The sequence below is a fragment of the Dipodomys merriami genome, unplaced genomic scaffold (assembly GCF_024711535.1).
Source record: "Dipodomys merriami isolate MVZ:Mamm:240054 unplaced genomic scaffold, mDipMer1.0.p SCAF_49, whole genome shotgun sequence".
NCBI lineage: Eukaryota > Metazoa > Chordata > Mammalia > Rodentia > Heteromyidae > Dipodomys > Dipodomys merriami.
Genome location: NW_027206057.1, coordinates 6,481,994 through 6,626,172, shown reverse-complemented (window position 1 = coordinate 6,626,172; position 144,179 = coordinate 6,481,994). Strand labels below are relative to the sequence as shown.

Sequence of the window (144,179 nt, the reverse complement as noted above, 5' to 3'; positions counted from 1 at the left end):
TACTTGTACCCTCATGAACAAGTGAAAATGGAATAATGGCCTCTACTGTCGTAATTATGTTGCTGTGCAATGATGTGGCCCTTTGTTTCCAAACTCAATCAAAAAGATCCCTCTCTGTCATTCCATTCAGTAGGTTTAAATCCCATATGCTCATCCCTCATTTAACACACTTAATGTGTTCCAGAATTAGCTTGCAAGGCACAAAAACATGAAGCTACAAAGCTATTAACATAAGCATCGTGGGTAAAAGTGCTGCATGAATTATCTAGCAAATTTTAGGCTGAAGGTACATTTGCTGTAAAACAGAAAGCAGCAGATGACCGTACCTGTGCCATTCACTAGTTCTTAAGAACTCCAGGTGGTGATAGGAGATATAGGCATTTGTGGTTGGCACAATAACTAGGGACCTGCACTTTCTGTTCTGAGACCCAGCAATAACAAATGTGCCAGTCCAGTAACCAGCCATCCCACATGCCACTCACAATGTTCTCCCTGCCCCTCTGCTCATCTACTCGCTGTCCTTTTGTTTCTAAAGCACTTCATCAGCTTATTACTGTAAACAAGGTCATGTTTCTTTATTACCACAAGGAAGTGCATGAACCCACTATACTATGCATCGGGAAGGCAATGTGAAGCCCAGGTGGCCCACTCTTTTCCCAGGGTCGATCGGATCGATCACCTGCAGGTGAGTAAACAGGGGAAAGCTGCAGGGATTCAATACAAATATTGAATCTCTGTATTATTAAGCACACAAATTCGGATGCACACATGTATATTCCTTGCTTGTGCAAGTAGGATTACCTCTACTTTTCAGGTGGGGAAGTCCTGGCTCACAAAAATGGGGGCATTTGGCCCACAGTCACATAGCAAGGTCTGACTCCACTGTGTCGCCTCTCATGCTTCTCTAGGCACAAGTTGACACAATCTCTAGGATACTAGTGTCTACCTTTAAGTGACAATGAAATGAAATTCTGGAATCTTTTTTTTTCATTTTCAAAAGTAAAGATGTTTGAGCACACTTAGAACTCAAAAAGCTTGCATATGTTTATATTCACTAAAGTACCTAGAAAATTTGAGAAATCATTCATATTCTTTAATTTGTTTGTCTTGATGGTACTGAAGGTTGAACTCAAAACCATACACTTGTTAGGCAGGGGCTCTACCACCCGAGTCTTGCCTCCAGGCCTTTTTGCCTTAGTTATTTTGGAAATGGTGTCTTGTGTTTTTGCCCAGACAGAGCTGAGCCACCATCTTCCTGTTTATGCTTCCCACATAGCTGGATAACAGGTATGTGCCATCATGCCCAGCTATTGGATGAGACGGGGGTCTTGCTAAGTCCCCCCCCCCAGGTTAGCCCGTGATCCACCCAGTATTTTCCTCAATGGTTGCTAAGATTATAGATGTGAGCCACTGTACCTGGCTTATATTTCTTACAGATGACTTTCCTAAGAACTATAATCACTAAAGCTCAGATCTTAACTGCCAAAAGTTACCAACTCTATAAAGAATAGGGAAGGAAAGGGTGTCACGGCAAGAGTGTCTATTGTATCTTTTTGTTTCAATTAATTATGGTATATCAAATAAAATATGACAGAACCTGACCAGTGAATTTGCAATATAGAATTTATTACTGAGTTTTGTAAGAGCATAACATTTCAGAGGAGTATGGACAACAAACCAAAAAGATAGTAGGTTGAGAAGGGAAGGGGAGGGGTGATGGCAAAAGGAAAACTGACCTGGGTGCTGGTAGCTTAGGCCTGTAATCCTAGCTACTCAGGAGGTTGAGATCTGAAGATCACAGTTAAAAGCTAGCCTGGACAGGGCAGTCTTATCTCCAATTAACCACTAGAAAACAAGAGGTGGCACTGTAGCTCAAGTGGTAGAGCACTAGCCTTGAGCAAAAGAGCTCAGGGACAGTGCCCAGGCCAAGTTCAAGCCCAACAATTGACAAAAAAAAAAAAAGGAAAAATGAACTCTAGGCTTGGTGGGCTCCTATTTTTGTTTTCTGCACCTTTTGTCTAGTATGTAAGTTTATGTGCTTGGGGGATGGTAAGGGGGGGCACAGAAATGGTGGCACAAAGGGTGAACAGGTGCAGCAGTGATACTCACTAGACACTGTGCTGAAAATGAACTTTACAACTCGTGCAGGGGAGTCAGGAGGAAAAACCTGGGAGAGAATGAGGGGAGGGCTGACATTGTCCAAAATGAAATGTATTCATTACCTGACTTATGTAACTGTAACCCCTCTATACCTTTACAATAACAATTTCTTTTAAAAGAACTGTTGAGTGTGGCAGCAGTGTTGGTGAGCTGGATGTGATGCACGAAGGTTTCAGAAGTGGCACCAGGTCTGAGCCTGGCACCACTAAGATATAACCATGGAGTGGGTGGCTGAGGACAACTGGAGGAAGAAGAAATAGAAATGAAATAAAAACCTGGGGTGGTCAACATAATAAATGGCTCAAAAGCCATTTTTCATAGAATCCAAGGAAAATGAATGAGAAAATGTGACCTCTTTAGAAGTTGAATTATTCAGACATTTTACTACCAGTAAAAATGTAATGCCAAGGTCGCAGGACCCCCCCCCCCCCCGCAAGAAGACCACCGAGAGTCAGACTCTACAGCTGTTTTATTTAAACGGGCTGCAGCTCGGGCCTCGTCCTACACTCCGACACAGCGGAGCCCAGGAGGAGAGCCCCGAGCTAAGGATTTGGAGGTCTTATATAGCACATAATCAACCAGGTGTTTTAATTACTACCACGTGTTGTTTGCAAGTGGTAGTAATTTGCAAGTGGTGGTCACTGCCTCAAACTTTAACCTTTCAAAAATACTCAGGACTGGCTTACTGTCAAACTTAAGTTTGGTTTCAGAATAAAGCTCTTAGAAAAAATAAGACTGGTGGTACACAATGGTTCAAACCTGTAATCCTACCTGTTGGCAAGATCCCTACCAGTCCACAGACTGGTTCACAAGACTTCATCAATGGCTCGATGCAGTGGCATGTTGCTTTCATCCCAATCAAGGAATTAGAGTGGCTGGGCACAGTGGTGTGCACCTGTCATCCCAGAGACAAAGGGAAGCACAGATATCAGGATTGTAGTCCAAGCCAGCTCAGACATAAAACTCAACCCTATCTGAAATTAATTAATTAATCAACCCACTGAGAAGACTAGCAAAGTGGCTCAAGTGGTAGAGCAGCTACCTACTAAGGGTCATGCCCTGAGTTTAAGTTCCAGGACTTCTAAAAAATTCTAATGATAAATGCAGTTCTATTAAAAAGAAAAAAAATAGAGACAACCTTGACTTCGACACAATAGCATGTTTTTTGTTGTTTTTTTTTTTTTACAATAGCATGTTTTATGACCATATGGCTTAATTTAAAGGTGTTTATCAGGCTCTCCAGGAAAAAAAAAAAAAAGAAAGATGGCTAAGAGCTGTGGAATGAACAAAAGACTTGTGAAGAACAGACAAATTTCTTAGAAATCATAATGAAAAATTGAATACTTCCCAGTGGGCCTTCCATGGAGAATAAAAAACTACGATCACTAAGATTCTGTATTGCTCTTTAAGTGAAAACTAGATTTTCTTTAAAATATTAACTTTTCTTGAAAAGCCTTGTTAATACCTAAAAAAATAGAAAGCTAACTGGAGTTTATAATTCCTTTATGAATTCTTTTTTTTTTTTTTTACCAGAACTACTGCTGTTCTTTCTTTCTTTCTTTTTTTATTGTGAGAATACCGTACAGAGGAGTTACAATTACCCGAGCAAGATAACCAGTACTTTCTTATCAAGCACTGTTGCCTCCTCTTTGTTTCCCCTTCCCAACCCTTCCCATACTCCCTCCACCTTCCCCCACCTGATCCACCCCCCCACCAAAGTTGTAAAGTTCGTTTTTTCGACATAATGACTTGTACATCTCATTGTTGCAATGGGTCCACCTGTATCCCTAGACTGCCGTTATTTCTAATGCCTTATTTTTATTTTATATTCTTCTTCAGGCTATTTTATGAAAATCTATAAAAAATTTATTAGCAGAATTGTTACCTATTGAGCTATTGACAAGGGGGCTACCCATTAGCCTGTCAATATTGATGAGACTGCTGGATCCATTTTGCTTTTGCCTGGGTGTCAAAATTGCTGATAAAGCACAAGTTGGCACTCTCTGGAAGTTTGCTTTGTGATGTCACCACTGACCTGAGAAATTGCTGAGAAAACCAATTAATTTCCCACCATGTATTTTAGATACGGAAAGCCTGTGAGGGTGCTAGCTGGACCTCCTCGAGATAAGGCCGTCATTTCGAGGCTATATTAATCATCTCATTTTCCTTGCTGCCAGCTTTGCAATCTGAGAGTGAGCTGGATGATGCTGAGCGGGGAACAATCTTGTGAAGATGTTTCCTGTAGCCAGAACTTCTGCACCCCAAATAAAAATCACTGTAGTAAATGACTTTAGCGGTGTTCCAGTTGGAGTACTTTGTACCCTTAAAGAGCGCTTGAAGTACCAAGATTACCATTACTGCCAAGACTACACAGCCAAACCTAGTCAAATACGTGATCTTGACTATGCTATGAAAATCGAGGATAGTGAACTGATTGGTGCTCTTTTCTACACTTCTGTTGCGGTTTTCATCTTCCTTTTTTCTTGTTGTTTTTGTTGTCTTTAAGTTAACAATATCTCATGGCTTTTCTTCTGAGTCAGGAACTAATGGATGTCAAAATAATGGTCCAAGCTTGGACCTCATCCGATCACACTACCCAAAGGTGGAAAAACCTTTAAGAGGCAGGGCCTAGCGGGAATTCTTTCTGACGTTGGGGGCGTGTCCTTGAAGGGATCTTGAGAGGCCACGGTCTTCCTCTTTCTTCTATCCAAGCCCTGACATTTGCTCCACAGCAGGCTCTACCTCAATCCAAAGCACTCCATCACAGCTGGGAACTTCCAGAACTGTAAGTCAAAACAAACCTTTTCTCTTTGCAAGCTGAGGCTCTGAAATAATGATTACAGTATTAGCTGGCTAAAATAAATGGTCTACAACAGATAGTTGCTCAACTATACCCCATGGCCAAAACAAGTAATCCCTTCTTTGAAAAGGTACTGGCTTTATTGAGGTATCATTGACACAGTATTTTTTTTTAAAATTGACCTTTTTTAAATGTACAATTCAGTGGTTCTTAGTGGTTCTTAAAAATTATGTAACCAAGCCAGGCGCCGGTGGCACATGCCTGTAATCCTAGCTACTCAGAAGGCTGAGATCTGAGGACAGCAGTTCAAAGCCAGCCCAGGCAGGAAAGTCTGTTAGACTCTTATCTCCAATAAACCACTAGAAAACAGGAAGTGGCGCTGTGGCTCAAGTGGTAGAGTGCTAGCCTTGAGCTGAAGAGCTGAGAGACAGCGCCCAGGCCCAGAATTCCAACCCCACGACCACCACACTGCCAAATATATATAGCCATTACCACCACTGACTTTAGAAAATTCTTATCACCTTAGATCTTGTACCTATTAGCAGTCATTCCCTACTCTCTCTCTTCTCATCCTCTCTAACCATTAATTAATTATTGGTGATTAAACACTACTTACTCAGTCTGTATGAATTTGAATGAAGTAATAGAAAGCATGTTTTTTAGTGACCTGTTTCCTTTGCATTATGTTTTCAAGTCCATACATGTTTGAGCCTGTATCAGTACTTCATTTTTATTTGTATAGCTATGTCCATGTGAGTTTAACTCATATAGATGAGTTTAACCATGTGAGTTGTGCATTGGTTAGGCTTTTTTAAACTGTTATCAGGAATGCTGCTGCGAACTTTTGCCTACAGATTTTTGTGTGGACATGTAATTTGATTTTCCTGTGTGAATTTTTGTTAGTCTATGCATAAGAGGTATTATTCCTTTTTGTACGTTTTTTATTGTAAAAATGCTGTACAGAGGGGTTACAGTTACATGAGCAAGGTAATGAGTACATTTCCTATTGAGCATTGTTGCCTCCTCCTTTGTTTTCCCCCATCATCCCTTCCCTCCCACCTCCACAACTATGCCCCCTCCCCATATTATTCTTTTTTGAGGTTTGTGTCTTTGGTATGAGGATAGCATTGTCCTCCTGGAATAAGTTTAGGAGTATGCATGCTAACCTAGAAATATAGTCTCTCACTGTAACTCTGGTTCAAGACTCACTCCCATTTTCTTCCTCCCCTAGCTTTATCCTTCAGAGGGAAGAGTTTGAATGACCAAGCTCTGTCTACATCCCATGCACCCTCTGGCTTCTCCAAGGCCTAGGGATGTTTGCAGTACTGGCACAGGCTGCCCTCAAGGGGATGAATCTGGAGAATTAACTCATGTAGGACTTACAGGTGTGCTCAGGACATTAAGTTGAGAATTTTACAACTTGGGTGTCACAATAATTTAGAAAGAGAATCACAGATTGTAATTGAGCACACTTGTTTGGCTCATAGAGTCTTTGCCTATGAGAAATGATACAGTTGTACAGGCCAGAGCAATTTTCTTTTCTCAGGCCTGGGCTTAAGGGTATTATTGCTAGCCAGTACACTTTCTAACAAAGTTAAGTATCAGTATATAAGTTACATATTTAGTCCTTCAGAAAAGTAGACATGTGTGCCAAAATGTTCATTATATTTTTTGGCAGTAGAAAAAACTAGAGATGGGCTGGGACGGTGGCTCAGTGGTAGAGCGCTTGCCTTGCATGCGTGAGGCCCTGGGTTCGATTCCTCAGCACCACATTAGCAAAAAGAAAAAAAAAGCCAGAAGTGGTGTGATGGTTCAAGTGGTAGAGCGCTAGCCTTGAGCTGAAGAGCTGAGGGACAGCACCCAGGCCCAGAGTTCAGGCCCCACGACTGGACCAAAAAAAAAAAACTAGAGATAATTTAAATAACACTGTAGAATATTCCTGCTATGGAAAAGTGTGCCATTAATAAAAATAACGTGGTTATGAAATATTATGTATGGATTAAAAAGCAAGTTTCAGTGAAATGTCTATTATTATAATATTTAAAACATCAATTAAAATCCATGTATTTCTATGTATCTATATGTTGTATGGTCATGGATAGATCTGGTAAGACTTACTTTCTAAGAAGTTCAGGAGGAAGGCATAAGGATTATTAAGTTGGTAGTTAAGTGGTAAAATGCACATGACATAATATTACATAAAATACATAAAATGTAGAGTAAAATTGACTAATATGACAAAACAGGATAAATCAATTATATCTATAGATAAGAAGTAGAATGTAGCAGACCTAAAGTGCTGATTTAATCAAGTAACAGAACTGTGGGCAATTTTTATTCTGAATGTTTATTGTTCATTGCTTTTACAATAACGCAAATAAAAATTGGGGGGTAAATTAGTCATTCTACTTATTGCTAGTTTAATGCAATGCAGCTGAACCAACTCAGAGCTCCATCACTAAAGAGGAACAGTAAAAAAATGAAAAACCAACACCCCACACACAGGTACATTTAAAGTGACAGAACACATCTTGTTAGGAATATTAAAAGGTCATGAACTTAAACAGTTTAAAGCTTTCTTCCAGTATAAAATACAGAGCTTTGACTCTGTAATTCTCATATCATTCTAGAACTGATGTGTTTTTACTTCTTAGATTAGATCTGTTCATCAGTAGAGCAAACTGTCAAGCTCCATAGCATCAGCAATAGATCAGGCATAGGCAGATGCAGAGAATCATTTTGGTGAAAGGATGATGGCATCACTGATGGTCCTCCACTATATCAAGAATTTCTTCCTGATTAAGGGGAATGGTCCTTCCTCTGAGTGAGAAAATAAATGGACTTTAAACTGCAGCACACTAAATTTAGGATGGCAAAACTACCTTAAAATATTCATAGTAAGCCTGTGGTGGGTGGAGAATCTCTCAAAATGTGAATCCCAAAGTTTATACTGAAAGAGAGAGGAGAAACCAAGAATGGTGGAGACAAAGGAACATGCCTGATAGAATGAGTTCCAATGATGGAGGAAGGAAAAGTAAACCTTGTCCTGAATTATAAGACAGAAAGAAGTCAGGGATCACAAACAATGAATGTAGAAAGGAATTAGACTGTGTCCTGAAGTAGACACACTTTTCAGATGAATACTGTAAGAAAGGGCATTTTCTATTTCTCTTTTTCAGTCTACTTCATCTGTAAAGAAAATGGGCATTACCTGGTTTGTGTAACTGTAACCTCTCTGTGTGGTATGGTAACTAGATCATGAGAAACAGAGAAGCCATATTTTGAGAGGTTGAATCAGGAGTCTTTCTTGGAAAGCTGGTGAATGCAGATGGACTCCTGTCACAAAGAACTATAGCCCCTCAACTACACTTAACACTGTTAGAAAACTGAGCCATGGGAACAGGAGAGAAAAGAAAGAGCAGAAAAACAACAAACAAAATAAACTCCAATGGAGAGCTGAAATGGGATACCATGAACCAGGGGACACAGACAGGAAGGAGACAGGTGGCATTGTGTAATGGCACCCATTCTGGTCTGTGCCTAAATAGTGTCAGAGACAGGGAGCAGGGTCACAGGAAACTCAAGAGCCTCCCAAGTTCAAGGCACAGGACCGACAGTCCAGTAACCTACCATACTAGTCCCCATCCCTACCTCTTGGAATTAAAACATGCCCCATTACCTGGGAGGTAGAACTTCATCTTCTTCCATCATGAAGACAAGATGGCACCAGTTAACCCAATTCCCTATCCACCATGTGGCCAAGATGGTGCCAGTTAGACTCAGCATCCTCACTTCATCTGTATATCACCTTTATCATAAAAATAATTTTTAAATGGAGAAAATAAAAATGAAAGAAAATAGCTCTGAATACTCCATATTAGCTAGTATTTGTACTACTAAGTTGCTCTTAAATGAATAATTAATGACAGATTTCAGAGGAAAGAATAATTGGAACTCCATTTTATTTGTTGCAGTTACTTATAAAGATGGATTCTGTTTAGAATTCTTGGCCTCTGATTCTGTGACAAAAAGTTTTAATTCTCACCTGTGTTCTAATCCAGTTCAGTTAAGATCCAGATTCTTAGATTTTTCTCCCCCCAGTTCCTTCCCTCTTACCTTCATATTTCTTTTTCTATATCAAAATGTGGGCTATGTACTCTCAAGGTCCCAGGGACTCTTTCTAAAGTATCACAAGGCTGAAAATTATTTTCATAACAATTCGAAAACTGCCTTTCTCACACATGGTGGCAAAGAAGTTTTATAGTGAGGAAGACTAAGTCAGTGCACTTGCTGGAACTTGGAACTGTACTGGCTATCACTGTAATCTACACTGTCACACAGAGGAAAAAAGACTCAGTAAGAATCATTGATCTTATGAAACTTCAGCCCTCGAAGAACAGTGGTGTGAGCATCCATGTGGTCATAGGAGCTGCTAGTTGAATTCTCTGCGTTTATAGAGCACCATTTTTACTTGACAATACATCTGAAGTTGTAGTTATCTAGACAGAAGTATTTGTCAGACATTTTATAGAAAAAAATGAGATCCTGAAAGAAAACAATTGACAGTGTTTTTAATAAGAAGTATTTTTAAAAAATCAGTGTTAATTTCTAATGTCACAAATATCAGTGAGTATAACCCACCAACATGGAAACTTTTATTTTTGGTGGTACTGGGAATTTAACTCAGGACTTGACACTTGGATCCCCGCTCTTGTTCTTTTTGTTTTTATTATTTTCTTATTATTTTCTGAATAAAGTTCCACCTCAGACTGATCTGGACTATGATATCCTATTTGTGCTTGCTTTAGTAAATGGAATGAGGCCCCACTACCACCGGTTGAGATGTTACTTTGTGTACTTTTTGTCAGAGATGGCTCACGCCACAATCTTGTTGATCTCTACCTCTTAGGTTGCAAATATTATAGGCATGAGCTACTATGTTCAGCTGTAAACAAGAACTCTGTAGTCCTCATTGAATTTTTCTTCATTCTTTTCTCTCTCGATTGTTTTTTTTTCTTTATTTTTATTTGTCAGCACCAGGCCTTGAACTCAAGGTTTCACACTCTTGCTTAGCTGTGTTGCTCACAGCCGGTGCTCTACCACTTGAGTCATGGCCTTTTGAGTCATGGCTTTTTGTTAATTAGTTGAAGATGAGACTTGTGAGCTTTTCCGCCCCAGTGAATTTCAAACTATGATTCTCCAGTCTCAGCCTCCATAGTAGCTAGACCTGCATGATCCACCAGAATGTGGCCCTTATTGGATTTTTGTAAGTATCTTTTTTTTTTTTTTTTGTCAGTCATGGGGCCTGAACTCTGGGCCTGGGCACTGTCCATACAAGGCAAGCACTCTACCACAGAGCAACATTCCCAGCCCTGTAAGTGTCTTTTATTAGACCAAAAAGTTTGCAAGCAGCTGCTCTTATATCTTCTCAAACTGTGTTCTGTCACTATCTGGCCTTTGGAATTCTCAAATTCTGCTTTATCAGATAGGGTAGCCAGTAGCCACATGCAGTTATTTAAATTTACGAAAATTTCTTGAAGTTGCACTAATCATATTTTAAGGAGTCCATAGCCAAATTTGTCTCACATATTACAAACATTTTTCATAGCTGCAGAAAAAGGTCTCCCTTTGTTGATTCACCATTATCATTTAGTAGCCAAAGCTTCTGCCAAGTCCTGAAAGTAAGAAACACCATTTTGTTTGAACATAAAACTGTTTTCCACATGACACCTATTCTGTAAAATGAATTTTGGAAAATGCTGTTTTCTCCCTTTTCCAAATATATTTATTTCTTTAAAAAAATTTTGTGCCAGTTTTAGGGCTTGAATTTAGGGCTTGGGCTCTGTTCCTGAGCTTTTATGCTCAAGGCCATTTAAGCATAAAGTGCTCTACCACTTGAGCCACAGCTCCACTTTTGGCTTTTTGGTGGCTAATAGGAGATAAGAGCCTCAAAGAGGGCTGGGAAGGTGGTTCAGTGGTAGAGGGCTTGCCTTGCATGCATGAAGCCCTGGGTTCGATTCCTCAGCACCACATAAGCAGAAAAAGCTGGAAGTGGTTCCGTGGCTCAAGTCGTAGAGCACTAGCCTTGAGCTGAAGATCTGAGGGTCAAAGCCCAGGCCCAGAGTTTAGGTGCCACAACAGACAAAAGAAATAAAAAAAAAATTTAAAAAGCAGGGCGCTGGTGGCTCACGCCTGTAATCATAGCTACTCAGGAGACTGAGATCTGAGGATCACGGTTCAAAGCCAGCCCAGGCAGGAAAGTCCATGAGACTCTTATCTCCAATAAACCACTCAGAAAACTGGAAGTGGCGCTGTGGCTCAAGTGGTAGAGTGCTAGCCTTGAGCTGAAGAGCTGAGGGACAACTCTCAGGCCCCGAGTTCAAGTCCCACCAACAGCAACAACAACAACAACAACAAAAAGAGTACCAAAAACTGCCTTGCCCAGACTGGCTTCAAATTACAATCCTCAGATCTCAGTCTCCTGAATACCTAAGATTACAAGCATGAACCACCAGTGCCTGGCCCAATTTTAGCTATTCGGTATTAGGTTTTAATACAAGCAAAATTTTGTGCCTCATTTAAAAGTCAGTGGATATAAATTGTAGAAATCCATCATCTGAATCTGAGTTCCTTTCCTTTGCTAGCTCACAGTGATGAGATTTGCCATGTATTTTAGTTCAGCTTACTTGTCTGATGGTTTCAAACTTTTTAGTCTATGCAATATCAGCAAATAGGCTATTTGGTTTTCCTATACAGAGTCTCAAAGACAGAGACTGTATTGGAATCTCTGTGACTTCTAAAAATGCTCACTGCTCAATAAAATGTAGCAAGTCTTAACTTCTAAAAATAAACCTTTAATGTTAGAATAGTTTCAGATATAGAAAAATTGCTAATCACAGAAATTTCCTGCATACCCCACCTCCAATGTCATCTGTTCTTTACTACAGTTTCTCTTCAATAGGGTTTATTTACTGTTTTCTAAATTAAAATGTTACTATTGACTACATCTCTTTAAAACTACACACACTCCTATACCCTCTGAGGAGAGCCATTATCCTAAGGTTTCCTCAAGTAAAGCAGGCTAAGGCTCAAAATCATTAACTCATGGCATTTCACTCAAGTGGAAGACACATGAACACATACCTTTCCCCATGAGTCAGCCACTAGGTTACTAACACTAGATCATGAGTAGGTAGTGCTGACTAAGAGCTAGTGCTTAAATAAAGTGGAGGTATTGAGGCCCTTTCCCTAGTCAGAATCAGAGAGCCAGATTAATGATGATGTGATGTGAAGCTTCAAAGCACTAAAAACAATTGAGGACAAGTGAGATAGTCAGAAAGCTGCAAACACTCCCAGAAGAAAATGCAGAGAAGTAGGCAGCATGGATGCTTGAGGGATAGTTGTGACTGGAAGGTAGCTGTTAAGGACGCTGAACTGGCATGTATGAATTATGCATCCTCTATAAAAAAAAAAGTGGTTTATTTAAATATAAGCATATTGATTAATTTTTGTGCTGCTGCTTACTTTTTCTCTCTAAGAGACATTCATGTATATTCATATTCGTGTTTATAAATGCATATTAAGGATATGCACCAGATTGTAATGAGTGATTACTTCTGTGGATAGGGGCAAGGGTTGGGATTAGAATGTGGTAATCAATATCAAGGGATATTTCACTTCTACTGTGTTTCAGTTATTTACAGAATATATTAATGTATTACATAGGTAAATAAGAGAAGCAGAAAGTAACTGTGATACAAGTTTTTAAATAAAATTGGAAAATTATTGAGCAGCATATGGAAAATTATAAATTATTCTCATTACCGAGTGATTATCATTTCTTTTAGTGAATTGTTTCCTATCTCTAGCTCTCTTTTCTTTTTTTTCTTTCTTTTTTTTTTTTTTTGGGTCCGGTTGTGGGGCCTGAACTCTGGGCTTGGGCACTATTCCCCAGCTCTTCAGCTCAAGGCTAGCATTCTACCACTTGAGCCACAGCGCTACTTCTGGCTTTTTTCTTTTCTTTTTTTTTTTTTTTTTTTTGATCCGGTCATGGGGCCTGAACTCTGGTCCTGGGCGCTGTCCCTCAGCTCTTCAGCTCAAGGCTAGTGCTCTACCACTTGAGCCACAGCACCACTTCTGGATTTTTTTTCTTTTTGCTTACGTGGTGCTGAGGAATCGAACCCAGGGCCTCGAGCATGCAAGGCAAGCGCTCTACCAATGAGCCACCTTCCCAGCCTCTGGCTTTTTTCTTTTTGCTTATGTGGTGCTGAGGAATCAAACCCAGGGCCTCATGCATGCAAGGCAAGCGCTCTACCACTGAGCCACCTCCCCAGCCCTCTAGCTCTCTTTTCTATCTATAGATCTATACATGTGGTAGGTAGTGACACTGTTTGTAAATACTTGGTACCCTTCCTGTCAGTTCGTGCCCTTCCTGTAAACAGATCGTGAGTGTAGGGCTGGCTCAGACGTCTGCAAACATGGAAGCTTGTCTCAAGATAGAGCCTAAAATTTTGATCTCCATGTCTTTTTGAAACAAGAGACACGTCTGCTAACGTAATCACTGCATGATACAAAGCCTGAGGAACATAGAGGGACACAGGAACTCTTCGTCATTATTGGTGGGATGTAATTGTTGCAAACGTTTTGGAAGTTATTAGGGAATACTTATTGAAATTATAAAATTATAAAAGCATATAACATCTGGCTAGGCAATTAAATGTTCATGGGTTTATCTCCTAAAATACATCATAATTCATACATATAAATGCATAAGATGTTAATTGTAATTCTGTGTCTAATAATCAAATATTGGAAATAACCCAAATGTCTATCAATAAGGGATTGGATAAATAAATAATGTTACATCAATATAGGAGGCTATGATACAGGATTTTAAAAAATGATTTAGTACTTTGTTTACTGACATGAAAAGATGTGCAATTTAAATTATTTAGTGATAAAGCAAATTTGTAGGACAGTTTATCTCATATGAATCCATATTCTAGAAAGGAGAAGACAAGGGGAAGACAAGAAAGACATATAACAAATTCAACAGAGCTAATCTGAGGGGAGGTTGAGGTGGGAGTGAAAAAATATTCTTTTAAATATTCACTACTGTATTTAAGAGTTGTTTGTAACAAATACATATTACTTCTCGGTATGTACCAGTAATGGGGCTTGAACTCAGGTCCCATGACGTTTTTCCCTCTACCACTTGAGCCACACTTCCAATTCCAGCTTTTTTGCTGGTTATTTGGAGATAAGACTCCTTCAGATTTATTTGTCTCCCTGGACTGGCTTCAAACCACAGTCCTCAGATTTCACCCTCCTGAGTAGCTAGCATCCTAGCAAGGCATGAGCCACTGTCCCCTGTTGCATATTACTTTTTCAATAAACATTTTAAAGGAAAAACAATAATCAATTGCTACTATTTCAAGTCACTGCCTGAAAGTATACCTATTCTTATGTTTTAGAAACCCTTCATGGTAGTAGATATATTTCCTTTGAGGTAATTTAAATGATAGAAGGAACAAAATTAAGAAAAATATCAGAAATTTCCAAACTTAAGCCACTTCATTTACATTCTAGTCATAAATAGACACAGATAACACAGCATCACATCACACATATCATAACATAGCCTTGTATTGGATTGTTTTGCAAAGCAGAGAAGCAACTTTTTGCATCAGATTGTAAAGTCTGCAAAAATGGATTCTTACCTACTTGTGTTTAGTAGTTTTATGTTAATTTATCAGTTAATTTACCAACTTTCAGTTGGTCGGTTGTCTATTTTGGTTGTTTCTGTTTTGATTTGTTTGTCTTTGGATGTTCTTCCATGTTCTCCCTGAAAACATGATTTCTCCATCTTGTAGGATTCAATTATTTTCCTGAACACTTTTTATGCTTGGGCTGGGGTCTTCTGGAGGTCACCATACCAAATTCTTAATTTCCATAGGGTTCAGTTGCCACTTTCGATTCAGCACCACACCCACCTCTGAAAGCCTTCAGGTTCTCTGTTTATATTTACCTCCAATAATTAAAGCAATCTACATCAACATCCAATCACATCATCCTGCTGAAGGACAAAGTTCACTAACCTACTGCTATCTTCTTATCCTATACAGCTCTGGGCAGTCTTTCAGTGCTTTCATGTTTCATGCAGACCAAGTTTCTGATGAATGCTACTTAAAATGTCATAGATCATTTTAGCTAGAGTCCAGCCTTTTCATTTTTTTATGGTCATACAAATACAATCACCAATACCAATATATATTTTCTCTGCATGATTTATTTTAGTAATGGGATTGGGGAAGAATATAGAGGGTATGAGGATGATGTGCTCCCTAGAGTTACAGATTTTATATGTATATAATATATTATATCATATTTATATAATATTTTAGGGTCCCATATGTCAAAGTATAGCATAGAATTGAGGTAGGCCATTTTCCCCAAGTCAGTATGGTATCCAGCACTGTTCTGGCTCAGGAGGTCACAAAATATTTAGCATTTTCTTAGTTAAGTGTTTCATTAGTGGGAATTTTCAGCAGAGTACTGGTAAAAAAAAAATTTTTTTTTTTCTTTCAACCACTTGCCAGCAATGAGTTCTGACAAATGAGAACTACAGCAGACATGGAAAATTCCTGTCTGTGGATGTCCTTGAAGGTCCAGGACAGAGGTGTCTGTAGGACTTTACTGTATCTCTTTTTGTAATAGGTAATAGGTACTCAGCACATGTTAATTGGATGGGTGAATGACTGTGTAGTGATGGAAGCTGAGAGATTGCTTTGTTGATCTGGGAAGCAGATTCTTCCATAAAGAACCTGGATCATATTTTGGAGGAAAAAAATGTTCCTTATTCAAAGACAATGAATCTATTGTAATTTATGCATAGCTCAAGGTTTGTTCCTACAGGCAAAAAGTAGGTGATAAACCTGGTTCTGGTGGCTCACGCCTGTAATCCTAGCTACTCAGGAAGCTGAGATCTGAGGATCTCCGTTCAAAGCCAGCCCAGGCAGGAAAGTCCGTGACACTCTTATCTCCAATAAACCACCAGAAAACCAGAAGTGGCTCTGTGGCTCAAGTGGTAGAGCACTCACCTTGAGCTGAAGCACTGAGGGTCAGGGCCCAGGCCCAGAGTTCAAGCCCTATGACCAACAAAAAAGAAAAAGAAAAAGAAAACAAAGTAGGTGATAATTGGTTTAGAACGTTTTCTGAATCATAATTAGTAGACTATCTTTATAACTTGGTGGGCTTCAAGCTGTGTCTATCTATCTGTCTATCTGTCATCTATCTGTCTGTCATCTATCTCTCTAGCATCTGTCATCTATCTATCAATTTATCATTGAGTTTAGGAATAACGCCTTTTATAAATTGAACTAGATCCATTGTGGCCTTTGTTAGCTTTTTCTACAGGCAACAGGAATTTATAACTCCTGTTTCTTAAATATGGTATTGTTGAAAAGACAAAGGTTCTGTAGATACAATATGATTTCCTGGAAGTTTTTGTCCTCTCTGTGGATTGGCTAATGCCGAAGGCAAATGTGGGAGTACTTAGGGCTGTAAGTGCTTAGAGATAAAGACGATGAAATATGCTCAACTACAACTAATAAGCTTCCTTCCAGTTCTCAGACCTAATTGATCCCACAACTTTATGTTTGCATTTACAATTTATTTCCAGATGAGCTCTTGGCTAAAGAGAAGAAAGAAAGTACATTCTGCTTGTTTTTTAAGGTCAGACAGTGAATTTGGCAGCTGGGCGTATATAACCTTTAACTTCTCCTAATTTGAAATTTTTAAAGTACCTGGCTCTCCCTAGGATGCCAATTTGCTAGAGAAGCTGCTTGTAACCTCCACACAAGCAGTCAATTGAAGCCTCGACTAACAAAAATAACAAAAACTTCAGCTCCTTATATCAAGTTATTCCCTCATTGCTTGACTTGTTGTGGTGCAGAGATCTTAACCTGACTTAATTTGGAACTCCTTTACCTTAATAAACATACAACCTATTCAATCACCATAAATCTTCTGAAAAAAACCAGTCATAGAGGAATTTTTTCTCTCTCACAAGCATCAAAGGTATGCTAATATGTTTTTAAATTTGGGCTTGGTTTCAGAGGCTTCTATCCCTGGATACCTGGTTCCACTGCTGTTAAGCCTATGGCAGAATACAAATGTCATGGCAGATGGAGCTCAGCAAAGGAAAGCTGCTCACTTCGTGACATCCAGGAAGCAGAGAGGAGTAACGGGCCTAGTAATGGAATGGGCCCAAGGCCAAGAAATACTCTTCTAAGTTACACCTCCAGTAGCCCATTTCCTCTAATAGGAAATTGAGCTATCTCTTGAAACATCCTCACAGGCACATCCAGAAGTGTGCTTTACCATCATAATGAACCATCCTAGAAGGTAATTCTTCTTAGTATCCATTTCCAGATAAAGTATTTTTTTGTTTGGTTTGGGCAGTATGGGAATTTGAACTCAAGGTCTCATGCTTTGCTGGCCTGTGGCTCTACCACTGAGCCCTGCCTCCATCCCTGTTTCCAGATACAGTTTTTGTTTTGGTTTTTGTTTTGCTGGTTCTAGAGTTTGAACTCAGGGGCTGGCACTGTGCCTGAGCTTCTTTTGCTCAAGGCTAGCACTCTACCACTTGAACCACAGTGCCACTTTAAGCTTATTCTGTTTATATGATACCCAGGGCTTCATGCATGCTAGGCAAGCACTCTACCACGAAGCCACATCCCCAGCCCGGTAGAGTTTTTAAAATGGCTTAATTCTGAAATTCTTTTAGTATCTGATAATGACAAATTAAAATTAACATTCCATTGAATTATGGTCACGATAAACTAATCAGGAATCTTTATGACAAGCAAATGGAAAGCAAAAGAAACATAGAAGCTCAACTTATTTTAATGTAAAATTCAAGATAATATGCTGCAGAGTGAATGTGCCCATGATTCTATAATTTTATATGTTATGTTCATTTTATATGACTTCATCCTTTTCTATGTTTCCAATTACTATTTATTCTCTGTCTAAAGCTGAGTTAAATAGCTTTCCTTCCAAACGTAACTGCTCTTCCTTTACTCTCATTACTAGTAACTGGTATCACCATCTATATAGTCCTCTATGTGAGATATTCATACTACAGTAATCTTTTTTTTAATTTTATTTTATTTTATTTGAGAACATACTGTACAGAGGGGCTACAATTACATGGGCAGGATAATGCATACATTTCTTACCAAGCATTGCAGCCTCCTCCTTTGTTTACCCTTCACCTCCCTTCCCAGCCTCCCCCCTCCCCCCACCCAATATACCCCCCCCACCGACATTGTAAAGCTGGTTTTGACATGACATTTTGTACTTCTCATTGTTGCAACAGGTCCACCTGAATCCTTAAACGACTTGTTTGTCCCCATCTCCTCCATATGTTATACATACTACAGTAATCTTTAAAAAATAAAAATAACATGAGATTCTATGGCTCAAGCTGATAATCATAGCCATTTTGGAGACAAAAGCTATCAAGACTGAGCCTCAGAAGTATGCAATGGGCTGGGGCGTAGTCTGATTTGGGGGTTCAGTGTTATAGATATAGCTTCATTTTCCAATAGCTACTTTATCCATAATCAAAATGACATATCACTCTACACTCTATATTGATACAGCCCAAGCATACCAATCAAGAAGAATAAGGATAGTATGTATTTTCTCTAGTAGGCAATGCCTGCTATGCCTTCAGTGATGCCTTAAAAAATTAGCAAAGGAATACTGGGAATTGATGGCTCATGCTTACAATCCTAGCTACTCGGGAGGTTGAGATCAACCTGAGCAAGAAAGTCTGTGAGAATTTTTATCTCCAATTAACTACCAAAAAGCCAGAAATAGCTCTGTGGCTCCAAATGGTAAAGCAAAAACGTTGAGAGACAGACCCTAGGCCTAAAGTTCAAGCGCCAGGATAGACAGACAGACAGACACACACACACACACACACACACACACACACACACACACACACAATAGTAAAGGAAAAGATATATTGAAGGCTACTGATGATATGAGAAAATATTAAGGGAAATCTAATAGCAGACTGAGTTTCCTGTGCCTTATTCTTTCATCTCTCCCTAGTTTTGTCTCTTCCTATTATTTCCTGGCTTTAGATACAATCTTATTTTCATATTCATTTGTTCCTTCACTACTCCTTCAGTCAGCCATTTAACAAATTTTACTTAATTCCCATGTGCCAAACAGGCTACATCCTATGCTCCAAGATGACTAAAATAGAGTCTGGTAGGATAATAGACAATACACTGTTAATGAGTATTGCACAGATAATAGGTATGGTGGCAGAGAAGTGTACAGGGAATCCTGGAGATATGAAAGTATGACATCTCATCTGTCCAGGGGCTGTCAGAGAAGGTTCCTGCAAGATACACAGCCTGAGAAGGTAAAGCATGAGCAGAAACAATAACGTCTGTTAGATAATGGAACATTGCTACTTTCATCTTCAAGAAAGAGAATTGATACAAATTATTCTGAAGGTACTGGGAACAGAACCCAGGGCTTTGCACACACTAGGCAAGAACCTAACCTATTGCACTACATACCCACCATTGCACAAATGAATTTTAAAATTGCCAACCTCTGTGTTGCAAATACTCTTTACAAATGTGATAATTGGCTCTGGTATATTGATTATTGCCTAGGCGTGGGTATGCCTTGAACTACCTCTGGTCTCACTGAGAGGTTCATGTGGTAGATGGCCCCATGTGTGCTGGCAGGATCTGCTTCTTGCGCCACTGTATGCATAATATCTTTTGTGTTTCTGGGTTTCTTTGGAACCCTTGAGTCTCTCCCAAGTGCTCATGTGACCCGCAGGGGTAGGTAAGTTAATACCCCTTAGCAGCTGAACCACTCTGGGCCATGTCAATGAGTACAGGGTATTCTGCTCTTCCTCACTGTTTCAGAGGCATTTATACTTCTCACTCAGAGGTCCTGACAGAGGTGAGTTCATACTCCCTTTAGCAAAGCCCTCAAGAACACACTATTTGTTGGGGTGGGGGTTTCCTCCTCTGGATCAGTCTTTCTGCTTCCCTGACTTGAAACCCTGCTTCCTGTGGTCAGTCAGAAAATATACTTCCTCCTCCTGCATCATCATGCACTTATGTTCAAGAGAACCCAAACTAAAGCTTTAGCCATTCATAGATAAAAGTGACCGTTTCCCAGTACATAGATGTGAGTTCTTTTACAGAATGATGCTCTTATACCAATCATTTCTGCTGAGTGAGCTCAATAATTTATCTGGTTTGGTTTTTTTTTTCTTTAAAAAGATATTTTTTGAGAGCCGGGTGCCTGTGGCTCACTCTTGTAATCCTAGCTACTCAGAAGGCTGAGATCTGAGGATCACAGTTCAAAGTCAGCCCAGGCAGGAAAGTCTGTGAGCCATTTATTTCCAATAAACCACCAGAAAACCAGAAGTGGTGCTGTGCTCAAGTGATAGAGTGCTTGCCTTGAGCTGAAATGCTGAGGGACAGGGCCCAGGCCTGAAGTTCAAACCCCATGACCAACCAAAAAAAAAAAAAAGGTATTTTTTTGAGAAATGCGTCATTTCTACAGAAAAGTACATTTAATATAAATGTCTGATTTAAAATGAATAGTAATGGGCAAGGTTGGGAGAGATGGAGAAGAATTATAAAAAAGGTGACATTCATTAAGATGCTTTGTACTCATATACATATGATTAATTGAAACCCCTCTATACAGCAACTTAAAGACAAAATAAAAAAAATAATAAAATGAGCACTTATGTACCTATTACCTAGCTTAAGAAAATAAGCATAATCAATGTTTTGTGGGGGTTTTTTGGGTCAGTCATGGGGCCTAAACTCTGGGCCTGAGCGCTGTCCCTGAGCTCTTCAGTTCAAGGTTAGCACTCTACCACTTGAGCCATAATGCCACTTCCAGCTTTTTCTGCTTATGTGGTGCTGAGGAATCAAACCCAGAGCCTCATGCATGCAAGGCAGGCACTCTACCACTAAGCCACCTTCCCAGCCCACATAATCAATGTGAGACACCCCTTGTGTGTCCATACTTTTCTACCCTCGCGGGTGTAACCCCATCCAGAATTTGGTGTTGCTTGTTCTATTACTTCTCATTGAAATATTAGTATGTCTGTATCTCTAAAGTGATACATTTAATACTAGTTCATTCTCTTTTCCCTTCAGTATAATGCATAAATGTATTACCCTTTAATCATCCTAGCACTGATGGACACCTAGGTTGTTTGTGGGTTTCGTTTTGTTTTTCTATATGTTTCTGTTGGGAGGGATTACTAACAATGCTACTGAATGTGGTTGGATAGGTCTCCTGGTTGTACATGTGCAGAGCTTGCATCCACAGGAGTAGAAATACTGGGTTATGGTATGTGTGTGTGTTTAACACTTATGGGTGCCACAAGGCTGTGATCTGAGGATTGCAATTCAAAGCTAGCCAGGGAAGACAAAGCCTCAAGAGTCTATCTCCAGTTAGACAGAAAACAAACAAACAAAAAACAACTGGAGGTACAACTCAAACACTAGAGAGCCAATGGTGAGCTGAGAGTTCAAGGCCCTGCATTCACACACACACACACACACACACACACACACACACACACACACACACACACACACACACACACACACACACACACACACACACACAGGAGGGGAAGGGAAGGGAAGAAATGGAAAAGAACAAAAGGGAAGGAAGGGAAAGGGGAAAGGAGAAGGAAGGGAAGGAAAAAAAAAAGAACTGGGCACCAGTGGTTCATACTTATAATCCTAGCTACTAGATTAAGAGGATTATGGTTCAAGGCTGACACAGTCAAAAAATTTGGGAGACCTTGGTCTCAATCAATAGCTGGATGGCCCACACCTGTCAGCTCAGCTATTTGGGAGGTTGAGATTCTGATTCTGAGGATTCTAATTCCAGGCCATCTAGGGAGAGGGTATGGGGGGGGGGTGAGGCACCCCTCCCTCCATCTCAACAGAAAAAAAAACCTAAGTGGGTAGTACACGCACTGCAATTACATAAGAAACATAAACACAAGAAATGTAATCAGGATCAGCCTGGACAGAAAATGAGATCCTATCCCAAAAATGAACTGATCAAAAAGGAATGGAAGTGTGGTTCAAGTGATAGAGTGTGATTTCAAACCCTAGTCCTCTCACAAATTAGGAGAGAAAAAGAAACATATTCCACTTGTATTTTCTCTACTGTGGAATTAAGTCTTTTTGTTCATAAGCACTATATGTTATTCCATTTTATTTAGATTTTCTTTAAGATTTTTCAGTAAAAATTTCCAATAAGGGGCATACATATCAGTACATATACATACATATCAGTTGCCAATATTGATTGTCTAGTGCTATGGTAAAGAGTAATTTTAAAATTATTTTTCTATTGTTATTTGTAAATGTAATTTACTTTTTATATGTTGAAACTTGAACCAAGCAACTTTATGGTATTATTAAATTTAGCCGTTTATCTGGGGATCTTTTGGGTTCTGCACAGGAAAATGCATTGTCTGCAAATGCCAGGTGCAAGATTTGTTTTTTTTCTTCCCTCATTTCTTCTTGTTTTTTCTTTCTTAATCTTATCATATCTGCTAGGATTCTGGTTCAGTATTGAGTAGTTCCAATAGAGAGTATCCTTGTCATACAATGAAGACTATAATAAAGTCATGAAAATGAGTATCAGTCTTACTCTTGACCTTAAAGGAAATGCTTTCAGCATTTTACCATTAGGTATATGATATACTATAAATTTTTTGTAAAGGCTTTATATCAGATTGAGCAAGTTCTTTATAGTCATCATTTGCTGAAAAATTTTGGGCTAGGATACTGCATTTTATTTTTAAAATGTTCTATATCTAGCTATACAATTACCTGTAATCTATTAAGGTAGCAATTTAATATATGATTATTGTTAAATCATGCTTACATGTCTGGGAGCAAAATACCCTAACTGGTAATAATATATTTTCATACATTGGCAGACTAAGTTGAACATTTTTGCTTATATGTTTGTGGATGAGATTGAGTTTTTTCCTTTTGGTATTGGATTTCTTAAGATATTTTAATCTCATAAAAAGAGTTATGGAGTCTGAACAGTGTGACTGTTCTGTACAAATATTTGCATAAGGATTGAAATTTGGCTCCTTAAATATTTTTTATCTTTATTGCTATCTAATCTATTTAATCTATGCATCGTGACAGCTCTTCCATTATGGTTGGTTTGCCCTTTCTCTTTTTCTCTTTCAGAGTTGGGAGTCTCATAATATAGCGGAGGCTGGACTTGAACTTTCTTTGTAACCCATGCTGGTCTTGAACAAAATTATGATCCTCCTGCTTTAGGCTCCTGAGTGCTTGTATTACAGATGTGCACTACTCTGATAAATCTGTGTCTTTTTCTTTTAATTGTTGAATTTATAATGCTACTGGTACTAAACAGGCTGATTTACTCTACCCTTGCTATGCTGTGTCTTCTATTTATTGCACTTGAATATTTGCTTAAATATGTCTGAGAAGTTTGTCTGAAAATAGTGTTATTCTTTTTGGAATAGCTTTTATTTTTTATTGTGAAAATACTGTACAGAGGGGTTACAATTACATGGGCAAGATAATGAGTACATTTCTTATCAAGCATTGTAGCCTCCTCCTTTGTTTCCCCTTCCCATCCCTTCCCATCCTCCCCCTGCCCCCCAACCCAGTCCCCCTCCTCCCGTACCCCCCACCAAAGTTGTAAAGCTCGTTTTTCCACATAACGACTTGTACATCTCATTGTTGCAATGGGTCCACCTGTATCCCTAGTTAAACGATTTGTTTTTGCCCTTCCCCTCCACAAATTATACCAACATCAAATACAGTGAAAGCAGAGGTTATACTGTGAGGGAGGGACATACAAAGCAACGAAGAAATCATCTTATAAATGTGTTAGAAACAATCGCATGAAAGAAAAAAACATTTGAATACGTATCTTACGGTTCATTTCCCTAACATCAACTTATCTGACCTTTTCTGCTTGACTCAGACATATACTAGTTATTGCAAATAAGGGAAACCATGGGACCTATGTTTCTTTGGGCCTGGCTTACGTTACTTAATATAATCTTTTCCAAGTCTTTCCATTTCCTAACAAATGGGGCAATGTCATTCTTTCTGATGGAGGCATAGAATTCCATTGTGTATATATACCACATTTTCTTGATCCATTCATCTACTGAGGGGCATCTGGGTTGGTTCCATATCTTAGCTATGGTAAATAATCCGGCAATAAACATAGTTGTGATGGTAGCTTTAGTGTGGTCTTGTTTGTGAACATTTGGGTAAATGCCCAAAAGTGGGATTGCTGGGTCATAGGGGAGCTCTATGTGGAGTCTTTTGAGCAACTTCCATACTGCTTTCTAAAGTGGTTGAATAAGTTTACACTCCCACCAACAATGCAGTAAGGTTTCCTTCTGGCCACATCCCCTCCAGTATCTGTTGTTATTAGAGTTCTTGATTATAGCCATTCTGACTGGGGTGAGGTGGTATCTCAATGTTGTTTTGATTTGCATTTCTTTTATGGCTAGGGAGGTTGAGCATTTCTTCATATGTCTATTGGCCATCCTTCTTTCCTCTTCAGAGAAGTTTCTCTATAAGTCTTTAGCCCATTTATTTATTGGGCAGTTGTTTCTTTGAAGATTTGTTGTTGGAGGATTTAATTTTTTGATTTCCAGGTGTATTTTAGATATGAGACCCTTGTCTGCTGTATGGCTAGTGAAGATCTTCTCCCAATCCATGAGCTTTCTATTGATCTTGCTAGCTATGTCCTTGTCATGCAGAAGCTCTGCGATTTCATGCAATCCCATTTGTCCAACCTTTCTTTGATTTGTTGTGTTTCTGGGTCTCTATTAAGAAAATTTCAGCCTGTGGGCTGGGAAGGTGGCTCAGTGGTAGAGCGCTTGCCTTGCATGCCTGAGGCCCTGGGTTCGATTCCTCAGCACCACATAAGCAAAAAGGAAAAAGCCGGAAGTGGCACTGTGGCTCAAGTGTAGAGTGCTAGCCTTGAGTTGAAGCGCTGAGGGACAGCACCCAAGGCCAGAGTTCAAGTCCCATGACTAGACCAAGAAAAGAAAAGAAAAGAAAAGAAAATTTCAGCCTGTGCCAAGGAGACCTAGGGTTTCTCCTATTCCATCCTATATTGTTTTCAGAGTGTCTGCTTTGACTCCTAGTCTTTGATCCATTTGGAGTTGATTCTGGTGCAGGGTGATATATAAGGATCTAGCTTTAGTTTTCTACAAGTAGTTAACCAATTTTGCCAGCACCATTTACTGAAGAGGCTGTCTTTCTTCCATTCTATTTTTTTAGTTCCCTTATCGAAGATTAGATGGCTATAGGTGTGTAGGTTCATTTCTGGGTTTTCAATTCTATTCCATTGGTCCTGAGGTCTGTTCTTGTGCCAGTACCCAGCTGTTTTGATTACTATAGCTTTGTAGTAGAGTTTGAAATTTGGTATTGGTATTCCTCCAGCACTGTTTTTCTGTTGAAGATCGTTTTTGCTATTCGGCGTCTTTAATTGTTTCATATGAATTTTTGGATGGCTTCTTCTATTTCATTGAAGAATGAGGTTGGAATATTGATAGGTATCGCATTGAATTTGTAGATTGCCTTGGGAAGTATTGCCATTTTCACGATGTTGATCTTTCCAATCCAGGAGCATGGGAGTTTTTGCCACTTTCCAAGTTCTGTTTTGATTTCCTTTTTCAGGTTTTTAAAGTTTTCATCATAGAGGTCCTTCACTTCTTTGGTTAAGTTAATTTGGAATAGCTTTTAAATTTGACTTTAATTTTCAGCAGAGATGGGATAACTCTTTTCTTCTTAATTGTGTGTGTGTGAGACGCACGCACGCACATAATGCCAGTCCTGGGGCTTGAACTCAGAGCTGGGCTTGGTCCTTGAGCTTTTGTGCTCAAGGTTAGCACTTTGCCACTTGAGCCACAGATCCACTTCCAGCTTTTTGCTGTTTAATTGGAAATAAAAGTCTCAGACTTTTTGCCTGGACTGGCCTGGAACCACAGTCCTCAGATCTCAGCTTTCTGAATAGCTAGAATTATAGGCCATGAGCCATTGATGCCTAGCTTTTGAGAATTTTTAAGTAAAAATTTGCTAATAATTCATCTATTTCATATATTATCAAAATTAAGGTATAATATTGGTCATAAGAAATATTGGAGGGTGGGGTGGGGTGGGGAGATGGGAAGGGATGGTATGGGGAAACAAAGGAGGAGGCAACAATGCTTGATAAGAAATGTACTCATTACCTTGCTCATGTAATTGTAACCCCTCTGTATGGTATTTTTCACAATTGAAAAAAAGAAATTTTGGAGGGTATATTGTGATTTTACATTTATGTTCTAGATCCAAATTTTCTTCTCCTAAAGTTTTTTGTGATTTACTACTTTTTAAAGTTTTTAACAGCTTTATTAAACTATGTATTTTTGTCAGATGATAAACTGCACATACTTAAATTGTACACCTTTAGAAGTTTTAACATACATATTTACATGTAGCCATTGCCACAATGAACACAGTGAATGAATATATATGTATCTGTTGTCTCCAAAAGTTTTCTCTATTCCTTTCAGAGTACTCTTTCTAGATGATGCTGAGTTTTCTAGACAGGCTGGTGGGCATAGTCACTATTCCCCGCCCTTTGTGAACTTGAGGCATTGATACCTTTTAGATGCTCTTTTTTCTGCCCTCCAGTAGTTTCTTCACACCTGGATGTGATCCAGGTTCTCTGCACAGCTCCTTGCCCTGTGCTGTATCCTGCAGACTCTGGCTTCCTTGGTTTCACTGTATTCCCAGCTCTGCATTTCCAGAGAGAAGCAATTCACCAAGCTGAAGAATCTGTTGGGCTCCATCTGGATTTTCCTCCCTGTGGAACCTGCCTTGATCTTCCATCCTGCACTTTCATCTGGAAACCCTCAGGGTAGTAGGTTGAACTCTACTCATCTAATCACTTAGGAATCACTTTCCTTCTCTCCTGATGTCTGGAAAGTTACTGATATATATATATATATATATTATATATAACATATATAATATATATTATATATATAAAACATATGATATAAATACATAGAAATATATATTTAAGTTGTTTGAGGTTTGTATAATTAGTCAATTCAAGGAACCAACTTTTATTTGTTGACTTCTCCCGTTGTATTTATATTTTTAATTTCTTTAATTTCTTTCCACTATTTGTATACTTTATTATTCCTTTTTCCCCCTAACTTAGGTTAATTATATCAAGCCCTAGTTTTCTTATGTAACAAGTTAATACAAGTCTTAATACAACGAGTTTACCTCCCAGTTAACACTTTAGCTACATTTATAAGGTTATTTCCATTATTCAAGTCTAAAGAAATTATTTAACTTTGTTGTGTTTTCTTCTTTAATCTGTGGATTAAATTGTTTCAGATTTCCAAATGGAGTTTTCCTGGTTCTCTTTTTTTTGTTAATTTCCAACTTTGATTGCAAAGATCTCATCTCTGAGATGTCACATGCAGATAATAAGCCACACGTTTTGAAAGTACACAATCTGAGGCTGTAGCATATGCAAACACTCCTGATGCTGTCACTGTCATCAGCCTCTAAAGATTTACCATGTCTTTATGATCTTAATTATTAAGAAATCAGTGCTTCATCCTCTGCAAGGATTAGTTTCATATAGAAGACTCTTAGATAAAGTTGTCTGTGGTAGAAAATCAAATTGGAAATAGGTTAGATTACAGAATTTTTTTAATTTTAAGAGTCCTGAATGAAAATGCCCTTAGGATCACTGAATTCGGCCTCTCAAAGGCACTCTTAAGGTTTTAGGATTTTTATGTCCTTCTGTCCGTCTTTTAGGGTATTTCCTCTTTGTTGTAAGGTGGCTGCCCTTCACCCAGTTCACAGGCAGACATAAATACAAAGTCCACAGGAAAATAAGTAGTTGACAATGTGAATGGTAGAGCTGTTGGCTTGGGTCACCCGCTGGGAGGATTGGAATGAAGCATTACTGCACACCTGGTTTAGGAATTTTAAGACACTGTGGTAGGAAGTACCTAGTTGGATCAGCTTGCATTGGAGGTGGCCAAGGCATTGTCATCATCATTCAGAATACACACTGATGAGCTCTGGGAGTCCAGTGCCCCACTCCCACATGGCCAGGCCACAGGTAACCTATAGAGCAGCTGCCACCCTACCACACCCCACCACTGAATTAGAGTTTGATTAAGTCTTGATGAGGCCAAGTGCATTACCATGCAGGAGCCCCTATCACAGGTGGTGGGTACTCTCTTATCCACCCAGTGTAATACCATGTGATCCTGAGCAACAATCTAAGGCTTTGAAGGAAACCTGTCCTTGCCAAATAACCACTGTGTATGCCTTTAGATAATAGGATTACAAAGACATTAAATAAATGTTGCAAAAAATAAGTGGTTGAACACCTGCCTAGCCAATTCGAGACCCAGAGTTTGAATCTCAGTACCACCATCGAAGAAAAGGACAGAAAGAAAAGAAAGAAAAAGAAAAGAAGCCTCTTCCTTCATATGTGGTTCTTTTGAGAGTGCTGAAATGTTTTCCATATATACCCCATCAGGTTTCCCCTCATTTCAATCATCCAGAATTGTGTCATAAGCCCTTGTCCCAAGCCATCAACTGCTAGGAAATATGGCCCCTGCTCTGCTCTTCACAGAGCTAGAACTGTGCTTCCTCTAAAAAACTTTACTACGTGGAAAAGAAATTCACAAAGAAGGCAAGAATGACTGTAACCAAAGGCATCTGCTACACAAATCCACTATTCAAAAGACTGAACCAAAAAGAAACATTGAAAAAGAACAAAAACCAAAAAACTCAATCCTTGAGAGTACATATCTCATTTGGGTGTCTCTGGGTCTGTGGGAATTATACTTACAAAATGGAAGCATGTCAGATCTTGTCGTTTTAAGAGATTAAACTAGGCCAGGCATGGTAGCTCACACTTGTAATTTCAGCTACTCAGGAGTTAGAGAAAAGGAGGATCACATTCCAGGCCAACTCAGACAAAAAGTTAATGAGGTTACATCTGAAATAACAAGCTGGGTATAGTGGTACGTCTAAACTATAGGAGAGGCATTAGACAGGAGGATGTGAATCTGAGGCTATCACTGGAGAGATCCTATCTGAAAAATAACTAAGCAAAAAATGTCAGTGGAGTGAAAGTGGTAGAGTACCTACCTGGCAAGCATTAGGCCTTGAGTTCAAACCTTATTACTGCCAAATTGAGAGAGACAGAGACAGAGACAGAGACAGAGAGACAGAGAGACAGAGAGACAGAGAAAGAGAGATTTGTCTTCCTTAGCAAGGTTTCAGCATGCACACTAGTCTTAAAGACATGGCCCAGAGTATTCCCTTGTGATATATTTAGGGGAAAAATCATTAATGCAGTCAGTTCTCAACATCTCCAAGAGAACAGAACTGAAACTGGTCATTTCCGTTTTATTGAAATATTGGTCTCTCCGCAAATTAATTATCTTTCTTGAGTTTTAGATAATAAGAAATTGCCTTCTGTCCTATCAGCTAGTTCCAGCTTTTCATCAAACTAAAGGACAGAAACCCTTTGCTTCCCTTGTAACACTTCTTACATGGTGCTATGAATATAAGATGCTGCATTATACTGCAATTGCACATTAATTAATGCTCTCTGGGAGCTTCCAGAGCTCTTTCTCCCTCTCTAGTAACCACTGCAGGGAATACTCATGGATTAACCATTTCCATAAGGCAATATATATTCTACACATTTGTGCATAATTTACCTGCCACGGGACAAAGTGGTTTCCATGGTAAATTGGGGTGATGAAAATAGCAGGCTGTTATCTTGGCTTTGTTCCTAAGATTCGGATTCTGAAAGGCTATGTATAATAGTGGACAAGGAATTGGGGCTGGCATAAAGACAGCAGAGATGGATGCTGGGTTGCCAAAAAGAGGTGCCTGCCATGCATGCATGCCATGTGCTGCGGTATGTATTCCTCTTTGCTAAATCCTTGTATAAGCATCAATCATTCAATCTTCTCAACAACCCCACTGGGTCTGAGCTTTATTACACCGAATTCATAAATGAAGAAAATAGGATCTAAAAAGGTTAATTAACTTGACCAAAGACATTCTGATAGATGATCTTTCCCAGTTCTGCCTGTCTCTAAACCACTGTAATTAACAGACCAGATCACAGATTATATATATCTGAATTTAAATAATTTCAGTATTGTTTTAAGCACCTGTAAAGCAATCTAAATTTATATAGCCAGTCACTAATACCCTATACCTCTTTAGTTCCAGATCAGGATTTTTATAGTGTAGTCTTCAAACCATTGGCCTCAGCATCACTTGGAAACTTGGAAATACATAAGTTCAGCCTTCCCCAAGACCTAGTACAGAGGCCTGTGGATTTGGCCATGCTGTCTTCAGTTTGTTTTTGTTTTTGTTTTTTGTTTGTTTGTTTGTTTTTTGGTCAGTCATGGGGCTTGCTGTCCCTGTGCTCTTCAACTCAAGGCGAGTACTCTACCATTTGAGCCACAAAGCCACTTCCAGTTTTCTAGTATTTTATTGGAGATAAGAGTCTCACAGACTTTCCTGCCCAGGCTGGCTTTGAACCGTGATCCTCAGATCTCAGCCTCCTGAGTAGCTAGGATTACAGGTGTGATCCACTGGCACCCAGCTGCTATCTCTATTTTTAAAACCCTCCAAGTGGTACTCATTAGACACTATGTTGAAATTGAACTATACAACTTGTGGGTAGGGATGGGAGGGGAAAACCTTAGAGAGACCAAGGGGAAAGGTGACATTGTCCAAAAAGAAAAAAATGTACTCTTTATCTGACTTATGTAACTGTAACCCCTCTGTAACCCCTATCACCTTTATAATAACAATTCAAAAAGGGAAAAGAAAAAAAGCCTCCAGATGGGCTTGAGGTGTGGCTCAAGTGATGAGTGCTTACCTAGCAAGCACAAGGGCCTAGTACTTCTAAAACCTTGAAAATAAACGAACAGTGGAGAGAGTGGACATCGTTGTCTCGTTCCTGAGTTTAGAGGAAATGGCTTCAGTTTTTCACCATTGAGTATAATGCTGGCTGTAGGTTTGTCATATACAGCCTTTATTGTATTGAGGAATTTTCCATGGATTCCTAATTTTTCCAGAACCTTCATCACAAAGAGGTGTTGGATCTTGTCAAATGCTATTTCTGCATCTATTGAGATAACCATGTGGTTCTTATCCTTGCTCTTGTTGATGTGATGAATTATGTTAATTGATTTGCATATATTGAACCAGCTTTGCATCCCTGAAATGAAAGCAGTATGGAGGTTCCTCAAAAGACTCCACATAGAGCTCCCCTATGACCCAGCAATCCCACTTTTGGGCATTTACCCAAATGTTCACAAACAAGACCATACTAAAGCTACCAGCACAACTATGTTTATTGAAGCATTATTTACCATAGCTAAGATATGGAACCAACCCAGATGCCCCTCAGTAGATGAATGGATCAAGAAAATGTGATATATATGTATACACACACACACACACACACACACACACACACACACACACACACACACACACACACACACAATGGAATTCTATGCCTCCATCAGAAAGAATGACATTGTCCTATTTGTTAGGAAATGGAAAGACTTGGAAAAGATTATATTAAGTGAAGTAAGCCAGGCCCAAAGAAACATAGGTCCCATGGTTTCCCTTATTTGCAATAACTAGTATATGTCTGAGACAAGCAGAAAAGGTCAAATAAGTTGATATTAGGGGAATGAACCGCAAGATAAGTATTCAAATGTTTTTTTTCTTTCATGTGATTGTCTCTAACATATTTATAAGATGATTTCTTTGTTGCTTTGTATGTCCCTCCCCCACAGTATAACCCCTGTTTTCACTGTATTTGATGTTGGTATAATTTGTGGAGGGGAAGGGCAAAAACAAATCGTTTAACTAGGGATACAGGTGGACCCATTGCAACAATGAGATATACAAGTCATTATGTGGGAAAACGAACTTTACAACTTTGGTGTGGGGTAGGGGGAGGATCGGGTGGGGGGGAGGGGGAAGAGTTTGGGAAGGGATGGGAAGGGGAACAAAGGAGGAGGGAACAATGCTTGATAAGAAATGTACTCATTATCTTGCCCATGTAATTGTAACTCCTCTGTATGGTATTCTCACAATAAAAAAATAAACAAACAGCTTCTGGGAGATTCTGATGAAGACTTGTTCTAAAGAGAAAATAAGATTAGACCTCTGATCTTCTACAATGGGATATCATAGCCTATAGGTTAGAGGTGGCTAAAGTCCATTCCTCAGCTTTTCTTATCTCTTTAGATTTGTTTTGCCTAGAGGTGTGTGTGTTGGGGGGGGAAGGGGTTTGTCTAGTGTTTTTGCTTAACAGTGTCCTTTCCTTTGAGCTATTCTGCTGACAGGCTATTGTTAAGTTTTACAGTTCTGTTTGCTATGCTTACTGTTGGAGCTTACCAACTTCTGCTGCAGAGAGCCATTGCTTCATTTTCTTAATCTGCCTTTGCTTTTACATGGTTCTTTTATTCCTCATTCCACTTTCTACCCATGTCCCCTATTTTACTCTGTGGCTGGATTTTGCCTTGAGTTCACATTAAGCCTACGTGTGACACACTCATATCTTTTCCCCTCCTCCTCATTCTCACAGTCAGATTGGTTGTTAATTACTCCTCACAAAGTGTCATTTTGGCAGAAAAGAAATTGGCTGTTTCTTGGCAGTGTCAAAAAGAAAGCACTTCCATTAAAAGCAATTGCTAAAAATTCTTAGAATATCTTTTTATATGCCTTTTCTCCTTGAAAACAAGAATCATTGGATTTCTCACTAGAAATGCATTGAGAACAGGATTTGTGTCTAATGCATGGATAATCAGTTACTCACTACTAGACGAAGTGATCATTTCCCAAGGCCATCACCTAGCTTTAAAAAAATGTGGCAAAATATCAATATTAAAAATACTTATTAGCGTTTTAGCAGACAGCTCAATGGCATTAAGTAAATTTGCTGTTACCATCATCCATGTGACTGTTCTCATCTTGCAAAACTGAAACATTGTTCTCATTAAACAATAACTCTCCATTCCCCTCTCCTCTCAGTCCCTGGCAACCACATTCTCCTTTCTACGTACAAGTACAACTCTAGTTACCTCTTGCAGGTGCAGTCCGATATTAGTTGTCCTTTCTGGCTTATTTCCCTTATTTCACATGGTTCAAGGTTTGAGCATGTTGTAGAAGTGTCAGATATTCCTTCCTGTGTGAAGTGTAAAGCGTGTTTTCCCCTCTCTCTTATATTCTCTTTGTATGTGTTTGTGTGTGTGTGGGAGGGGTAATGCTTTATTTGGAAGTATTCGCTAGCCTCTCAAAAATGTACATACATTTTGTTTATCGATTTTCCTGTCAGTGGATATTACTTTGCTTCTACCTCCTGACTGTTGTGTGAGTAGCACTAGATATAGAGATATCTGATATAGACACAAAGATATCTGATATAGAGATATCTGAGGGTCATTAACTACTTTTATACATTAGTCAGCTTATCAACTCATGAGCATTGCCAGTCTTCAAGATGGAGAGGAAGAAATAAAGAGTAACAGGTGGGCCCACCGGAAACTATCAAGGGCCTTCAAGAGAGGTGGTTCTTGTCCACAGTGGAACGGTCCACTGTGGAACAATGCCAACTAAACTGTTAGCACAGTTTCAGTTCCCTTGAGCTTGTCATTCCACAGCCATCTTCTTTATTTTTGTTCCTTAGGTTCCAGTTCTCTTCCTTCTGCTCAAACTTAGTGTCTCAGGTTGTTGACTTTGAACTGCTCCTTACTCTGCTTTTGTTGACTGAACTATGGCAACTTGTCACTCACTTGACTATGGTCTCCTGCTCTTAGATTTTAGGATTGCTTTCACTGTTTGTAGGGATCCTTCTCCATGCCAGTTACATGGTGGGGGGTAGGGTGGGGGTGGGAAGGATCCACTTTCATTCCAGTAGGTATTAGGATCAGGGAAGAGTACTGGAGATGGGATTGGTGGGCTAGATAAGCAGACCTGGATGCCTGTATATGTCTGTTTGCCTAAAGCCTGTACTAGGTGACCCATCCACACACAGGAAGAGAAATAACAGATTGAAAATCAAGCTAACCTCTCCCAAACAGACTTTCTGCTGGTTAAGTGTCTTTGCAAAGAACCAAATAGTGATTAATCGATCAGTATCTCCCAGAAGGGAGTTCTTGGAACTTATATAATATAAATGATAGGCTTTAAGTACAGCATCCCCAGGTACTTTGTGTAGAGACCTCCTATACACCATTGCCTTCTGCAACCTCCAGCAATATGAACCTAGAATCTCCCATGTGGTTCATATCTCGGAGGCTTTGAAATAGAACTTTGGCAGCAGGCAAGGATGGAACAGGGAAACTGATAAACACAGCAGTAGCTGTGGTTTCTGTAGCAGGCCTTGCAATAGCAGGGGAAGAGCATCACACAGCTAGTTGTAGGAAGAACTTCTAGACTGAAACTTGCAGGACAGCTGATAAGTATGATGGGGAAAGAGTCCTTCACTGAAATGGGCTTCACTTGGAGGAATTTCCTATTCTCTAAGGGGGAAAAAAAATCTCAGTAACTCTCTGTTGTACCATAAAGAAAGCTGCTCACCTTGTGCTCTCTCCTTTCAGGCTTCTCATCTTCTTTCATTAAGTTAAAATTTCTGAATGTCAATTTTGTGCAATATACCAAACTAATTTATTTTTTAATTAATTAATTAATTTATTTTTGGTCATGGGACCTGAATTCTGGGCCTGGGCACTGTCCCTCAGCTCTTCAGCTCAAGGCTAGTGCTCTACCACTTGAGCCACAGTGCCAATTCTGGCTTTTTCAGCTTATGTGGTGCTGAGGAATAGAACCCAGGGCCTCATGCATGCAAGGCAAACACTCTACCACTGAGCCACCTTCCCAGCCCCCCAAACTCATTTCTTTCCTTTTTCTTTCCCTTTGGTACTAAACGTCTTTTTAAAAAATCTTTAATAGGACATGTACTAATTTTTTTTGTACTAGTTTTTTTAAGTAGGCAAGAGCTATGAAGTTCATAGTAATAATAATAATGACGATTATGTTTTTTGAGTGTCTATTAAGTATCTAGTAGTTTACACAGATAGCTACAGTCTTTCTAATAATCCCAAAATAGAGTTATTATTTTCACTTTATAGGAAATTGAAGGTCAAAGAACTAAATACTTTCTAAGTCATAAAAATAATGAATCTAAGATGAATAAAACAAAAAACAGAACCAGGTCTTACATTATACAACAACTAGTCAAAAAAAATTTGTTTTGGAATTTGAATTCCTTAGAAACTCCCACTGCTTCTTACTAGGTCATAAGTCATTTGTCCTTAAAAGTTAATTAAGCAAGGGCCAGTGCCTTATACATTTATATTCTAGCTACTCAAAGGCTGAGGATTATGGCATGAATCCAACCTGAGCATGAAAGTTTGTTGGACTCCCATCTCCAATTAACCTTTAACAAAAAAATCAGAAGTAGAGCTCAGGTGGTTTAGTGCTAACTTTGAGCAAAAAAGCTCAGGGATAACACCTAGTCCCTAAGTTCAAGCCTTAGGACAAGCACAATCTCTCTCTCTCTCTCTCTCTCTCTCTCTCTCTCTCTCTCTCTCTCTCTCTCTCTCTATCCCTCTCCCTCTCTCTCTCTCTCTCCCTCTCTCTTTCTCTCTCTCTCTTCTCTCTCTCTCTCTCTCTCTCTCTCTCTCTCTCTCTCTCTCTCTCTCTCTCTCTCTCTCACACACACACACACACACAAAGCTAATTTATCAGTGAAAGCAAGACAACTACAACAATCTTTAGAAATTTTTGTTTTCTCCCAGTCTTTCCCTCCCATTCCTCCCCACAAGTTGTATAGTTCATTTTCAACAGTGTCGTGAGTATCACTGCTGCATTTGTTTACTTTTGTCCCTCCGTTTGTGTGCCATAACCCTGTTTTTTTTTTTCTGATTACTTTATTGTTGTCTTAGAGATGATTACCTCTAAGCAGGGGTTACATTTATATACATCAGGTAGTAAAAGCATTTCCTTTTGCATAGTGTCATCTGTTCCCTCCTTCTCTCCCATTCTCTCCCTCCCATTTCCACTCCCCCGTTGCATAGTTCACTTTCATCAATGTCCAGTGCACTCTACTGCTGCACTTTTTCACCATTTTTTCCTCTGAACCTTTGCTCTCCCCTCCCTGTTGCCTTCCCACAGATGTGCATGTGAATACACCATATACAAGGTAAAGAATACAGACTCATCAGATAGAGAAAAAAATAATTTAAGAAAAAGTCCTTTGTTTCCATATCTTTGGAATTTGTTTCTGTATGTGTATTATTTTACATACAAATGGAGAGGCACTTGGGCATCACACCTTTGTGTTTTTCTCTCTGTATATGAGCATCTAGAATTTTGTGTATTTTGTCATGTCCCATTGCATTTTAGGTCTAAATTCTGCATACCGGGGAGAACATATGTTGCATAACCTGTTTTTTAAAAAATACAACAGGATCAGGAAAAATTTACACTAAGAATTTTATAGAGGAGACACTTAATATGGTAGGAATGCACATGTAGAATTCTGTGTAGGCTTAACTTTTTGACATTGTTTTAAAAATGCCCATTACTTCAGTCCCTAGATCTCCAAGACATATGAAGATTAATAAATTTAAGGCATTTCTATTGCCTTAAAGTGAATTTCTATATGTGTTCAAATATGCTTCATAAACTATATTAGATGGTTATTTAGAGGGGATCTATTAATAAAGCTAGTCATAATACATCAAGTAGTGTCACAATACTTCACAGATGTACCATAATATTAAATAGTACTTTGATTAAATTTAAACATATGGAGCTAAAGTTTGAAAGTCTAATTTCTCACTAATCTCACCACTGATCACATTTCCTAACTAATATCTAATGAGTTTAGAAAATGAGAAAATCCTAATGTAAACATTTACAAATAATATTAAATCTGGAGGGCTGGGAAGGTGGCTCAGTGGTAGAGTGCTTGCCTTGCATGCATGAGGCCCTGGGTTCGATTCTTCAGCACCACATAAGCAAAAAAAGCCGGAAGTGGCATTGTGGTTCAAGTGGTAGAGCCCTAGCCTTGAGCTGAAGAGTTGAGGGACAGACCCCAGGCCCAGAGAGGCCCCACGACCAGCCAAAGTAAAAAAAAAAAAAAAGAATATTAAATCTGGAGAATTGAATTAGTTATCTTCCATTTCAGGAATCAGCAAACCATTGTCCTTGCATGTTTCTTTTTTTTCCTTCTTCTTCTTTTTTCTTTTGTCGGTCATGGGGCTTGAACTCTGGGCTTGGGTACTATCCCTCAGCTCTTCAACTCAAGGGAAGCACTCTACCGCTTGAGCCACAGCGCCACTTCTGGTTTTCTAGTGGTTTATTAGAGATAAGAGTCTCACAGACTTTCCTTTCTGGCCTGGCTTTGAACCGTGATCCTCAGATCTTTGCTTCCTGAGTAGCTAGGATTATAGGTGAGAGCCACTGTGTCTATAAAATAATTTCCCTAGAGCAAAGCCATAGTCATTCATTTACCTGTTGTCTATATTTTCTTCAATACCACAATGACAGAACTGATTAGCAGTTAACAGAAATTTCATGGCCCATAAGACTAAAAATATTTATTATTTAGCTATTTATTTTTATTTTTATTATTTTAAAGGTTATATACAGAGGGGTTAAAGTTACATAAGTCATGTAAAGAGTACATGTCTCTTTGGATAATGACACCTCTTTTTCTGGACAATGTCATTCCTTTATATGTTTTTTAAAGAAAAGTTGCTGACCCCCAGGTTTAATATATGCACCTCAAATATATAGCTATAGATAGATAGATATAGCTATATAGACACTTCAATATTATTTTATAGGCCTCAAGTCTCATGCTTTGTTTAAATATATGAGCATGTGGTTTACTCCAAACCCACCATCTGATGTGCCGTACCATTCTCAAGACAAGAACATATTTGCTCCACATTTTGTTGGTATCCTCTTTTAACACAACCATATGTCACTGATATTCTCTTTTACCATAAAGTCTTTTATGTGAACTAAGCTAATTTTCCAAATTCATATTTTTTTCTCCAAGTATTTTTCCAAAAACCTTAAGTATTGAATGTTGTCTTGTAGCATATAATCTACCTTGGTTGTCTATTGGTATTTAAAATGTGCTTGGATGCTATACATTTTGTATTTCATTATCAAGAGGCCCCAAAGTATAGCTAAAACATTTAATTGAAGTATTAGATAAATAATGTTAAAGATTGATTAAAAATATAGTTGAGATAAGGTCCTTGGTTGGGCATAGGTATTTTTGTAAACAAATGACCAAGATCCTCATATAGCCCAAATCTTTGAAAAGATCAAGTTCCTTGGAGGAAACAGATACATTAGCAGAAAACAGATATAAGGAAAACCACAATGAATGATTACATTAATCATTCTTTTTCATTAGAGCTATTATCTGAATTTCATTATTCTTTATCTGAAATTAAGATTCTCTAAAAATCCTCTTATATTGAACCTCAATTAAAACAAATTTCCATTTGCTCTTCATTCCCAAAGGGATCTGACTTTAACTTAAAAATTTAGAGGAGTACTGCGTTGCTAACATACACAACCCCCAGTAACATCATGCTAACCCAAGCTTCTGTTATCTACTTAATGAACTATAGCCATTATTTTTAGGATCATAATTTGATTTATAATGGGTACGAATTTATAGGACAAAGAATAATGTTATAAAGTGGTATTTGCTTGGGAATCCAATACTTTTCCCCTTGACTCCCTTTTTTTTTTTTATAATCTATTTAATCTGTTCTTCTTATCTTTTAAAATAAAACACTTCTTGCCAAAAGTCTTTATTTGTTTCATTACAATTCCCATTATTTTCTTATATTATTCCCAAGAAGCATAAAATATGAGATCAATAATGAATACATTTCAGAGCTGAGAGGCTAAAATATATTAGGTTATTGAGTAAATGTTCACAGTGCTTTATATTCACAAGGTATTTTTTCATCTTTATGAAAGAGTTTAGCTTTCTTTACAAGCAGACTAACACATAACCCAAGAAATTACATTTTGGGGGACCTAATTTTAATTGTGAATAATAGCTCAAACAGAATTAAATTCTGGACTGCAAGGCTAAGTTTATATTGCCTTTCATTTTGCAGCATTGGAAACTGAACTGGTGAAAAAGGGTAATCAGGTTGAAAATCCTTATTTTGTTTTTGATGATCTACTCTGTTTCCAAGGAAACAGCCACAGAGTTGGTGGCATTATATTTTCTTGTTTTCTTTTAAAGCTTTGAAGCATCAAGGAAAAGGCAAGGTTTTATGATTGCAACTACAGAACCTGACTTAATTTCAAATAAATTGAAGACAAATATTTGTTGAATGCCTATTAAATATAAGGCATTAGGAAACATAACTAACAAATCTGAGAAAGCTAAATAATTTGAGTGGGATGTATATTAGTTTTTAAGAACCAATCTGTTGTCTATGTTTTTAAGAAAAGGAAGAAATAAAACTGATTTTAAAACCTATAATAGAACATTAAGACTAGTATAATTTAATAAAATTAATTATAAGCAATAACTAGATTTTCATACCAAACATTAAGATTTTTATTTTTCTTGTGCATCAAATCTAGTTGATACAATGGTGGCTACCCTGTGTTGAGAAGATAGTTGTTGCCTCCCATAAATAAATTTTTTTTAAAAACCAAAGGAAGGCCGGGCTCTGGTGGCTCACGCCTGTAATCCTAGCTACTCAGGAGGCTGAGATCTGAGGATCACAGTCAAAGCCAGCCCTGGCAGGAAAGACTGTGAGACTCCTCGCTCCAATAAACCACCAGAAAACCGGAAGTGGCGCTGTAGCTCAAGTGGTAGAACGCTCGCCTTGAGCTGAAGAGCTGAGGGACAGCGCCCAGGCCCAGAGTTCAAGCCCCACGACCGACAAAAAAACAAAACAAAACAAAGGAAGCTTACCCTAAGAGCTTTTCTGAAAAATTGATATTTGACCAATCTACTAAGTATTTCAGTTGACTGGTCATTGTTAACTGATTATACTCTGGTCTATTCTCATCTTGTGTAAGTTTGCATTGTTTAAAAAACTTTAATTCATTTAAGATGTAAGTTAAAAACTTTCAGAAATCATTTGTCCAGATACCCCCCAGTAGATGAATGGATCAATAACATGTGATAGCTATCTATCTATCTATCTAAAATGGAATTCTATGCTTCCATCAGAAAGAATGACATCACCCCATTTGTAAGGAAATGGAGACTTGGAAAAAAAAATCATATTAAGTAAGCCAGACCCAAAGAAACATAGGCTCCATGGTTTCCTTCATTTGAAATAATATATGTCTAGGATTGTCCTAGCAGAGGATCACAAAAGCTCAATATGTATGTACATATTACCATAAGAGATTACGCTAAGTGAAATGAGCTCCAAGATATGGAAACATGAGGTTTTTCTTTGTTTGTTTTTGTTTTTGTTTTGTTGGTCGTGGGGCTTGAACTCTGGGCTTGGGCACTATCCCTCAGCTCTTCAGCTCAAGGCTAGCACTCTACTGCTTGAGCCACAGCACTACTTCTGGTTTTCTAGTGGTTAATTTTGAGATAAGAGTCTCACAGACTTTCCTGCCCTGGCTGGCTTTGAACCATGATCCTCAAATCTCAGTCTCCTGAGTAGCTAGGATTATAGGCATGAGCCACCGGCACCCCACTGTTGTTTTTAATGTACTGTGTGAAGGTTTTTTTTCCCTTTAGTCTCCCTCCCTCACCACCCTCTCCCCCCTTTTATCCCCTGTTGTCATTTCTTTTGATTTTAGTGCCCTGTGTCTTGCATATATTTTTATCTCATTTGGGGAAGTTCGGAAGAGGAATGACAAAATAGTGAGACAAAGGACAAAGTGGGAACCAATGCAACAGTGATACTCACAGGACAATATGTTGGAAATGAACTTTACAACTTTGAGGGGGGGAAGAGCTAGGGGAGAGGCAAAGTGGGAGAAAAAATGGGGGGGTAACAATGTTTGACAAGAAATGTACTCATTACCTTACTTATGTAACTGTAACACTTCTGTACTGTTACCTTGACACAAACATTTTTTAAGAAATAATTTGTCAAATACCTTCATTTTACATAGGAGAAAATCAAGGACTAGAGAATTAAAGACACTTTGCCCAAATCACACTTGGATGGCAGAACTGTATTTCTTACACCTCCATTGAGGTTTCGATTTACTTATATTTCAGTTTTACCCAAAGCTGAAGAACTCATCTCTAAGAAACAGTTTAAGAACATGTTTCTTAATAGCCATATTTAAGTTTGGAGGGAACTATGAATCTGTTGCTTTTCATAAAGTTTCAGAGGCAAACAGTATGTGCAACCTGATTTAAAAAAAAAAAAAACTCTTAGTACCTTGAGCTGTGGGAAATTCACCTCTTCACCTCTTCTTCCAACCATAGCTATCTATTCATCTATTAACTTATTCACCTAGTAAGTAATTCAGTAGGCACTCCTTAAGTCCTGATTATAACATTGTGTATATGATTTATTCTTTTCTGGAATCCCATTTTCTCTAAACAGTTAAATGTTTACTCTTTGTACTTCAGTAGTCGTCATTAGATGTGAATGAGGCCTATTAAATACTTGCCACACTGTAGTTATATTTTGTATCTATTGTTAGGCCATCAGTCTTTGATGATGACTATATTGTCTTATTCATATCTTCTCTAGTGCCTATTACAGAGTTTGGAACAAATGGGCAATTAAATGGTTTGTATATGTTTGTATGTATGTATACATACATACCTAACCTCTATTTTTCATTTTTTTTTTTTGAGGTCCAGTCATGGGGCCTGAACTCGGCCTGGGCTCTGTCTCTCAGCTCTTCAGCTCAAGGCTAGCATTCTACCACTTGAGCCACAGCGCCACTTCCGGCTTTTTTCTTTTTGCTTATGTGGTGCTGAGGAATCTAACCCAGGGCCTCATGCATGCAAGGCAAGCACTCTACCACTGAGCCACCTTCCCAGCCCCTATTTTTCATATTTTATTTCTTGAGAGAGGTTCAGCAAAGCAAGAAATCTACATTAGCTGAGAAGACCTAGGAAACTAGGAGATGCCACATGCACATTGCTGACAAGGACCTCACTGTTGATCATCTCGTTGAATACAAATAATTTCTCAGAACAGTAGTTCCCAAACTTGCACACTCTTTGAGTATTGATTGCCTCCCTTCTTATTTCCTGTGGACTTTATTCCTAACACCAAGATTAAGATCATCCCTTAACAGCATCCTCACCTAAGTCTCCAGTTCAGTATTATCTTCTTTCTTGGGTTTCTAAAAGAAATATATGTTGTCCTTATCCTCTTCAATGAAGGTTGCCCATCACTAGCTCCTGTGAATCTACTCCAGTGTACTTTGGTGTATTATTACCTTCCTACAGATGAGTTTGAAAAAGATCGAGAATAAAAGAGGAGGGTGGATAGACTTTCCTTATAGCTTGCATTTTCTTGTATATGTGTATGTATGAATGTATCTGTATGTATGCAGCTTAATTTGCCTTCTTTCCTCTCTTCACTACTCAATTAAAATAGACATGGCCTTCCCCTTGAGATCCTCATGTCCCAGTCTCCCAGGGGCTATGGTTAGAGGCATCTGCTACCACATGAGTTAAAATAAAATTACTGAAATGGCTTTTCTTTTAGAATTTAAAATTTAGACAAGGAGTACCAGTTAGTACTCTCAAAGAATTAGATGAATGAAACTTATTTCTCCACATCTTTATGTACCTCTTTTAAACACCTAGAAAGTCCGTTTTTTCTTTTCTTTTCTTTTCTTTTTTTTTTTTGGCGTCCGATTGTGGGGCCTGAACTCTGGGCCTGGGCGCTGTCCCTCAGCTCTTCAGCTCAAGGCTAGCGCTCTACCACTTGAGCCACAGCGCCACTTCCGGCTTTTTTCTTTTTGCTTATGTGGTGCTGAGGAATCTAACCCAGGGCCTCAGGCATGCAAGGCAAGCATTCTACCACTGAGCCACCTTCCCAGCCCTAGTTTTTTCTTTTATTACACTTCTTAACTTTATAAAAAGAGGAGCTTCTTTAAGTTTCACACAGAAATGAACAAGTATTAAATCTTTGTAGCCTGTGATGATTAAACACAAATACGCAAAAATTAGCTTCCTCAGTGCCTGTGGCTTACACCTGTAACCCTAGCTAGGCAGGAGGATGAATTTGAGGATAGAGGTTCAAAGTCAGCCCAGGCAGGAAAGTCCACAAGACTATTATCACCAATTAACTAGCAAAAACCTGGAGTGAAGCTGTGACTCAGATGGCAGAACACCAGCCTGAGGGATAGCACGCAAGCAGCAGTACTGGCAGCATACAATGAATGTAGTTTGGAGATATATATATATTCCAGGGTTTAAGATGTTGGCCTAGAGTTCAAGCCCCACGGCCGACCAAAAAAAAAAAAAAAAAAAAAAATGTTGGCCTACATTTAAATTCTCACTTGGTATTAAATGAATTCTAAGCTTTAAGTCTTCCATTAGGATGTTTCTACAAAGCTTGATTTTAGATTCTGAGATCTATTCATGGTTGGACTTTATATTCTTTGATTGCCTCCTGAAAATATCCAACTAAAATTATCTCTACACAGAAAATACCTTTTCACCAAAATAGCCTTTTCTCTCATCTTCCTGTTCTTATTTCTTTATTTGGCACTGCAATTCTTCTAGTCAGCAGGGCTGGGAATGTGAAATCACTTCTGAATATTGCTTTTTCTGTTTTAACAATGATCTGTTTGGTCAATAGCCCTACAGATGTCTTTTGCTTTGTCCCATATTTTTCTATTTGTAGAGTTATCTCTGCAGATGCTATTACTGTTCTACCCTTACTGAAAATACAACATTAACATATTTTAAGGTTGTTACATTATATCAATTTGGGGTCTGATAAAAGCATGAAACAGAACATATAAAAACAGATATAACTTTTGAAAATAAATCAGTTTTTTCTTTTCTTTTTTATTGTTTTAACTTTAAATATATATAATTTTTTCTTCCTACCATCCTTTTGAGTTAGTACTTTGTATTTCTTAGACTGCTACTACAAGAAATGTAGGTTTATCATCTTTTGTTATTTCTTTGGATTATCTTTATTCTCTTAAGTTAAAAAAATCTTAAGGGCTGGGAAGGTGACTCAGTGATAGAGCACTTGCCTTGCATGCATGAGTCCCTGGGTTCGATTCCTCAACACCACATAAGCAAAAAGAAAAAAGCCGGAAGTGGCGCTGTGCCACAAGTGGTAGAGCGCTAGCCTTGAGCTGAAGAGCTGGGGGACAGTGCCCAGGCCCAGAGTTCAGGCCCCACGACTGGACCCTCCCCCCCAAAAAATCTTAAATCTCAGCAACAGTTTCTCATAAGTACTTTTTGTTTTATCCTATAATATAAAAAGAACAACTCCCAAGCAACAAGGTCATTATTTTATTTCTTTATTTGTTTTGTAACATACAAAGGGTTACAATTACATAAGTCAGGTAATAAGTACATTTCTTTTTGAACAGTGTCACCTTTTATCTTGTTTTCTCCCAGTTTTTCCCTTCTCAACGCCCCCCCCATAAGTTGTATAGTTCATTTTCAATATAGTCTCTAGTATCACTGCTGCATTTTTTCACCCTTTGTCCCACCATTTCTGTGTTCCCCCTTACCCTACCTCAGACAGACAAACTTACATGAAAGACAAAAGGTTCAGAAATCAAAAACATCAATGAAGGAGGAAAAAACCCCACAAAAACAAAAACATAAAGCAAAATAACAAAAAAAAAACCCTCTTGTTTCCATTTCTTGGAGTTTGCTTCAGTAAACATTATTTTGTATGGTCCTATGCACATAGCTATTGAGCCTTTGTGATCCTCTCCTAAGAATATCCTCCTTTTCTCACTATGTGAATGCTTAGAGTCCTATTTGTCATGTCCAAGTGTATTTTTTGTCTTTTACCATCCATTGTGTTCACTTATAGATTTATAGGCACATTTTAATTACTACAAATGAGGGAAATGGTGAACCTATGTTTTTAGGGGTCTGGCTACTTTGATATATTTTTTCCAAGTCTTTCCATTTTCCTTATGAATGGGGAAATTATCATTTTTTTTTCTGATGGAAGCATGGAATTCCATTGTTTATTTATACCCCATTTTCTTGATCCATTCACCCACTGGGGGCATCTGGGTTGATTCTATATCTTGAGTATGGCGAATAATGCTGCAATAAACTCTGTTGTGCTGGTATCTTTAGTGTGTTCTTGTTTGTGGTTAACTGGATAAATGCCCAGGAGTAGAATTGCTAGGTTATAGGGAAACTATGTTTTGTCTGTTGAGGCATTCCCTTTTGGTCACATCTCTGCCAGCATCTGTTATTGTTAGTTTTCTTGATAATGGCCATTCTAACTGGGATGAGGTAGAATCTCAGTGTTGTTTTCATTTGCACTTCTTTTTCTTTTTTTGGTGGGTCATGGGGCTTGAACTCTGGGCCTGTGCACTGCCCCACAGCTCTTCAGCTCAAGATGAGTGCTCTACCACTTGAACCACAGCACCACTTCCAGTTTTCTTGTGGTTTATTGACGATAAGAGTCTGACAACTTTCCTGTTTGGGCTGGTTCTGAACTGCAGTCCTCAGATCAGCCTCATGAGTAGCGAGGGTTACAGGCATGAGCCTCCAGTGCCTGACTTAATTTGCATTTCTTTTATGGCCAGAGATAGCGAACATTTCTTCATGTGTCTATTGCCCATTCTTACTTCTTCTTAGAAGTCTCTTTTAAGTCTTTGGCCCATTTATTAATTGGGTTGTTGTTTCTTTGAGGGTTTGTTTTTTTGGGGGTAGTTTTTTGAGCTCTAAATATATTTCAGATATGAGTCACCATAACAAGGTATTTTTATCATTTATAATAAACTTTAAAAGTTATTTGTAGTTTCTTTTTTCTTTGGAATGTATCTCAACAATGTACAATGTGCTATATTCTAAAATCATTTGAGATGAGCTAGGTTTTTAGGGAGTGTGGCTTAGTTATTAATTTCAAATAGTTATATTATTCATTGTTCCAGTTTCTAGATTACAGAATTGATTTTAAATTATTTTACTTTTTGACTAGTTATTATATTATTAAGTCAACTTTTTAAAAATCTATAAGAACTATTGTTCTGCTTCCTTCACCCCATTCTCTCTATATCCTAAAATATTTAATTTATTATATCCTTTCATTTATTATATCCTGTGTTACACAGGAAGACCCAAAAGACAGGATATATATGTATTCGTCTGTACCCTGTTTGGAAACAGGGTATCTGGAAATCTTTCCGTATTGCTTGACCAAACTATTTTTAATTCCATATATGCTGTTTTTTTAAATAACAGAGTAACATAAGCTCCTTCTTTCCTCATATACGTTCACCTTGATTAAATCCATATCTTCCATTGGGCAGACTGAGACCTGGGGATCCCAGTTGAAAGCCAGCCCAGGCAGGAAGGTCCATGAGACTCTTTTCTCCAGTTAACCAGCAAAAAAGCACACACACACACACACACACACACACACAAATCCACATCTTACTGATGGCCTTGATTGGAGACCCTATTGCGAAGGACCAGCTTGGCCGGAGCCCTGGGACTGATGGGACAGGGATCTCGGGATAGGTGGGCAAAGGAGTCGGCGAAGTGACAAAGAGACACAGACTCAAAAGAGTTGCATCTGAGTGCATCTTTATTGAGGAGAATTAACATTTTTATACAGTGTGTGATTGTGACATAGATTCTTTGTTTATTTAAGCACTTAATCAATTTTTTTAAAGGCAGAGCATTGATGAATTACATGAAAATTAATGACTATCCCACCAACTGTTTAAGCTAAGTGGTGCGAAACAAGTCTAGCATATTGTTTAATAGAATGCGTCATCTATTCAGCCTTTTTATGTTTAATAATTAACAAACCTAAGACAGGGCTGTACTTACATTATACTTTTTAATTTTATTTTTATCCAACTATTTTCATCTTTATAAGCTCCTGTATAAGGAAATGGTTCTTGGTTGGTTCAGGAAATATGTTGCTAACTTTATATTTTGTGTGAAAACACCATCTATTCCCTATAACGTAAGTTGGACTAAACTTAATCATAACTGTTGGGAGAATCTTTCTTTTTCTTTTATAATCAGAGGTCCCTTCTTTTTTAGAACTCTCTGAACTACTGGGATAACTCTTTTTAACTTAGTTTAATTCATTGATTTTGTCTGTTGGACATATCTGGAAATTTTAAGTCTCTATATTTACTATGCGTGAGCTGCAAAACCGCTTGTGAAGTTGTAGGAGTTTCTGGAGGCAGCGTCACATCAGATGATAGATTGATTGGGGCATTGCCCACATTTAATCTTTGGCCTTAGTCTTTATTACTTAGAGAAGCCGTCTCTATTGGACTGGAAAAAATACAACATGCTCTGTTCGTGGATCAATAAAAAAATAGCCAAAACAAGAATAAAGGCAACGAATGTACAGCCAAGAAGAATATAGTAAGAATAAAGGTAGAGGCTATAAAGGTGCAGCCAAGTATATGGGAAGCCTTGAACCAACACCCCCTTCCTGAGGGCATGCTTCCTTGAAGCTCTTTGTCCAACGCGATCTCTCACGCAGACTCCACAGAATGTGGCGTGGCACCCACTGGTCACAGAAAGATGTCCACTCAGCTGGAGATACCAAGAACCACTGGAAGTACAGAAACTTAAGCGTTTGATCTTGTTTCTCTGGCCAGAGACTATTCATAGAACTTGCAGTCCCTTATTCTGTTGTCAATGTCAAATCAGAAGCCATCTATCCACCACAGGCAGCTTTATGGAAGTGCTCTGCCCACCTGCACTGGCATCTCTTTGCTGAACCCAGCTAAGGACTCCTTGCAGACACTTCATGGCTGCTTTGCCTGCTGTAATCTCTGCTCCTTTCCAAACGCTTGCTTCGGCAGCTTCCCCTCCATTGTGCCTCTCGGACTGGGTTCCCATGGTGGTTGGATACTGAGCTGCTTGTTAGAGGAGGAAACAAGAGTTGTTGTATACAATGGCAGGCCTGAACTGGCCTGGAGGCAGGACAGACATTCTCCCAGGTGGGACTTGTCAGAGCACAGGGCAGGCATCCTGCCACTGGGCCCTGGGTCACTGTGGTACGCAGCAGTCACACTGGAACTTCTCTTTCTCAGAGAACAACGGGTTAAGTCTGACCAGATTGTCTTTTTTAGGGAATCCAGTTCTCCACCAACTCCTGGTGGATGCCTAGGGCTTGAGTCTATGCCAGGCTCCACTCCTGTCCAGAACCTTTCATTCCAGAATTTTCAACCAAGTGTATGTGGCGTGGCACCCTATTATGTTCAGTACAAGACAGTCAACTCTGAATATTTCCTATTTTGGAAATGTTCAATCATCTATTACTTACAAATTAATTTCTGGCTGGGCACTCATGGCTCATACCTGTAATCCTAGCTACTCAGGAGGCTGAGATCTCAGGATAGTGATTCCAAACCAACCTCAGGCAGGAAAGTCTGTGAGACTGTTATCCTCAATTAACCACCAGGAAACTGGAAGTGGCTCTGTAGCTCAAAGTGGTAGAGTGCTGGCTTTGAGCAAAAGAGCTCAGGGACAGTTCCCAGGCCCTAGCTTAGGCCTGAAGGATTGACTCAGGCCCTATACCCCCAGGTCAAGCATAACACCATGTGCTTGTCCATAGGCAAGTAAGTCACTCCAACCTTGGTTTAGCTGAAAGCCCTCTCATCCAGGGTAAGCATTTTATTCTGGGCCTGGCCAAGGGTACCTTGGCCCCCAAAAGACCATAACCTATTTTCTATTTTCTGCTTCGTTGTTAAGATCCATATAAGGGTTGGGAAGTTGGCTCAGTGGTAGAATGCTTGCCTCACATGCATGAGGCCCTGGGTTCGATTCCTCAGCACCACATAAGCACAAAAAGCGAGAAATGGTGCTGTGGCTCAAGTGGTGGGGCACTAGCCTTGAGCTGAAGAGCTGAGGGACAGTACCCAGGCCCAGAGTTCAGGCCCCACGACCACCACCACCAACAACAAAAAGACCTATATAAGCCTGTCCCCAAATCCAGCCCCTTACAGAACCTCACCTGCGGGAAGGTCTGTGCCTCTCATGGGCAATAAACAGTCATAGCCTGTTGAGATTTGTGTCCCATCTATTGCCTTTCCATTTTCCATCTTCCTAACAAGGCCCATGCCTGACCAAAAAGAAAAATACCAATCTCCATTGTCTACCTTTGTCTACTGTAGTTTTCTCTCCAATTTGTTTTTCCAGTTCCATGTACACTATATCCCTGTTAATAGTATTTCATATGTGAATCCTGGTTGAAAAGGATCCTGTAGATCTTTGAGAGACCCTACCACCACTTTCCCAATACAGGTTGCTGAACTAAACTGATAAAGAGAGGAGATGTGATGTCACAATTAGCTAAAAAATAAAAGTTGTATTTGGAGTTCGAAGTGACCATCAGGAAGCTGTGTACTTTCTGAAATCCACATATGTCCTGACTTGTCAGTTTATTTTAGAATCCTGAGGTCTCTTTATGTCAAAAAACATTATGCATAAATTGGAAGATGAAAAAAAATGTGTGAGTAACATTATAAATTAAGTCTGGCCTTATGTTTTCCTCTAAAAAAAGAAAAACCCTTTTAAATTTAAGTTATTTTGTGTTTCTTTCAACCAAGAGAACCCTGACTAGAGTCAGGAGGAACCACTGAAGAGTTTTATGTTGGAAAAAAGAAATGTCTGAGAATTAAAAGGAAAAAAAACATAGGTTAATAGCATTTAAGGGATAAAAGGAAAAAAGAATGTTACATAGGATAGAATTGGAGAATCCAGAAACCCATTGAAAAAGGTGCTAGGAAAAGCAATGGAGGGCAGAATTTTGAAGAAGAAATGGGAAGATTGGGAAGATCTGGAGACTAGGAAGTGTGAGCTGGATTTGCTAATTAGGTCAGTGGTTACTTTTGCAAAAAGAGTTTCATTGGAGTTGGGTGGGGAGGAGAAAAAGTTACAGTCTGCTGAATCTGGAGTGGGAGGTAAGAAATTGTAAAAAAATTTAACTCTGGTATTAGAAGGTAATAGAAGGAAGGCTTTCTTAAAAAATTATTAAGACCTGGGCCTGTTTATATGCTTTGGGGAAAGAGCATACAGTGGAAAAGATGGATAGAAATCTTCACTTTATAGAACTAATTTCCCAAAGAAAGAGAGGAGGGGGAATAGAATAACACAACTAGAGGAGTTTGCTTCATGATGTCCTCAGAGGACAGCAAAATACCATTAAGATTACTTACCAATCATGTTAAGAGATATTAACTGAATTAGGGAGGAGATGATAAAGTAGAGAATGAGAAACTGAAACGCTCCGAGACCCAGGTCTTTTGTCCATTCCTCTGGTAGGCTTGCCTCTACCTAAAAATAAAAACAATATCTGTAAATATGAGGATAAGGTTATATACTAATAACCTAAAAGAAAAGAGGAAATAAATTCAGGGAGCTTGAGTACTGGCAATAGGCTTCCATAGTTCATAAGCCACAAGAAGAGAAAGCTCTGTCATGTTCAAGTTCAGTGTTCAAATAGCAGTTATCAGGTAGAATAGATCCTGGCTACTCAAAATGTAGTCCATTGACCAGCATCATTGGGATCACTGACATAATGTAGAATCTAAGACCCTCATTTCTATAGTTCTTGGATCCCAGAACTAATGAATCAGAACCTTGTAAACAGAATTTGCAAAGTTTAAGAAGCACTGTGATAAGAGCCAAACATGGTGCCCATGTGTAATCCCAGCCACAGGAAGGCTAAGGTAGGGAGATTCTCAGTTCAAGAACAAACTTGAGGCCAGTCTGGGATATATGGCAAAACTCTTCTTCATAAACAAATGAAGCCTTGTGATGAGGATAGGTTGATGGACTGTGGACTCAATCCTTTGTTATTCATCACTGTATTGCCTATGATATGCTTTGTTCAGTTTGTAATGTTACTACTACTCATACAGACTCAGTGGATTCCTCCTCCCCACTTAATCTGTAATTTAAGTCTTTCCCCACATGATTCATGATCTTTTGCACTAACTGGTAATTCTACCCACACTCCAGGAAGTCTCTCTTTTGTGGGCTCAACAATGTTAGAACTCTGTTATACATTCCTCTTTATCACATTTATCTCTAAACATTGTGCTCCTATCAAAACAGGTTCTTCATGATAATCCAGTTATGTTGTAATTCTACAACCATCTATCACCATCAACAGACTAGAAAGACATAACATTCCCAAGTGAATTTACCACCACATCAAGAACATGCAGAGTGCATCTAAAATACATTTTACTTAACAGTTACACTGGTTAATGTTACCCACAGCTCTCCCATCTGTTATCTTGGTCCTTCAAATTTATCCTTGGGCCTACCAAATTTATCTCCACATAAAAAGAACCCGCTTCTTCATTTCCCTCTTTTTTTTTCCTCCATCAATATTCCACATCTAGTAGCTGGCTGTATTGGATTAGACTTACCAATGTTTCTACATTGAGAGAAGGAACACTTTTCCTCTCCTTCCTAGTTTCTTACTGAGGATGTCAGGATGCTGTTCAAGATAAACAATAACGCTTCCTTTCAGTTTTAAAATTGATTTTATGTATCATAGCCAAACTTCCTCTGCATACAAGGTATATGAGAAAATCAGTCCAAATGAAATCGAATCCGTGTTAAGAACCATTCTAAGAATTCTGCAATCTCTCTCTCTCTCTCTCTCTCTCTCTCTCTCTCTCTCACACACACACACACACACACACACACACACACACACACACGCAGAGGGGTGTATGTTTCTCCTGGTAACATTCCAGTGTTTTGAAAGCTGCTACACAGAGCTTATGAACAGTTCTGAGCTTTTTTAAACCCTATGTGCAAAAACAAACCGAAATTCTTCAAAATGAATGGATGCACTTGGGACATCCCCTTAAGGAGTAGGAGGGGGGGTGGTGGCGCAGAACTACCTTTCTGGCGTTCTTGTGGAGCCAGTTCCCCCAGGAGGAGGGGGATTTGGGGAGCCCTGGGCAGCGTCGACCTGAGCACGCAGATACCTGTTGGCCAGTGCTGTGGGCTTTTCTGTTCATGCTTTCTGAAAGAATAGGCCTCTGGGGTTCGGGCTTTCAGCAGCGTGGGGCTGCTCCTGCTTCTTTTTTTAATGATCAGGTGCTTTAAAGCGCTGTTATCTACAAGGGCCGAAGCCGGGGGTCAGGGATGGGGCCAAGTATTCCTCCCCGCTAACTGGTCCTGAGCGGCGACTGTGCCCTGAGATTGCGGGGGGGGGGGGTTCCAAAATTGAGCGCGGGGGCTTTTCTTCAACTGTTGCGGGGAAAGGTGTTCGTGCGGTGCCAGGCTCGCTCACAGTCGCCGGCAGACGCGGGGCTCCCGCGCCCGCCCGGGTTAATTCGAAGACCGTCTCTCCCCCGCCCCCTTCCGCCCTTCCCCCTCCGGGCCTCCGGGGCTTCCCCCCCCCCCCCCCCCGCCTGCTTTCCCTCCAGCTGGCCTCCCTCCTTTCCCTCCTCCTTTTCCCTCTCCTCGCCCACTCCCGTTTCCTCTCGATCCTCCAGCCCGACCCTCCGCGCTTTTCCCTATCTTCAGATTCGCTCTCCCGCGGCCGACCCCGCCCTCCCCATCTTCCCGGGGCCTCCTTCCCTCCTCCCTCGGGAGCCGCGGCGGGCGGGCTGTGCGCAGGCGCACTGAGCAGCGGTCGCGCGGGCTGGCGGCTTCTGCGCAGGCGCGCGCTGCTCGGCTGGGCTCGGCTCGGCTGGGGCGCGGGCGGGTGGCGGCTTCTTGCTCGCGCGGTGTCTGGGCTCCGGGACCCCGCGCTCCTGGCGGCGGCGGCGGAGGCGACGGCGGCGGCAGCAGCACCGTCACCACCACCACCATGTTTCTTCATTCAGTCAACCTCGGGAACCTGGCCTTTTATGTCTTCATGATCTTTCTGGCCACCCTGGGGCTGTGGGATGTCTTCTTCGGCTTCGAGGAGAACAAGTGCAGTATGAGCTACATGTTTGAGTACCCCGAGTACCAGGTACGGCTCCTCCCTCGCCGGGCGCCCGAGACCAGGGTCGCCGGTGCGGGGCCCGCCCCCGCCGGGCTCTCCGCACCCCTCGGCCCGCCTCGCCTGCTTCCCCCGGCCCGGAGACCGCAGAGCCCCAGGGTGCCCCGCCTTCTCCCGGGCTTGGTGTCCCGGCTTCCCCGAGTGACAGCCCGCCCCGGGCCGCCCCGGTCCTCGCCGCGCCCGGGCGCCCGATCCCGGACACCGACGGGCCGGGGACCCGAGCGCCGGTCACCCCCGGGGAGGCCGTCCCCACGCTCCTCGGCGTGGTGGATCCCGTCCTCCCCGCCCTCGCGTCCTAACAGGTGCCCGCCCCTCCCCGCGCCCAGATTCTTCCCTTGGCGCCCGGGGATTTGCTCGTCGCGTTTCGTCTTTCGGGGCTGGGACCCGAGCTGTTGGGCAGGCTTGGGGCTTCCCCGGTGGGTGTCGGGGTGAAGGGCGGACCCGAGGGGGAACGAAGCCGAAGACCTGGGAGTTTTCTTCTGTGGAGAGGCTTGGTGGACCCACCTGTTCCGTAGGTGCTGGGTCGGGTTGGACCCGTGGCCTCCGGGATTTGCAATCCATTCGTAGAGGCTACTTTGTGGACTCCGGTGCTTGCAGTTTGAAGCGATCCGGGCCTCCTCGCCCTTCTCCTCCCATCCACTTAGAATGTTTTCAATTAATTGCTTCATCAGTTTGGCGCGGTAGAATCTAGAATTTCATTCATGTCTAGCTGTAAAAAGAGATGGTAACCGATGACACAACTGTCCAAGGAAATATCGCTGGGGAGATTCTTTTATTTCTAAATGGACCTCTCATTGACGGATTGCCTATTACAACTTCTATAAAATGCACGTGCAGATGATACCTGCTGGCCAAGGGTATCTTTTGTATACTGTTTAAACGGCAGCGCACATGTTTCTTTAGAGTCAAGGATGGAAATCAGCATTGCTTCCTGGGTACAGGTCATTCCGGAGGGAATCTGTTTGTGCTATTATTTACACTTAGAAACCGTGTAAGGTTTAAATTGCTGAAGAGTATCCTTATCTGTGGATACATTTTTGGAAAATGCAGATTTCATTCCTTTTGAAATCCTCACCTTCCGCCCCCCCACCCGCCCCCATCAGTGGTTATAGGGAAGTGGGAACATTGGATTTCATATGCTGTTGATGGAGAAAATTTTAACATTACAGTTTTTTTTTCATTTTTAAGCAAATTGCCTTGTTCTGGTTTATGTTTCTCAGAGTTAATTTAATAGATAAATGCATGGTCTTTAAAAACTAGAAATAGAGCTTATTATAATCCCCTTTCATTATTAGGAAACTCTCAATAGATGGAAGTAACACATTTTAGTTTTGTGTATTGCATGATTTGGTGAAAATAAAATCTCTTTGGAGCAATTCAGTACTAGCTCTCACTTATTTTTAGGTTGCCCACAATTATTGAAGCTATTTTAATATTCAGTAGTAGAAATTGCTTTCCTTAGTGTTGGGAACAAAGCATATGGAAGTCACAGATGCATTTCCTGCCTCATGAATTGACTGGAAAGCTAGAATTAGTGTAGCTTGTACAAAAGAGCTGTATTTTGCATAGTATGTATTTAGTTATTTTCATTCAAATCGCCTTTTGAGGGATTTACACTTCTGTTAATTTGTTAGTACAGTAATTATAGTGACAGAAGTTTTTCCATACTCATTTTTAGCAGGTTTTACTTTTTAAATTTAATTTTATTTTATTTGTGAACATACTGTACAGAGAGGTTACAATTACATGGGCAGGATAATGCGTACATTTCTTACCAAGCATTGCAGCCTCCTCCTTTGGTTTACCCTTCACATCCCTTCCCAGCCTCCCCCCTCCCCCCCAATCCCAATCCTTCTCCTTCCCTCCCCTCCACCCCCCCCCCCCCCACCGCCGTTGTAAAGCTCGTTTTGGACATGACAACTTGTACTTCTCATTGTTGCAACAGGTCCACCTGTATCCTTAAACAAGCAGGTTTTATTTTTATGATGTAGTGTTAATTCACTACAGTATTTTATACACCAGTTTTGTTTTGTTTTTTTGTTTTTTTTTGTTTTTTTTTTTTGGGTCCGGTTGTGGGTCCTGAACTCTGGGCTTGGGCGCTGTCCCTCAGCTCTTCAGCTCAAGGCTAACGCTCTCCCATTTGAGCCACAGCGCCACTTCCGGCTTTTTTCTTTTTGCTTATGTGGTGCTGAGGAATTGAATCCAGGGCCTCAGGCAGGCAAGGCAAGTGCTCTACCACTGAGCCACCTTCCCATCCCCCACACCAGTTATTTTTTTAACAGGCATTTATATTTGTAACTGTCATTTTACAAATACAATTGAAATTCATCTATAGAAATGAGCAATTTTTTAAATGTAGTGAGATTAAATAAATGAGATCATGCTGCTAAATGATTTTCATATGAATATATATTCCCTAGTGTCGATTATATATATATTTTTAAGTCAGATACAGGATGGTATCCAGTGCATGTCATGCTCTAGTCGTTGCGTTTTCTTCTCTTTGTTGATGCTTTCTTTTCTACTATTTGCATCTTGAGCCAGCCTGCAGGAGAAATGGAGAGGTAGTTGAAACACATATCATTTCTTCTTCTTTTTCTTTGAATAAAAATGTACAGGGAATTTAAATTCTTTAGAAGTAGGAATGTTGAATTTAAAACTGTTTAGGACTGGGGGCATGTCTCAAGTGGTAGAGCCCCTGTCTAGCAAGTGTAAAAAGCCTTGAATTCAAACCTCACTACCATCCAAAAAGAAAAAAAGAAATACCCTTAAAATTATTTCTATTCATCATCTACCTATGATTTTATTAGTCACTTCACTACTCAAAGTTAACTGGTCATTTCATAAGTCTTGAATCTACTGAGAAAAATACTAATCTTTAAAGTTTCTTGCCATCTTCAGACAGCAAGGCAAAACTTATTTGGCAGTCAATGGTTTTAAGTAAATTGTCGAATCTGAGGAGGAATATCTATGTTACTTTTGCTCATATAGTGATTTAGCTCTTTTCATATGTGGGAACTAATGGTTATCTGAAAGTAAATAGTGATACTGAATCTCTGAATCATGCTTTGTTACTAAATGTGATATTTATTTAGCACAAGTCATTTATTGAATTACTACCCTGTGCCAGGAATATCTGGAGTTCAAACTTGGAATTGGTGATAAATGAATCCTTGTGAATGGAGGTATAGTAACACTATATAATGTGAAGGTTATGATTTCAGTGTAAGACAATACCAACAAGCTCTTCATGGGAGAGAGAGCATTCATTAGTGTTGGGGATTCAAAGCCTTTACAGAAGATTTGTTGAATTTGGCCATCCAGCATGTATAATTCGAAAGCTGCAGAAATAAATAAAATATATGAGGGTAGGAATGTGCCAAGATACATTGCATTAGCAGTATTTGTAGTATATTTCTATTTACAAGAGAAAATAATCTAAAAACATATTTGCTCGTGTAGATGTAAAATATTTCTAGAAGCAGACACAAATTGATGATGATAATAATATTGGAACTGGATAACTAAAAGCCCCAATGCAGAAGAGATTGCGGTGTCTATTATTCTGAATATTTAGAATATATCAAAGATATATATTTTGCTAGCTTACTAATTTTACAACCTTTCCACATGTAATTTCAGGCAGTGAGATATTCCAATCAATCTCACCCCTATATTATGCTCGTGGTTTCTCAAAATACATTTTAAAATATAGTATTTGTAAATGATAAAGTAGGTAAAATAATTACTGATTAAATTAAAAATAATTAATAATTACTGATCTCTCTCAAGGCTTTATTACTTGAAAATTTTCAATTGTTCCCCCCACCCCACCCCCTGTGTGTGCACCTGTACATGCTGGTCCTGGGGCTTGAACTCTACCACTTGAGCCACAGCTCCACTTCCTGTTTTTTGATGGTAGATTGGAAATATGAGAATCACACATTTTCCTGCCCTGGCTGGCTTTGAAATGCAATCCTTAGATATCAGCCTTCTGAGTAGCTAGGATTACAGTCATGGCCACTAGTACCATTTCTTTCCTTCCTTTTAAAATCAAACTGGAGTTCCTAGAACTATTCGTAGGACTAGCATGAATAATAGACTGAGAGCCCTTTGTAAAAACTTTTAAATTATCTGCACTTATTTTCATAATTTTTTTCTTTCTGGTTAAATATGGTGATCAATTGTAGTTTTCATTCACAACTAAAAAATGTATATCATAAAATAAGATTCACACTTCCTTAAACCAGCATTTTTTCTAGCACTTGGGAGTTGTCTTTTGCTAGATATTTAGGTTAGATTTAAGAATGACAATCAAGGAAGAACAGAAATCAGGGGCAGGATATTATCATAGAGATAATATTTAAGGTAAAGGTAATTGATCTTTATTAAAGGTCTTGTTATTATGTTAAATAATACATAAAAATAACTGGTTTATATTGGGAATTAAGGTTCTGTGTTTCCTTTTGAATCCCATGACTTGTTTCCTCCTCCTCCTCCTCCTCTGTGCATGTGCACATATTTTATATCAGTCTGTCCAGTTACCTTTTTTGTATCTTCCTGCCACTCATTCCTAATTTGAACTCAGAAATGCAATTTTGCCACTTGCTTATAACTTCCACCACTTAACTTTTCTCTCTCCTCTCTTGCTTGTACTCTTTTTATTCCTACAGTTTTCCATCTGTATTCTTTAACAAATAAGGATACATTTATATTTTTTAAATGTTCTTTCTCACAAATTTTTTATTATAGACTGTCATGAAATATGTCATACTGTTTTGCTTCCTTTTTTAAATCTTTCTCTCTTTCCATATATATAATTTCCTTTTCTTCTGAGTTAATTTTCTTTTTCTTTCTTTTCTTTTGCCATTCCTGGGGGTTGAGCTCAGGGCCTAGGCACTGTCCCTGAGCTTCTTTTGCTCAAGACTAACACTCTACCACTTGAGCCATAGCACCACTTACAGCTTTTTCTTTGTATGTGGTACTGAGGAATCGAATCTAGAGCTTCATGCATGCTAGGCAAGCACTCTACCACTAAGCCACATTCAGCCCCTGCATTAATTTTCAACCAAGCTCAAAGTTTTTTTAGCTAGTGTACTAAAAAAAAAATGATCTAGTATGTATGTACTATTATTTCAAATTTGTATACTTATCTGGGAGTAGTTAAAAAACGATTGCATTGTTCTTATATTTTCTTTTTGTTTTATTTGAATCCAAAAAGTAAAAAAAATGAACTATTTTTATTTTCAATAGTATAGTGTGCATAATCAAGATTGGAACTAATAAAGCAAATACTAAAGTTAGTATTTATGTATTTCGAGTCTTTGAGAAGATAGCCAAGGATGCTATTCTGTCTGTATAGAAATGTCTGAGATAAAATTGGCAAAGGTTATTTATTGTAATGTTCTCAAAGGAATGTTCAAGAATATGCACAGATCAGAATTTTGTTTTTTAAATAATGAGGTTTTTCATCAGGCTTTAACACCATTTAATGTTTTTGAAGTTCATACAATACATTTTTTTTCATCAAGCACATTAAACAGATCGTTAATTTGTTGCTATTTCAATTTTTTTGTTTTTTTGGTCAGTCATGGGACTTGAACTCTGGCCCTGGACCCTGTCCCTCAGCTCTTCAGCTCAAGGCTAGCACTCTACCACTTGAGCTACAGCACCACTTCCGGGTTTCTGGTGGTTTATTGGAGCTAAAGAGTTTCATGGACTTTCCTGCCCGGGCTGGCTTTGAACCACAATCCTCAGATCCTCAGATCTCAGCTTCCTGAGTAGTTAGGATTACAGGCGTGAGCCACCGGTGCCCAGCTTCTATTTCAATTTTTTATCCAGTTCATTTTATTTTTAATGTTTACTATCCTTTAAAAAAGGGAGGTTTTTTTTTTTTTTTTTTTTTTTTTTTTTTTTTTTAAGGCAGACATATGTATCTGTAGTCCCAACACTTGGGAGGCTGAGGCAGGAGGATCATGAGATCAAGACCAGCCCAGCTACATAGTGAGACTCAGTCTTTGACATTAGGCCTGATTTTTGTTACATTTACAAAAATATGTGTAAACTACAAGGTAATTTTTGCTCAGTACTGTGAGTTGTAGACTAAGGCTTGCTCATCCACGAAAACTGAAACATGTTAATTCACTGGAATGTTCAGTGTAAAAATAGTGTATAAGTCTTGAACAGGTCATGGATGTGAGGTTCAGATTTTTCTGTTGAGCATGTTATAAGAAGCATATTAACTTGAGAGTTCAGAAAGCTGCATTAGAAAACAAACTTCCTTTTCTTTAAAGATGCAACAGTTGGAATATGTAGTTGGGCCTGAGTGAAAAGAAAGACATTACGTAGCAGTTTAAAATGGCAAAAAATTGATTTAAATAGTGGAAAGCTTTTATCCTTATTTAAATGATGTATAGATACTGATTTTAGATTAAGTGCATTTCCAAGTATATTAATATGTAACTTGCTGACATATATTAGTTATCCTTGTTGGGGGCGATCGTGAATAATTTATATGTGGTGGAATTGGAGGTGCACTCATTTAATGCTTAACTGAAGACAATGTGGTTCAAAAATTACATAATTCAAGAATAATTTCATTTATGAATAACCTGTAAGTAGAACTTGTTTTGTGCTTTAAGTGTGGCTTTATCATTAACAATAATTTCTTATTTTTAGCATACATTAATTGTATAAGGTAGATTTCATTGTAACATTAATGTATCTAGATCATTTTTTATAATGTACTACTTGAAAGTTGTTTATTTTAGAATTGCATACAGTGAGGCTGAATTGTTTTGATAAAACTGATTAAAATGTACCTACTTTATTTACTGTTTGTGCTATAGAAAATAGAACTTCCAAAGAAACTGGCAAAACGCTATCCAGCATATGAGTTATATCTTTATGGAGAAGGATCCTATGCTGAAGAACACAAAATTCTCCCTTTGACAGGAATTCCAGTTCTTTTTCTTCCTGGTAATGCTGGAAGTTACAAGCAAGGTAAGTATTAGAAGTGAAAATTTAAAGCTATAAAATTCAATTAAACACTTAGAATCCTATGCATACTCACTGAATCAAAGGAAGCTAGTGAAGTATATACTCCCTGTTAAGTACTGAGAGACCCAAGTATATGACACTTCCTCTAAGAGAAAGAGTGTGTCTGAAAAATTTCAGATTCAAAGTTTTAATCAGCCTTGTAGCTATGATTTACTTTTAAGAAGAGATCATTCTGGCTCTGCTGTGAAGAGATTGTGCTATTAAAGGGCAAGATTAGAAGCAAGAAAGATAACGTTATTAGTATGAACACATGCAAATCAAAATGAGATACCATCCTATACCTGCTAAGAGAGCTATAATAAGAAAAAAAAAAAAAAAAGCAAAAAACCCAGATAGTTAATTACAAGTACTAGGAAAGGTGTGGAGAAATTGGAGCCTCTATACATTGCTGGTGCGAATGTACATGGTTTAGCCATTTGGAAAACAGTTTGGTAGTTCTTCAGTATATAAATATAGTACTATCATCTAATCTAATAATTCTACTTCTGGGTATCCGCCCAAGAAAAAGTGAAAATAAACATTCACACAAAAATTTGCCATACATACGTTTACACTAGCATTATTTAGATTGTAAAAACTGAAAGGTAAGAATGAGTTGCTGATGTATGCTACAGCATTCATGAACCTTGAAACACCATGAAACATCGAATAATTGTATAGTATGGTCTTCTACATTATGTAATTGGTTCATTTATATGAAATGTTGAGAATAGATTAGTTCATAGAGATGTGTATTAGAGCATATAAAATAATTTGAGGAATTGGGGAATTAGAAGTGACTGTTCTGGGGCGGAGGGTTTTGTTTTTGAGGTAACTAAGAATGACTATTAGAATGCAGAGATAGTTGTACAATCCTCATAGAGGGAGTGAATGTACTAAAAACCATTGAGTTGCGTGTGTTACCTGGTGAGTTGTATAGTATGAATTATAATACAAATAGCATGTTGCTAAAAATGGGATAGCAAAGCAGAGGTGTTTTGTTTGCCAAAATGTTTACTGTTGATTTTTATGCCACTTAGATGTAATCAGTTCATAATCAGTTTTGTTAAAGGCAACAAAACAAAAAGAGTTGAGGCAGAGAGATCAGTTAGAAAGCTGTTAGAGAAGCTCAGGCAAGACATAATGGGGCTTAGATTAGAAAGAATGTGATGGAAGTGGTGAGAAGCCTCCCCTGGGAATGTATTTGGAAGAAGATAGATGGATTGGATGTCATATGTAAGAGAAAGAGACAAACCATGAATAAGTGTCTAAACCAAGTAAAAAGTTCTCATTCTTAAAATCCTCTGTAAGTGTGGCAAAATTCCTGTTTCTTATTCTTCAAGGAATTCTTCCTGTTTTAGCTATTACTATTTCTCTATTGAAGGAAAGCAAGTAAAGAATGACCTGTTGACTTTTTATTTAATTTATGTAGGGCATGCATACTGTGTATAAGTTATACATCTGCTAAGTTCATTTGTTCTAAATTGGTTGTATTAATAGGTGTCACCCTGGAATACGTTGCTTTTATTCATGGATTGATTTATTGATGGATTGATTGCTTGATCACAGTGCTAGGGGTTGAACCCAAGACTGTGACATTCTAGTCAAGTACTCTACCACAAAATTATTTATTAAGAGACTTTGAAGCAAAAATGAATGAAACTTTACTATAGTCTTTACTCTTTTTTCCTCTGCAGTTCGTTCTATTGGTTCTATCGCACTTAGGAAAGCAGAAGACATTGACTTCAAGTACCACTTTGACTTCTTTAGTGTGAACTTCAACGAAGAATTGGTGGCGTTGTATGGTGGAAGTCTTCAGAAACAGACTAAGTTTGTGCATGAATGCATTAAGACAATTCTCAAACTCTACAAGGTAAAGTCAATGGTACAGTCTGTCCACATCATCTAGAAACTTAACTGTATTTAAAATCGTAAATTTCTTTATATTGCAAGTTGAAAGTTTGGAGTTTTTGTTTCTTAGTTTGTTGTCTTGAACTCTGATGGTGTCATAATTTAAATTGTGTGTACAAGAAACCTTCCATGTGAATTTCAGGAAATAATTTTTTAAAATCTTTACATATAAATTATATATATATATATATATATATATATATATATATATATATATAAATTATATAATGCAGTTCCTAAAAACCATTAGTGAAAATTTTTGTTTCTAGCCATGACTAATTAAGTGGTAGTAGAAGCTACCTGCATAGATAAACAATTATAAAACAGTTGCTCAGAGCATCTGAGGTTTATAAAAACTAAACAGGTTTATCAAAACTAAACAGCCAGGAATGATCCCTCCTCTCTGAAAAGAGTGAGCTCCATGTTTGCCCTTGTCTTTTCTCAGGCAGCGTTTTCTATACCATAGGCAAGTAGGTGGAGATTGACAGAGCATGTTAATATTGCTGAACTGAAGAAGGTAGAGAACTGTAGTTTGGGACTACTGAAGTGCTTTTTGGGGACCAGAGTTATGAGAATGAAGGGAAAGAAGCAAAGAAAGGAGTTCTAAAAGTTTCCATTATTTCAGTCTTTGAATGTTGTACTGGATACACATAGAGTGAGAACCTAAAAGGCAGTATGACATACCAAGAATGAGTGGTAAAGTATGTTCACCTCAGGTAGAAAAAGCACGTGGGAGTCGAGTAGCAATGGCTCAATTCAGTAGGCTGAAATCTAAGGATCTTGGTTCAAAGCCAGCCTGGGCAGGACAGTCCCTGAGACTCTTATCTCTAATTATCCACCAAAAAGATGGAAGTGGAGCTGTGGCTCAAGTGGTAGAACCTTAACATTGAGCAAAAACATTCAGGGACAGTGCCCAGATCAAGCCTTAGAATTAGTACAAAAAACCAAAAACATGGGATATGTTTTCTGTAGAGAAATCTAAAAGAACAAACAGCTACACACAGTGGTACGTATCAGTAATACACTTGGAAGGTGGAAACAGAGGCATCATGAAGCTAGCCTAGACTGTATAACAAGACCCAAACTCAAAAAGCAAACAACAAATAAAACTGGTGAATACAAAATCATTCTGTGATATTGCTTTCCTAACAGTATCAGGGATGAAATACAACTAGAGTGAACTATCTTTTTCCTTTAAATACCTTTGTACAAGCCTGAGGGAAAATAACTGTTGGGGAGTTATATATAAGCTAAACTGAGAACTCAGAGGCTAGGTGGTTCTAGGAAACAGACATTCTGATTAGCTAGAGAGGAAGAACCTATCTAAAAACAGTAGGCATTCAATTGAAGCCCCGTAGCTCTAAAGTAATAGCTACTCTAGAACCCACCTGAACAGGGCTTACATATAGACCTCAAACATGTCACACAAAGCTATGTTACACATAAGATGAAAGTAGATGGGGCATCTCAGCAGAGACATAGAAACAACAAACCAAAAAGAAAATATAGAACTAAAGCAGTACATATCAAAAATAGAAAATTCATAAGCTAGACTTCAGCAGGAACAAACATCATTGGAGAAATAATTGGATTTGAATATAGGACAACAAAACAAAAACAACCTGTGCTTCTTGAGTCTGAAGCACAGGTGATTAAAAGGTGAGAAGATCAGAGACTCAGGAATCTGAACAGTAGGAAGAGTTTCGCGTGTATAATTGGAACCTCATAAGAAGAGAGAAGAAATTGGAAAGGAAAAAGTGATCAACGAATTAAACCTCTTTCCCCTCCCCAAGTTTTAAACTATAGACCCAAGAAGTCACTGAATATCAAGCAGAATAAACATAAGGAATCAACCTTGGTGTAATATAGTCTACTTGATAAGGTAATAAATCTAAGGTAAAAAAAAAAATCTTAAAAGCACCTAGATTAAATCTTCAATTTCAGAGAGGGATGATAAAAATTAACAAATGATTTATCACTTGAAATAATGAAGCCAAAACCAATAGAATAACATCTTAAAGATCCTGGAGGTAAGATTTACCTCTTAATCTAATATTGTATATACAGGAAAATGTCCTTCAGTGAGGGGCAAAATAAAGACTTTGTCAGAGAAGTACATACTGGTAATTTTGTTACTACCAGAAGGAAATAGGAAAATATAAAATTACCCTGAGAGGGAATAGCATAGTAATTGGTACAGATAGAACTCACCAGTGGATGTTAAAATTAGTGAGTGAAAGTTTGAAAATATACTTATCAACTGCAAAGGTGAATAATTTTACAGTGGAGATACCTGGCAGATGATAATCCTAACCAAAGTCAGCATTACTGCTAATAACACACACTGTTACCCTGAGCCTTCTTGACATGGTACATTGAGAAGGATGCTCCAGCTTTTCTGTGGCATCATTGCCAAAAGCATAGGACTTCATTTTAATCATGAGAAAACAAACCCAAGTTAGAGGCACACTGCAAAAAAACAAAGCTACTGGCCTATGCTCTTCAAAAGTCAGAATCCAAAAACAACAAAGACTGAAGAACTCAGAAGAAACTTAAGATGGAATAAGAATAAATTTGAGAAAAAGTTCATGAATGTAAAAACTAGTAAAATTTAAATTAGGTCTGCCCTGTAGTTAACATTTTTACACCAGTGGAAATGGCTATTTTTTCTTTTTAGGTTTTCTTCTTCATTGGAAATAGAAGCAAAGTCATTCTTTCTCCTTCCTTCCTTCCTTCCTGCTTGCCTGCCTGCCTGCCTGCCTTCCTTCCTTCCTCCTTCCTTCCTTCCTTCCTCCCTTCCTTCCTTCCTTCCTTCCTTCCTTCCTTCCTTCCTTCCTTCCTTCCTTCCTTCCTTCCTTCCTTCCTTCCTCCCTTCTTTCCTTCTTTCCTTCCTTCCTTCCTTCCTTCCTTCCTTCCTTCCTTCCTTCCTTCCTTCCTTCCTTCCTTCCTTCCTTCCTTCTTATTTTTGCTGGTCAAGGGGCTTGAACTCAGGGCCTAGGCAGTAATGAGCCTTTTGCTCAAGGCTAGTGCTCTACCACTTGAGCCACAGTTACAATTCTGCCTTTTTGATAGTTAATTAAAAAGATAAGAGTCTCGTGTACTCTTCCTGCCCTGGCTGGTTTCAAACCATGATTCTCAAATCCCAGCCTCCTAAGTAGCTAGGATTACAGATGTGAGCCACCAGCTCCCAGCTAAGAAGCAATTCTTTATAACAAAGATTTAAACAAAGGTTTAAGTTGTGGTGCTCAACTTAAACCCTGGTCCTTGTACCTGTTAGGCAAATATTCTACCACTGATGCGAATTATAAGGTTTATGGCCTAATTAAAAGAAAAATCCTTAAATAAGGATACAGGTTGACCCATTGTAACAATGAGATGTACAAGACACTATGTTGAAAATGAACTTTTGGGCTTGGGAAGGGAGGAGTGTTAGTTGTGGAGGTGAGAGGAAGGGATGGTAGGGGGAAAACAAAGGAGGAGACAACAATGCTCAATAGGAAATGTACTTATTACCTTGCTCATGTAACTGTAACCCCCTCTGTACAGCATTTTTACAATAAAAAAGTACAAAAAAAGAAAAGTATTTGACATAATAGTAAAAAAGTGATGTGTATAAGATTAAGCAGAGTTATTAACTTAAACCTACTTTTGTGAAGGGGTGTAATAGTAACTGTATGTTAATAAGGTTATGTATTATGATTCAAAAAAGAAGGTTGCTAAATAACAAATGGAAGAAACATAATGGAACTTTAGAATTACTCCTTATGACATCATACTCAGTTGTAAAAATTTGAAAGCTTTTTCTCTAGAAACAAAGATCCCTACTCTTGCAACTTCTAATCAACATACTATAGAAGTCCTAGGAAGAGCAATTATACTAGAATAAGAAATAGGAGACATCCAAACCAGAAAAGAGAAGGAAAAGCTGTCTGTCCTTGCAGATGATTCAGTATTGTATTTAGGAGACAAAACAAAACAAAAATAAAAACAATAACAACAATAACAAGAAAGCCCAATACCAGTGGTTCATGCTTGTAATACTAGCATAAAATAAAATAATCCTCAAAAACAATCAAAACTAACTCTGTTAGAGCTAGTAGATGAATTCAATAAGTTGCAAGATAAAAAAATCCTAGAACATCTAGAACTAGTATTTCTGTAGACTAGCAGTGAACTGGGGGCTATACCACTTGAACCATACTCCCAGGACTTTAGGCTAAACTCTTGAATACGTATTTCTCCAGAGAAGATGTATAGACAGCTAATAGGTATATGAAAAACAGAATTAAAAAAAATCAAGGCAGTGTAAACCAAAATCATTGAGGTTTGCCACCTTACATCTGTTAGGATGGTTCAGCAAACAAACATTGGTAAGGATGTAGAGAAATTAGAAACTTGGTGCACTGTTGGAATAAAAAGTGGTAAGTACCAATGGAAAACAGTGTGGAGATGACTGAAAAAAATTAAAAATAGAACTACCATATGATCTAGCAGTTTCACTTCTGGATATTCATGTAAAAGAATTGGAATGGAGATCTTGAAGACATTAGCAATGTAGCATTATTTGTAAAAGCCAGCATGTTGAGAAGTATCCTAAATGCCCCTAAAAAACATGCTACATAAATACAGTGAAATATTTGGCTCTGGAAAAAGAGAAAATTGTATAATATACAACATAGACGAACATTAAGGATATTATGCTAAGTAACATAAACCAGGACAGATGTTACATTCCTTTACTTCCATGGAACATCTAAAGTAGTCAAACTAATACAAAGAAAGTATAATGATGGTTACAAGGGATCTGGGATGGGGAAAATGAATTGCAAATTAATGTTTAATGATTATAAAGTGTCAGTTGTGCAAGGTGAATAACTTCCAGAGTTATATGCTGTATAAGATAGTGCTTGTAGAAAACAGAACTACACAGTACACTTAAGAATCTGTTTAAGCTGGATGCCAGTGGTTCACAGTAATCTAGCTACTCAGGACTCTGACATCTGAGGATGGCCGTTCAAAACTAGCCTAGGCTGGAAAGTCTATGAGATTCTAATCTTCAATTAACCACTAAAAAGCTGGAAGTAGAGCTGTGGCTCAAGTGGTAGAGCATTAGCATTGAGCAAAAAAGCTCAGGAACATTGCCCAGGCCCTGAGTTCAAGCCCCAGGACACATTCTCCCTCTTTCCTTCTTTCCTTTTCTCCTCTTCTTCTCCCCCTAAACCCTCAACACCCCACACACATGTTCAATCAAGAGAGGACACCAGCTCTGAGTATGTAATAAGAGCTTCCAAATGCAAAATACAAAAGCTAATAGAACTATATGAAAAAATTGGTAAATCTACAATTAATATTAGAGATTTTAGTACTGTTTCATCAGTAATTGATGAAATAGAGGAAATCGGTAAGGCTATAGAAGATTTAAGCAACACTAATCAGGCTAACTTTACTGGCATTTATAGAACACTATACCCAACAAGTGTACAAACATTGTGTAAGTGCACCAAGTCTTAGTAAATTTCAAAGTATTGAAACCATACAAAGAGTATTTTCTGAAAATAGCAGAGTTAACTTAGAAATCAATAAGGAGACATCAGAAAAATCCAGAGCCATATGGATTATCCCAAAGGTTAAAAAAAAAGTCACGGGTGAAAGTTGAAAATATTTTCAGTTGAATTAAAATGAAAATACAATGTTAGAATTTATAAGAACAAGTAGTTGTTAGAAGAAACATAGTCTTGAATGCTTAGATTGGGTTTAGGCCTGGCCCAGTGACTTATGCCTGTAATTCTAGTTGCTGAAAAGGTAGAAACTGGGTTGTAGTTTGCAGCCAGCTCCGGCAAAAGCTTAGTGAGATTCCCACATGAACAAGAACAAGCTGGGTTCCAATGGTTCACACCTGTAATCCTGGCTTCTCAGAAAGCTCAGACTAGAAAATACCAGTTTAAAGCTAGCCCATGAGACTATGTTGCCAATTAATAGGCAAAATGCCAGACTGGAGATGTAACTCAAGTTGTAGAGCACCATCTGTGAGCAAGAAAGCCAAGTATGAATCCCTGACTACCAGCTTACGTATTTGCACCCCCCCCCCAAAAAAAAAACAAACGAACAAAACAATAATGGGCTGGACATGGTATCATGTGCCTGTCACTCCAGCTATGCAGGAGGCCTATTTTGGCAAAGAGTAGGATATCCTACCTGAAAAACAACTGTAGCCAAAATAAAGAGGTGTGGCTGAGTTCAGACCCTAGTATATCCAAACAAAACAACAACAACAAAACAGTATTTGAAATGAATAATTTGAGGTCCCAGCTTTAGAAACTAGAGAAAGAAAGAAAAATTTCACAAAGAAAGAAGAAAATAAAATGAGAATGCAAACTGATGAAATAGAAAATTAATTATAGAAAAAATAACTTACACCAATAGCTGATTCTTAAAAATACTTGCAAAACTGATTAAAAAAATTGACATAAGCAGTATCAAGAAGGAAAGAGGGAGCATTACTACAGAGTTACATATATGAAAGGATGATAAAGGAATACTATGATTCACTTTATACCAGTAAATTTGACAACTCAGATGAAATACAGAAATTCTTTGAAACATAAATTACAAAACTGACATAAGAAACAAAATCTGAATAGCTTTATATCTTCCTAAAAGTTTTTGTATTTCTAATAAAAAATTTTACCATAGAAAAAAACCCATGACTAAATGACTCACAGTAGTAAATTTAAGCAGACATTTAAAAAGGAATAATATCCATCTTACAAAAATATCCTTTTAGAGGAAGAGGAAACACAAGATTCGTGTTTTCAAATCTAGTGTAACATAGCATAAAGAGGAGATAAGGAAAAAAATAGAAACAAAATGTAATAACATCTTATATAAGTGCCAGCAAATGAGAGTATCAAAATCAGACAATGCGTTGTTTGAAAAGAAACTAGAATGTGAACATAAATATAAAATCCTCAACCGAAATTAGAATGTAAATCCAGCAACATATTGAAAATACAATACATCATAGAGTTTATCCTAAGCTAAAACGTTGATTTAATATTCAGGAGTTAATTCAATGTAAGATTATTTCTATAGACTTAGAAAATCATTTGACTACATTTAGGACACATTTATGTTGCAGTACAATAAAAACAAACACAAACAGTATATTAGTAATAGAAGGTCGTCCCTTCTGTTATGAGTGATTATGAGTATTATGCTGAGAAAGCAGGCATTTTTGGTACAAGATCTTTAATATCCGATATGGTGTTAGATGAAATAAAATGATCAAAAAGATAAGACTTTTTTTATAATTTCACAGTTAGCAATCAAAAGCATTTAATTGTGTATTAGGTAGGTTTTTGTTGTTGTTGTTGTTGTTGTTGTTGTTGTTTTTGGTCATTCGTGGGGCTTGAACTTTGGGCCTGGGCGCTGTCCCTGTGCTCTTCAGCTCAAGGCAAGTGCTCTGCCATGTGAGCCTCAGTGCCACTTCCGGTTTTCTAGTGGTTTATTGGAGATAAAAGTCTCATGGACATTCCTTGCCCAGGCTGGCTTTGAACCATGATCCTCAGATCTCAGCCCCCTCAGTAGCTAGGATTACAGGCATGAGCCACCGGCATCTGGCTGTGTTAGGTAGTTTTGTCTTCTTTGTTTTACTTCAGAATTTTTCTGATGATTACATATGAAATTTATAATAGGACTAATATGCTTTTTTAGAAATTGGGATATTTATAAAGCAAAATTTCTGTTACAAGCAAGTACAATAAGAGAGTACAACAGAATCTCATTGAGTGGATAAGATCTAGGTATGGCATTATCACAGGATTCTGTAAATAAATATAGCAGTGAATAAAACCAAAGTCCAACCTTTTGTGTGGCTTCTGTTCTAATAGGTGGGGCAGATAATAAAACTGACATATCCATTCTTCTATAGTATATATGCCAGAAAGAAAATTAATAGGAAAGGACATAAGCAGTCAAGGACAGAAGATTACAGCTGAAAATAAGGGTGCCCAGGGAAGACTTCTTGAGAAACAGGACAATTTAATACATACCAAGTACTTTAGGGAATGACCTGTTTAAATGTCTAGAGAGGAAAAACCTGCAGAGAGGAAGCATAAACAGTCAGGCACACATATGTATGTTGTATTTTAGGAAAGACAAGGAAATGAAGAGCTTGAGCAGATTGTGTGAGCTGGAGCAGATTGTGGGAGGAGATAAATTGTACAGATATATAGGCAACTTAAAATGTTGCCTTTTACCTGGAATATGAAGCCCTAAGAGGTTGTGTGTAGAGGAATGACATGCTCTTAAGTTGTAACATATTTTACTTACTTTTGAGCATATACTGAAGGGACCTAAGGGTAGAGGCAGAGAGACCAGTTAGGAGGCTATTGCAATAATTCAGGCAAGGTATAATGATGATTTGAGTCAAGTTGATAGCAGTTGTGAAGAATGCCAGATATATATGTTAAAGGGCGAGGCAAACATTGGCTGGCATATCAGATAAGAAGGTTTTTCTAGAAGAAAAAGAATTGAGGATAATGTCGTTTTTTGCCAAACAGTTGAAGGAATTTAGTTGTCATTGATGAAATGGGAAAGATCAAGAACAGATTTAGAGAAAACTAAGTTCAGTTTAAGACAGGTTCGGTTTGAGATGCACAAATTATTCCAAATACAGCAGTTGTATAATTGTAGTTCAAGGCTAGAGTTCAAGAGAAGAGATATAGTTTGGAGATAATTACTTGGAGATTGACAGTGAACAGATGTGTTTAGAGCCAGATGAGTAGAAGAAATCACCAATAGAATTAATATTCGTAGAAAAGAGATTAAAGGCCAGGTGCCAGTGGCTCACACCTGTAATCTTAGCTACTCAGGAGGTTGAAATCTGAGGATTGCAGTTTGAAGCCAGCCTGGGTAAGCAGTCCATGACACTTGTATTCCAACTACCAAAGAAGCTACAAGTGGAGCTGTGGCTCAAGTGGTAGAGTGCTAATCTTGAGCAAAAAAAGGTCAGTGACAGGGCCCAGGCCCTAAGTTCAAGTCCTAAGATTGGCATAAAAAAAAAAATTAAAAGGATTGAGGTCTAGGTCATTCATTTTTGAGAGGTAGAGGAATATGAGAAGAAATCAGCAAAACAAAAAAGGGAGTAGAGCTGTGGCTCAAAGTGGTAGAGCACTACCTTGAGCAAACAGAAGGCTCAGAGACAGAGCCCTGGCCCTGAGTTCGAATCCCATAATTGACACACACACACACAAAACCTAAAGGGAGCAGCCAATGCATTAACAGGAGAACCAGGATAGTTTCATCAAGTGAAACACATAAAATATTTCAACAAGGAAAAAAGAGATTTGTCTGAAATACTGATGATAGGTCCAATAAGATGAGAATTAAGAATTGACTATTAAGTTCTACTTGGGAGGCTGAGATCTGAGGATCACAGTTCAAAGTTAGAAAGTCTGTGAGACACTTATCTTCAGTTAATCATAGAAAAAGCTGGAAGTAGAGCTGTAGCTTAAGTGGTCGAGCACCAGCCTTTAGTTAAGAAGGAGCTCAGGGACAGCACCCAGGCTGAGTTCATGCTCCAGGACTGGCAAAAAATAAAAAGATTGGCTATTAGACTCTTTGGAAGCATAGTAAGAGCCATTTTGGTGGAGTGTTGAGGTGAAAGCCTGATTTGATTGGATTTAAGGACTTTAGATGTTGACAAATTAGAGATAGTAAATATTGAATATTACTGACAAAATTAGAAGTATCATTAAGGGGAAAATGGTGTTGCTTTTTCAAAGTAAGAATAACTATATTTGTACACTAATAGAAGTGATCTAGTGGAGAAGGAGAAGCAGTGATGCAAAAAGAAATAAGAACTGCCAGTCTTGTACTTTTGAAAAGGCCAAAGGGGATATGTTTCAGAGAATAAATATGGAGGTTAGATTTTGCTAAGATTAACTCTGTTTGGGATCCCCGAGACCAAGTGTGACAATTTGTTAGGAGGATTCACTGGATTCAGCATACAATTCTATTGATGGTTACTGTTTATTATAGTGAAAGGATACAAAGCAAAATTAGCAAAAGGCAAGAAGGTATACAGGATGAAATCTAGAGGAAACCCGGTACAGGCTTCCAAAAGTCCTCTCACAGAGGAGTTACACTAAACACTTAAATATATGCCAGCAAATTGTGACACTTAGCATATTGCATGCAAGAAACCCTGGTTAACAAAACAAAACAAACCTTGTTGTCCAAGGTTTTTATGTGGATATTCTCTGCCTAGCAGATACGAAAATTCTAACCTGAAGGATAATAGGTATTTACCATAAACCATATGATTTCCATTGTTTAGATAGAGTGAGCCAGTCTTTTAGGAAATAGTGGGAAACATTAAATATAAGGTTAGAGCCTACCTTGTATTCAGTCCCCTCTAAAGATAGCAGTCTTAGGCCTACTGTCTTAACTCTTCTGATAAGAAACAGAAGAAAAGGCATGTGTGAAGGACCAGTGTTGGGGGAGATGAATCAGAGTTTGATAATAGGACTGAGGTTAGAGATAGAAACAAGATTTTTTTTTAAGGTAACACTGAAAAAATTATATAGTCAGTAAAAAAATGTAATGCAGACTTATTTTTATTTTTTTTAATTTTTTTTAAATTTTATTTTATTTTATTTGAGAACATACTGTACAGAGAGGCTACAATTACATGGGCAGGATAATGCATACTTTTTTTTTTAATTTTATTTTATTTTATTTGAGAACATACTGTACAGAGGGGCTACAATTACATGGGCAGGATAATGCATACATTTCTTACCAAGCATTGCAGCCTCCTCCTTTGTTTACCCTTCACCTCCCTTCCCAGCCTCCTCCCTCCCCCCACCCTGCAGACTTATTTTTAAACCCAAATGTATTGTAGAGAAATAATTTGTTAGGAAATACCAGTCTAGTAAGGTAATATTCTTTCTATGACAACTATTATTGTTTTTAATTTTTATATATTATCAGTATTAAACAAATGGTCTTGTAGTATCTTATAAAAATCTAATATTTGGAAGTACGGCAAATATATATCCCTTAGCAGCATACAACATAACAATAAACACAATTTCTAAACCAGAATATAACTCTTAAAATGTCAGTATATAAAACATTACTTATACACTGATCAGAACTATATCTACTTCTGTATCTTATGATAGGTGTTCATATCATTTAAGTTTTCTATTATATAGCTGTTACACAAATAGAAGTATTTTGTATTTTTATTATGATAATAAAATTTAATCATGCCATGATTTTTTTTTTAAACAGGGTCAAGAATTTGCTCCAAAAAGTGTGGCAATAATTGGTCATTCTATGGGTGGCCTTGTTGCAAGAGCATTGCTTACACTGAAAAATTTTAAACAGGATCTCATAAATCTGCTTATTACACAAGCCACACCTCATGTTGCTCCTGTGATGCCATTGGATCGTTTTATTACAGGTGAGTACTATGACATAGACACTAGCTGACCTCTCTGCTTTTCAGGATTAAACAAGCAAATTTTACAGATCTTTCCTAATACACTTACATTGTGTGTGGAACACTTCAGTTGAAAATCACCACAATTTAGACCATCCTTAATGTCTTTCACCTTAGGCTTCTAGTTGGGAACCTTGTTAGTTTTCTCTTTCCATAGCTCCTTAACATGGTTGACAAGTGTCTTATAATTACTAGGTAGTAAAATTTAGTTATTCTTGGGAATGATAGAGTGAGGTAGAATAACTGGTGTTTATTCAGCTCTTACTATATTTTGAGTATTATACAAAGGACTGTAGTCCATTTGGGTTAGGGAACGTTATTACTCTCATGCTTATAGATAGAGACACCGCCAAGATAAAGTTCTTGCCCAGCCATGTGGCCAAAAAGTAAAGAAGCCAGTATTTATTAGGCCCGGGCAGACTTGCTGCTGGTTGTGCTCTTAGCCTTTGTATACTATACTGCTTTTTAATTGAGGTACATTACTGTAAAAATAGAAAATAAAACTGAATAATGTAAAAATAGAAAATAAAACTGAATAATGTCCTGTTTCAGGGAATTTTGAATAGGTTGTAATAGTTTGTAATTGATGTCATCTAATCAGATAATGATATTGTCACAAAATGAGATTTAAATGTTGAGCGAGATCTTTGGGAGTTTGAGGTCAGTGCCTGGGTTACCTAGCAAAACCCTGTCTAAATAGATAGATAGAATTAAATGCTTACTCTCTCAACTTCTTTTTGAAGTCTTATCTCTATTGCTGCTTGTCATATGAGTAAAACATATTTAGAAAAGATTCTTTGTCCTACAACTTTTTACCCACAAACTTTGTATTATCTTAATTTTATTGAAAATTTTATTTGATAGAAATGTCCCCTAATGACTGTTACCAAAATAGTTTTATCAAGTGCCTACCTGAACATTGCCAAGGAATAATTTATTTTCCGGACGTGTTTGGTACTATGGTACTGATATGAAGTCAACTTTTTCTGTTACCACAATTTAAACTTACCCTGTAGAAATCTTTTACTAACAAAAGTAAAGGATTAAAAAATTAAAATTAAAATGACTACTTTTAGTATTCATAAATGACTTTAGAATTAGAAAAAAGTCAAAGGCTAATAGTTAAAATATTTGTTGACCACCTTTCCTCTCGTACATTTTATATGGTATATGTAGATAAGCCTTGTAGGTTAAGATAGAATTACTCAAACTCCATTTAAAATGATTCTTTGAAAAGTGATTTCATTATTGAGGTTTTACTGTTCTGAAGGATAGTGATGGTCCAACTCTAAAGGACTCAGGCTAAAAGTGATTCTTAGGGACAGAAAACTTTTCCTTAATATATATATAGTGAGCCAACTTGTTTTTCTCTTTCATTTTTATTTCTTCTTGTATAAAGTCAGATATAGAATTTAAAAGAAATGAGCAAAGGTTTGTGAGAGACAGATTATTTGATTTATAGAAGTGGATTCCCTGATTATACTAAGTGGAAATTTTGTTGAGCTCTTTAGTGAGCAGATCTTATAATACCAAATATTTGAGAACCTGAGTGGGATCTAATGCCACAATAAAAATACATTAAGTTTGCTAGGTGGCTCACACCTGTACTCCTAGTTATTTAGGAGGATGCAATCTGAAGATCATGGTTTGAAGTAAGCTGGGGTAGCAAAGTTCATGAGATTCTTTTATTTTTTCCTAGTCCTGGGGCTTGACCTCAGGGCCTGGGCACTGTTCCTGAGCGTCTTTTCCTCAAGGCTAGCACTCTACCATTTGAGCCACAGTGCAACTCTGGCTTTTTCTGTTTATGTGGTACTGAGGAATTGAACCCAGGGCTTCATGCTTGCTAGGCAAGCACTCTACCACTAAGCCACATTCCCAGCCCTGATGAGACTCTTATTTTCAATTAACCACCAAAAAAAGCTGGAAATGGAGCTCAACTGTCAGCCTTAGTGAAGAAGTTAAGGGACAATGCCCAGGCCCTGAGTTCAGTCCCAGTAGTACTGGGGCATTCATGTGTGTATACATACATATGCACACACGCATGCACACTCAAAGTTTGGTGATCAGAAAGAGAAATAATGGGAGCTCCTTTATCCTGGTCTCAATTTAGTAATCTTAAACGGTAAAAATTTCTCACTTTCCATAGTTGAAGTGAAAAATGTCTGTGGATTCTTCCCTTTGAATTACTTGCACTTGATGAATAGGAAGTTAACTGTGACATTTTCTACAGCAACATAGATCTGATACTGTCCTGATTGATTGCATTGTAAGAACTTAAGTACTGTATGGTGATGGCCATGGTAAAGTTACTAAGCTCTCATATGCAAAGACATTAGGAGAAGTGTTCAGCTCTTTTTTTAAAAAAGCCACTTAATTGTACATATTTAAAAGATATAGTTTGATGGGTTTAACATATGCATAAACTATGAAACAAACACCACAAATTTCTATAATTCTTTAGCAATAATTCTTTAGCAATAAATTCATTAGAAGAATTTTAGGGTTTTCTTTCCATGGTAAACTATGTAAAGCATCATCCATGTGGAATGTAGAGACATGTTTGTGTATTGACTTATAAAAATTGGTAAAATTTGGATATACCTTTTCTTGTTTATTGATGCCTGAGCAACTCAGTATTTGTACCTGAACTTAGTGGGGGAAGTAGGGATATGTATAAATCTCATGATTTTTCTCAAAATAAGGAAATGTGAATAACACATTGTTCATAGACCAGCTAGTTTAAGCAAAAATTCAGCTAAATATTAGTGTTATAGGCATGGTTGCAGATAAGGGCTATTAAGTTTCAGTATCTGTCTTTTTTATTCTCTACCAGATTTTTATCTGACTGTGAACAATTACTGGATTCTAAATGCTCGGCACATAAACCTGACAACGCTTTCTGTAGCTGGAGGATTCCGGGATTACCAAGTTCGTTCAGGACTGACTTTCCTACCAAAATTAAGCCATCAAACCAGTGCCTTATCTGTCGTGGTAATTATTTTTAAATTCTACTGAAATGGTAATATAGTTAACACACTGGTGCATGATGAGAAATAATGTGTAGCTACATAGAAATGACTGCTGAATTTATGGTATAGGTTGGTGCTACATTTGCATCCATCACATGTGTGAGAGAAAATGAATGAGTGAATGAATGAGTTTATAGGGAGGGCAGAGTTATAGATACTTAACAAGGGTATTAGATACTTGACAAGGGTATTAGAATCACTGAAAATGACTCCTATGAGAAGTAATTATCTCTTGTCTAAAATGAGAGTCTGTTGATTAGAGTTGTAACTATAAGAAAATATGTTTAGGTGCCAGTGGCTTATGCCTGTAATCCTAGCTACTCCAGAGGCTGAGATTTGAGGATCTTGGTTTGAAGCCAGCCAGGGTAGAAAGTTTGTGAGACTCTTATCTCCAGTTAATCACCAAAAAGCCAGAAGTGTAGCTATTGCTCAAGTTGTAGACTATTAGCCTGGAGCAAAAAAAGCTTAGGAATAGCATCGAGGCCCTGAGTTCAAGCCCCAGGATACTCTCTCTCTCCCTCCCTCCCTCCTAACCTCCTTCCCTTCCTCCCTCCCTCCCTCTCTCTCTCTCTCTCTCTCTCTCTCTCTCTCTCTCTCTCTCTCTCTCTCTCTCTCTCTCTCTCTCTCTCTCTCACACACACACACACACACACACACATACACACCAATATATGAACTGAAGCACAGCACAAGGGGATATAGTTATATCTCATTGTTATTCTATATATAATAGTGGAAATGTCAAAACAGAATACATAATCCTGAATGTTAACCTTGAGTGTTTGATATTTAACTAGGATTAATAGCCTATGTAAAGTGAGCTCAAGCTTTCTTTTATACCTAACTTTATATCTGAAATCCTAGCTATGCAGGAGGCCATAGGTATGAGGATGGAAACCTGAGTCTAGCCTTAGGCAAAATGTCAGACCTTATCTGAAAAATAACTAAAGCAGCAAAGGGCTGGAGATGTGGCTAAAGTGGTAAATCACCTGCCTAACAAGCATAAGGCCCTGAGTTAAAACTATAGTACTATCAGAAACAAACTTTTCTTGTATACTTGAAAACCTTCAGCTAAGATCCTAATTTTTTACTCCATATGTACTTAATTCTTTTTTTTTTGTATTGTAAGACTACTGTACAGAGGGGTTACAGTTACATGAGCAAGGTAATGAGTACATTTTCTATCAAGCATTGTTGTCTCCTCCTCTGTTTTTCCCCTACCATCCCTTCCCTCCCACCTCCATAACTACCTCCCCCCCCCCACCGAAGTTATAAAGTTCTTTTTCAACATAGTGTTTTGTACATCTCATTGTTACAATGGGTCAGTCTGTATCCTTATTTAAGCATTTTGTTTTTTCCATTCCCCTCCCCGAATTAAAGAAGTGCATACACAAGATTCAGGACACCAACATCAAATACAGTGAAAACAGGTTATCCCATGGGGGAGGAACATACAAAGAAACAAAAAAAAAATCACATGGTACATTATAAATACGTTAGAGGGCTAGGAAGGTGGCTCAGTGGTAGAGCGCTTGCCTTGCATACATGAGACCCTGGGTTCAATTCCCGAGCACCACATAAGCAAAAAGAAAAAAGCCGGAAGTGGCGCTATGGCTCAAGTGGTAGAGCGCTAGCCTTGAGCTGAAGAGCTGAGGGACAGCACAGCGCCCAGGCCCAGAGTTCAGGCCCCACGACCAGACCCAATAAATAAATAAATAAATAAATAAATAAATAAATACATTAGAAACAAAAATAGCAAGAAAGAAAAAAAGATATTTGTGTACCTCTCTTTGGGGTTCATTTTGCTTAACGTCATCTTATATGGTCATATGTACATACAGCTTTTGACCTTTTCTGCTTGTCCTAGACATGTACTAGTTATTGCAAATAAGGGAAACCATGGGACTTTTGTTTCTTTGGCCTGGCTTACTTCACTTAGTATACTTTTTCCAAATCTTTCCATTTCCTAACAAATGGGGCAATGTCATTCTTTCTGAGGGAGGCATAGAATTCCATTGTGTATATATACCACATTTTCTTGATCTATTCATCTACTGAGGGGCATCTGGGTTGGTTCCATATCTTAGCTATAGTAAATAATGCTGTGATAAACATAGTTGTGTTGGTAGCCTTAGTATGTCCTTGTTTGTGATTGTTTGGGTAAATGCCCCAAAGACGGATTGGTGGGTCATAGGGGAGCTCTATGTGGAGTCTTTTGAGGAACCTCAATACTACTTTCCAAAGTGGTTGAACAAGTAGTTTACACTCCCACCAACAAATGCACTTATTTCTATATAGCTAATTCTGAAGAGAAAAATCTAGATTATGATCTTGTTTTTGAAGAAACAGTGTTAGAAAGTCACTGTTGTGTAGCTATTCCTGTTCATAGATCATCCTTTGCTCATTCTTTTCTTATTGTTCAAAACTACTGTTCATTCATTCAGCGTGTACCATACAGAGAACAAAACGATGGTGCTGTTCTGCTATTGCCCACCATTTTTCTTCTATATGGAAAAGTTAGGATATAATCAGAATAGCTTCATAACTGAATTGGTAAATTTCTCATAGCTCATTATTAGTATTATTAATATTGTATTTGGTTGTGAATATTTTGGATGTTTGCTGGAAGTCTTCAAAAACTGTCAACTCTGTAGTAAACATAGACAATTGTATAGGCCATATTTTCCATACTTGATACTAGTCTTGAAACTTAACTTTTAGAGAACTTTGGCCATTTTTTAATCTCCACACACTCAGTTGTATGTTTTCTCTAATCCGTTCTTTTTTGTTTGTTTGTTTGGGGGACTTGAACTCTGGGCCTGGGTGCTGTTCCTGAGCTCTTTCAGCTCAAGGCGAGTACTCTACCACTTGAGCCACAGCACCACTTCCAGTTTTCTGGTGGTTAATTAAAGTTAAGAGTCTCACGAACTTTCCTTGCCCAGGCTGACTTTGAACCAAGATCCTCAGATCTCAGCCTCCTGAGTAGCTAGGATTATAGGTGTGAGCCACCGGAGCCCGACTTTCTAATCCATTCTTTAATCCATTTCTCTGATCCATTGTCTAATCCATCTAATTTGGATTTCTGCATTTCTCAGGAAAATATTCTACACAACCTTCTCAAAGCCTATTATATATTCTAGCTTGTGTGTGTGTGTGTGTGTGTGTGTGTGTGTGTGTGTGTGTGTGTGTGTGTGTGTGTGTGTGTGTGTGTGTGTGTGTGTGTGTGTGTGTGTGTGTGTGTGTGTGTGTGTGTGTGTTTAGCCCCCTAATAAGCTACAACCTTTTGTATGTCTACATATGTGCTCACTTTTATTTATTTTGGCAGTTCTGGACCTTAAGGCCTTTGCTTACTATTTGAGTCCCCAGTCCTTTTTTCTTTAGGTAGGGTCTCCAATTTTTGCCCAGGGCTAGCCTTGGACTGTAATCATCTTATGTACAATGCCCAAGAAGGTACAGTTACAGATGTGAGTCACCATGCCTTGTCATCTTTTCTTAAGTGAGTCCATATAACTCATTTAAGAAAAAGAAAAGAGTTTGAAGTTTGGTATTGATATTCCTCCAGTACTGTTCTTTCTGCTTTTCTGTTTTTGCTATTTGGGGGTATTTTATTATTCCATATGAATTTAAGAATCAGAGATGGAGACCATAATTGTATTAGAGTAATCTACCTAAACTTCTGTAATATACTTCGACACAGGTAATGGCATTTCAATACAAGTGAAGTTTATTTTCCTAGGAGAAGGGTTACTCAGGTTAGTGGATAGTTTCCTCTATTCAGGGACTCAGGCTTACAGCAGGCATTGTATGTTGAATGCTTTACTTAAAGGTCACTTTAGTCATTACCAGTTCAACCCATTAGGAGAAAGAAAGAACTTAGGCAAAGGCTTTGGGCCTAGAAGTGGTATACATCATGTCTACTTACATATCATTAGAGAAAATAGTTACTCCTTAAAACAAGAGAGGTCGAGTGATAGGTGTAACATTTGTGTTAAAAAGAAGAATGAGCTAGATGTAGTAGCTAATGCCTGTAATCCTAGCTACTTGGTAGGCAGAGATTTGGAAGTATAGCATTTGGAGGCCAGTGTAGGCAAAAAGTTTGTGAGACCTTGTTTCAACCAGTAATTGGCTGTGGTGATGCATGCCTGCCATCCTAAGCTAAATAGGATGCATATGAGGATTGTGGTCTAGGCCAATCTGGGCATAAACTGTATTAACCCATATCCTTAAAGCTCAAAGGGCTTAGGATGTAGTTTGATGGTAGATGCCTTCTTTGCAAGCTTGATGCCCCAAGTTCAACTCTCAGTATTCAAAAATAAAAAATAGAATGCATTTTGGTAAACATGTCACATTTTCATCACAATTGACATAACCAGTTACTACCTTGTATGTGTACGTGTGAGTGCATGCATGTGCACATGTGTATGCATGTTGCTTTTCCTTAACTTGAGGAAAATCAACTAATTCTATATTTTTATAATGGTAAATACAGTTTTATAGAGTAGATATTCTACTAAAAATGTAACGTAATCTTAGAATCATGGTAATTCTGATTTTTTTTCCCAATATTGGGCTTGAACTCAGGGCCTTGCATTCTAGCTTGGCTTTTTTGCTGAAGGCTGGCGTTCTACCCCTTGATCCATGACTCTAATTCTGGTTTCTTGCTGGTTATTTGGAGAAAAGAGTTTCTCAGACTTGTCTGCCCAGGTTGGATTTGAACTGAGATTCTCAGATTTTAGCCTCTTGAATAGCCAGGATTTTAAGTGTGTACCACCAGTGCCTGGTTTCTATCTGATTATTTTAGTAAACCATCAGCAGTAACTTCTCAATCTATCAAGTGATTTTAGACTTTATTCACTTAAGAAACTAGAACCTAAAGATATTTTTTTACAGAGTACAAGAATGGCAATGATTCCTTGGACTTATACATACTGTTTTTGTTCTTCTATTAAAGAGGTATTTTAAGCCGGGCGCCAGTGGCTCACGCCTATAATCCTAGCTACTCAGGAGGCTGAGATCTTAGGATTGCAGTTCAAAGCCAGCCTGGTCAGGAAAGTCCGTGAAACTCTTATCTCCAATAAACCACCAGAAAACCGGAAGTGACACTGTAGCTCAAGTGGTAGAGCACTCTCCTTGAGCTGAAGAGCTGAGGGACAGCTCTCAGGCCCAGAGTTCAAGCCCTATGACCAACAGCAACAACAACAAAAAAGGCATTTTAGACCTCTAATTTTTCTTGCATCCTTGCTGTTAGTCTTCTGTGTTTTTATTCTGCATTGACAGTTCTGATAATGACAGCTCATATATCTTTGCTGGTGCAGAAAGATGTAATGAAGAACAAATTAAATTCTATGTAAAAAGCTATTTACAGAAAAGTCATTAGGTGGTATGAAAAGATACCAGTTTGAATGGTAATATGCCTTTCTTGGAAAGCCTTCTGTGTGGATTACTGGCATTCTAGCTTATGTGTAGGTCACATTTTTGTAAGACTATCATTTTAACTTAATATATCATTTTGAAATACCTACATATCATAAGATAGCAAACTAATGCTATGCATTTCTAAATATTCATTTATAAGAATTTTTATGAACTTTCAAAGAGTAATAAATGTACTTGAGTTTAATTTTTTCTCTTTCCTTTTAGAGTTCAGCAGTGCCTAAAACTTGGGTCTCAACAGATCATCTCTCCATTGTGTGGTAAGTTAATGTAACTTTTTGGCAATTTGTCATGGTCCCTTTTTTCTCATCAGTGCATCTACTTATTTATTAGCTTTCTTAGTACTTGATTCATTAATGAATATGTCTATGGGAAAAAGATTAATATAAGGGCTTAGAAGTGTATATTTGGTTCTTTTTTTATAGATAGCCAAGATTCCATTGGCAGTCTATATCCCTTGACAATCTATAGCATCATCTCTTAAAAAAACCATTTGTGCTGGGCGCCAGTGGCTCATGCCTGTAATCCTAGCTACTCAGGAGGCTGAGATCTGAGGATTGTGGTTCAAAGCCAGCCCGGGCAGGAAAGTTCGTGAAACTCTTATCTCCGCTAAACCACCAGAAAACCGGAAGTAGCATTGTAGCTCAAGTGGTAGAGCACTCGCCTTGAGCTGAAGAGCTGAGGGACAGTGCTCAGGCCCAGAGTTCAAGCCCCATGATCGCCAAAAAAAAAAAAAAACAAACCCCAAAAAACAAAAAACAAACTACACAGATGTAGTTAATACAGTCATGACTGACCTGAGAAGCAGTGCATGAGAATCAACTATGAATTAGGTTTATTCTTAATATAGGTAAAGTGTAAGAGATTAAATGTGGGTAAAGAAGTATAGACTTAGTGTCTACCTCCATGTGTTTCAGACTAAAGATTTTCTTTTGACCTTTCTCTGGCTGTGCAAGCAGTCGTGTTTGTAAGAACTACACAGTGCAGCATATACAAATGGGACAGACTCAGAGATGACAGAAGGACATTTCTACTGTCAATCATCCAGAAAGATTTAATTTGCTTTATTTCATACGGTTACTAAGAATGATAGTTACTATTTATTTCATAACATTGAAAGAAACTTATGTTTCATTAAATAATATAATTTTGCATACTGGGATCAAAAGCAGGTGTTTCAATAAAGTTTCTTTTGCAATACTTTATTCTTTAGGTGTAAACAACTGCAATTGACTACAGTTCGAGCATTCTTTGACCTTATTGATGCTGATACTAAACAAGTATGTATTTTTTAATTAAAATTGTTTTAGCAATTGAAAGCTTTTTTTCATGGTTCCATAAATTTATTAGCTTTTTGAGAGTTTAGAAAAAAAGTCTTCAAACAAACTAGAATCTTCCATCAGTTCCAGCTAAATATGCACTCACAGTTCTTGTATCCACCAATTCATGTTTATAATGGGCATTCAAGAATCCCTCTCCCTTGATAACTTCCAACTTTTCTTTTTTCGGTCATTTGAGTCTCTCCCCAGCCCTTTTTTCACAGGTAATGTTTGCCGTAGGGTCTCATTTCCTACCTAAGCACATATCTGAGCCAAGATATGCTTACCTTCATTTGGCTTCTTGTCCTTACTGGAATGACAGGCACATAACCACCATGTCCAACTTCCTTATGTGGACTTCTTTGCTCTGGCTGGCTTGGAACCTCAGTCCTTTCACTCTTAGCTTCCCATTCAGCTTGAGATGACAGACATATGCCATCTTGTCCAGCTATGGTTTGATAAGGGTTCTGGAAAATTTTTACCTGAGCTGGCCTTGAACTGTGGTCCTGTTCTCAGCCTCCCAAGTAGCTAGGAGGACCCACCTATGTTCACCAAAGTGCAAGTTTTTCTTAAAGCAATGATAGATTGAATGCTTTTTGTTATTTTGATATAGATAGAAGCCTCCATCTTATTTCAATTTTAATTAGCTGTGAAATGAAGATCTTTATTTTTTTCTGATAACACTTTGACCACTGTTATAATTCAGACTGTCGTGGAAATGTGAAAGGTTACATTAAATCTTAATTCAGTTCTTTTTTTTTTTTTTTTTTTTTTTTTTTTGTTGGTCGTGGGGCCTGAACTCTGGGCCTAGGCACTGTCCCTCAGCTCTTCAGCTCAAGGCTAGCGCTCTACCACTTGAGCCATAGCGCCACTTCCGGCTTTTTCTGCTTATGTGGTGCTGAGGTATCGAACCCAGGGCCTCATGCATGCAAGGCAAGCACTCTACCACTGAGCTACCTTCCCAAGCCCCTTACCTCAGTTCTTATACTGTTTAAAAGTTTGAAACATGTTGTTCTAGCTTAAAAAAAACTATTATTATTATTATTACTTTTTTCTGGCTGATCCTAGCCTTGAACTCAGGGACTGGGTGCTATTCCTGAGCTTCTTTTGCTGAAGGCTAGGGTTCTACTACTTAAGTCAGAGCTCTGACTTCTGGCTTTTTTTGTGGGAGGAGGTAGTTTGTTGGAGATAAGAGTCTCATGAACTTACTTGCCTGGGCTGGCTTTGAACTGCAATCTTCAGATCTCAGCTTCCTGAGTAGCTAGGATTATAGGCATTAGTTATCAGCAGCCAGCATTCTTCTAGCTTTTACTTTTAACTTAAGAGAAATACTTACTAGAAACTACTTTATGGTATTTTTTCTATATTATAAACATCTTAATCTAACTTATTAGATAATCTAACTTAATCTAACTTAATCTAACTTATTATTAAAACATGTTTTTGGCTTTCTGATATGATCAGAATATATACATCAAGTCCTTAAATTGTGTAGTTTTGCAAGTTTATTTTTTTCTTGATGAGATTTCACAGGATACATTCTTCAAACTAGAAGAGCTCAATTAATAGCACAAATAGAAATCATCCTGTTTACAGAACATCAAGTTACTCTTCACTTTCTTGCCTGCTAGCAGACAGTGACAGGTACCAACTATTTCAGCAGCAGAATTCTTATTTACTTTTTTTTCCCCCTGGGAATTAGGAATCAATTACCATTTTTTTTTCTTAAACAGTTTGCCTTGGGTCATCTTGCAGAATATTACTTTAGAAATATGTTTTGAGAACTATACTCTGGTTTCTCCTTTTGGAAAATAAAGTATAAAGTTGTGGATTTTTTTTTTGTTTTTGTTTCTTAAGATTGAGTACAACTAGATATAATAATAAAATTGATTAAAAAGTGGAAGAATAGTTTGTATTGAGGTTAACATTTGGTAAATTAGGAAAACTAAACTGGAGTACCTCAGATAGAAATATATATTCTTTTAAAAATTATGCAAAAAACTAAACCAAACCATGTTTTTGGAGTAACTCCACAGATGAGAAAACTTTAATACTAGTACATAATAAATTTTTATTCTTAATGAATATAGATAGGTAAATAGTCTTGAGCTCTGGGCCTGGGCACTGTCCCTCAGCTCTTCAGCTCAAGGCTAGCACTCTACCACTTTAGCCATACACTTTAGCCATAGCACCACTTCTGGTTTTCTGGTGGTTTTTTTGAAGATTAGAGTCTCATGGACTTTCCTGTCCAGGCTGGCTTTGAACCATGATCCTCAGATCTTTTAGCTTCTGAGTAGCTAGGATTATAGGTATGAGCCACTGATGCCTGGCAAATTTTGATGCATACAGATTCTTAATGCATACAGGTCTTAATACTTTATAGGTATTTTATTTTTGTACCAATAGAGCAGTGTGAACTTGGCCTGTAGTTTTGCTTAGTTTTTTCTACTCAAGGCTGGTGCTCTACCATTTAAACCACACCTTCACTTCCAGCTTTTTGCTAGTTAATTGGAAATGAGTCTCAGTTTTGTCTTCTGGGCTTTGAACTGGAATAATCATATCTTGCCTTCTGAGTAGCTAGGATTATAGGTGTAAGCCACTGGCACCTGGCTACTTCATAGAAATTTTAAAATGCAAATATGGAGTTTTTAGTAGCTATACTGAAAAGACTCAAAATAAAATACTGTTTATGAAACATTATAAACTTAAGTTCTATTGAGCAAACTTAACTAGAGCTGTTTAATGCCTTTTTAATTTAAATTTTATTGTAAAGATGATGTACAGAGGGGTTATAGTTACATAAGTCAGCTAATGAGTACGTTTCTTTTTGAATAGTGTTGCCCCCTCCCTCATTTTTTCCCAGTTTTCTTCCTCCTGACCTCGCTCCCCCAAGTTGTATAGTTCATTTCCAACATAGTGTGTAGTATCACTTCTGAATTGGTTCACCCTTTATCCAGCCATTTCTGTGCTTACCCCTTCCCCCAAATCTGGTAAACTTATATACATGACAAAGAATACATTAAAACCAAAGGGAAAAAAGGGGGGAAAAACACAATTGCACACAGTACAATAAAAAAATCCTCTTGTTTCCATTTCTTGAAGTTTATTTCCATAAGCATCATTTTTATGATCATATGCACATAGCTATTGAGCCATTGTGAGCCTCTCCTAAGTAAACATCCTCCTTTATTCTCAATGTGTGAATGTTCAGAATGCTGTTATATTCATGTTCTGATAGTCTGTTAATCCAGGGCAGGAAACCTTTTTTCTCACAAGAGCCATTTAGAGTGTTTGACCTTAGCTAGTACTGAAATTTTTTTGCTGTAAACAAAACTTGCATTGGCCCAGCCAGACCACATAATTTCAGCATCCTTGGGCCATATATAGTTGTACCTCTGCCCCAAGCAGTAAAACAAACAGCTTACACAGTTCTGTTTAACTACAGGTGGTATTTGCGTCCATGGATAGATACCACAGGCATAGATTCAACCAAACACAGATTGAAGAAATTTTGGGGAAAATTTTGTCTACACAAAACTTTTCATTGTTCTCTAAACCTAACAGTATACCAATTATTTATGTAATCTTTACATTACACTAAGTAATGTAATAAGTAATGTGTAAGTAATAGAGAGACTAAAGTATATGGAGGGATGTACATGGATGGGTTATATACAGATGCTACTCCATTTTGTCTTAAGAGACTTGAACATCTGCATATTGTGGTGTCTGATGGGGAGGTCGTAGAGCTAATCCTCCAAGGATGATACTGTGTGTTTAGTGGACTGAATACCAGAAAAGTTTAAAATGAAGCTATAATTCCTTATTCTGAAGCATGTAGTCTGGAGGAGAGCAGAACATGTACATATATGTACAGGACAACTATAACTTAAACCTTATTTAGTTTAATAGATGATGCAAAGGCAAGAAAAGACCCATCCTATACTCCAGTTACACTGATATAGAAAACTATATCCTGTTTCATATTCCATATTTTAAGGAGAACATCAATAACCTTGAGTTTATCCAGAGGAGGAAATCAAGATAGTGAAGGAAATACTTCTAAAAAATTCCATAAAAGAGTTAATGTGCTTAAAATTGCTTAATCTGCAGGAAAAATGTTTCATTAGGGGACATAATAGTGTCTCAGAGTTTCTGAAGAATCATCCTCTAGTCTAAGATACCAAATTAACAAGGAGTTCTTGAGTTACTCTGACTAAGGTAGAGCATTCTCCTGGTATGAGTTGTTCAGATCACAATGTTCTGTCTTATAATGTGGCAAGTTAGAAATCCTCAAGCAAATGACGGGCTGAAAAAAAAGGGTTGAATAGTGATTGAATGCAAGTGAATTTTATATCCTAGTACACTTTTTTTAAAAAATTAAAGGAAAGAGCTGATAAGTTGTCAGCTTTCTATTGTTAGGATAAAAGAAAGAAGAAAGAGAAAAATTTTACCAATCAGTTAAGAACAGAAGTATTTCAGATACATGTTTTCCTTTGAAATTTGTACTTAAGATTAATTTTACTAAAGCCTTTTTCCCCCCTTGCTAGTTCATAATATCTCTTAAGTTTCCTTTGACTCTGTCTTTTTTATGCTGAGAGGGACTGAACCTGGAGCCTTACACATGCTAGACAAGGGCTTTCCTATTTAGCTGTATCCCTAGCCCTTGTTTTTTTCTATATATGTAGTAGGCTGGCCTTGAACTCATTGTTTTTCTGCCTACACCACCCAAGTGATTGGATGACAGGTATGTGTTATATCATGCCTGACTAATTTTGTACATCTTTATAATGTTTTATTCCTGTTACTTGAGACATATTATTGCACAATGATTAAAAGGATGGATATCTAGAACCAATCTCAACTCTTTTTAATAGCTGTATACCTTTATTTCTCTCTGCCTTAGTTTCTTCAAAGTTAAAATGCAGAGTTCTTGTTATGATTAGAGCCATTGACATGCTAAGGGTTTACAAAAGTGCCTGGCTCAGAATAAATGTTGAATTTGTCATTATTACTTGAAACATTATTGAATAATTGAACTATCGTGATGTCAAATGATGCAGAATATGCCATCATTCTTCTAGATAACTCAGAATTCCAAGAAGAAATTGTCTGTTTTGAATCACCACTTTATAAGACACCCAGCAAAACATTTTGAGGAAAATCCAGCAATAATTTCTGACTTGACAGGTTGGTAGCAATAATATTTTAATTTTAAACAGAGTTATTCATTATTGTTTTAGCTAAGCTTGTTATTAGCAGAAAGTCTTGAAGCTTTGGCACTTGAAGTATTACCCTTGTAGTTTTCTAATTTACCTATCATGATACAGATGTTGTTCTTGGTTTGATAGGGAACTATATTAATCATTAATGAAAAGCAAGTTGTAAGATGCGGATACGAATTTGTACTATAACTAGACAGCTTTTAGAGTTAAATGTCCCCATTTTTCTGTCAGAAAATTGGAAATATGTTGTGGATAATACTTTTCAGTTTCTTAGTGCCATTTTTTCTCAATTTTCTTTTGGATTATGAGCTTATCTTTTGCTGATAACTTTTGTTTTTCAAAATAATACTTATTATATGTTAATTAAATATCTTGGGAAGTATAATGTTTATTTCTACTAGTAATTTCTTAGAGTTAAAGAAGCAAAGTAGATTTATAATACTTCGATACCTAATGCTTGTAGGTATGTTCTTTTGTATGTGTGCTAGTACTGGGGCTTGAATTCAGGGTCTGGGTGCTATCCTCTTAGCTTTTTTGCCCAGAGCTGGTACACTACCATTTGAGTCACAGTTTCACTTTGGACTTTTTTCCCCCTGGTTAATTGGAAATAAGAGTCTGATGTGCTTTTTCTAACTGGACTGACTTCAAACCATGATCCTCCTCAGCAGCTAAGATTACAGGCATAAATCACCAGTGCCTGGCTAGCAATTTTTTATTTATAACATCCAATTGAAAAAAACTGCTGCTTTTTTAGTAACAAAGATTTCATCAAATTCTAAAACAATTACCTAATATGAAAACAAAACCAGATAAATAAGATAATTTTCTTTACTTTAAGGGACATCTATGTGGGTTCCAGTAAAAGTGTCCAGATGGACCTATGTGGCTTACAATGTAAGTATTCCATCAATGTTTTTTTTTGGTTTTTTAATTCAATACTATTATTATATTTATCGTTTTTTCTTTGGGTAGTGCTGGGGGTTGATCTCAAGAGTCTTACACTTGATAGGCAGGCACTTCACCTCCTGAGACATGCCCCACCCCTTTTTGCCTTTGTTATTTTACCAATATGGCCTGAACCAGCCAGAACAGTGATTAGGCTATTTATATATCCCAAGTGGCTAGGATGATAGGTACACCACTGCATCTAGCTACTGATTGAGACTGAATGACATGGCTTTTAAGTTTATACCTTTGCTGGCCTTGTGCTTTGACTATTATAATCCCTTCCTGCTAAATAGCTAGGATTACAGGTATGAGCCATTAATACTTGGTTATGGTATTTAAATACTATATTATTTCAACAACTAAATGAAAAAGAAAAATAAATTATTGATAAACTAGAAAAACTGAACAATAAATGTTATAAATACTATAGTATCTATCAACAGATAAATTATATATTTAAATACTGTAAAATTATAATTTTTAATTCATTTCTAATAAATTTATAATTTTATAGTATTTATGATAGTAATTATCCTTTGATAAATACTATAAAAAGATACATTATTTTTCCATAATTTAATAATTCCTTAATAGTAAATGCCTATTCATTTTTTTGGCCTTTTTTAATATATATTTTTTATTGTAAAGATACTGTACAGAGGGGTTGCAATTACATGAGTAAGGTAATGAGTACATTTCCTATCCAGCATTGTTACTCCCTCCTTTGTTTTTCCCTTACCATCCATCCCTTTCCTTCCACCTTCCCAAATCCTTCCCCCCCTCCCAACCCTGAAGTTGTAAAGTTCATTTTCAACAGTTGTAAAGTTTGTTTTCAACAGTGTCTTGTACATCTCATTGTTACAATGGGTCAACCTGTATCCTTATTTCAGCATTTTGTTATTTTCTTTCCCCTCCCCAAATTAATTTTATCGATAATTTATTTCTCTTTTTGTTTTTCATTTGCTTGTTAGAAAGGCTTAAATATTATTATTGATTGATTGATAAGTTTCTTGTCCTCTTTAATACTTTTTCTGCCTTTATTTTTCCTTGAAACTTATTTGTTGACAAAACTACATTGATTTGTGTTATAGAATTGTTTTTAATGTTTTTGTTTTTGTTTTTTTGGTCAGTTATGGGGCTTGAACTTTAGGCCTGGGCGCTGTCCTTCAGCTCTTCAGCTCAAGGCTAGTGCTCTACCGCTTGAGCCACAGCACCACTTCCAGTTTTCTGTTGGTTAATTGAAGATAAAAGTCTCACAGACTTTCCTTGCCTGGGCTGACTTTGAACTTCGATCCTCAGATCTTAGCCTCCTGAGTAGCTAGGATTACAGACATGAGTCACCGGCGCCCGGCTTGTGTGATAGAATTTTATATTATCATTGTTTACTTATTTAGTAGTTGTACAGTTTCAGTTCCATAAGTCAGAGTATTAATACAATGCATCTTGATCAGTGTCACTCCTTCCATTGTCCTCCATTATTCCCCTTCCCATATGATTCAGTTTTTACTTAATGTAGCTCAATTATAATGACTGCATTTGCTCACCCTTTCTTCCTCCATTTGTACCACTCCCCTATTCCGTTTCATTGCCTTCCTATACACCTTGATTTTGCTGATTGCATTCCTGTGACCATTCAACCTATCCTATTATTTAACAGGTGGATCTAGATACTTAATAAGAACCAGGGTTTTCTTTTGATTTTGTTTTTGCTTGACAGTCTCTTTTTGTGATGCTAGTACTATTAATGGGGAGTATCTGAACTACTAATTTATTTAGGAGGATGCAAAACTGATACCAGCTTATTATTCCTTCAGTTATTAACTGGGAAACTACAGAGGAAAAATTTCCTGTCATCTACCAAATTTGGCAAAAGTTGGAGAAATCATAAAGGAAATGAATGATTGCTTGGAGTTTTCAGTTTTACCTTATATTTATTGGTTATCAAAATAGTGGGTTGGTTCATTAACATCCACTGTAAATGACTCTTAGGGGATTCCTCCCATTGTTACTATGAACTCATGTACTTAAATATATTTGCATTTCATCCCATTGGTACTAAAATTGTTTGACCATCAACAGCCTCTTCAAGTTTGGCTCTGATTCTTCGTTTTTCTTAATAATTTTCTTACTGTCCAAAATGACAGTATGTCAGCTCATTTTGTACATTTAATGCTTTAGAGGATAGATTAACTATTTCTTTAAGACCTTTCTCTCTCTCTCTCTCTCTCTCTCTCTCTCTCTCTCTCTCTCTCTCTCTCTCTCTCTCTCTCTCTCTCTCTCTCTCTCTCTCTCTCTCTATTTCTAGTTTAATGGTACTGAGGATTGAACTAAGGGTCTTGTGGTTGCAAGGCAGGCACTCATCACTTAAGCCACATTCACAGTCCTTTTTGCTTTAGTTATTTTGAAGATAGGGTTTTGCATTAGCCCAGACTGGACTAGACCTTGATCCTCTTATTTATGTTTCTCACATAACGAAGGTGACAGGTGCAACCACTACATCCAACTATTGACTGAGATGTTATCTCACAAACTGTTCCTGCTGACCTCAAACTGAAGTCTTTCCGGTCACCACTTCCATAGTAGGTAGCTAGGATTATAGGTATGAGCCATCATGCTTATTAGGTGCTGGAACTATTTCTTTTGTTTGGGAAGTGGTATAGCAGAACCAAATCTGGCACGAGAGCTGTTTATGGTTACTGGGTTGGCATTTCTAGGGCTTTTCAGTAGACAGAATATTTTATTGAAACTGAAAGGTCAAATATCATAAAACAATTTTGTATTACTATTAATAGTTCCAAAATAATTTCAGGACTGCAGAATTTAGATATCATCTCTTTATCTTATGTATCCTTTTCCCTCCATTCTTAAAACATGGGTTTTTAATAACACTAAGAATAGAATAAGTAATCATTTTATTTATATAATTTTTTTCTTTGGGTTGAACTCAAAGCCTTGCAGGTGCAAGGCAGGCACCACTTCAGAACATGTCTCTAGATCTTTCTCTTTACATTTTGAGTGATGAAATTATGTACTCCTTACATGGTTCTAAGTATTGAATACAGTATTGAGTGTTCTCTTTCTCTTTTAGGAATCTGATAAGATATACTTTACATTTCCTCTTGAAAATCATAGAAAAATCTACACTCATGTCTACTGTCAGAGCACCATGCTGGTAAGATAATTGCTATATTTTATGTAAATTTGAAAGATTGTTATTCAAATTTTGAATTTTCAATTAGTATCTAATTGACCTAGCTATTAACTGTTACTATTAAATTAAACTAATAGAATATGTTTATACCCATGTATTGGTAGGAAAGTATTAATCCCAGAAATTTTTCTGTAACTGAGAGTTTCTAATTTTGATTTTCACATTTGTTTTAGTTTCACTATATTCAGGATAAAGGGATTGAATTTAAAAATCTCCTTAATTCTGGAGCTCCTAGTATTTTAAAGAATAAGCATACTTAAGTGAAGTTCTTTTATAGGAATTTGTAAAATGAATTCTGATTTTCACTAGATTGCATACTAGAATTTGAGGTATTTTTGATACCCAGTATTCTTTTTTCCTCCCTATACTTGTCCTAGAGCTTGCATTGAGGGCCTGTAATGCTATCCCTGAGCTTTGCACTCCAGTACATGAGCCATAGCTCTACTTTTGGCTTTTTGATAGTTAATTCGCAATAAGAATCTCACAAACTTTCCTGCCCAGCCTGTCTTTGAACTGAGTTCCTCAGATCTCAGCTTCTTAAGTAGCTAGGATTAGGCATGAGCCACTGGAGCTTGGCTGATACCAAATATTCTTGAAGACAAGGAGAGTCACTGTATAATACAATTTGGACATACAATATCAAAGTAATGATTTATGTTTCTTTTTAACAACCACTGTGATAGATATTGTTTGAAAAACTATTGGATGCACATATACTAAAGTGGGAATGATTCAGAGGAAATTGGCATTGCTCTTGTGAAGAATGACATATAGATTTGTGAAATGTTCCATCTTTTTTAACGTGTTAGATGCTATAGCACACTTTGTGTTTGTACTAGAAATGACTAATTAATAGTTTCATAATTTGCTGTCATTGCTTACCTTAAGGATTTTTTCGTCTGCAGTGTTGGTTATTTTTCCTCTGTTATGCATTTTATTGTTTGGTCTATGTTTCAGAATTCTTCACTTTATTTGCATCTTTCATAACTTAATTCCTTCTCTATTTTATTAGTTTTTTTGTGATTTTTTTGTACTATTTATTTATTTATTTATTTATTGGGGGTCTGGTCGTGGGGCCTGAACTCTGGGCCTGGGCACTGTTCCCCAGCTCTTCAGCTCAAGGCTAGCGCTCTACCACTTGAGCCACAGCGCTACTTCTGGCTTTTTTCCTTTTGCTTATGTGGTGCTAGGGAATCGAACCCAGGGCCTCAGGCATGCAAGGCAAACGCTCTACCACTGAGCCACCTTCCCAGCCCTGTACTATTTATTTTTTGAGATCAGGTTTTGCTATGTTGGCCCATGAACTTGAGATCCTCTTCCCTCAGCCTCCTGAGTAACTGGAATTATAGATATATACCACCAGGCCCAGTTTGTTTATATCTTTTAGAAGCCAGATCTAGGATAGCACTTGACTGGTAGATATTGCCATCTGATACATATAGGATAGTAGTCAGTCATTTTAGTTATAGTGCCAAAGAATATTATCTTTTAATGAAATTACAAGGAGAATCTGACCCTGAAAGTGGTGGTTTTAAATATCCACATTTACTTAATATTAACAATCAAGTTATGGGTTATATTGAAAAAAATATTTGCCAAAGTATTAATTATCCATTTGGCTGATGCAAGATTCCCTTTTGTGTATTGATGTCTGTGAGTATTAGTGAACCATTAAGTAATGTGGTGAATTGAAAAAAAAAAATGTTTTCTGGATGAGAATGTGGCTTAATGGTAGAGTGCAAACAGAAAAAGCTGGAAGTGGCACTGTGGCTCAAGTGGTAGAGTTCTAGCCCTGAGCAATTTGCTCAGAGACTGTGCCCAGGCCCTGAGTTCAAGCCCCAGGACTGGTTAAAAAAAAGTTTTCAAATTTATTGTAAAAGTAGAGTGAAGGTACAGAGATAAATACCCAATTTTAATCATTATCAACAGTCTACTATTCATTTATTCTTCACACATTTTTGGTCTAAAGCATTTTTAAAGTAAACTCAAGGTACTTTATTATTTCACTCATAAATAATTCAATGTTTTTTAATCAGATACAGATTTTATATATGATGTTAACATTATTTCATCTAACAGATTAAGTGTAATTACTTTATGTCATTGATAACCAGTTCATTAGATTTAATTAACCAAAGCTAATTTTCCTTAGCTCCTCTAAATTTTATATTAAATTATTTGAGTCAAGATCCAAACAAAATGTATGCATTATCTTTATTTTCTATGGATTTTTAGGTCTCTTATAGTAATAGTTTTCTGTAAACTACTCAAGAAAATGGATTATATATTCCATAGAATTATACTCTGAATTTAGTTAAGTGTGAGTATTAATTCTTTTGAAGGGTCAGGGGAGTACTTGTGCTTGCTAACAGGCTCTCCACCACTTGAGCCAGACCTCTAGCTCCCTTTTGCATTGGTTATTTTTGAGGTATGGTCCTGCTTTACTTATGCTCCCCCACATAGCTGGAGCTGACAGATGTATGCCGCTGCACCCAGGCACTGTGCTTACCCCAATAACTGGGTAACAGGGATGTGCCACCATACCAAGGCACTGGTTGAGATGGAATTTCGGGTATTTTTTATGTCCAAGCTGGTTTCAAACTTCAGTCATCTGCCTCTGCCTCCCAAGTATCTAGGATTATAAGCTTGAGTTTCTGTTGGTGGTGGTGGTCATGGTGTGTGAACTCTGAGCCTTGACGCTGTCCCTCAGCTCTTCACCTCAGTGCTAGCGCCCTACCACTTGAGCCAAGCACCACTTCCAGTTTTCTTGTGGTTTATTGGAGATAAGAATCTCACGGACTTTCCTGCCCATGCTGGCTTTGAACTGCGATCCTCAGGTCTCAGCCTCCTGAGTATCTAGGATTACAGGCATGAGCCACCGGTGCCCAGCTTGTGTCTTTTAATATGTATCTTTACCACCTATGTTTTTTGTAAGCTGGTAGTTAAGTCTAGATTCTCAATTAGATTTGAATGAACTTTTTTGTTAGTGGGATGTGTGTGTGTGTGTGTTGGGGGCTGTGGGTCTGTGGGTCTGTGTGTATGTCAGTCCTGGGACTTGAACTCAGGACCTGGACACTGCCCTGAGCTTTTTTGCTCAAGGCTAACATTCTACATTGAGTCATAGCTCCACTTCCAGTCTTTTTTTTTGGCTGGGGGAGGGGAGAGGGGGGTCCGGTCCTGTGGTCTGAACTCTGGCCTGGGCGCTGTCCCTCAGCTCTTCAGCTCAAGGCTAGCACTCTACCACTTGAGCCACAGTGCCACTTCCGGCTTTTTTCTTTTTGCTTATGTGGTGCTGAGGAATCGAACCCAGGGCCTCAGGCATGCAAGGCAAGCGCTCTACCACTGAGCCACCTTCCCAGCCCCACTTCCAGTCTTTGGTGATTGATTGGAGATCAGAGTCTTATGGACTTTCCTCCCCAGGCTGTTTTAGAACAGTTGTCAGATCTCAGCTTCCTGAGTAGCTAGGATTATAGGCATGTGCCACTCACTAGCATCTGGCATGTAGGTGGGATATTTATAAGTAGAACTGTGTACCTCCTGTGTCTTGTCAAAAGGTACATAAAATCACATTAATGACATAAAGAATTATCAGAAGGTTTAGGCAGTAGCTGCTTGATTCATTCATTATAAAGTTCCATCTCTCATTTAATTATTTTAAAGTTTTTTTTGTAAGGAATTAGATCATTTGAATTCTCCCATGTATATACCACACTTTGATTAATACATTTGTGTTTGCTTTCATACAAACCGGTAATATGTTGTTATCTTGTTTACTTATAAATTAGATCTAGCTTCTACATATGAAAGAAAACATGTGCTGGATGCTGGTGGCTCACGCCTGTAATCCTAGCTACTCAGGAGACTGAGATCTGAGGATTGCGGCTCAAAGCCAGCCCGGGCAGAAAAGTCCGTGAGACTCTGATCTCCAAAACCACTAGAAAATCGGAAGTGGCACTGTGGCTCAAGAGGTAGAGCGCTCGCCTTAGGCTGAAGAGTGCAGGGATATGAAGAGCTCAGGGACAGTGCCCAGGCCCAGAGTTCAAGCCCCACGACCGACAAAGAAAGAAAGAAAGAAGGAAGGAAGGAAGAAAGAAAGAAAGAAAGAAAGAAAGAAAGAAAGAAAGAAAGAAAGAAAGAAAGAAAGAAAGAAAGAAAGAAAGAAAGAAAGAAAGAAAGTGTCCATTGTTTCTCTGGCCCTCTCTTCACTTAACATAATTTTTTCCAGGTCCATCAATGTCTTTGCAAATGATGTGATATCATTCTTCCTAATGAATGAGTAAAATTCCATTTTGTAGACAGGTGCTAGTGGCTTATACCTGAAATCCTATCTATTCAGGAGGCTGAACTCTGAGGAGCAACAGTTTGAAGCCAGCCCAGACATCTCATCTCCAATTAACCATCAAAAAGCTAGAAGTGGAGCTTTGGTTCAGTTGGTAGAGTGCTAGCCTTGAGTTAAAAAGCTTAGGGTCAGGGCTGGGAAGGTGGCGCAGTGGTAGAGCGCTTGCCTTGCATGCATGAGGCCCTGGGTTTGATTCCTCAGCACCACATAAGCAAAAAGAAGAAAGCTGGAAGTGGCGCTGTGGCTCAGGTGGTAGAGCACTAACCTTGAGCTGAAGAGCTGAGGGACAGCGCCCACGCCCAGAGTTCAGGCCCCACGACCGGATCCAAAAAAGAAAAAAAAGCTCAAGGACAGTGTCCAGGCCTGAGTTCAAGTCTCAGGACTAGAGCCCGTGTGCGTGTGCATGTGAGCACACACACACATTCCATTAATATATATATATATATATATATATATATATATATATATATATATATATATATATATATATATATATATATATTTACCACATTTTCTTGATGCACTCATCCATTGAGGGGCATCAGGGCTGTTTCCAGACCTTGACAGTGGCCATGGTGAGCATGGCTGTGCAAGTGTCTTTACTGTGTCCTGGTTATAATCTTTAAGATAAATGTCTAATGGTGGTATTGCTCGAACATAGGGTAGTCCTATGTTTAGTTTTTTTCGAGAAATCTCTAACTTGCTTTCCAGAATGGTTGTACGAGTTTACATTTTCACCAAAAATGTATTAGGGGTTCCTTTCCCTCATATTCATCTGTTGTTTTTTGTTTGTTTTTTGTATTCTTGATGATGGCCATTCTCACTAGGGTAAGATGGAAACTCAGTGCTCTTTTGATTTGCATTTTCTTTATGACCCAGAGATATTGAGCATTTCTTCATGTGCTGGCCATTTTTACTTCTGAGAAGCCTATTTAGCTTATTTGCCCATATATTAATTGGGATGTTGATTCTTCAAGAGTTTTGTTTCTTGAGCTCTTTGTATATTTGGGATATTGGGACATTGTCTGGAGTATGGCTGGTGAAGAGCTTAGTTTCTTGCAGTCCCTTGTCAATTCTATCTTTGATTTGCTGAACCCTTGGAATTTTATTCAGAAAATTTCTTCTTGTGCTGAGTTTTAATGTTTCTCCTACTCCTTCCTGTAATAGTTTCAGAGTTTCAGGTCTCACATTGAGGTATTTGATTCATTTTGAATTGATATTATTACATGGTGGCAGTTTCAGTTTTCTGTATGTGGCTGTCCAGTTTTAACAACACCATATGTTGAAGAGACTGTCTTTTCTACATCCTGCGTTTTTGGCTTCCTCATCAAATATTAGGTGGCTGTAGGTCTGTGGGTTTATTGCTGGGTCTTCTGTTTCATTGGTCCTTGGACTGTAAACAGAATCTTAGAACTCTAACATTATTTGATTGGTATCATTTTCTTTCTTGTATACATTGGAATCAGTAATTATGAGACATCTCATTTTATTTTTTTCAGACAGGGCCTTCCTATGTTTTGTGCTGGCCTCAAATTTGTAATACTTCTACTTAAAGCCTCCCATAGTGTTAGAATTATAGATAAGAGCCACCACAACTGGCTTCTCATTAACCATGTCTCTCATTAAATTCTAAGACTTCCAGTGTAGCACTTGTATTAGTTGAGTGTTTTTTAAATTAGGGATTTTTCTTTTGACACAGAGGTTATATCAATTGATATATTGGTATACATCAATTTGTATACATCAATTGATATATATGTTAGAGTTCTCTATGCCCTGAAGTCAGTTGTGTGGAATATTTCTAACTTTTATGAGATCTACTTTCGGAGATTAACTCCATTAGTAGTAGCTGAAGAAAAAAACATTATAGCCAAGCACCAGTGGCTTACATTGGGATCCTAGCTAGCTGCTCTAGAGGCTGTGATCTGAGGATTGTGGTTAGAAGCCAGCCAGTCAGGAAAGCCTGTGAGACTCTTTATCTCCAATTAATTACCAAAAAGGCAGGAATTGGAGCTGTGGCTCCAATTTTAAGCAACAAAATTCAAAGATAGCACCCAGGCCCTGAGTTCAAGCTTCAGTACACAAACACCTCTCTCTGTTTTTCTTTCTCTGTCTCTCTGTCTCTCTCTTACACACACACACACACACACACACACACACACACACACACACACACACACACACAAGATTTAGACGAAGAAGAAGAAGATGAAGAAGAAGAAGAGGAGGAGGAAGAGGAAGAGGAGGAGGAGAAAGAGGGAGAAGAGGTTGAGGATTTAGGATTTAGTTCAGTGGCAGAGCACTTGTCTGACAAGTACAAAGCCCTGACTTTGGTCCTCAGCCTTAGGGGAAAACAAAAAACTACATGGGGGGCGGGGGAAACATTACAAAAGCGGGGAAACATTACAAAAGCCGATTGAATCTTTAGATTGTTAAACTGGCGGGGGAAGGAGGCTACGTAGATCTGTATTTTTGTTTCTTCTAAAGAAAGGATCCCACAATCTGAGGCTAGCCTCAGATACTCAGTTCTGTCAGAGCCTCCCAGAGTAATCAGGGATTACAGACATGAGCTACCATGCCTAGCTATAGATCTGTTCTGTTGTTTCTCTTTATAATGTTATATTATTATTTTGGCAAGCACAGGACATCAATACAAGAATCATACAAGTCTTTTGCCGGTAGTGAAAAGCAAAGAAATAACACTTCTGTTTGTTTCCTATCAGCTGTCTTCTTGGAAAATATCTTTAATTTTTATTCTTGAGAAATGTCGTACATTTTTATTTAAGCCTCGTAAGGCTACAGACTGTTCTTACTGACTCACTATTTTCCCTGAGGGGTTACCACAGTTGTTCAGCCCTAACATAGGCTTTATAAACATTAGATAAATGAAAAAGTTTGATTTCTCCGTTGTGTGTGTGTGTCATTTTAAGGACAGTTGCGTGTCTGTCTCCAGGACTTCTTATCCTGGCAGGATGTCCATAGTTAGACTAGCACTCAGATATTGGGACATTGTTCTTGCTTCTGTAAATTTTGAAGTAAAAGTTTTAGATGACATTGATTTTAAATTAACCCATGCTAAAGATAGAGTGTTGTGAAAATATAATGGCCTGTTACAGTATATGCTATAATCCTTTCTACTTGGGAGACAATGATAGGATGGAAGGTTGAGGCTAGCTTAGACAAACATTCTCAAGACCCTCTCTCAAAAAGCTAGCTGGGTGTGGTAGTCCCCACCTGTAATGCCTGCTACTTGGTACAGGCAAGGTAACCCGATTATAGAGGAGGCTAAGGGCAAAAGATCCTATCTGAAAAGTTAATCAAAACAGAAAAGGGCTGTGGGCAAGGCTTACCAGGCAGCACCCAAGGAGCCATCACAGTCATCTCTATCGCATTCCAAGCCTGCTCCAGTCTTGAGCCTTTTGAGTTGTGCTTCAGTGTAAATGCATCTGTGCTGGTAGTGTCAGTACGAGGGGGAAGGTAAAAGAACTGCACTTAAGCCCTTTTTTTTAAAAAATAAGCTTGTTCACTTTACATTGTTTTTCATTGCTTAACTCTGCATTTCTCACTGTAAAAACAATGCGTCCAGGTGCTCATACTTCTGCTTGTTATTACAATGTGGGTAACTATGAACTAACTAAGAAATGTATCCAAAAATTTGGATTGAACAGTGGAAACAGTTTATTAGGTACTATGCTGTCGCTGTCACGGCTGCATTGGGTTAATAGTTACCCACACACCCATGCTGTGCCTGTCTGTGACCCAGTCACAAACTGCCTTATGTTTCCCTTGCGCCTTCTCATCCTATCCTAGATATCAGGAATGGGTTGTGGACACTTATTTTACATGGATGCTTACTTCAATATTTTTATTAATCAACAGGATACAAATAGTTGGATTTTTGGCTGCATAAACAGCACTTCCATGTGGTAAGTCTTTTGAACCAGTGGTTTCTATTGTTCTTCAAGTCTTTTGAGCCAGTGGTTTCCATTATTTAGTCTTCTTAAACAGTATTTAGAAGTGGCACTTTAGAGGGCACTTTAGAATAACTTCCTATATTCTTCCATGCGTATTATTGCCCTATTACAGTATTGATTTTTAAGTGAAAACTAAAGAAATGATATACTGTTGACTTTTGTAAATATTGAAATGGAAAACACTGAATACACCAGTGATTTTTGTAAACATAGAACTAGTTGATTGTCAGAGGATTTGTTTTTGTTTGCCAAAGGCACTATGTGAACTGAGTATATTAGAGTTCTTAAACTCTGTTTACTATAAATTCCAAGTCTGTAAATTATTTTTCCTCTGAAGCTTACTTTATAATACTTCAACATAATTGTCCCCTAATATGTTATCATACTTATTTCATAGCCGACAAGGGGTTGACTTATCATGGAAAGCTGAACTGTTGCCAACAATTAAGGTAACTTAAACTTTTGAATTTTCATATTTAGATGGGGAATTAATTGAGCCCATAGGTATTTTAGATGTGATATTATATTAATTTATCAAATTTGATTTGCTAGCCTACATTTTAGATAGCTTTTCTTTAGAAATACATGTGACAAGGAATGACTTGCAGTTAGTACATACATATTTTTACTTGCAGAGATTTTAAAAAAACCATAAATTAATAACTTTCTAAATCTCTGTTGTGGCACTATACTAGAAGAGTTGAGTAGACTTTTTAAAAATAAATTTGACAGTATGTTGACATGACCACAATCACTTCAAATTATAACATATAGTACTCAGAATTCATTTTTGAATTGCAGGGAAATGGGAGTCTCAGAAAGACATCAGTACACTGTAATAGCATCTTAACAAATAACCAGATTAACAAAGAAAGGCAACAAATGTGGGAATAATATAACATAAATGTATAACATTAAATGTATGTTAAATGTCATTTAACTTACATAAAGAAATATTTTAAGGAATATTTTTTTAATTTAATTTAATTTTATTTGAGAACATACTGTACAGAGGGGCTACAATTTTAAGGAATATTTTTGACAGTACATATTTAACAATAGTTCCTAAGCATTTGGGCATTTTGTAATATAGCTGACATAAAATTGAGGTTTTGAGGGTTTTTTTTTTTTTTTGGTGTCAGAGAATGGAACTAGCAAACTAGGCTTGAGCAGGATAAAATGTTTGTTTTTTTTTGTGAATGGTGAACTGAACACTAGATATTTATTAGTAATATTTATTTTTAAAACGACTTAATCTCTACACTAATAAAAGCTGCTTTTTAATCTCCTTTTTTTTAGTTTCTGATGTTAAGACTTCAAGATTATCCATCTCTGTCTCACCTTGTTGTTTATGTGCCTTCTATTCATGGAAGTAAGGTAACCGTGGGTTAAGGTTTTTATTACAGTGTTTAAGATGGTTTTTGATTAGTTTTTCTGTATAGGGCTTAATCTCAAACAAGGTCATAGGTGATCCACCTATGACTGTTAAATCATTGGGATGATTTACTCCAACTTGAACTAAGCACAATAAACCCAAGTCTCTCACTTCTAAGTGAGAACTGGTTCCAATTTTCTAGCAATCTTTTAGAATCTGTTACTTATGTACTTTTTTGTATAATTTTGCAGAGAAATATAGTAGTAGATAAAACATTTGATAGTGTTATATGTCATCCTGTTGAAAAAGGGGCGAATGGAAAAAACGGAAAACATAAATATGTATTTAAAAAGCCAGACTATCGCAAGTGCATGAACAGTACAAGAGGGAATTATATCTTTAGTTGAAGGAATCAAGGTTGGCTTTATAGTGAGGTGATATTTTACATGGCCTTTAAGAATAGTTAAAATTTTTATAGTAAGTTGAACATTCCAGAACAGTACTATCAAAATCTCTAGCATGTATGGCTATTTAAAGATAACTTAGTTAAAACAAAACAGAATTCAAAATTCACTTCCTTAGTTGTTCAAGGTCCATTCCAGAAAGTCAGTAGTAATAGCATTGCAAGAGGTTGAAAGGGACTAGCATTTCAAGGCAAAGGAACAGTGAAAGCAAAACTAGAACTGTGTGAAAGAATGTTATATATTTGGAAAACAGTAAATAATTTTGAAAAGATAGTCACCATATAGAGAACAATGCTGGAGAAAAGCCTTGATTAGAAAATTCAGGACTTATAGAATTCAGGAAGCAGAAGGAAGCTCGAAAATTTTTCACCAAAGCAATAATGGATCTACATCGTTTGTTTTGAAAAAAAAAACTATTAGTGGTATAGAGTGGATAGAAATAGAAAGGCTAATTATGGATAATTAATATGCACTAACAAAAAGAGATAAGAGGCAAAAAGAAAGAAAAAGACTAGGTACTTCATCAGGGGTTATGAGGGCTTGTCCTGGGAAATGGGTGTAGAAAAAGAAAAGATTTTACGAGTATTTTTGGGGGGGAGGACACAAGGTAGAATTTAAAAAGCCCTCTGTGCTATACCCTTTCTCCATTTAACCCAGGTAACATTCTTCAAGATCAGACCTAATAATCCTTCTGTTCCTTTTCCATACTCCTCCAATAATCTTTTACTCAATACCATGTCACTTGGTTTATAACTTTTTGAGAAATTTGTTGCATCTATTATACTTTATTGGCTCATGTTTTTATTACCATCACCATACTGTGAACTCTTTGAGAGTAATGACCACCAGATAAGTTCTATTTTACTTTGTATCCTCCATCTTTAGTGACTGTTACATAAAAGCTTGAGGAAGTTACTTGAATGAGAAAATTGATAAGGTTTGTGGGCCAAAATAATTAGAAAAAAATTAAAAGAAATTAGAGAAAGGAAAGGGGGGATGTAATTTGCAGTCATCTCAAAGACTGAATCTCATAAGTACCTTATAATGGATTCATTGTTTTGTTTTGCTTAGCTCAAGTGAGAGGTAATTCAGCATCTTCAATGCTAAAAGCTCTCTTTAAGGGTTTTTCTGTCAGGTAAGTTGGTTTTGAATGAATCTAACATCTTTCCCAAATTTGAAAAGGACTTCTCTGGTTATTCCAAGAAGTTAATGAGTTTTTCTACCAATAGACTTAGCAGCCTAATAAATATGTAATAGCAATATATCTTACTGTTCTTTGGAAAACAACATTGCTGTCTTTACATTTACACAACACTATCTCAGAATGAACTTAGATCTTTCATAATTTTTGCATGATTATGTTATAGTCCATCACCAGAAAGTTGCATATATTCAATTTAGAAATACAAAATGTGGATTTATGGGGTAGGATGATGAAAGGGGTCACATCAATTAAGGTGCATTGCACTTATAAACTGATTGGTTGAATGGTAACTCCTTTGTATAACTACTTGGAGTATAAAACTATAATTTAAAAATATAGATTTACCTTCAGTGTTTTGATTGACAGAAAATAAAAATAAAACTCCCTAGGAAAGCCTGGCGCTGATGGCTCACACCTGTAATCCTAGCTACTCAGGAGGCTGAAATCTGAAAATCACAGTTCAAAGCCAGCCCAGGGAAGGCATGAGACTCTTATCTCCAATTAACCACCAAAAAACCAGAAGTTGAGCTGTGGCTCAAATGTCTGAGCAAAAGAGCTCAGAGACAATGCCCAGGCTTTGAGTTCAAGCCCTACAACTGACCAAAACAAAAAAAAAACTCACTAGGGATTTACTTAACCTTGTATGTTTTAGAACCAAACCAAGAAATTCTTTCTTTTTTGAATAAAAACTTACTCCATTATACAAAGCTAGTGGCACGGCCAAATTTTTAAGGCAATAATAAAAGTCTTGTTACTTCAAATACCTGCACAATGGAAATTGCTTTTAAAAACTTCCTGACTCATAACTTACCCAACATTACTTTGTAAAAAGCCGATGAATAATTCTGTTTAATAAATGATTTCTCTGGCCTTTTAATAGCTGTTTTCTTTAATGAAAAATATCTAATTCTATGCCTTTGAAAAAAAAAACTGGTCCTAAGGGTCTGGAATAATCCCTGAGCTTTTTTGCTCAAGGGTGGCAGTCTACCGCTTGAACCATAGGCTCCACTTTCAGTTTTTTGGCAGTTAATTGGAGAGGAGTCTTACAGACTTTCCCGCCTGGCTGGTTTCCAGCCACTCTTCTCAAATCTCAGCCTCCTAAGTAGCTAGTGCTACAGATATGAGCCTTCAGCATTCGGCGCTTTCTTTGACTTGTAAGAGAAGTGAATGAAAACAAAGGCCCTTAGCAAGCTTTTCCTGTTTTGTTTATTATACTTTTCCTTCTCTGTTCTTTAATTTTTTGAAAATCTACCCAAGAGACAAAAGAGTATCTAACACTGTATCAAGACATCCAAGGTTTAGTTGCCAGAAACTAAAGATAGCATCACCAACTTTCCCCTTTCTGGGGGCAGCAGAATTCTTTGTTTTCTGGGCATTTGCATTTGAACCTAGGAGTTCATGTTTGCTGGGTAGGCACTCTGTCACTTGAATCATTTTTTTTTTAAATATCAGCTTCTCTTGATCAAAACAGTTTGATTACATTGTGGATTTTTTTTTTATCTTTATAGAAACAATTCTTGCAGGTAGTTGTGAAAAAAGTTTCTTAAAGATTTTAAGAAATGTTATTTAAAAAGAAATATCACTACAGAAATTATAGTGGTGCAATGTCACTTATTTTTCTTCACATATAGTAAACCTTTTATTCTATTTTCTATAATAACATTGGCTTGAAATAATCTCACATAGTTAACATTAGCCATTTGTAGATGAGTAACAGTAAGTGGAGTAACAGTAAGTCTTTGCATTCCTTTTAAAATCTTTTTAGACTAGTTACTTAACAAATGTAGGATTAAAAAATGTAGCATTACATTATCTTGTTGACTATAAAAATATTTACAGATCGGTTATCTACAGACCTAATTTTGAGTTATCCTTGAATCTTCGTGCTTTAAATGTCCTTCTACAAACACATAAAACTATAAGAAAGTGTTGTTATGAAATTATTATAGGAATGACACTAATAATTTCAATTAATTTAAGTTAAGCTTATAAGCAAGTTTTCTCAGTGTAGCAAATCTGTGAGGATTTCTTGCTGCCTAACTAATGTAGAATTACAGTATGATCAATAATTAATACCAAAGCTAAGACTATATATATTTTTTTTCCACTTAGACATCAAGATCTTTTACTGTTTTATTCTATTTTTTAATAAATCAATATTTTGTATTTCAGTTTGTTGTAGACTGTGAATTCTTTAAAAAAGAGACAAGATCCATACAACTTCCTGTAACTCATCTTTTCTCCTTTGGTAAGTACTTGGTTTGGGACTTAAAAATAACTTTTATTTTTAACTGAGTGCTGATTTATTTTGCTGGTTACTTGCAATGAAGCAGTCTTTTTTCAAGTATAGTTCTTAAAATACCCTATGATGTGATTCAGTATTCTATTCTCATTTAACTCTGAGACAGCAATCATTCTCTGAAAAGTGAATTTTAAAAGGAGTTTTTTCACAATCATATTTTCAGTAATCAAGTGTATACGTGTATATTATATTGTGAAATTTATACTAATACTTGCCCTTACTATAAAATTTTCATTATAAGTTAAATTGTTATCTGATTCATGAATGTTTGAATTTAAGTCTTCCTATAAGCTTTATTTTGAAGAAATTTTAAACTTACAGAAAAGAGTAGAGTTCCTTTGTATCCTTCACCCATCTTTCTTGGATGCTGGTCTGCTCCATACACACAATACTTTCTTTTCCTTTGAGACAAGATGTTGCTGTGTAGCTTTGGCAGGTGTTGAACTCACCACTCTTCTGCCTCACCATCCCAAGTACTTGAATTATTTGAATTTTAGTATTTTTGAATGTTAGGGATACACCATTATCCTTGGCTTTTAACAGTAAGTTAGCATTGGTGTGGTACAATTAACCTCACAAATACCAGACTATTTGTTTTTATCAGATTTTCACTGATTCCTTCTCCTCATTTTATTTGTTATAACAGCTGTACTTCATATTATTACAGCAGTAATATGTAACCATTTCTCAGACTTTTCAGTCTTTCATCATTTTAAAACCTTGGAAGAGTGCTGGTCAGTAATTCTGTAGACCATCCCTCCACTTGGGTTTGTCTAATACTTTCTTACTATTAGACTGAGGTTGTACTTCCTTGCCAAGACTACCACAGAAATGATGTACATTTCATATATCAGCAAAAATGATGTTAATATATCTAATTACTAGTGATTTTAATCTTGACTTCTTGATTAATTAAGATGATGCTTGCTGGATTCTCTACTATAAAGTTAGTAACTTTGTAGAGATACTTTGAAAATATGTAAATATCCTGTTTTTGTTTAACATAACCCACTAATTTTATCATCCATTAGTTCATCTAATCTTCAGCAAATATTACTGTGACATTTTGCATTTATTGAAATTCTCCTGTGATATGAAGTTGTCTTTTCTCTTCCTCTTATTTTAATGTCACTATAGACTTATAGATATATTTTTATTCATTGGGTTATAATCTAATACTGTCATTATATATCGTTTGCTTAAGTTGTTACAGCTTTGGGTATTAGGAGCACTTTTTAGATTTGCTCCTATGCCCTTTTGATATGCTTCATGCTTTACATAGAGAGAGAGAGAGAGAGAGAGTGTGTGTGTGTGTGTGTGTGTGTGTGTGTGTGTGTGTGTGTGTGTCCATATCCATGAAGGGAATCTGTATTACTTGATAGGTAATAATGGTTTTTTTTTGGGGGGGGGTCCGGTCATGGGGCCTGAACTCTGGGCCTGGGTGCTGTCCAGCTCAAGGCTAGCGCTCTACCACTTGAGCCACAGCACCACTTCCGGCTTTTTTCTTTTTGGTTATGTGGTGCTGAGGAATTGAACCTAGGGCCTCATGCATGCAAGGCAAGCACTCTACCACTGAGCCACCTTCCCAGCCCTTGATAGGTAATAATGTAATAGTACAGAATTAACAAAAAGCTTGTAAATGAAACACATACAAACAAAACATATCGTTCTGAAATTATACATAAGTACTTAAATTTTTTAATTTCAAAATTATTGGCATTGTTTTGTTATTGAATCAAATGTTTAAAAAATCATTTGAGTCAGGCGCCGGTGGCTCAAGCCTGTAATCCTAGGTACTCAGGAGGCTGAGATCTGGGGATCTCGGTTCAAAGCCAGCCCAGGCAGGAAAGACTGTGAGACTCCTATCTCCAATAAACCACTAGAAAACCGGAAGTGGCGCTGTAGCTCAAGAGAGCTCACCTTGAGCTGAAGAGCGCAAGGACAGCGCTCAAGCCCAGAGTTCAAGCCCCACGATTGACAAAAAAAAAAAAAAAAAAAAAATCATTTGATAGTCTAAATAATATAGTACTTTTATTTCAATAGGATTATCTTCAAGGAAAGTGATATTAAATACAAGTGGCCTGTACTACAATATAGAGCTTCTGAACTTTGGGCAGGTAACTATCCTGACTGTAACAGGAAGGATTTGATTTTGTTTACTGTTTCACTAAGCAAGTAAAATTTTTTTGTTTTTGTTTTTTGTGGTCAAACCCCTATTAGATATACCAAGCTTTTAAAATCAATGTGGTAAGCAGGTGCTCCGGAGTCAAAGGTAAGTAGTATTGTCATTTGAAGAATCAGTCAGTGGGTTTCTAATTTTCGGTAATACTTTCCCTCTCATATTTTTCTTGTATATATTTTATATGAAGCATATAAAATATGTGATAATACAAAAAATGTTTGTATTTCCAAGGGAACTATAGAACATAGACACTTTCTTTTTGCTTTTACCTGTCATGGGGCTTGAACTCTGGGCCTGGGCTTTGTTCCTGAGTTCAAGGCTAGCATTCTGCCACTTGAGCCATAGCTCCACTTTTGGTTTTCTGGTGGTTAATTGGAGATAAGAGTCTCAAGGACATTCCTGCCTGGGCTGGCTTTGAACCACAGTCCTCAGATCTCATCCTCCTGAGTAGGATTACAGGCATTAGCTACCAGTGTCTAGCTATACACACCCTTAATAGAATGTATCTTAATCTGTTTGCATTTAAACCTCTACTTTTAAAAAGTACTATATATCTTTGTTTTCATATAGTATTAATTCAGATTCATCTGTTTAATATACCCAAAAACTTCTATAGGTCTTAATAAATTCTTCATCATTTCTTATGTGATATAATCATTGCTGTTTATGTTTCATAAAATTGGACAATTGTGTCATTAGTTAGGTATTATAGTAGCTTCTGTAAAAGTTATATAACATGATGAGTAATGCTTCATTTTTTGTATTTTAACAGAGGAAATTACTAGTATCTACAAACTTCATATTCCCTGGTCTTACGAAGATTCACTTACCATTGCACAGTAAGCTCATGAGAGAATTTAACTTTGGTGTTTTTGAAAAAAGTAGATAGCCTGCTTAATTTATTTAAATAACTTTTACTAAAATATTTTAACTTTACTAAAATATTTCCTTTATCATCATGTCTATAATTTAAGATAACATGGTATGAAATAATATAGAACTTAAGAACATGAACCCTTTTCTACTCTCTCCCCCATGTCTTAAGTCCTAAGAGGGAACATTGAAATAATTGTGATATGACTGAAAACATGGAGATCCATAATAAGATGTCTATTGCCTGCCTTCCTCTACTCTATTTCACTGTATTGTGTTGAGCATTGACTTAGTCTTGGATAGCTACTGGCATTTTGTATTGGAGAATTGATATTTACGTGATCTCTTCAGGGTTCCATCCACCACGGAAATTTCTGTGAAACTTCATATTGCTCAACCAGAAAATGACAGCCATGTGGCATTATTAAAAATGTACACATCATCAGACTGTCAGTATGAGGTAACTCATATTTTCATAACCTTTAAGTATGAGTCAGTTACAAAATAAAGTAGAAATTTCTTTATATTAACAGTAGATAATGGTGACATGGAAGCCAATAAATATAAGAAATAAACACTTAAAGTATTTTAAATAGATTTCAATTCAATGATATTACATTAAGCTTATGTGAAATATCTTATTTCTGTTCACCTGTGTTAAATTTTAAATAGTTGATTTTTTAATAGAACTAATTTTTTAAGGGTAAACTAGGATTGAGATTGTCAAAGTAGATAGACTCTGTTCCTTCAGTTAAGTTTCAGTTGGATTTACAGTATGAATTAATTCATAGCTCATGGATATCATTAATGCTCTGATATCTTATAATCTATTGCTAATTATAAAGGGCTTTGTAGGCCTATATATTTTTTAAATTGCACCTTCATATTTCAATATTAAAGTAATGGTGAGAATTAGACTACCAATTTGGCCCCAAGTACTTCTTGCTTTTAAAATGTCCATGTTTTACCACAGTGTATATTTTCAAGAAATCTCTCTGGAAAAAAGTCATGTTATCTCCTTTCCCCATACTTTCTAATATCCCCCAAGGAACCCCAAATGGTAGAGATAATTAATTAAAGATCAACTTTTGTTGTTGTTGTTTTTTTTGTCAGTTTTGGCTGTGAGTGAGGTCCCTGAGCTCTTCAGCTTAAGGTGAGCACTCTGCCACTTGAGCCACAGTGCCACTTCATATTTGTTGGTGGTTACGTGAGAGTCTCATGGCCTGCCCATGCTGGCTTTGCACTGTGATCCTCAGATCTCAGACTCCTGAGTAGCTAGGTTTATAGGCATGAGCCACTGGTACCCAGCTAGATCAACTTATTTTTAAAATAATTTTTCTTAAATTCCTATAGCCAGTATGATCTGTTTATTATATACTCTAGTTATTTAAATACTTTTGTAAAGTACATATCATAGTATTAGCGGGTACTTGAAAGGGGTGAGGTGGGGTCAAGGGAAAAGGATAGATGAATGAAGAGGAGAGGAGGAGAATGCAGTGAAGAATCCAGTGTATAGCCTACAAAATTAAGAGTGAGGGAAAGGATGGATCGAGGAGGGATAAGTGAGAATGTTGAAAGTGGAGACATTGATTAAGATGCATTATATTCATAAACTGTTTTGTTAAATGATAATTCTTTTGGACAACTGCTTAAAGATAATAATAAAAAGAATTAGAATACTGGAAAGTATGAATGATTAAAACTATACTTGATACAACGGTATCAAGATACTTAAGTGGTACTTTAGAAGATTCTTTAAAATCATTTAAAAATTTATTTACAAATGTGTACTTAGTTTAATCAAATATGAATTAGGGAAAGTAACTTTTTTTAATAATTGTTTTTAACTAGGTGACAGTTAAGACTTCCTTCTCACAAATACTCGGACAGGTAAGAGAGAGATTTCTAGCTGGTTGATTATTTATTGTCTTGTGACTAGATAATGAAAAGAGGTTGCAGTCTTTTTCTGTAAATCTACAATTTAGCAGACCAGTCTTCTTAGCTTTTGTTACTGCTATAGCTGCTTATTTCTTCTATCTCTTTTTTTCCTTATTATTCTTGCACTTTAGTAAAACTGAACAGCCATTCTTGGCCCACAGATCATAGTTAGCCAATTCTTGCTTTACAATGAAGCTTTCATTTTGGATTCTAAAAATGAGAGCCCCTACTAATTCTCAAACTAAAGAGCTTGCCTAAATAAATGTCATACTAAGGCTTTTGTATTTCTTATAATACATTATAATCGTTGGTACAGCGAAATGTGTATGTTCTGTTATATAATTGAACATCTTCAAAAAGCTTTTTATAATGTACATGCTCAATTAGTACAAGGTAAAAATAAATTTTATTGTGGATAATTATGAGCTAGATTGACATGTCTTATATCTGTAAACCCAGCTTTTGAGAGGCTGAAGTCAAGATGATCACTTAAAATAAAAGTTTAAGGCTTGACTGAAAAAGACCCTTATCTCCAAAAAATAAATAAGAAATGTGTTGAAATTATTTGCACATATTATTCCAAAAATAATTTGTGAAGTAGTGGAACTGAAATATTATTCAGCATCATAAGAATTTCCAGAATATTTGGACATAAATAATATTTATTAGGAAACATAGTTTTAAAATTCAATAAAATTCTTATTGTACCTTTTTGATGTGTTATATTTTGTGAGCTCAGCATTATAGTTTTGTTTTTACTTTGCCACACTATAATTACAATAAAATACAAAGCAAAATTGACTTAGAACATTTTTATATGCATTATCTCATTTGACTCTGAACAACCTGGTAAAACTGGATGTCAGTTATTAAATTTGTGAGCCTAACAAAATTCTGAGTTATTGAAAATTTTGTGCTAAATTATGCTGGGAGATTAAATGTTAGTTTAAGTTAAGTAACATCATACATACTTAAAATTTTCTAAAATGTTAAAGAAACCATCTCTAAGAAAATTATCTGCTATAATAATGTGGAAGAATTCATTTAAGCAGGGAATCCATGGAGGAATTTGGGGGAGACTAAACTTTAAAGAAATTACACTGTATTTTGTGAAAGCTTATACTTGTATAGATTTCATCAGCTTACCAAGAGAGTCTGTTTGTCTTGTGTGTATGTGCCGTTCCTGGGGCTTGAACTCAGGACCCCTAGTGCTGTCCCTGATCTTTTTTGTTCAAGGCTGGTAGTCTTCCACTTGAGCCACAGTTCTACTTCTAGTTTGTTTGGGATTTTTTTTTTTTTTTTTTTTTTTTTTTTTTTGGTGAGGGGGTAGTTAATTGGAGATAAGAGTCTCACAAAACTTTCCTGCTTCAGCCGGCTTTTAACCACAATCTTCAGATCTTAGCCTGCTAAGGAGGTAGTATTACAGGTTGAGCCACTAGTGCTGGCCAGAAAAAAAGTCTTTTAAGATTAACTTTCTTTTAAAACTGAACAGTAAAAGAAGTGCTGAATATACATATATGAAAATGCCATGAAACCTATTATTTTGTGCAACTAATATTCCTCAATGAAAGGAAAAAAGTACATAAAACATTTTGGTATTTGTTTTGTGCAGATTGGATGAACTGGTAAAGTAACTTCAGGCCCTCTAGCATACTGATTATAAATTCAAGCAGTTTAAATTCCAGTTTCACCCGGGTTCCACTTTAGGGAAGGATTACATCTAAGGTTTGAAGATAACTAACGTGCCACCTTTAATATTATATGGTTTTCCTAATGAGTATATTTAATCTTTTAACTAATGACAAGTGCTATGATTGAACATATTTTACTGACAAACAAATAGAGAAGGTAAGTGATTTACCTGTTAATAACTTACCTGTTAACATTTGTAATTATGCAGGATACTTGGGCTCTCTATACCTGAACTTTTTCACCTGTATTTAGAGATAAGAACTACCTCAAAGAATTTTTTTTTTGGGGGGGGGAAATAACATGAGATAAAGCATATAAAATGTTTAATATCGTTCCTGAAACTTAGTAAATGATTACTAAACAAGCTTTAATAAGCAGTTACATTGCATTTTCTACTCAGTTATATCTCTGAAAATTTACATGTTTCTGGCAATGCTGTACATTAATAATTTTTTAGAGTTTTTATTATTCATTACTGGAGATATCTTTGTGACCACTTCAGGAAAGGTGCAAAGTGAAGAATATGTTTTCATTTTGTGTCAAAGTATATTTATTTCATTAACATCAGTACTCAGAAGTTGCCCATTAATTTACCTGTTTTCTAGGTAGTTAGATTTCATGGTGGAGCTCTTCCTGCTTATGTTATATCCAGTATTCTTCTTGCTTATGGAGGACAGTTATACTCTCTTTTCTCAACAGGTAAAGTGTTTATAATTTTTACATTATTTTTGCTATGAGATTTAAAGTAGAACAATGATAAGCATTATGTGTACATTTAAATAAATTATGTTTAATGAGACACCATAAAGGAATTATTAGTAGTAGCCACTACTGCTGTCCTTGGAAATGCCAAAATAATAGTGGTTTTAGGACCAGTCTTTTTCATATCTTTGTTTCCTTTACATTATTACCACTTACTGAAACCAGCATGGCACAGCTAATCAAAAGACCACTGTCTATGGTTCTGAGACCCAAAAATGACTAACATTCTCTTAATCTATCTCTTTTTTTTTTTTTTAACCAGTGCATTTTTTTGTATGTGTGCCAGTCCTGGGGCTTTAATTCAGGGCCTGGGCCTATCCCTGAGCTTCTTTTTGGTCAAGGATAGCACTCTACCACTTGAGCCATAGCTCTACTTCCAGCTTTTTTGGTAGTTTAAGTGGAGATAAGAAACTCATGGACTTTCCTGCCTGGGCTAGCTTTGAACTGGGATCCTCAGATCTCAGCTTCCTGAGTAGCAAGGGTTACAGGCATGAGCCACCGGCACCTGGCTTTATTTGTGCCATTTTTAATAGGAAAAATATTTTGAGTTTAAAGAAATGAAGCCTTAAAAATATAGCACTGGGCACCTTTATTAACAGTCTTAAGTTCTTTAAGCTATTGGCACCTTTATTAACAGTCTTAAGTTCTTTGAGCTATTGGCTCCTAATGCAGTCTTTCCCCCCTTGATATTTCTTGTGAACAATTGTTTTGTGCTTTCGTGTTTCTCATTTTGGCTTTTGCTGATTACATCCCATGGTAAAGTTAAACATGTTCTTCTGTCAGATCTGTTCTTTATAAATTGATCATTAGAGCTATAGGCTTAACTAAATTTAGATTCTCATCCTCTCACCCCACTCCACTCCTGCTACTACTATAACTACAGCAACAGCCAAAAGAGTTCAAGATTGAATATTTGAGTGATGTCCACTAGTAGGCATCCACTCTCCAAGCTCCTTCCCTGTTATCCTGCTGTGTTTCCTTCCTTCCCACCCTCTCTTCTCTTTCCTCTACCTACAACTTCCACCCTTTCCCATTTCCGTCTTTCATCCTTATTTCTATAGGTCAATACTTTATAATTACTTTATATATTTTTTTATTGTGAAAATACCGTACAGAGGGATTACAATTACATGAGCAAGGTAATGAGTACATTTATTATCAAGCATTGTTACCTCCTTCTTTGTTTCCCCTTCCCATCCCTTCCCATCCTCCCCTCCCCACCCCCGCCCCGCACACTGAACCCAAGTTGTAAAGTTCGTTTTTCCACATAACGTCTTGTACATCTCATTGTTGTAATGGGTCCACAATGTGTTTTTTCCCCTCAGCTTCCCAAATTATACCAACATCAAATACAGTGAAAATAGGGGTTATACTGTGGGGAAAGGACATATAAAGCATCAAAGAAATCATCTTATAAATATATTAGAAACAATAGCAAGCAAGAAAAACCATTTGAGTCCTTATCTTGGGGTTCATTTCGCCTAACATCAACTTATCTGACCATTTCCTCTTGTCTCAAACATATACTAGTTATTGCAAATAAGGGAAATCCTGGGAATTATGTTTCTTTGGGCCTGGCTTATTTCACTTAATATAATTTTTTCCAGGTCTTTCCATTTCCTAACAAATGGGGCAATGTCATTCTTTCTGCTGGAGGCATAGAATTCCATTGTGTGTATATATATATCACATTTTCTTGATCCATTCATCTACTGAGGGGCATCTGGGTTGGTTCCATATCTTAGCTATGGTAAATAGTACTGCAGTAAACATAGTTGTGCTGGTAGCTTTAGCATGGTCTTATTTGTGATCATTCAGGTAAATGCCCCAAAATGGGATTGCTGGGTCATAGGGGAGATCTATGTGGAGTCTTTTGAGGAACCTCCATACTACTTTCCAAAGTGGTTGAACAACTTTACACTCCCACCAGCAATGCAGTAGGGTTTTTTATCTAATATGTGACTGAAGAAACCAGAAGATTCATGACTGAGAACAGAAGTTCTCAGGGGTTTGGAATCCTTAAGATTTAAAGACATCCCCTAGAAAATTCTGTATTTATTTTACCCATTTTATATGCTGGTGTCTGAAGTTTATTCTTTCTAGTCTAAAGATCTTCTAACATATATAACCTTATTGAAGTTCCCTGGTTCGCCATTCTTTTTTGGTGCCTAACATAGTATACAGCACATAGTAAGCACGTGATATAGACTGTATAAGTTCTAAGTATTAGGTCTAGATACAATAAATAGAATAATTGAGATTCTTTTTCCTGGTAATATTAGTCTTCTGGCCTTCTGCCTATTAGGGCCTCCAGAGGGTGACCCACCTATTTTAGGCTTTCTATTGTAGCTAGAATAACAAGCGTATGCCACCTCAACCATCACTCCACTAAAAAGGGATCTCATACACCTTTTTTTCCCAAGCTGGCCCTGAACCATGAGCTTTCCAATCTCAGTATCCCAGGTAGCTAAAATTAGTCAGTCACTAATACTCAGGAAATAATTGAAGTTTCAATTGAAGGGGCTATTTAAAAGGTACGTGCCAGGTTCAGAGAAAACAATCAACAAGAGATGATAAATTTCTGCTAAATTAACAGCATCCAGATAGCAGTTCTGAGTGCCAGGGTAAAAAGAAAAAGCAAACCTAGAGAGCTATAGTAATGGGCAGTATTATTGGAGTTACAGCTTTGGGTGTTACTGCCACTCTGCAGGAGAAAGGTGGAGAAATACATACTCTAGCTTTATTTCTTCTTACTTTCTTATCTATTAGTAACATCCATTCATTACATCTAAGCAGAAACCCATTTCATAAAACTGAATCTTCCAGAGTCAGAGCAAAGTCCAAGGTAGAAAAGGTTTATGCCGAGAGCTATAAAATTTATAGTACCATGATCAAATCTTTCCTATAGTATATTAAAAAAAAAAACAGTTTCCTAAGAGCATAAATTTTATTTTGCTGGGCAAAGGGAATAAGCAACGAGGCCAGAGATGGAAAAAAAAGAGTGAGGCAAAAATAAATAGAAGCAGTCCACATATACCCTCTACCATTTCCATCTTGCCAAATCCTTCAACTTTTATACTTCAGCATTTTATATAACTTCGAGTCAGTTTTGCTGTTCATTTTTACATGTTAAACTTTATTCTAGGGAGAGAAAAGTAACATTTAGTGTAGTCTGCCCAAGACCTAACTTTTAATTAAGAAATTATTCTGGGGCTGGGAAGGTGGCTTAGTGGTAGAGTGCTTGCCTCGCATGCATGAGGCCCTGGGTTCGATTCCTCAGCACTACATACACAGAAAAAGCCGGAAGTGGCACTGTAGCTCAAGTGGTAGAGCACTAGCCTTGAGCTGAAGAGCTGAGGGACAATGCCCAGGCCCAGAAGCCCCACGACCGACAAGAAAGAAAGAAAGAAAGGAAGGAAGGAAGGAAGGAAGGAAGGAAGGAAGGAATTATTCTGGCAATTTAATATATACCACTTAAATATATCTATTATGTTCTGAAAAGAGATACTCCATGCTTTTTTATTTTAACACACTTGATGCATACAGAATTTATTGTATATACATACAGAATTTATTGTATATCTATAAAGATTTAAATATTTGATACTAAATATTTTAAATAATTTAAAGTATGGGATTCTGTCTCATTATGTTATGAGGTAATTCTGCACCAAAATACAAGTCAGAACTCATTTGTGAGCTGGTTACCTGTCTACTTGGGGAGCTGAGATTAGGAGTTTGCAGTTCAAGGCCAGCCAAATATATACAGGGTACCCTTTCTCAACTAATAGAGGGGCGAGATGGCCCATGCCTATTATCCCAGCAGTGTGAGATGCGGGGATTGACTTCATCTCAACTGAAGAATCTTGGCATGTGATATGCAACTGTCATCCTAGCTATGAAAATAAGCAGACCTCAGTGCAGGTGTGGGCCTAGGGAAAAAATGAGACCCCATCTCAACCAATAACCAATGCAAAAAAATGGCAGAAGGCTGACTCAATAGTACAGTGACGGTATAGCAAGCATGAGGCCCTGAGTTCAAACCCCAGTACTGCCAAAAAAAAAATCACTCATGGATCATATCCACTAGAATGTAATAAAAATATTAACAAGTATTAATAAGGATATAGAGAAATGGAAGCCTTCATAGAGTAACTAGTAGGAGTGTAAATTTGCATAGCTCCTTGGAAAACAGTCTGACAAGTTCCTCAAAGAGCTACAAAACAACTTATCATTTCTGTTCTTAAGAATAGACTCAAGAAGCCGGGTGCTGGTGGCTCACGCCTGTAATCCTAGCTACTCAGGAGGCTGAGATCTGAGGATCGCGGTTCAAAGCCAGCCCGGGCAGGAAAGACCATGAGACTCCTATCTCCAATAAACCACCAGAAAACCGGAAGTGGCGCTGTAGCTCAAGTGGTAGAGTGCTCGCCTTGAGCTGAAGAGCTGAGGGACAGCGCCCAGGCCCAGAGTTCAAGCCCCACGACCGACAAAAAAAAAAAAAAAAAAAAAGAATAGACTCAAGAGAAATTAAAACATGCAGTTGTGTAGAAGCTTTACACAAATGTTCATGAATGTTATTAATAAAAGCCAAAAAGTGGAAATAATCAAATGTCCATCAGTTACTGAGTAGATCAATGAAGTGTAATACATGCAGACAATGTGGATATGGCTCAGTGGCAAGCCCTTGCCTACCATGCTTGAGGCCTGGGTTTAATCCCCAGAATACTTTAAAAAAGAAAGAGATGAGGTACTGATACAACATGGATAAATCTTGGAACATGCTCAGTAAAAGCTATGCATTCTATGACTCCCTTCTATATGAAATGCTCAGACTAGGCATATCTGTAGTGTTAGAAAGTAGGTTGGTATTTTCTAAGAATGGGTAGATTAGAGTACGGCTGTTAAGGGAAACAAAGTTTGCTTGGAGGTGATGAAAATGTAATTGATTGTGGTGATGGACACACAACAGTGAATATACTATAAACTAATGAATTGTATAGACTTTAAATGGGTGAATTATGTGGCATGAGAATTGTATTTAAACAAAGCTATTTTTAAGAGTCATTTGTGGAGATTTGTGAAAACAGATGAAACTTAGCTTTAACTCTGCACTTGCTTCACAAATGACTAAATATGTGCTGCCCTATAAAAACACTGAATTACAGTAACTTTAATTCTTGGAGAATAGTATCTGGTGATGGTAGTAAAGGCCTTAGTATTTTCTGACTTAAAATGTGGTTCTTAATATGTGTATGTTGACTCTTGCAATACAAGATAAAATATATCTCATACTTAATAACTGAATTCTCTTGCATATTTTTAAATTACCAGGTTATTGCTTAGAATATGCTACTATATTGGATAAAGAAGCCAAACCATACAAAGTTGATCCTTTTGTAATTATGATTAAATTTTTATTGGGGTAAGTTTTATATATCATAGTAATTTAATTTATCTTGCACATAAAACATTATATTTGAGCAAGTGGTAGCAAGTACAAGACTCTAGTCTTGTCAGACTCTAGTACTGTCAATAAAACAAAGCAAATAAAACATTATGCTTGATTCCATATACCATAAATTTTCATATCAGTTTGACAATTGACTTGTTCCATAAAATGACATTTTTCTTTTAGGAAAAGGTTTATTAGTAAGTACATCAATATTTGTTTTAAGAATACTATTATTTCAAAAGTTATTACTAAGCTTAAATATATAAATTTATCTAACTTAGGCTATAAATGTACAAAGACTTTAGTGTTTGTGAATGGATACACACACATATTACTAGAGTATCTCAGATTGGCAAACAGATGACTATAAAGTATTCATAAAATAGTTTCTCTGACCACTTTCTTTTAATACTATACAAGGAATATTTTAGATCGATCTCTCCTCCCACTTCCCCCACAAGCCTGATTAATATGCTTTCCTAAATTTATTCACATTTTATGTATTTTGGTTAAGAACTATTACTTAGATCTTTTATTCTGTCATTGAAACTAGCTGTTGACTTTCTAACTTGAAAAAAAGAATGTATTAGTTTATGCAAGAACCATTAAGAGTAAAGTTGTGTCAAGATTCAGAACTCATACTTGAAGATCACTAGGCTTACTTGGAAGAAAAATGGCTTGTTTCCTTCAAAATATCAGGATTTGTTTTGCAGTATAAATAATAAACTGAATATGGTAGCTCTCTAAGGTATTTATTCTAGTGAATATTAAATCCTTAAATGTCAGTTGTTGGATGTGTGTGTGTGTGTGTGTGTGTGTGTGTGTGTGTGTGTGTGTGTGTGTGTGTGTGTGTGTGTGTGTGTGTGTGTGTGTGTGTGTGTGTGTGTGTGTGTGTATTTCATTCTCTTTCCTTTTGTCCACAGGTATAAATGGTTTAAGGAATTATGGGACACATTATTATTACCAGAACTGGATGCTATTGTTTTAACCAGTCAGAGTATGTGCTTCCCCCTTGTGTCTTTGATTCTCTTTCTATTTGGAACATGTACTGCTTACTGGAGTGGACTGGTCTCTTCTGCATCTGTGAGACTCCTTTCTTCATTATGGCTAGCTTTGAGAAGGTAGGTAATAGGAATGACTATAAGCTTTCTTACAGCTTTTAATTTTAAAAATTAGCTGGGTACTAGTGGCTTAACCTATAATCCTAGCTACTCTGGAGGCTGAGATCTGAGATTTGAGATTTGGAGCTAGCCAGGCAAACAAATCCTCAAGATTCTTATCTCCAAATAACCAGAAAAATGCAGGAAGTGGAGATGTGGCTCACGTGGTAGAAGTCAAGCCATGAGCAAAAAAGCCAAGTGAGAATTTAAGGCATTGAATTCAAGTCCTAATAGTACCACATTAAAAAAAAAATAGGGCTGAGGATATATGGCTTAGTGATAAGAGTGTATGCCTAGTGACAAGAGGGCATGTACAAGGCCCTCAGTTTCATCCTCAGCACTGGAAGGAATGAGGAAGGGAGTAAAGAAGAGAATAGAGACCTTGGTTCAGACTATAGGAAGTAGAAAAGAACTTGAAGAAAGATTATGTAAGGAATAGCTTAGAAATAGCTTAGGAATAGCTAAGAAAATAAATTATATATATATTTGGGAGAATTGCTGATATTAGAAAAGGATTTTTTATTGAAAGAGTATTGGAAAGTTGATTAAGATAATTCCTGTAATTATTATGTTTACATGCATAGAAAGGCCTTCCTTTGTGTATAGAGCTAAACAGGTTAGCTCTGACGGAGTAGTAGTAGAAAGTGGAGAGAAATGAAGAGGAAGGAGAGGAAAAAAAGAAAGAAAAAAATTAAAACTGGGAAACTGAAAAGTGGAAGAAAGAGCTAAATAATAGTGGAAAAAAATAGAAGATTTAAGTAAAATAGCAGATCCTAAGAACACAACAAAAAATAACAAAAAGAAACAACAAACTAAAAAACTATCTTGGGGTTCATTTCACTTAGTATCATCTTATATGGTCACATATACATAGATTTTGACCTTTTTTGCTTGTCCTAGACATATACTAATCATTGCAGATAAGAGAAACCATGGGACCTATGTTTCTTTGGGCCTGACTTACTTCACTTAATATAATTATTTCCAAGTCTTTCCATTTCCTAATAAATGGGGTGGTGTCATTCTTTCTGATGGAGGCATAGAATTCCATTATTTATATATATATATATATATATATATATATATATATATATACACACACACACACACACACACATATATACACACACACATACAACATATATATATATATAATATATATATATATATATGCCACATTTTCTTGATCCATTTGTCTACTGAGGGTTGGTTCTATGTCTTAGCTATGGTGAATAATGCTGCCATAAACATAGTTGTGCTGGTAGCTTTAGTATAGTATTGTTTGTGATCATTTGAGTAAATGCCCAAAAGTGGGATTGCTGGTCATAGGGGAACAGCAATGCAGTAGCGTTCCCTTTTGGCCACATACCCTCCAGCATCTGTTGTTATTAGAGTTCTTGATTATAGCCATTCTAACTGGGATGAGGTAGAATCTCAATGTTGTTTTGATCTGCATTTCTTTTATGGCTAGAGAAGTTGAGCATTTCTTCATGTGTCTATTGGCCATTCTTATTTCCTCTTCAGAGAAGTCTCTCTTTAAGTCTTTAGCCCACTTATTAATCGGGCAATTGTTTCTTTGAGGATTTGTTGTTGGGGAATTTAATTCTTTGAGTTCTAAGTATATTTTAGATACGAGACCTTTGTCCATTGTATGGCTAGTGAAGATCTTCTCCCAATCTGTGGACTTTCTGTTGATCTTGCTAGCTATGTCCTTTGCCATGCAGAAGCTCTGCAATTTCATGAAATCCCATTTGTCCAACCTTTCTTTGATTTGTTGTGTCTCTGGGTCTTTATTAAGAAAATTTCAGCCAGGCTGGGAAGGTGGCTCAGTGGTAGAGCGCTTGCCTTGCATGCCTGAGGCCCTGGGTTCGATTCCTCAGCACCACATAAGCAAAAAGAAAAAAGCCAGAAGTGGTGTTGTGGCTCAAGTGATAGAGCGCTAGCCTTGAGCTGAAGAGCTGAGGGACAGCGCCCAGGCCCAGAGTTCAGGCCCCACGACCGAACCCAAAAAAAAGAATAAAGAAAATTTCAGCCTATGCCAAGGAGACCTAGGGTTTCTCCTATTCCTTCCTGTAATCTTTTCAGAGTGTCTGCTTTGACTCTTGAGTCTGATCCATTTGGAGTTGGTTCTGGTGCCGGGTTATATATAAGGATCTAGCTTTAATTTTCTACAGATGTTTAACCAATTTTTCCAGCACCATTTACTGAAGAGGCTGTCTTTTTTCCATTCTATATTTTTTTAGCTCCCTTATCGAAGATTAGGTGGCTATAGGTCTGTGGGTTCATTTCTGAGTCTTCAGTTCTATTCCATTGGTCCTCAGGTCTATTCTTGTGCCAGTGATTACTATGGCTTTGTTTTGAAATTTGGTGTTGATATTCCTCCAGCACTGTTCTTTCTGTTGAAGATCGTTTTTGCTATTCGGGGTCTTTTATTATTCCATATGAATTTTTTAATGGCTTCTTCTATTTCATTGAAGAATGAGGTTGGGATATTGATAGGTATCGTTTTGAATTTGTAGATAGCCTTTGGCAGTATTGCCATTTTCATGCTGTTAATCCTCCCAATCCAGGAGCATAGGAGGTTTTTCCACTTCCTAAGTTCTGCTTTAATTTCCTTTTTCAGGTTTTTAAAGTTTTCATCATAGAGGTCCTTCACTCCTTTTTTTTTTGGGTGGGGGTGTCCAGTTGTGGGGCCTGAACTCTGGGCCTGGGTGCTGTCCCTCAGCTCTTCAGCTCAAGGCTAGCGCTCTACCACTTGAACCACAGTGCCACTTCTGGCTTTTTTCTTTTTGGTTATATGGTGCTGAGGAATCGAACCCAGGGCCTCAGGCATTCAAGGCAAGCACTCTACCACTGAGCCACCTTCCCAGCCCTCCTTCACTTCTTTACTTACATAAACTCCTAGGTATTTTATTTTTTGTGGGGCTATTACAAAATGAGTTGCTTTCCTGATTTCAGCCACACTTTTCTCATTATTGGCATACAGAAAAGCCATTGGTTTTTTAGGGTTAATTTTATACCCTGCTACTTTGCGAAACTTTCAGATCAGCTCGGTAGAGCTGAGTGGAGTCCCTGGCGTTCTTTAAATACAAGATCATGTCATCTGCAAAAAGGGAGAGTTTTACTTCATCTTTCCCTATTTGGATCCTCTTTATGTTTGCTGTCTTATTGCTGTAGCTAGGCATCCTAATACTAAATTGAAGAGAAGTAGAGAGAGTGGACATCCTTATCTCATTCCTGAGTTGAGAGGAAATGGCTTTAGTTTTTCCCCATTAAGTATAATGCTGGCCGTAGGTTTGTCATACACAGCCTTTATTGTATTGGGGAATATTCCATGGATTCCTAGTTTTTCCAGAGCTTTCATCATAAAAGGGTGTTGGATATTGTCAAATGATTTTTCTGCATCTATTGAGATAATCATGTGGTTTTTATCTTTGCTCTTGTTGTGATGAATTATATTAATTGATTTCCATATATGAACCAGCTTTGTATCCCTGAAATGAATCCTGTTTGATCGTGGTGTATGATTTTTTGGGTGAGTTATTGAAGTTGATTGGCCAAAATTTTGTTGAGGTTTGCATCAATTTTCATCAAAGAAATGTGTCTATAATTCTCTTTCTTTGATGAGCCCCTGCCTGGTTTTGGGATGAGGTTTATGATGGCTTCATAGGAAGAGTTTGGTAGTGAACTTTCAATTTCATTGAAGAGTTGGAGGAGTGTTGGTGTGAGTTCTGCTTTGAAGGCCTTGGAGAATTAAGCTACCTTCCCTCCACTGCTCCGTGAAAAGGAATGAGGATGTCTTGTGTGGTACTCACACCTTTCCCTTGGTTTCCGGGCCATCCATGATCTGACTGTCTGTGGTCAGCAGGATGAAGATTACCACTCCTTGTCAGTTCTTGCTGGTAGTGAGCAGATGCCTCTGGTGCCTTTGTCCTGGGCTCGTTCTCTCTCTGTTGATATGGTGGCTGCGGCACACCACTGCTGCCATAGACACTGGCGAGTGCTCGAATCTGTCTCCTTAACCAAGCTGCCTGAATTATCACTCTTTGGCCAAACTCTCTGTAGTATGATGGCACACTTGGTGTGACTCTCTAGCCTTGGGCTTTTCACTAGAGCACTAAAACTGGTTTCTATGCGAGAGCTTGTTTAGCCCCCAGCTTCTCCTCCACCATCTTCCTCTGCAATTTTCTAACAGATTTCTAACAGTAACGACTTCAGGCATTTGAGTGATCACAGGCTTCAAACAACGGAAATTTGTTCTTCTTCTCAAGATTGGAGATATATGGTACAGGATCTATAACTAATGATCATCTGTGGCAGCATTTTTTTCCTTAGTATAATTATCAGCCATAGAATATCTGAATGGAAGAGGAGGTGTCAATGTGTTACAGATTTTAAAATGAAATATATGATTGCCTGTCTTTTATTTTTAAATACCTTATTGTTGACCCTACATTACTTACCATTAATAGACAGGAAAAGCTGGTGACACGCTTTAAATTCAGTTTCCCATTCCTGAAATGCTTAGGAAAACGGTTGTTTTGGATTTGGATATATTTTGCATATCTATATTGACAAATTGAGGTAGGATCAAGATCATCATTCATGTATGTTTTCTTTTTTTTTTCTTTTTTTTTTATTGTGAAAATACCATACAGAGGGGCTACAATTACATGGGCAAGGTAATGAGTACATTTCTTATCAAGCATTGTTGCCTCCTCCTTTGTTTCCCCTTCCCATCCCTTCCTATTTCCCACCCCACCCCCACCACCCTAACCTACCTCCCCTCCCCCGGCCAAAGTTGTAAAGTTCGTTTTTTTGACATAACTACTTGTACATCTCATTTTTGCAATGGGTCCACTTGTATCCCTACTAAGACAATTTGTTTTTGCCCTTCCCCTCCACAAATTATACCAACATCAAATGCGGTATAAGCTGGGGTTATACTGTGGGGGAGGGACATACAAAGCAACAAAGAAATTATCTTATGAATATGTTAGAAACAGTCGCAAGGTCATGCATGTTTTCTCTATATATTATATATGTGAAACCTGCAGGTAATGTTACACAATACCACCCCCCCTTTTTTTTCTTGCACACAGGGCCTTGTTCTTGCTTTTCTTCCTCACAGCTGGTGCTCTACCACTTGAACCATACCTCCAGCTTAACTTTTTGCTGGCCAAATTAAGATGGAATCTTTTGAACTTTTCTACCTGGGTTGGCTTGAGGTGATGATCCTCTAAATCTCAGCCCTCTGAGTAGCCAGATTACAGGTGTGAGTCACCAGCACCTACCTTTTTACAATATTCTTTGTATGCGTGTGCCAGTCCCCAGAGTTTAAACTCAAGGCCTGGCAGCTGCCTCTGAATTTTGTGCTCAAGACCAGTGCTGTACCACTTGAGCCACAGCTCCACTTGTGGTGTTGTGGTGCTTATTTGGAGAGGAGTCTCACAGACTTTCTTACGTGGTCTGGCTTTGATCTGCAATCTTCAGATTTTAGCTTCCTGAGATTACAGAAAGTGAGATACTGATTACAGAGAAGTGATTACACTGAGAACAACAGATGTGAGATACCAGTGCCTGGCTACACAATATTCTTAATGCACCTGCATTTTGAATGTGACTGTGTTCTTATTTGTGACTCTGTTAATAAATGTTTCAAACTTTATTCTTCTTATTTCAGACCCTCTGAACTTCCTAAAGATATCAAGGTGATATCACCAGACTTCCCCTTTTTGACGGTTATTTTGATTATAGTTAGTTGGACAACATGTGGAGCACTTGCCATACTTCTTTCTTATCTTTACTATGTGTTTAAGGTATGTCAAATCACTAAAGCCAGAATTGAATGCTCTGTGTGCCTTGTTAAGTTTTAAATACTACTATAGTATCATCTTCTGTTATATAATAGATTAAAATGTAAGGGTTTTGTAAAACCTCTTGGTCATTTAAATCTTACACACTTAAGAATAGAGCCAAAATTATTAATGTAAGTGAGATTGTTTTTTGTTAATTGGGGGTTTTTTTGGGAAGGGAGAGGCTAAAAAAGAGATTTCTTAGTTTTGCTTCTTGCTCTTGCAAATGTCAGCTTTTCAACATTTTATTACAGCAGTTTTATTCACATCTCTAGAAACATGGCAAAGAGAAAAAAAAAGTTCTGTTGATATTACCAGTCATGGTGAGATAGCACAAAAATAAACAACATTTTCAAGAAGATTAATGCTTTGTAGTAAAATCCAGGAACCCAGGATATTACACAATAGCAAACACTGCATATTAGTTTTATGGACAGTTGAAAGAACATCTGATAATTATTTTTACTTTTTTACAGAAAATAAATTTGACTGTGTTTTTACAAAAGGCTTATATGTTTTATTTCAAAGGGCACATGAAATTAAATTTATTTATTTTCCTAGATTGTTCATCTGCAAGCCAGCCTAACAACTTTAAGAAATAACCAGCCTGTGGTAAGTTTTACTTTCAAAATTCTACATAGCTTTGGTATGAAGGAACATGAGGAAAAAATGAGTTTGTTTTTAGGAATATTAGGATTTTTATATTGCTAAAAAGGTTATTATTAATTTAAATATTTCAATTTGTTCTCTGCCTGTGTCATTCTTTTTTGTCACTTCTGGGGCTTGAACTCAGCCTGGGCACTGTCCATGAGTTTTTACTCTTTTAGCACTACCATTTTGAGCCACAGCTTCACTTCTGATTTTCTGGTGGTTAACTGAAGATAAAGAGTCTCTCAGATTTTTCTGCCCAGGCTGGCTTCAAACCATGATCCTCAAATCTCAGCCTCTTGAGTGAGTAGGATTATAGGCATGATCCACCAATGCCTGGCCCACACCTATGTCATTCTTGTTATTATTACAAAATAATCTATTTTGAATTTTGTTTTGAGTAACTACTTTGAAGATCTATTCTCAACATTAAAATCACAAGTCAAAGGACTAGCTATGCATTGTAACACACAAGAGGCCAAGACAGGAGGATTGCTTTGACCCAGGAGTTTTGAGACAAGTCTGGGAAACATACTAAGACCCCATCTCAAACTAAACAAAAAAGAATAAAAGTGTTTTAAGTATAACCATGTTCAAGTACTTGTAAACAGGATAATTTGAATATTTAATTTTGATAATGAAAAATGTACTTATTTAGCTCTCAGGTAATTGAGTATGATTCTAAACAAAATGTATCTTAGACTTTGTTCATTTCGTAGCTTGACATATTTGCTTTATTTTATAGAATCCCAAACACTCTAGAAGAAGTGAAAAAAAATCCAATCACCATAAAGACTCTTCAGTACACCATCTTCGTTTATCTGCTAATGATGCTGAAGATAGTCTTCGCATGCACAGTACAGTGGTTAATTTGTTAACCTGGATTGTACTGCTCAGCATGCCATCTTTAATTTATTGGTTAAAGAACCTTAGGTGTGTTGTGATTTATAAGTATTATTTACATGATTCAGACAATAAACATTATAAGTAGATACTTGCTAGATTTCTTTTTTGTTGTTGTTGTTGTTGTTGTTTTTATTTTTGGGTCCAGTCATGGGGCCTGAACTCTGGGCCTGGGCGCTGTCCCTCAGCTCTTCAGCTCAAGGCTAGCGCTCTACCACTGAGCCACCTTCCCAGCCCACTTGCTAGATTTCTAATGATCCATGAAAATTACTCAAGAACAGGAAGCTTTATGTTACCTGTGATTTGTTTTCAGTACATTCACATTTCCTCATTCACTAAAAGAATATAAGCTTCCCACTAAATTAGCTCTTTTGGTTTAGCTTGTTTGGGGAATTGGCGGTTGGTCCTGAGTCTTGAACTCAGGGCCTGGATACTATCCCTGAGCTTTTATGCTCAAGGCTAGCACTCTATCACTTGAACCACAGCTCCAGTTGTGGCTTTTGGGTGGTTAATTGGAGATAAGAGTCTTACAGACTTTTCTACCCAAGGTGGCTTCTAACTACCATCCTCAAATCTCAGCCTCCTAAGTAGTTATGTTTGCAGGCATGAGCCACCAGAGCCACCAACACCTGGCTAGAAAAAAATTATTAGCATATATTGAATTTAAAAAACGATGGATTTCATTATGAGATTTTCAGATATAAACATACATCAACCATATTCATTCCTTATTACCCTCTTTTGCCCTGCTCCCCCCCCCAACACACACAATGGTCCTTTCTTTTTCTCAAATAATCTCCTTTTTCCATTCTTTTGTTTTTGTTGCTTAATCCAGATTCTACATTTAAGAAAAACAGTCTTTCTGCTTCCAGTTTATCTGACTTAATATGATGATGTCCCATTCTATCCATTTTCCCTCAAATGCTATCACCTTATTCTTTTTGACTGAAAAGTTCTCCATTCTGTAAATATACCACAGATTCCTATGTACTACTTCAGTCTAAGTCTAGGTTATTTATACTCTCTTGATTCACTTTTTCTAGGTTATGTATGTCTAGATATTTATCTCTTCTTTTAGGTCTTTCAATATATTTGAATTTAAATTTTCAGAATGCTCCCCGTGGTCCTCTGAATGTCATTGGGATCAGTTGTAATATCCCCTTATTTGGCTCAAATTTGGGTCTTCTCACTCTTGATTACTTTGCTTGTCAAAACAAAGAATGCTTTGTTTTGTTCATTTTTATGTATTTTTCTTTTTTAATTTAATTTAATTTTATTGTAAAGGTGATGTACAGAGTGGTTACAGTTACATAAGTAAAGTAGTGAGTACATTTATTGTTGAACAGTGGTACCCCCTCCTTTGGCTTTCTCCCCTTTCCCTCCCCGCCAAGTTGTTAAGTTCATTTCCAACAGTGTCTTGTGAGTATCACTATTGCACTGGTTTACCCTTTGTCCTTTTTCTCACCGTTTTGTTATTCCTCTTCCCTTCCCCAAATCAGATAAAAATATATACAAAACACAGGGTGCCAAAATCAAAAACAGTGACAGCTGGGGATAAACCAAAGCGGGGAAAGAATGAAAAAAGAAATAACTTCACACAATACATTAAAAAACAAACCTCTTGTTTTCATTTCTTGGTGTTCATTTTGATTAGCTTCATTTTATATGGTCATAGGTACATAGCTATTGAGCTATTGTGATCCTCTGCTAGGACTATCCTAGACATACATTGATCATTACAAATGAGGAAAAACATGGAACCTGTTTCTTTGAGTCTGGCTTACTTCACTTAATATGATTTTTTTCCAAGTCTTTCCATTTCCTTACAATGAGAGGATGTCATTCTTTCTGATGGAAGCATAGAATTCCACTGTATATATACCACATTTTCTTAATACATTGTCTATTGAGAGGAATCTGTATTGGTTCCATGTCTTAGCTATGGTATAATGCTGCAATGGACATAGTTGTGCTGGTAGCTTTAGTGTGGCCTTGTTTGTGATCATTTTGTATTGTTCTTTTACTCCCATCCTCTTAACTTTACTTTCTTTCTACTCAAAATTTGAGTTTGGCTTGATCTTGTTTTTCTGAAGTCGTCGGGTTAATCAATGGGTGTTTTGAGATCTCTTGTAGTCGATCATAGCTATAGACTTCCCTTTTACAACTGCCTCTGTTGTGTGTATTCTAGATTGTTGTATTTTCGTGTCAAATTCTAGCATTTTTATTTTATTTTTTCCCAGTATCAGGGCTTGAACTCAGGACATGTACTCACTTGGTTTGCTGCTGGTTTTGTACCATGTGAGCCTTATTTCCAGCCCATAATTCTAGGAATTTTTTAATACCCCTCTACAATTTCTTCAATGATCAATTAATCATTCAAAAGTATATTATTCAGGTTGAGTGCTGGTGGCTCATGCCTGTAATGCTAGCCTCAGAAGGCTGAGAGCTGACTGAAGATTACAGTTCAAAGCTAGTCTGGGCTGGAAAGTCTGTGGGACTCTTATCTCCAATTAATCACAGAAATTGCCTAGAGCAAAAGGAGCTCAGGGAAATGTTCAACTCAAGTTTAAACTCCAGGACCAGGGAAAAAAAATCTAGAAGTGGAGCTGGGGCACAAGTGGTAAGAGTGCTAGCCTTCAACAGGCCCTGAGTTCAAGACACACACACACACACACACACACACACACACACACACACACACACACACACACACACACACACACACACACACACACACACACTATGTTTTTTGGTGTGATTTCTAAGTTTATTCCTTTATTATCTGATTAGATGGTTTTAAGTCTTAAGAATTCTTTCTCTAAGAATTCTTTCTCTTTCTTTTTTTTTTTTTTTGGTAATACTTCCTTTATGTCCTTATATGTCCTATAATTTAGAGAAAGTTTTGTGGGAAGCTGAGAATAATACATGTCTGCAGCTTATGTTTATATCTATGAAGGAAGTATTACCAAACTAAGTATACTTTCTAATATTCTTTAGTGGTTTCTGAATATAATCCTTCATATAAAACTTGAGTACAGGATGATCTAATGAATTGTTCATAGCTCTCTTGTATCCATATTGTTAATGGGAGTATGTGGGAAAATTATTGAATTTGATTGACTGTGATCATTTAAAATGCATAGTTCTGCCTTGTTGATTTATGTGTATTTTTCCTTTTTATTTCAGATATTATTTTAAACTTAGCCCTGATCCATGTAAACCTTTGGCATTTATCCTTATTCCAACTATGGCGATTCTTGGGAATACTTACACAGTTTCAATAAAGTCAAGGTATAATAGTTTGCTCTTTCCTTTTCTTACATTTGCTTCTATCACTGTTTTGTTTCTGAAACATACTTTATTTGCATTTAAATTGGCCATTTCTAAAAGTAATGTCACGTGACTTACATGCAAATATACTATGCTTTTTTTCTGGGATGGTTTTTTGTTTGTTTTTGTTTTTTGGACAGTACTGGGTTTGTACTTGCTAGGTAAGCACTCTGTCAGTTGAACCCTTTTCAGCTCAAGCCCAGTGCTCTACCACTTGAGCCACAGCACCACTTCCGGTTTTCTGGTGGTTAATTGAAGATAAGAGTGTCATGGACTTTCCTGCCCAGGCTGGCTTTGAACTCAAAGCTCAGCCTCCTGAGTAGGTAGGATTGCAGGTGTGAGCCACCAGCACTTCCTTGTTATGACTTTTAAATGATGTGATTTTAGATTCTAGCTGTTAGCCTAGATATTTAGGAGGCTGAGAAGGAGGCCAACTTCGTCAGAAAAATCTGCAAGACTCCAACTCCAATTAATCAGCATAATGCTGGCCAAGAAGCTTGGGGAAGGGGGGGTGTAGATTGAGTGACAGTTGCTTATGGGCCTTAAATTAAAACATTACCAGCACAGGGCTGGCAAGGGGGATGCATAAAATAATGATTCCAACTAGTCTGAGGCTTGCCCAGACAAAAAGTTAGCAAGACCCCATCTTAACCAATAAGCTGATGTGGTGATCTATGTCATCTCAGCTACAGAGAAGGTATAAATAGGATTGCAGTATAGTACAGTCCTAGGAACAATGTAAGACCTGATTGGAAAAATAACAGAATAGCTAGGGACTTGGCTTACGCAGTAGAATGCCTGACTAGCAAGAAAGAGGCCCTGGGTTAAAACCCCAGTAAGAAGAGGGGGGAAAAAAAGAATAAAAAGAGATATAGGTAAAATAAGACTGGTCTTAATTTAGTAATTTTTGAAGCTGAATAATTGGTACTTGAGGGTATTAGTCTACTTTTGTAAATGTTTGAGAAACTCCCTAATATGTTTACTGATTATTTGCTCTAGAGCCTTTTTGGATTGATTCTTGAAAATACTTGTAACCATTCTAGAATTAAAGAGACCTGAGGTTTAAGTCTTGGCCTTGTCATTTAATAGCTATCTGTTATCAGGCAGTTTTTTAATGTCCAGTGTCTCTATTTTCAGTGTAAAACAGTGCCAGGTTTTGTTTAAAGTAGTTTTCCTTCTTTCTTTCTTTTTTGTTTGTTTGTTTGTTTGTGCCAGTCCTAGACTTGAACTTAGGGCCTGCATGCTGTCCCTGAGGTTTTTTGCTCAACGCTTGTACTCTCCCACTTGAGCCACAGCTCTAATTCTGTTTTGTTTTTAGGCTAATTTTAAAACATGATCCTCAGATCTCAGCTTCCTGAGTAGCTAGGATTATAGGCTTGAACCACTAGCACACTGCCTAAAGTAGTCTTCTTTAAATAAAAATGTGTCTTAACTTACTAAATTTAGGAAGTTTTTTGTTTGGTTGGTTTAATAAGTCAGATTAAAATAAACATTTCTGTAGCTATGTCTTAGCAAACATTCGTTTGTGTTAGGATAAATTTTTAGGTTGAATTGTAGATTGAAAGTCCAAGTATTATTTTTCGATTAGTAAACTTGAAAGAACAAATTATATAGCTGTCTTGTAGATAGAAATGTTTTCCCCTTTTCTAAACAAATACATCTTCTTTTTCATTGTATAACAGTTCCTTTCAAATCAACTAGAATCAGGCTAGAATCTTTACAAAAATCATATAATTTATTGACATGTCTCATATTAGCTCACAATCGAGTTTCCATAATAATTGTATATTTCTTTATCTCTTCACAGTAAATTGTTGAAGACTGCCTCCCAGTTCCCACTTCCTCTGGCTGTTGGGGTGATTGCTTTTGGCTCAGCACACTTATACAGGGTTCCATGCTTTGTCTTCATTCCTCTTTTACTGCATGCATTATGCAACTTTATGTAAGGTTGAACTTAAGGAATGACAAAGATGATTTATGCTTTTAGGCCAGTAAATTACAGATCCACCAACGTGGACAGCAAGGTCCTTTGGAGAAGACAAGTCTATTTTTACAAGTACTGAAAATAGGAAATTAGTTTTGTAATGCTACAGGAAAGTAGCTGAAGCATGGTTTTGTTTTGTTCTATACTAGTCAATTTTGAAAAAAAAATTGGTGAACAAATATGGTGGCCACTGTCCTTGAGGACTCCTGTGCATATCAAGTAGTCTGATTCATGCGCCAGGGATCTCCTGGAGACTTGGTAGACACAGCATTATTTGTTATCTTATGCAAAGCATTTTTGTTTGATCCAATTTTCTCCTGAAAAATTGATTGTTTTACATTTCTTATTTTCCAGAAAAACAAGTCTTAAAAAGATTGATGGAATTCAACACTGTTTGGTTTCTCAAAAGTGAAATAGCCATAAGCAGCCTTTGGTCAGGTTTTGGCAGCCATGATGAACAGTGGTAGATCTTATTCTATGGAAATAGAGCCTTGAATTATAAGGAGAAATCTTACTAGTAAGATTTCTGGGAAGGTGGCTCAGTGGTAGAGCGCTTGCCTTGCATGCATGAGGCCCTGGGTTTGATTCCCTAGCACCACATAAGCAAAAAGAAAAAAAGCCGGAAGTGGTGCTGTGGCTCAAGTCGTAGAGCGCTAGCCTTGAACTGAAGAGCTGAGGGACAGCGCCCAGGCCCAGAGTTCAGGCCCCACGACCAGACCCTCCCCCCCCAAAAAAAGGTTAATGGGTGGAAACTTGATTGACACTGAAAACAATGAAATATACTTTCCAATTTCAAACATTAATTCTATTATGTGTTCTTAGAAAATATCTGGAGACTATTAAAGAGATCTATTGTTAATTTTAAGGAATAAACAATCTCACAAGTACTTACTGGCATTAGGGCAATTCATTTGTTCACTTCCTGCCATGTGATTTAACATATTGCCCCATGGTTGCCAAAAGTGCCTCAGGTGATGATAGATTGTTTAAATATGGGAATTCCAGTGGTTGGAAAAACTTACACATTTGTGCCATTTTTATCTATATAAAAATCAACATAATCAAGTGTGCTGTCACACATAATGTATAAAACTATACTAATAGTAGGACACCAACAGGAAACAACTCTTATCCCATAAATATAAACAATACACCTGAATTAATTGGGCACTTCAGTCTTTGTTTGTTTTTTAGTTTAATGCTAGGTTGTTTTTGTTTTTGTTTTGTGTGTGTGTGCTGGTCCTGGGGCTTGAACTCAGGGCTTGAGCAATGTCCCTGCGCTTGTTGCACCAGGCTAGTCCTTTACCCCTTGAGCCACAGCTCAAAGCTTGAGCCACAGCTCAAAAGCTTCCAGCTTTGCATGGACTTCCCTGCCTGGACTGAACCATGATCCTAACATCTCAGCACCCAGTGTTCAGTCTTAGGTTTAACAGTGAGATCTTAATTTACCCAGGTGACTTATAAGATTATTGTTTAATAGTAAGTTTCTATTTTATTTCAATTTCAGTTCATTCTTAGCTACAGAAGATTAGGAAGAAGGTAATGGAGCTTAGTAGAAGAGTACAATACTCTGCCTTCAGCTAGTTTATAGAACCCTTCATTTAGAGGCTCAAGTAAAGTTCTTATGTTTCGGTGATTCCTTAGTTGCTTGTGTGTCCTTATTATGCCCAGGGGGGTATTTCATGTGTCTCTGGATTCCACCACAGCCTCTCACCTACGTACTGCCTAATAGAGAGTTAGTCCTACTGTACTCACTTGAAGAATTACCTAACTTTCCTTCTTAGCTTCTCCTCAGGTCCTTGCTGTTCCAGCATTAGCTGAGGAAAGTCACCAGTAAAGTTTGTATGAATCCATTGTCATATTTTCCAGTTTTTTTGCTTTATTCTTCAGTGTTCCTATTTTCACATATCTTCATACTAGACTTGGCAGACATTCCAGGCTCTTTTTTTATTCTAGAACAGCAGCACAAGAAATAAGCCACACAATACTGTGTGTTCAGTATCTGAGAGGAAAGAGGATTTATTAAGATTATACACTTGTCTCATGGCATAACTAGGGACACATGATTATTATTTGATTTTATATGTATATGTGTGTATATTTACATATTATACATACATACATATATATGCAATCTTTCATCTTACCACTGATATTATACTGCTGTCTCAATTTATAAATTAAATGTTGAGTTAATTTTTTCTGATTTTGACCTTAGGTCCATATATGGAAAGAACTTGAAAATCACTAATCTATCAGCAGTCATTATTATTACATTTGTGAGACCTAAAGTCTCCTTGTTTAGTCTGTATTGGTCATGAATAAAATAACAAGCTTGATTTTTTTTCATGGGTGGTATAGTTGCTTCTAAAGCAGCAGACTAGCACACTAATTCTTACTAAAGTTTTTTTGTGTGTGAGAACTTAACCACCATAATATTTCATCCTAAGGACTAAAAAGCAGATTTTAATTAAACATTTCATAAACAATAGTGGGTTGTGTTTTTAGCCATTTAATATATACATGCACAACACACATATACATGGATATATACACATCTATAATACATATGTTTGTACACATCTATATTGACATTCTGACAGGATCTTCAACAAGCATTTCAAATATAAATGACTAGTAGGAGTAAGGAAGGCTGTTACTGAAGATTAACAAAATTGACAATTCTTTCACTTAAGAAAAGGAAATGCTTTCTGAGCATGGGCACTCCTGTAAATCCCCTACTTGGGAAGTGGAGGAAGGCTAGACTGGGCAAGAACATGAGAGCCTATCTGAAAAATAAGCTGAAAGCGGAAGGAGTGGGACCATATTTCAAGTGGTAGAATACTTGCCTAGCAAGCACAAGGCCCTGGCTTCAGTTCCCACTATCTCCAAAAGAAAAGAACTTTCACCTGAAAATGAGTTACTTTCTATTATGCATGTGACTTATTTAATGGTAGAAAAGCAGCAAAACCCTAATTATGTTTTTAAAAGTGAATTGGCAGTTAGGTATTACCTAATTTTTAATTCAGCAAATTTCTGAATTCTAGGGGCTGGGAAGGTGGCTCAGTGGTAGAGTGTTTGCCTCACATGCATGAGGCCCTGGGTTCGATTCCTCAGCACCACATAAGCAGAAAAAAAGCCGGAAATGGTGCTGTGGTAGAGTGCTCACCTTGAGCTGAAGAGCTGAGGGACAGTTCCCAAAGCCCAGAGTTCAGGCCCCATGACCGACAAAAAAAAAAAAAATCTGCATTCTATTAGGACCTGGTTTTTAGGAATTGTTGAAATCTTCAATAAACTTTGTGCTTGTAGAGTAACTTCTGTGTTGATAACTACACAGATACAGGATAAACAGAAAACAGTGAATATTGTCAGTATTTCTAATGCCCCCTCTATAGTTACTATGGCTATAATTTAGAACTGATAATTTGATTAAAAATACATTAGTATGTGCAGGTGGTATGTGTATATGTCTGTAGGTATGTATGTGTATGTGTGTTTTGGGAATTGACTCCGGGACCTAATGCTTGCTGGACAAATGCCCTGCCCCTTGAGTTTACCTACCAGCCCTTTTGTTTTTGAGATAAATTCTCACTAACTTTGCCCAAGCTAGTCTGGAACTAGCAATCCTCCTGACTCAGCCTTTCAAGTAGCTTAGATTATAGGCAGATACTGCTGTACTTTTCGTTCCTGAAAGCTCTTGGAACAATAAGGCAAACACAAATACTCTGAGGTAAAGTAAGGCAATTGATTCCAGAATCCCCAGGAATATCAGTTGTTTATCTATTCATCTTAGGCATTCATGTAATGTCTTGCATTATTGTTTATTCAGTGCAAAATTTTTGAGGGTTGCACCTGAAATTTTAGGAATAAGTTTTTAAATCACTTAGGAAAAAGTCCAGAAATTCATAGGGACTTTCTGTGACTAGGCATTTGTTGATTATTTTTCATCACTCTTTGCTTTCTCTATGTGGGATTTTTGAAGTTATGTATCATAGGAAGCAAAATACCTTGTTGTGAAGTTTATTAAGAGGGAAATCAATTTGTACAGCTTGAAACTCATCATCATAAAGGAAGCAATAAAAGTGTCTTTATATTGGGAAATTAGATTGCCAGGAATGCTTCCAAGTAATTATTAGTACAGAAGATGCCTTTACAAATTGGAAAATATTTGGAAACGGAAGTATTATCCCAGTCTTTTTTGAGGAAACATTTTAAGTAAACTTACTTATGTACATTATTCATGCATTCTTTAACAAGTTTTAGTGCCTAAGGAAATAAGAATGCTCTGAACCTATTCACATTCTTGACTTTTTATAACAACAATAGGAAAGAAAGGTCAGATAGGCAGACCAATCCAATGTATGCTGGAAATACTTTTACTTTTTAAAGTAAATGATATGGTAAGTAAAGATTGAACCATACAAATTTTGAGAACACAATACATTTGGGAATTGAGCAGACAAGTTGTCATTCCATTAATAGGATAAATCTAACAATCCATCAGAACTGGCAATCCTCACAAATTAGATGAAATTCTAAGCTATGTGATTAGGTTATTTGTGATTAATAATCTTAAATCAAGTACAGTATTTCCTGAAAGTGTTTGGCACATTTTGCTGTTGAAACCAGTTAATTTCTGATGACTTTGTATAGGACTTGACATATGAATCAGTATCATTGTGTAATCATTCTGTTCACTAAATGACTTAACATTTATGAAAAACTGTTAGTGTGTCTTGATTAGTATAATTTGTATATGTATTTGTATTTGAATTCTAATCTTAGCGTCCAAAGTAGCTGTTTTTGTAAAATTCGTATGCTATCTTTTAATGTTACTTTGATTTTTAGTATTTATATATTAGTACATTACTAGTAAAAAAAAGTTTATAAACAAAACATATAGCTATTACCTGTTCAAAGGCCTAAATGATAGCCAAATTTTGTATTTCATGATGTATTTGTTGCATTTCATATGGGAGTTTTTACATCCCTTTTCTAGGAAAAAAAAATTTGTGCTCTTTTCAGTATAAGACTCTGCATTGGAAACACACAACTATTCATATGGTTAGCAAAACATACTTTGCCACCAAAGCTAAATGAAATTGTAAAATACCTCTGGATATTTGTGCCAATGAATTTTTCTTAGTGTATTGGGATTAAAACAAAAATCATCTTCAGTATTTTTCATCTAGAACTTATAATAAATATGTATATCATGAAACTTATATTCTGTATTTTCTTTGAAAATATTCAGAATTACAGCACAGTATGTTGTGTTTGGTCTGATTTCTTGAATGTTTCCAGATGTCATTGGATAAAAATTAGTTCAGTCAGTAATGGTCTTTCCAGTTAATTAAAGTTACCATTTCAGATAATGTTGCTTTGTATTTGTGATGTGAAAAATTAGTTTTGTTGAACAGGCCATTTTTGGTACAGGTGTCTCAGTAATGTAAGTGATACTTTACTTTGGACTTTTTTTTAACTTTGGACTTTTTAAAATATATATATTTCTGTTCAGTCTCTAGTCACTTTTCACAGGGGGAAATTAACTACAACCTAATATAGTACATTTTAGAACTAATGTGTATCTTATAAGAAAATACTAAGAAGTAATCAAGATGTTAAAGTCCTAACATTAGTACAGTATTACACTCATGGGAGAAAAGTAGTATGTAATAGATTCAGAAATCTTTTTATCCATTCAAACTGCTTAAAATTCCTCCAGAAAGAAATCTTAATCTAATTATTGGTTTTTCTCATTGTTTATTTACTCTTCTCTGCCCAGTAATGTTTGATAGGTCTTTGTATGAGCAGTATTCAAAGTTAAGGGTTAACCCAAAAAGCCAAATATTGAACTATTGATTTAGTGACAGTTTATCAAATCATCTGATGGACATTATAGGTAATAATAGTAAAAAAAATTTTTTAAGATGATGTACCAGAGCTGTCCTTAGGAATGAGTTTGTCCTCTGTGCTGAATAATTTTAGCCTAAGTAGGAGATGCCCATATTTAATATAATCTTTCTTTCTCCATTGTTGGACTACTGGTAAAAGTAAGCCTTTTCTTCCCATTGGGTGGATGTGGGAGGGACTCAAGCCATGGGGTGGGGAATGTATAAGTTAGGAAGATGTACTGTGCATTTACGTTATTTTAAAAAATAGGAATTAAAAAATCTATTGCTTTGAAGTGATTCTTCAATTTAGGAATAACAGTAGATGTAGCAACATCTTCATGAGAAACCAGACCAAAACTGAATACATACTGCCACTGTGACCTTGAACTTAAACTCATTTGGGATAAAACAGATGGTGCCTTAAAATGATAAAGGGATGCCCTGCAGTTTTATAACTATATATTTGATTATGAGTGGCCTTCTCAAATTGATCTGAAGTCGTTCTCTTTGAGGTTGGTGAAATAAGGATTTACAACACAAGCCAACCAGCCTTTCGTATTTGCAGATTTCCTGCTTTGGAGGCCTCCCTGAATTTCCAGAGATCTTTCAAGCTGAGCTTCACTTAGGCGACATAGATACACGCAAATAAGTTTTGTTCAGGTTTCTAGAGAGAAAAGTTGTTTTAAGAGAGGGTCATAAAAAGGGGGGGAAAAAAGAGGGTCATGGCACTTCTGTTCTAAAGGTACTGCACATTGGAAAACCAATCTTTAAAATATTTTTTTCTTTCTAATGAGTAATCTGTTCAAAATGTGACATCTTTGACTTGTGCTCATTTTTCCTCAGTTTATCGAAGCTTGCATTTGTGTATATCAAATAATGACCTTTGTAGAAATTAAACTCAAGACTCATGTAATATATTTTTAGCATTTTTCCCCTGGTTTATTCCCATTTCTTTTTCTTTCTTAACTATTATTTTTAAATTGGTTCTGCTTTTTTAATGTAAAATGTTTCATTTTTACTGTGCTTATTTTAACTGTGTAACTTTTATAAAAATTCAAATATTCCACCTACAGGGCAATCAAGTTCTATGGTAAAAAATGACCACATTCTGTGTACCCAAAGTGTACTCTTTTTTTCCTCTTATTTTACTTCCACTACCTCCCCTCAACAGCAAAAATAACATGTTAAAGCCTGGTCAAATTGACAAGAAAGTGGCTTGGGCAAGGGTATACACTAGAATAAAACGTAGCTATCCACTGTATCAATTTTCTTACTGTATTTTAAAACTAAGTTACACTGGATAAACTGTCAGTGCTGACATAAACTCAGCATATAATTATTTGCAAAATAATTTATTCTTATCCAGAAAATACAGTGCTTAGTGACCATTCCTAACAGTAAGATGCTTACTACTTTGCAGATCTTTCCATTAAAGCATGCATGATCTCCAGTGCTTTTTACAATGTATGGTGGACTAATACACTGATGTGTCATTTTGTGTGTATTTTTGGTATGGTATAATTAACATTGTTACATTTGACTGGTTGTAATTCAGAAAAAGTGCTACTTACTGTACTTAATTAGTAGTGTTGTGACTATTTTTACCTGTTTCAGCATTATGATGTAGGTTTAATAGATGAATATTTGCCTTCAGTCTCCGCTCAGGTATTTATGTGTAGCAGTTTTTGGTGCTTTGTTGTTGTTTTTTAATTTGTCATAATTGGGTGTTCTGAATGTCCAAAAAATAAACTTGGTGAATAAGCACATGTGATACAGAGTGCTTCCCAGTCTGTATATTCTCTGTGATACGGTCTCCAAAACAAAACAAACAAACCCTTTAAGGTATCTTTCTCTTTGTCATAGGGCTTGAACTTGCCTGAGCACTGCCCCTGAGCTCTTTTTGCTCAAGGCTATCACTCTACCACTTTGAGCTTCAAGTTTTCAGGTGGTTAGTTGGAGGTAAGAGTCTCAGAAATTTTCCTGCCTGGGTTGGTCTAGACTAGCATTTCAGAAAACAGATGACTATAAAACACAAGACATAATATATCATAGGTGAAAGTTGGAAGCAAGATGAAATCTGGATTTTCTAACTCTGTTTTCTAACTTTCCACATTTCTGTGGATGCTTCATGAGTAATTCACATTCTCAAAGACGTGCTTTTCCTCTTTATCCAATTCAATAAGAATTGAGCGAGTTTGTGAGTATTGGGTTTTGTTTTTGAGGTGGGGGAGGAGTGCTGGGAACTCAAGGCCCTGGCAAGCACTCTACCACTTTTGAGCCTTACTCCTGGGCTGACTCTTTTAAATTTGAAGCCTCAATTCTCTTTATTTCAGCCTCCTATATTAGATGACAGGCATGTGCCACTGGGCCTAAATACTGGTTGGGAAAGGGGTCTCTGAGTTAGTAGCCATGAACCGCGATTCTGCCAACCTCAGCCTACCAAATTGCAAGGATTACAGGTGTGAGTCACCAGTGCTTGGAAACAGCTCAATTTTTTTTTTCATGGAAAACCTAGTGCCTACAATGACATGTGGGTACATGTTAATAATGGAAGATTTGTTACTGAGATTTCTTGTGGAGTTCTCTTGAGTCAGACTTACGGAGTACACTTTTGAAGGGGAATTATAAGCGCTTGCTATTGAATCTGTTTTGTTTTAAACAAGTAGATTAAAATTTTACATATTTAATGTACTTCCAGAATGCTAGAAGCTAATCACTATCTTTCGGGAAACATGAATTTTGGTTTTATATTGTGTTGATTTTTTTCCCTTAAGATAAAACTCATTGGTTCTATTTCAGCGCTCACAATTGATGAGAAGCACTAAGAATCATCTGCTCAATTCCGCCCCAAAATATCCAAAGAAATACCCCTCTCAATTGTCCTCATTTTTTCCTTCTCTGAAACTACTCTCTTTATCATATAAACTATATACTTGGAAATCCAGTATTCAATTTTAAAGAATGATGATTTTCCCAAATACTTAAATAACTTTGTTAATGAATTAAAATATGTGGTCCATTACAAAATTATATGACTCGTGGGTAAGGTCTTACCTCATTTAGTAGTCTGAAATGGACCCTTTTCTCACTCCTTTTATATCAAAGAGACAAAAAATTTATTTTAAAAACCCAGTCGTTGGTGGCTCATCCCTGTAATTCTAGCCACCAAGCAGGCTGAGATCTGAGGATAATGGTTTGAAGCCAAAGCAGAGAAGAAAGTCCTTAACACTCAGCTCCCTTTACCCACTAAAAAGCCAGAAGTAGATCTGTGTCTCAAGTGGTGGAGTGCAACGTTAAGCAAAAATGCTCAGGGACAGCACCCAGACCCTGACCTGAGGTCAAGCCCCAGGACTGACACAAAAATAAAGATTAATTGGTGAAACCATATATAAGCCTATACTTATACTAAGTTTCAGGAGAGACATTTCAGTCTAAATCCATGATTCTATAAGGTGAATGACAGAAGGCCTACCTTCTCAAGAATAGAGAATTTGGATCTCCCTGTGGTATGTATATTCAGTGGAAGTTGTAAAGCAGGTGAGTCATGTGCCTCCCTCCTCATGAAAATCAGACATCTTCACATCCATATAATAAAAAAAATATCAATAATTGGGTTGATCCATTAAAACAACAAAAGAAGTGTTCCCAAAATCAGTCTCACTGGGCCAAAAGCAAGGGCAGGGCCTTGTTACCTCTGGAGACTCCAGGGAAGAATTTGTGCCTCTCCATTTTCCACTTCCATCCTCTGCCAGCACTCCCTGGCTTGTGGCTGCATCACTCCAGTCCTCCAAGCCAGCATCCTCGGGTCTCTTCTCTGTTTTCATACCTCAATCCCTTCAGTGTGTCTGTGGAATCTCTTTTGTAAGGACGGGATCACACTGGTTGCTTTGAGGAACATATAGACCATCAAGATAATCTCCCCATTGCAGATCCTTAATCAAATCACATGCACAAATTAAAAAAGGAAGAAGAAGTAGGGTGTACTTTTATACTATTAAGTGAAATTTAAACTAGAAATTACAGGCCAATGAAAATCTGGTTTTTCTACTTTAAAAAATACATTCTCAGCACTGGTGATAGGAACATTGTCTAAAGAGTACAGTGCAGATACTTTGCTATAATCTCATTAAAAATTTAATACAGCTGGAATGTGGTGGCTCACACCTGTAATCCTAGGTACTCAGGAGGCTGAAACCTGAGGATCTTGGTTCAAAGCCAACCCAGGCAGGAAAGTCCATGAGAAAAAGTTGAAAGTGGCACTGTAGCTACCAAACACTAGCCTTGAGCACAGACTCTGGGACAGCACCTAAGTCCTGAGTTCAAGCCCCAGAACTGGCAAAAATGGGGGGGGGGTAATATTAAGAGATACTTTGACATCAAGTCCTGAGGTTGGATAGGCGTGCTGTAATGAGACTTGATGGTATTTTTTCTTCACTGAACCCAGTGGCTCTAGTTCATACCCCCATCTGTAATCTCTAGTCTCTTACGTGTAAAACAATGATAATCGTAAACTTGGGAGACTGAGGCAGGGAGAGGCCAGCCTTTATTACATATGAAGTCCCTGTCTTTAAAAGTTGAGACAAAACAATCATACTGTTCCTTGACTCCTCTTCCCTCTCTGGTTCTTTTTCAAGAGCTCTTATTCCCTATTCTTCCTCTCTCTCCACTCCTTTCTTGTCTGACCCTCTGCCAACACAGCCCTAATGTCCCACAGCCCTTTCCAGTTCCACTTTTGTCTAACTTTGTCCCTTCCTGAGTCATTCCTCTCCTCTCCCATCTTATCCTGATTCCCCCACCCCCAACCTTAGATTCTCTGTTGTAGACTCCATGATGGGGCTGTTACATGTTCAATGGTCTCAAAGCTCAAATCCTAGGTGCCTCTTCCCCCCCCCCCATGGTTTTCCTGAACTTTACTAAGCATG

The 144,179-nt window shown here is 37.3% G+C and overlaps 1 protein-coding gene and 1 non-coding gene across 2 annotated transcripts; both read left to right on the top strand.

The window, feature by feature from the left end:
- The first annotated feature begins 53,059 nt into the window (after positions 1-53,059).
- Positions 53,060-141,021, top strand: Pgap1 (post-GPI attachment to proteins inositol deacylase 1). Its single transcript, XM_069995711.1, has 27 exons — positions 53,060-53,270; positions 60,149-60,302; positions 62,036-62,211; positions 73,551-73,722; positions 76,595-76,752; positions 82,431-82,483; positions 83,437-83,503; positions 88,627-88,732; positions 89,606-89,661; positions 92,804-92,887; positions 101,145-101,191; positions 101,637-101,688; positions 102,539-102,616; positions 106,455-106,530; positions 108,628-108,701; positions 108,805-108,856; positions 109,539-109,605; positions 109,991-110,099; positions 111,491-111,529; positions 113,875-113,968; positions 119,363-119,453; positions 120,407-120,604; positions 126,327-126,462; positions 127,060-127,110; positions 127,892-128,079; positions 131,236-131,340; positions 133,187-141,021. Exons 1-27 carry the CDS (start codon positions 53,124-53,126, stop codon positions 133,323-133,325), a joined length of 2,769 nt encoding a protein of 922 aa, XP_069851812.1. The 5' UTR covers positions 53,060-53,123; the 3' UTR covers positions 133,326-141,021.
- Positions 93,617-93,724, top strand: LOC138809308 (U6 spliceosomal RNA). Its single transcript, XR_011366784.1, has one exon. It is a non-coding gene; the product is annotated as a U6 spliceosomal RNA (small nuclear RNA).
- Positions 141,022-144,179: the final 3,158 nt, after the last annotated feature.

Bases quoted from the DNA above. Each gene is read 5' to 3' on its own strand.
- Pgap1 (XM_069995711.1), top strand. From the start codon at position 53,124: ATGTTTCTTCATTCAGTCAACCTCGGGAACCTGGCCTTTTATGTCTTC. The intron at 102,617-106,454 runs GTAACCGTGGGT...TTTGTATTTCAG, and splicing joins CTTCTATTCATGGAAGTAAG to TTTGTTGTAGACTGTGAATT. The intron at 127,111-127,891 runs GTAAGTTTTACT...TTTATTTTATAG, and splicing joins TAAGAAATAACCAGCCTGTG to AATCCCAAACACTCTAGAAG.